Raw genomic sequence first — 134,766 nt, 5'->3', positions numbered from 1 at the left:
AAGCTTGCTTAAACATATAGATAATATTGTGAATGGAATCTATTGATTTCCACGTGTTTTTTACAGTCGTAATATATTATCATGTCCTCAAAAGAAAAAAAAAATTGATATTGCTAACTGCCATGAGGAAATCACTAGGTACCCAACTTAAAATGCAATCAAGCCTAGATCAACGTAGAAAATATAGGTGCACGAATTTAAGATTAGCATCTTTTACCTACATTTATGAATAATACACATACTATAATTCTGTAAAATTAGCAGAGCTATAATTAATATATATATATATATATATCAAAGAACACCTTTTAGTTGTACTCTTTATTTCCCCTTAATGTGAATTTTCCTCACTTCTTGATTACAGTTTTGTTAAACTTATTTAAAATTTAATTTAATTAGATGTTTCAAGTTCAAATCTTAAGATGAAACAGATGAAATTTAGGAGATGGTAACCCCAGACTGAATGTGTTTTTATATGTGCCAAAGACTCTATGGCAATGCGGCAATGGTTAAGTTTGACGCTTGTGTTAAAAGCTTCATACGCCTATGTTGTTTGCTGTTGCTGGGTAGTTTCAAGCTTCATACGCCTATGTTGTTTGCTGTTGCTGGGTAGTTTCAAGCTTCATACGCCTATGTTGTTTGCTGTTGCTGGGTAGTTTCAAGCTTCATACGCCTGTTCTTATAGAGTCAGTATCGTTGCTAGTTTGTTTCTGGTTGCAGACTTTGGGCTGTTTCTGATATTTGTGTTTAAGCTTGGGATTCATCTTTTGTTGCTGCAGTTAAGGTGGCTTTGGGATTTTATCTATCTTTCGAGACGTTGGTACTTGTTTATTTCTATTAATAAATCCCTCTATGCTTCTCAATATATATGCCAAAGAAAAATATAATTTGAGTCAAAATTTTGAACGATGTCTTTGTTAATTATTATATGTCAAGCTATAATATTCTGATTTCATTAGAAAAATTATACGTTTTTGTATCTGTCATATCGATTCAGGAGAACCAAAATCAAGGCAAGTTGGACTTTGATGAACCCTCTTAGGATTAAATTTTCTCACTTTATTTAATTTGTACATGGCTTGGGTTCTATTCCTCCTTACCCTGAAACAAACTGGGGAGAGGGCCGGTTTTGAAAATTGTTGCCTCCATCTGCTACTCAAGGGTTGATCATATCATACAAAATTTTCCAGGTAGATGAGCTGCATGTGGCAATGAAGGTTGAGAGTGTGTAGACCTGTTGCTTCCACGAGTGGGCAACAACCCTACATGAGAATGGCTCATGTGCGAGGGAGTGGGACCCTACCCCGCCAACTAAGAAGAACGTATGGAGACTATAGCCCTGCTATGTCACTCTCCTTCCTGCTTTACTTCTTAGTGCCAGACCCAGTGGTACTACTTTTACCGGTTATAAATAGGAGAGTGCGTGGTGTGGTCTCATTTCACTCAAATACAAAACTCTCTTTGCCCAAGTTAGAAGCAGTTTCCTTCTGCTTCATTACTACACAACTCAATGGTGCTTGTCAGCGGCAAGAAGCCTGCAGGTGTTTCTAAGATGCTCATCAACAATGATCACCATGATGCGACTTGTCTATTTACATATAAGGAAAATGATGGGGACGATGACGATGACGACGATGATGGAGTTGACGTAGCACCTGCGGCGTAGCTAGCTAATGACACGAGGGATTAGAGGAGATCATCTCAGAATAGCTGGAGAGCTGGAGAAATCAACCAATACATATGTATTTGCAGACTTTAAAAGGCAGTAATCTACTTATAATTATGCGCTTTATGTATAGCTGAAGTTTACTCTTAGTTGTATGACTCACTAGTAAACTTGTCACTACAAAGAGTGGCTTCCATGCTAATACATATATCTACACTGTACTATTATACTACTGCCCTTGCTTTTTCCTTATGTTGCTTATCTCTCTCTCTGTCTCTCTCTCTCTCTCTCTCTCTCTCTCACTCTCTCTAACACATATCATGATGTTTGGCTTATTGACAGGCTTAGGGCTTTGCACTGCCAAGCTGCCAAATGCTCTTTATGGTTTTACAAATTAGGGAAATGTTAACGCGTATCTATAAGCATGTATTTGTTCCAAAATGTCCTCTTGCATTAACAAAGATATCATTCTTACCGAACAAACTGAAGTTAGGAAGACCCTTTTACATATATTATATGCAATCTTATCATCTTCCTGCAATACATGTTCCCATTTTAATTTGTTTAATAACTCTTGCCTTTGTTGACATAATGGCATTGCTTAATTTCACTTGGACACAAATTATTTGACAGTTTCCCTTCTCAAACTGAAAAAACCAACAAATTCAGCTAAGAGGACCAACGATCACTTCAGGCATGTTTTACTGTTAATGCTAGCTAATAGTGAAACTGATAGCTGATTCATTTGTTACATATATTAGATGAAGAAGCAGTGTAGAAGATTAATTTTAGCAGATTAGCTTCTTGCCAATGATGTTTTCCAAGTTGTAAAAGCAGGAAATAAAATTTTTACACTAGTTTCTTTTAAAGTCTTTCTTCAAATGATTATTACATTAGGTAGCTTAATGTTTTTTCGTCTATATATATATGTCCTATTTGTCTAATCAATATTCTCATTTCTATCTCTCATAATAAGTCAACAATTCAGGCTCCATGTTGTGGTAGATTGATAATTAGAGCAAGATGTTTTCCACCGCAAAAGCATGGACTTGACTCGAATTAGCACTGGACAATCTACTATTTGGGAGAGGAAAGCAAGTTGGCAGGCACACAAGACTTTTGTTTCTTGGTAAATCATCATCACTTGATCATTTCATCTTCTTTCTTCCCTTTCTTTTTTACTTACTTTCCTTTTCCAAAGTATTATATGTGTATAATATAAAATCATATTTAGGTTTTAGGGTTATATATGCTTTCTGGGTATAAGGATTCAAGAGAACAAATTAAATTAAGCTACTGAAGTGATGGCCAACGTGGTGAATGGGGATAACATATCTCCACTAAACATAAAGGAAGACGAATTTGATAAAGCAATATATTGAAATGGTACATATATACAACAACTAAAAAGCAGATTAATTGGCCATCAGGGGAGGGATGGATATATGCTTCTGGAATAGCTGTTCAATTGCCATTTATTGCATTATTTGACTTCTTATCTTTGTATATGAGATTATATTGGACACTTATCTACTTATTAAAATATGCATTAACAGTGAAATTTCTTAACTTCACAAGTGGATTTATAGGATGGTTACAAATCTTCTTAATAATTAATTCATTCATTTTTTTTTTTAAAAAATGTCTAAATATTGACATTTGTGAACCCTTAAAATCCTCTTGTGAAGTTAAATTAAAATTTTCAACATTTATATATAGGATAATAATTCATTTTTTATACTACTTTTTAATTCATGGAATGGTTGTATTTGGTTATATATATTATGTATTGCTGTATTTGGGTCTTTGTATGTAACAGACTGTTGAATGTGGCTTTCATTATTTGGACCAGCTGATTTGTAATGCTTTCCCTTGCTGCTGCGGATAACTGTCAGTGAACAAAAGGGACTTTGATGAAGAGTAGAAATTAAGGACAATTTAATTTGTTAGAGCACGCGTGCACACACATATATACACACACACATATATATTTATATTATCAAAGAAAAAATCTCTGTCCTTCTCTCAACTTCATGTCAAATTGGAGCTTAATTTTATGTTCTAAGACGTGTGACTCTTTTTAATTCATCTTATAGTTTCAACGTTCAAAGTCTCTCTTTCTAAACTACTTCTTATAGTGTATTTTCGTTTTTGGTAATTAAAAATAATAAATTTTGAATGCATATCACTTGAGAAAGACAAAAAAAAAAAAAAAAACCATTCGTAGCATGAGCAAGAAAACCGAGTTTATTATACTACTCAACATAAAACCAAATGTTAAATACATTATATATGATAAGTTATTAATTAGATCATTTTCACTATTAACATCATCAACAACAACAACAACAAAATCTACATGTCTAATAATGTAATTATAAAAATTTTAAATCATAAACTTGTTAACTATTCGAGAATCAAACTATTTAATTACTCAAAAAATAAATAAATACTTATAAGATTATTATATATTGCTTTCATGTCAATTATAAATAATCAGATAATTAAAATTTTGTTTTTAAAAAATAGCATTATTATTCTTATGAATTTTATGATATATATTCACACAAGTTGTACGTTTTAGAAGAAGCTAGCGTGTACGGTTTAGAAAGAGAGACTTTAAATATTAAAAAGAATATCTTTCATTGTTATATATGACCTTAAGTAAGCCATACATTCATTAGACAAGAATTATGCTTTAAAAAAGGTGAACAAAGTGAGTGTTGTATCAAACCTTATTTCAAAAAGAGGAAAGGAGTCACATGTAAATTACCCTTTTGGGGAGGTCCTTTTAATTTCATATCGAAAAGTAGCTGCTTAAAAATTATTCTTCACATGGGCAATATCTCATTTAAATAGTTGGATAGTATTAAGTTTTTGTTATTATATTTATGAGGAGTCAATGACCCACAACGGTCCAACCCATCCACTGAGCATTAGATGGTCACTAAGGGCCATGCCTTGCACGTGTCTTGTAAATGGGAAAAAGGCAATAGCCCTTTCTTTTGCAAGATAAAAAAATAATAATAAATATGGAAACAGTCTTGGTGTCGTGGGCATGTCCTTCGTTGAAGAATAAAAAGCAAGATTTTGAACATTATTATAATATTATACTCAATACACAATTTTTGGAGGGTGTGACATGTCCCAAAAATATGTAGAATAGTATAATATTAGTTTGCCAAGGACACATGGCGAGATGGTCTTAACGAGGAGAAGAAGTTTCATTTGTGGGAGATTGGTAAAAAAATAAAAAAAATAAAAAAAATAAAAAGATCTCAAAGGCGCCGCTTGATATTTTTTTTTAATAGCAGAAAGAATTTATTAAGATCTAGACACATGGCATCGAACAATTCAAAACAAAAAACACTAGTGCAAGGAGAGTCAAGGCAACAGAGTCAGGCGCAAAACAAAAATAAACAAAGACAGTAGCCAAAGCAAAACGAACCAGAGAAAGAAAAAACCAGGAACAAAGGAAGTAGCAGTTGAAACAAGAAGCAAAGAAGCAAGCGAACCATCGCGAAAATTAGAAAACCTGAATGAAATCAAAAGGTCTATCCACACCAGCTTTAGCCCTCTCATTCCCTACGGAGCAGTCTCTGAATTATCACACCATTTAATCGCATTCATGGAGTTGGATTCAATAATCAAAGAATGGGAAGAAGCTCAAGAAAAGGCAGCAAAAAGAACAAAAAACTTCCTTTATCGTCATGATTTCAAAAAAATTAAAGTCACCAATACTTTGGGATTTGGAAAACGAAAATTTAACATTACCACTATAGTCTCTTAGAACGTCCACATACCAGCAGGATTTGGGTATGTTGAGACAAAACTAGCTTAAGTATTGTTTCTTGTTTTAACTAAATATTAGATATGTGTCTATTTTGCTTCGTTGTACTGGTTTAGTAAGCCAAAGCCTATGTTGCTGCTAAATGTCTATAAACGTGTAAGCCTTGCATGTTAATTTTAATCTTATGTTAAACACTTGGTGGTTTTGTACAAGTGTTATTCATGCATTTTAGTATAAATGCTTGTATCTCTCTTCAGTTAATATGATAATCGATATTAACAAAGTTATTTTCTTAACTTGGTTCTTGTTCTATGCCTTACAGTCATATATTCTTCTTAATGTTTCTTGAACATTTGTTCTGTGACATCAACCATATCATGGTATCTGTAGACACTAAAAAAATTTATAATAAAATTTTATAAACGAAAATAAACAACAAATAAAAAAAGTAAAAATTAAAAAAATGAAATTAAAAAAATAGAAGAGAGAGAGGGGTACGACTGGCAGGGTGCGCACCACCTTCTCTCTACCAGACGCGAAAAACTCGCGTTTGGCAAAGTAGTGGGAAGACAACCCTATAGGAGCCAAAAATCGAGTATAAAGTGGGGAGCAGACAATCGAAAAAACCATAGAAAACCCCAACAACCAAAAATAAAAAAAAAACCTAACAGCAAAAAATCCCTAGCAACCAAGAAACCACAATCGGTAGACAAAAAATCCTAAGCTTCCTAGCAGCCACAACAATCCACAAAAAATAAAAAAATATACCAAAAAATAGGGAAATAAGCACGGTGAGAGGGGGAGAATGGTTTTATTTGGGGAGTGAATTTTTGGTCCATTTTAAAGGAGATCTTGGATTTTTAGGGAGTGATTTTGGATTTGGGGTGGCCGACGAAAAAGAAAGAGAGGGATAGAGAGAGAAAGAACCGGTCTGCAACTTTGAAGGGGAGAGACCCGATCGGCAGCCTTGAGGGAGAAGGCCCGGTCGACGTCGCTGAAAAGCAGGGAAAGAGCAGATCTAGGCGACCGACGGTAGGGAGGTCCGGTTTGGGCAACTTCGGTAGGAAGAGAAGGGGATCTGTTTTGGGAGCCGACACCGGTGAAGAGACAAAGCTCGATCGACGTCGGTTAGAGGAAAATGAAAAAGGGTGAAGAAAAAGCCATTTTATACTTAGGGTAGGACATCAAAACGGAGTAGTTTTGTACTTGGAGGTTAGTGGGCAGGAGACTGGACAGTGGGGCTTGGAGCGGATCACGGGTCAGGTCGATTATTTGGGCCAGTTTAGCCCAATCAGGTAAAAATTTTAACCTTTTTATGGAAATGTTTGTGTTTTAGGCAGGCCCATTTTATATGTTTTTAGGAATATTAGGCAGAATTAATTAATTATTATAGTGTAATGTTCTAAAGTTTTAGATGATATTTTAGACTAGGAAATTTATACATATATGAGAATATGGAAATAATAAAGCGTAAAAAAAATAAAAAAATAAATAAGAAAAGAATAAAAAATAATATATATATATATATATATAAATATTTTAGAAAATGTTTAGTTTTACAAAGAACTTATGTTTAGGAAAATATTTCTTACAAATGTATAATAAAAATATAAAAAATAATGATAAAAAAAGGAAAAAATGATAATAATATTCCATGACATTAACTATAAGTACTATGAACCGATGATGGGATGATCGGTCAGGATGAGAGAAGTCGCAATCCCGAACCCATATTCCCTAGGTTCAAAATCCGAATCAAGGCTCCACCAGTACGATGGGAGGGCCTCGATTTCAAGATCCCGAAATTTTTAATAAATAAAGAATTTGACTATACAAAAAAAAAATTACTCAATAAAAATAATAAATAAATAATAATAGATAAAAAAATAATAATTCAAATATATAGTAAATAATTAATTTGTGAAAATGCAATATACATGACATTAAATAAATAGAAAAATAAATAAATAAATAAATAATAATAAAAAATCTAAAACAACAACTAATTTAAAATTAAGCATTAAATATCAAGTGGCACAAACTATGAATTAATAAATATTATAAAAAAAAATGTGAAGACAGAAGATAAGAAAGGAAAAAAAGGAATTAAAATATAGATATATTAGACATTAGGTTCGAATAAAAGATTGCTTACGAAAAATATAATAATAATAAAAAATATAAAATATAAAAAATGATAAAAAAAATAAAATTTTTGTTCACTAAAATAACATAGAATCCTAAACAACTTATCTAATTATAAAAGGAAAATATAAGAGAAACTTAGAATAAAAAATGTAAAGTATGAAAAAATAATAATTAGAAATAAAATAGAAAATATGATAATAAAAAAATAAATAAAATAAAATGAAAATAATAATTAAATAATGATAAATAAAAAATAGATGATTACATTAACACAACATATATATATATATATATATATATATATATATATATATATATATATATATTGCATCATGCATATCATTGCATATAAATATTTCTGTTTTCGAGTTTAAGCCCTGATTATGGGATCCTCCGAGTATCTTGCGAAGGCAGGTATTCGTCGAGAAGTTCCCTAGGTAAAAAAGTGTTCCCGGGTCCCACCAGTATGATGGGAGGGCTCGAGAAGCATTTTTAATAAAAGACTTTTGCTCGTATTAGGTTCATATTCACGAAAACATTATTTTTAAAGAAAACGTACGATAACTCCGATGATAGAAATTATTCGTTGAATTTGCGAAGGCGAGTTTCTCGGATAAATCCTTAGGTGAGAGAACACCCCGGATCCCACCAATATGATGGGCGGATTCGAGAGAACATCCTCGATAAAAGATTATTCGTCCGACATATTTTTACCCCACGCCATGCATTTCATCTTGTCTCACACTTGCATTTCATTTTAGAATCAAATAAAATAATTTAATAAAATTAGAGATAAAATAAGTAAATAATAGCTAAGGAAATAAAATGAACTAAAAAAAATAAAGCCTAATAGGATAATCTAAAAATGGTACCGTTTATGGAACGGGCATTCCGGGGGTGCTAATCTTTCTCCGGGCGTAACCATACTCCCGAACCTAAATCTCGAAAAATGTAGACCAGTTTAAGATTCTTTCAGCAGGCTTAAATCTAATTAAGACTCTGTCGATTAGAATTGAGTCAATAGGTGGCCAATCACACATAGTAAAAAAGATTGGTGGCGACTCCTAGTTTTAGAGTTTTCACTCGAGTCTAGAGGGTTGGGTTCCCGGACCCGCAAGTTACGACAGTATCAAAGAATTAACCGATCCTTGAGCCACCTAAAACACTAAAACACAATCCTAAAATCTCACCTTTCACCTACCAAAAGCTTACTCTTTTTCAAACAATGTCAACTTCAACTTCAACTGTTACACAGCAATCACCACCTACATTTGATGGTTCGAACTACCCTGTTTAGACTGTCAAAATGAAAGAGAATGCTGCACAAGCACAAGTGAAGCAGTATAAAGAGGACATTGCAAAGAGATATAGAGCTTTGTTATTCATACACTTAGTAGTATCTGAGTCAGTTTTCAGTAGAATTATGGGGTGTGAGACTACAAAACAAGCTTAGAGTAAGCTTAAACAGGAGTTTTTAGGGTCTGCAAGAAGCAAACAGATGCATTTGCAAAATCTCAAAAGAAAATATGAACTTCTGAGCATGAAGGAAAGTCAAACAGTGGGTGAATTTGTTAAAGATGTGATGAATTTGGTGAATCAAATTCGACTTATGAGTGAAACTCTTACAAATGTAAAAGTGGTGGAAAAGGTTATGATGAGCTTACCAGAAAGGTTTAATGCCACATTACTTCTTTGGAGCAAGTAAAGGACATCTCAGAACTCACAATCTCAGAATTAGTGAGTGCTTTGGAAACTGATGAGCAAAGAAAAGCAGCAATGAGAGATGAAAAAGTTTATCATGCTTTATCTGCTCATGCGAAAGGCAAACCTCATGTAGATTCTTCATTTAGAAAGAATCGAAATGATCCCAAAGAAAAGGATAAAGTTGGTACTCATAGTGGAAAATTTCAGAACGAAAAAGGAAACTTTCCAATTTGTACTCACTGCAGGAAGAGAAGCCATGTTGAATCTTTCTGTTGATTTAGACCTGGGGTCAAATGCAACGCATGCAAACAACTGGGACATATAGAAAGAGTTTGCAAGAATAAAGCTGATATAGCAGACAAGAAACCAAAGACTACAAAACAAGTGGAGAAGGTTGAAGTTGCAAAAGAAGTCTTATTTATGGCTATCACAGAGTAATAGATGAAAATCAGTGGGTTCTCAATAATGCATGTTCAAACCACATGACTTCAAAGGTTGAATTATTTTCTGAAATTGACATTAATCATTGTTCTTCAGTAAAAATAAGAAATGGTTATATATTGCAAGCTACACGGAAAGGCACAATTATAATTCAAACTACGTTAGACACCAAGTATGTCTTTAATGTGCTTTTAGTTGTTGAAATAACTCAAAATCCCTTGAGTGTGGGTCAACTAGTTAATGAGCATTATGTGTTGCTATTTAAAAATCATGCATGCACAATTTATGAGCCTTCAAGTAACTATTCGATTTCAATCTCTATGGTTAAAAAATGTTTTCCTATAAAATGGAGTAACGTTTGCTTATCTGCAATTAAGTCATCAATTAAACAATCAATTTTTTGGCACAAAAGGCTTGGTCATTGCAATTATAAGTCATTATTGCAAACCAATGCCTTTGGTTTGTTGATGAACCTTTCAAAATGCATGAACATGGTCATGTATGCAGTTCATGTCAACTTGGAAAACTGACCAAAAAGCCTTTTCCCAAATTGAGCCTAAATAGCATAGTTAATAGACCAGATTTAGTTCACTTTGATGTTGTTGGACCTATGAGTGAACCTTCTCTAAATGGAAGAAGATATTTTGTTATTTTTATTGATGACATGTCTAGAATGACTTGGATCTATTTCATGGAGCACAAGTCAGAAGTATTTTCAGTGTTTCAGAAATTTAAAGCTAGAGTTGAAAATGAATCTAGTTGCAAGATCAAGACTTTAAGGAAAGATAATAGAGGAGGACATATTTCTTCAGAGTTCACAAGTTATTTGGAAAATGAAGGTATTCTTCATCAATTAACTGCTCCATACTATATGAGTGAGAAAAAGAACAGAATTGTTGTTGATATGTCCAAGTGCCTTCTATTTCAAAAAATGCTTCTAAAAAGCTTCTGTGCTGAAGCAGCTAGCACTGCAGTATATTTGCAGAACATCTTGATAACTTAAGTTGTCAACAACAAAACTCTTTATGAGGTCTTGCATAATATCAAGCCCTCTATTGATCATTTAAAGATTTTTAGGTCTATTTGCTATCAACATGTGCTTGAAGAATTCAGAGATAAGCTACAGCCCAAGGCACAGATGGAATTTTCATTAGTTATAATCAACAGTCCAAGGCTTATAGAATTTATCAAATTGATTCAGGCAAAATTTCTTTTAGTAGACATGTATCATTTGATGAAAGAGCCTATTGGAACTAGGAACTCAACCAAGTGCAGTATATTAGGATTCCAAATGGAGATGTTGATTTTCATCTTATCAAATAGTGAAGAGGTGATTGATAATGAATAATTGATAGAAGAGCCTCTTGTGAGAGGCACTCGATTATTGAAAAATATTTATGAAAGCTGTAATATGGCTTTGTATGAACCTGCAACACTAGAAAAGGCATTCAAATCTTCTGAATAGATTGAAACCATGAAAAAAGAGCTTAATGTAATAAATTTTAACAAGACATGGAGCTTAGTTGATAGGCCTAAACATCATCATGTTCTTAGAGTGAAATGGGTATTCAGGAAGAAGTTCAATTTTAATGGTTCATTGAACAAGCATAAAGCTAGACTTGTAGTCAATGGCTTTGCTCAGTTGCCAAATGTGGACTGCCATGAGACATTTATGTTAGTTGCTAGAATGGATACCATTCGATTACTAATAGCATTGTTAATTACATTTAAATGGCAAATATTTCATTTAGACATTAAATCTGCTTTCTTGAATGATGACTTGCAAGAGGAAATTTTTGTTGAGCAGCCTTATGGTTTTGAAAATGACTCTAACAGAGACAAGGTGTATAGGCTTCACAAAGCTCTTTATGATTTGAAGCAAGCCCCACATGCTTGGTATTACAAGATTGATGAATACTTTATAAGTCAAGGATTTCAGAAAAGCTACAATGAAGAAACACTGTATGTACAGAAAACAGGTGACCAAAATCCATTAAGCATCTCATTATATATAGATGATATATTAGCTACATGAGGAAATGTAGAAAGACTTACAAAGTTCAAGTCAGAATTGCAAACAGATTCAGAATAACTGATCTTGGACATATGAGCTATTTTTTGGGATTACATATTCTTTAAGATAATACTGGGATCCATGTAATTCAATCAAACTACATTATTGAAGGTCTAAACAAGTTCAATATCAGTGATTGCAAAACTATAGGAACTCTTTTTGTTACTCATGAGAAGTTGTCAATTGATAAAGGAACTAAACTTGAAAATCCTTTATCATTTAGAAGCTTGATAGGATCATTGCTTTATATATGTGCTTCAAGGCCTGATTTGATGTTTGCTGTGAACTATTTATCGAGATTTATGCAGGTTTTAACCATTGAACATTTCACAGCATCTAAAAAAGTTCTTAGATATTTAAGAGGGACATTTAATCTAAGCCTTCACTTTACTTATTTTGATACAAAATCAGTTGATTTAGTTGGCTTTTTTGGCAATGACTGGATAGGATGTATTGATGATTGCAATAGCACTTCAAGTTATGTGTTTTCTTTCAAAAATGGTTCTTTCTAGTAGAACTCAAAGAACCAAGAGACAACTACTCAATCCTCTAGAGAAGCAGAGTATATTGCAGCAACTACAGATGCAAATCAAGCCATTTGGGTGAAAAGTCTTAATTGATCTTGGTTTTCTTCATGTGCCTCTAACTCAATTGTATGTAGATAATAAGTCTACTATTGCTATGGTGAAGAATCTTGTTTTTCACAACAAGACAAAACATATCAAGGTTAAATATCATGCCTTGAGAGAAGCTGAAAAAAATCAAGATATATCCATTCAAAATTGCAGTTCCAGTGATCAAGTTACTGACATTTTGACCAAACCACTGCCTTTGCCCAAGTTTAAAGAATTAAGAAACAAACTAAATATTCCTGAAGCTAGTATTTAGGAGCAATGTTGAGATAAAACTAGCTTGAGTCTTGTTTTATGTTTTAACTAAGTATTGGACATATGTCCATTTTGCTTCGTTGTACTAGTTTAGTAAGCCAGAACCTATGTTGCTGTTACATGTCTATAAACGTGTAAGCCTTGCATGTTAACTTTAATCTTATGTTAAACACTTGTTGGTTTTGTACAAGTGTTATTCATGCATTTTGTGTATGAATGCTTGTTCTCTCTTCAGTTAACATGATGATCTATATTAACAAAGTTATTTTCTTCTTAACTTTGTTCTTGTTCTATGCCTTACAGTCATATATTCTTCTTAATGTTTCTTGAACATCTGCTTTGTCACATCAACCATATCAGGGTAACCACTAGTGGTGCCATCGATATTAAATTTTAAGAAACCCACAGAAAACCTAACCTAGGTACAAGAAGATTTGGCACTCAGTTTTCCTTTAGTAACAATTACATAGATAAGATCAACAATTAAAGAACACATAACAGGTCACTTAACATTGGCTCATTGAGAAACTCTTAGCTTAGCCAACTCAAACACTCGACAAAGATCCCAAACCTTTCTTTGAAAGCCATGGTACCACTTGATATTATCTTTTGATTCAACGTAAAGTGAGAGATAATTCTTTGTTAAAAGAGGTTAGATCGAGGTTCCTCAATGAAGTCAATATGGTGAGTTGACTGAGTAGCTAGATGTGAGTACTAGTGGTGTTGTGTGAATTAGGTTGAGTCAAGACTTATTCAATTATGTGTAGACAAGTTTTTTTTTTTTTTGAAGTTAATGTTTTTGTGGAATTTGAGTTAATTAGGTGGAGATTGTTAGATATTTAGTTCAAATTCTAATTGAGAATCAATCAATGAAATTTTATTGATTGTGAATTACTTGGTGATAAATATATTTATTCGGTGAAAGTGCTTAATAAGTAGAAATTTTTATGATCAAGTAATAAGCTTTATAAATATGAGGTGAGTCTTATCCATTTGAATTATGAGAGATGGATTTTTTTCTAGGAGGGTTTCATAGAATTGTAAAGATGTGAAGAAAAGTAACGGAAAACATAGGGTTGGATTGCATAATAAAAGATATTTTATGGGTTTAAACTTAAAAAAGTATTGAAATTATGTTTTTTTCAAAGCTCTACTTTGTATTTTTTTTTATGTTTTATAGGTTTTGTTATTCTACATTTAAGTGGGTTTTTACTGTTTCATTTGTGGATGTATGCAATGAAAGTCAAATCATGTTAAATATTATTTTTTGTGTATAATTTGATTTTGCTGTTGAATACGCTTCTTGAAAATCTCTACATTTATCTTATGTTCCTAATAATATTGTAATTATTTAAAAATCATATATAGTAAACTTGATTTTATGATGATATTATATTAATTTAATTACCCCACTCATATAGTTCTTAAGTATAAAATTGACTCGTTGAACTATTTATTTTCATAATTTCTAAGTCTTATTTAATTTTTTTAAACCGTTTTTAATAAAGAATTTGATAAAAAGAACTTATCAAGCTTTATTTTAAATTTATGATGATATGAAAAAAGACTTGGTTTTAAAAGAGCAGGGAAAGCTCATACGTGTTTCATGTATTTTTCCCCTTACAAATTGCGGAGGGAGGCAACTAATGGCCATACGAGCTGCATGTATCTTCCCCCCCTTACTAAAAACGGTTCATCCGACGTGTCCACTCTGATGACCAAAAACTCCTTCATGGTTCTCTCTTTCTCTACCCACCATATTTCTTCTCCACTTTTGTCTTTCCATGGACATCAATTTTTCAGAGGAAAAAACACACTAAAATAAATAAAATCTTATTCCGTGTTTAATTCCAAGGAATAATCAATGGCCATGAGTGTTAGCAGTGCATGTTTCTCAGTTTTCAGTTACAAGAAAGTTAACAGAAGAACAAGGGCTGTTGCTTCTGAGGATTTCGCTGTTACTCTCAAAACAGAAGACAAGGTGAAGTTAGGAGGGTCAGAGCTCAAAGTGACAAAGCTTGGAATTGGAGCTTGGTCATGGGGTGACACCACTTACTGGAACAACTTTGAATGGGATGGTAAATTTTTCACATTTCATCTCATAATTTGATTCCCTTTTGGGAAAGGGTGTTCCTTTTTTTTTTTTTTTTGTTGATTTGTTACTCTGTTTCTACTAGTTTTGATGGTCTTTTTCATAACTCTTGAATTTATTCTCATAAAAATTTAGAATGGGATGAATTCTTGCTTGTATACGGTTCAAGTGTAAAAGGTTGCTTTTTCGTTGAACTTTTAAAATTATTTTAATCTCCAGTGCTGTCTTCAAAGCCTATTTTTATTGAAAGAAGGTTCCTTTCAATCTCTTATCTTACTTTTTCTGTAGCAAAGCTGAGGGATAACTTGTTTAGTCAATGAAGCTCTGTATCTAATGGCAAATGCACCACAAAGAAAGTAAAAGAAAAAAATTAAAAAGAAGAATATAGGAAACTGGACCAAAGGGAAAAAAGGCCTTGTTTTGTTTCATCACCTTTTCCCCCTTGTAGTTATCTCAGTGTTACCTTACTTTTAAAATTACTACATGAGACTGCCATTTGAAGTTGTAATAAGCTACTTCACAATTTAAGGAAGCTTAACTCTAATCATCTGCCCTCCTCCCTCCCCCAAAACTTTTCTCTACTGAAATGTTACATGTTAAGTTATCTTGTTGCATTTTTTATTTTTTTTTTCTAGTTAAGTTCATATATTTGTGCTCCCTTCCAGATAAGCACTTCCTATGTGTTAAGAGTTCTTTAGAAATTTCATGGATTAGAATTATTGTATTCTTCCCAATTACAAGGGTTGATGTTAGATTCCATTTGTGCAACTGCCATAGTGCACAATGCTGTGTGGAGAACTTTCTGTGTCAAACTTAAGTTTCTCTGCATTACTGAAATTTCTGATTCAACCTGACTGTATTATTCTTTTATTGTTCTTTTTTCACATCTAAATGATTTGTACTTTGCTGTGGAGTCAGATAGGAAGATGAAGGCTGCTAAGGCCGCTTTTGATGCCAGTGTTGATTGTGGTATAACCTTTTTCGATACAGCTGAAGTTTATGGCTCTACGGTAAAAGACAAGATCATCTCTCTATTGGCTTATTTATTTTATTTTCTCTTTTTTTAAGAATGTCATCAATGATTCCATTCTTTCAGCTGTCCTTGGGTGCCATAAATTCTGAAACTCTGCTGGGAAGGTATGTTTCTAGAATTTAACAGAGGCCAACATTTGAACTTTAAACTCTCACCGAAGGCAAAATCGTCTTGTGCTATTCTTTTATTTGCCTGGTTATTCTTCTAACAAACTTTGTTGTTTGTAAAAGATTTATAAAGGAAAGGAAAGAAAAGTATCCAGATACGGAAGTTGCTGTTGCAACAAAGTTTGCAGCTTTGCCTTGGAGGTTTGGTCGTCAGAGTGTCCTCAATGCACTGAAGGATTCCATTTGTCGGCTTGGGGTTTCATCAATAGAACTTTATCAACTCCATTGGTCTGTGCTCACATTTCTTTATAGGATTTATCAATAGTATTTCTGAAAAAGTAATTCATCACAATTTTTCCTATTGATTTTCAGGCCTGGAGTATGGGGAAATGAAGGTTGTTTGCAACGCCACCATTTTGTTGAAAGAATTGACTTTATGTAGCTAGTACATTTGAATGTTTATGCTGCCCAATTATGTTGAATAGTGGCTGAGTTCACTGAAAAACCATTTTTCAGGGTATATTGATGGTCTTGGTGATGCTGTTGAGCAGGGCCTTGTGAAGGCTGTTGGGGTCTCAAATTACAATGGTAATTTTTCTGCTGTCGATGACTGATTGGTGCAATAGTTTGACTTTGAACCATGCAAAATTCTCTACAAATAGTTCATCTTCTTTAACCACTTACTGCTTTTTATTAAAATCTTCACTCTGATCATTGTGGCTTGGTTCTTATTCCTCCCTATATATTTGTAATTATCGTAATGTAAGATATTCCCTACTTCAGAGAGACGACTTCGTGATGCTTATGAAAGGCTTAAGAAGAGAGGAATTCCTCTAGCTTCAAACCAAGTGAATTACAGTCTCATATACAGGGCACCAGAGCAGAATGGAGTGAAGGCTGCATGTGATGAACTTGGGATCACTTTGATTGCATATTCTCCTATTGCGCAGGGTAATATCCATATTCCTTTGTTTAATTGCTTCTTATAGTTATTGATGTGTGAGCTTTTGTTGTATGTCAGGAGATTGATTCTAGAGCTACAGAAAAAAGCATGTTAGGAGAAGTAATTTCTTTTGGTCATATCATATTTAAGACCTTGACTCTTGAATGCAATTATTGGAAAAACTTGAGTAATTTGACCCGCAATTAGAAACTGAGTTCATATTTCATCTGAATAACACAGGCATACCCTGTCTTGTGGACTCTCACTGAAAATTTTCAAGAATTTAAAATTTGATCTTATCTTTTTTCTCTTTTATTTTTTTGTTTGCTTTCAGCAAATGGTTTCTTATTGTTTTTCAAACTACAGTGCAGTAGCAAGAATCAGGTTCACAGATTGAACCCTAACTTATCACTTAGTTGCAAACATGTGACGATGTTCATTTTTCAAACAAAGGCAGTACCCTATATTTGTATGTGTGTGTGTGTGTGTGCGTGTGTGTATGTGTGTGTATGTGTGCACATGTTTGCATGCAAGCACACACACACACACACAACACACGGGCCTGTTTATGTCTCTGTCTGTATTCTACATATTGATCAGTACTGTAGTGCTTGTGCATGTACAAGTTAAATTATCCACCAAAAAGGGATGGAGTAATAAACAAAGTTAAAACACTAGAGTTTGGAACAAGAAATAATGTCAAATTTATGGACAATGTGGTGCATAAACTGAGTGTGGTGTATATTCTTTTTAACAGAAGGAGAGTACCATATCATGTTCATTCTTTGCAGGTGCCCTTACAGGAAAGTATACACCTGAAAATCTACCAACAGGGCCTCGATCCAGGATTTACACTCCGGAGTTTTTAACTAAGGTAAGTCTCTAGAGTGTTTCTTATCCCAATATTACTTTCAAACTTATTGCTAAGGTCTTTTTAAATGCACAGCTCCAACCTCTCGTGAACAGAATTAAGGAAATAGGAGAGAACTATGGCAAAACTCCAACGCAGGTTTGTTCTTGTTGTTTGGTAGTATATCTGCTTACAGCTGTCAATAGGTCTGCTTCAAGCATATTGGCATATTAACAGTTTTTAGAAAAAGTTCTCCTGCATTATCAACTCAATATTGATGTGCTAGCCATGTGAATTTTTAGGCATTAGGCTTTGGTGGAAATTTTCTTTTTCTTTTCTTTTTTTTTCTTTTCAGTGCATAAGCTGTGAGCTGGGCTCAATTACACCCATAGACACTCTACAGTCTACCATAACTTCATCACCTAGAAGGTAATGACCTACACCAGCTGGAGGGTTCTAAAAACAGTTAATCCAGTGGAAGTTTTCTCCTTATATGGTCAAGAAATTGGAACTAAAGTTGTCCTCTCTAAAAGTATGTTTGACTTCCATGATCCATTCCTCCATCAAAAGGCATATACAGTAATGCACTAAGATCACATGTGTGGATGACTTGAATCCCCTCCCTCTCAAACTGCGTTTACAGCCATCTTAGAATTCAAGGACAAGAAAAACCACAAACCTTCACAAGCCTCGAGACCTCTTTAATGGGGTTTTCCTAATTTGATATTGATTTGAGGTTTTGTAGACTCCTCAGTAGACAAGTGTGACACCATGTTACTTTCATTTATACACATGTCTTGAAGTTGTTATAAATGAGGTAGCAACAGACTGTTCTTTTATCATACTCTTTAATCATGAGTCGTGACTACTGGATATGGCATTTTAAAACATGCAGAGATCTTATAAGAAATGAGGTTGTTTTTCTATAGGTTGTGCTCAACTGGTTAATAGCCCAGGAGAGTGTTGTGCCAATCCCAGGAGCCAAAAATGCAGAACAAGCTGAGGAATTCACAGGTGCACTTGGGTGGAGACTAAGCAATGAACAAGTTGATGAGCTACGGTCACTGGCTTCTGAGATAAGTCCTGCTATTGGTTTCCCTCTTGAGAACCTGTGAATTTTCCGCTTCATTGAAGAGCGAGTTCAGTCCTGATTGTCAACCAATAGTATCAATAACATATGTCCTATTATTGGTTCCCCTGTCTCTTTGTCTGTGCAGACGTGGGCATTCCATGCCTACCACATATATATTTGTTTGTTTAGGTGCATTGCCTTGCAGCCTTCCACTCCATTCTTGTCGGAACAAACTTCAGAAAAACGTAGTCAAACATACTCGAGTAAGAACAAACATCTTTTTATGTTGCTTGAATTTGGGTTAGGTTAGGTTAGGTCCATTAAATGGGGAAAACGAGAAGTAGTTTGTGTCCACAGCCAATCTCTCTCTCCCTATCTATCTATCTACAATTATGAACATTTCTGAATAAGGTTTGAACTTGTTTTCTTATAAATTTGTTCTTGTAAACCAAACAGGATAAGCGAGGAAAACGGAACTTGTTTTAAGAAAGAAGAAGAGGTTGATGGTAAAATTAAAATAGTGGAAGCTGATGGCAATCCACAACCGAACATGTCAAATTAAGACTTGAGGATTGGTAAGAAATGTGCATGCCTGCAAGTTGTCCATGTCTATGCTGAAAGTAGATAGAACTAGGCCTAGATTCTATGCCATTATATAAAGCAGTGAGAACACACCAACACCACACCAAGATACTCTTTATTCTAACATGTTTGGTTGGGGGAAATAGTTAAGTCATTCTCCCTCTGTTTCAAGGAATATTTGTTCCTTTATTTGCTTGTCAAATAGTCCAAAAGAATAGTCATTTCCCTGCAATCTCTATCCCCCCAAAATCACTCAAAATCAAAGACTAATTAATCCCAACCTCCTCTCCATGGTATTTACTATTTCATGGTGAGGGAATAGCTTCTGAAATTATATATTATCTAAAATTAATATTTAAAAAATAAAATAAAATAAAATAAAAATAGATAACGATACATTATGATAAAAAGTTTTAAGTTTTTGATTATATATATTTTTGAAAAAAATTTATCTCCATTGCTGCCCCATTAACAATTAACCCCAATCAATCATACATGCTACACAAATTTGATGATGCACTCTTAAGAGTCTAGTTTGTTTTGATTCTGCTAAGATTCTGGTTTATCACTGCAAACAACTGCGGATATACAATTGCAAAAAACAAAAATGAACCTGCCACGCAGCTGTACATATCCTAACGGACATATGCTTTGCTATCCCAAAGTGCAGTCAACAATTTGGTCCTTCCAGCTTGAAGATGAACATCGCTCAGACAAGTCCTCTCCTTTCTACCAGTTTCTATGAATTGATAGCAATCCTTGTACTTCCTGCCACTCCCGATGTGAATCCCGTTGCGGATCCAATCCTCTCCATGTATCCTACCATCCCGACCAAAATCCAGAACACCAAGGATAGCTTCGCCCTTCCAAGACACAAAAAGTTGGATAATTATAATGAAAAAAAGTCTCAGTTTTTTAAAATATATTATAAAAAATTCATATTTTATATTTAAAAATTAATTCAATTATTAATATTTCACTTATAATAATATTTAAATTATAAATAAAATATCAATGTTGAATTTAAATAAATTATAAATTATTAATATTTAAAAATAAAATAAAATAAAAATGAATAATCATATATTATAATAAAAATTTTAAGTTTTCTATTATATATTATAAAAAATTAATATTTTAAATTTAAAAATTAACCAAAATTATTAATATTTTAATCATAATACTATTGAAATTACAAATTATTAATATTTTAAATAAATTATAAATTAGTAATGCTTAAAAATAAAAATAAAAATAGTTAATCATATCTTATAATAAAAGATATATTTATCTTTTTATCATCTATTCATTTATTATTTTCAAATTATTTTTACCAATCAAATATTTCATTATATCAATCAATCAAATTATAGAACAACATTTTCATTTTATTCCTATCCTATTTTATTCTCACAAAATACTTATACTATTCATTCTATTCTATCCCACCAACACGAAATGTACTCTAAAAGAAGAACCTAGTGAACAACGAAGCTTGATTGTACTCTACTTAATCTTCCTCTTAAAATATTTTCTTTTTCTTTTTCTTTTGGGTTTTTTTTTAAGGTTTTTGTTGATATTGACAAGCTCTACCCAATTTAAATCAAAAGAATTGATAGACTAGTAGCAGTGTATTGACAGTCACGTTATATATTACTATTGAGTTTGGAAAGTAAAAATAAAATGATAAGGAAAAAATAAAATACTTAGATAGTGCTTGTTATTAGAGATTTGTATCCACATTTTCTATAATGTGTTTAAATAAATTAAATTGTGGCGTTTATTTTGAAACAAGTCAATGTAATGTTAGATTGCAATAAAAGATTTTTTCCTGTGCTCATAATTTTCTAAAATTATAAAAAATATTTCTTTTCTATAATTTTTAATAAACTTTTAAAAATAATATATATTTTTTTTGTTTTTTGTTTTTTTTTTTTTCAAAAAATCTCTTGTGGTGTTTTATGATGGCCGAGTTCTGCACTTGGGATTCCTAATTGTCCAACAGATTGCTTGGCCATTTGATGTACTTTATTTACATTTCAATTGATAGCTGAAATTCAACCAACATCAATGTATTATAGAATAATTTATTCTTATGAAGTTTGATAGTCAAATTTTTATAATTTCTTTTTGTTTTGTCATATATAAATTAAATTTTTTATCATAATAAATAAAAATAAAAATATATGAGATTATAAATTTATTTAAGAGATGATATCATATAAAAATTTACAATAAAAAAAACATAGAAGCATATTAAACTTATATTTTGATACATAAGAATAATTCTGAACATTAACATTACATTTCCAATAAAATACTTGTAAACTAAATATTACAATGTTATTTTTTTGACATTTTAATTAATACTTTCGTAATATATTAAATGCTACAACGTTGTTTTTTCAGCAATTACATTTTTTATAATCACATTTCTTATTATATGAATACATTATAAGACATCAAACGAGACCTTAACTTGAGGAGGAGATAATGGCATTGGAGAGAGAGGTAATACCTCGGAGTAGAACTAATATTGGGAAAGAAAGCGGAAGAGATAACACTTATATTAGACATGCAATTGATGAGAGCAATAGATGGTAATTTTATAAGCAATTAGACAATCAAACTGTGGAACATTTTAATATTTTTTATTTTATAATAAAAAGAAGTGATTATATTAAGTGTAATTGACGTGGCTAATAAGGACTGATGACAAGGCCATCCTATAGTAAATTGGTAATTCAATACTGGCAAAGGGAGTCGAGGCACCAAGGTGTTCAAACATTGGAAGGAAAGTTAAATTAAACAGACTAGTCAACCCCATACGAAGGCAAAATTCTTTACGACAGATGTTGATTTCATATAGCCCCACAGTTCTGTCGGCTGGTATCGTACCTTTTTGTAACAAACAGCAAGACATTAAGAAATGAAAGTTTATATAATTATCTTAATAAATATAAAAAATCAATTTTAATTACTTTCAAACTCAATTCATTTATTTATTAAATTTTATAAATTAATCTAAACGGACTTTTAATCGAATTTTTTTACACTGTGTGAACGGCTTTATATAAAATTTTGAGTGTCTTGTGAAATTAATTTAAATAAATTATATATATATATATATATATCTAGTTTTTGCATATTCATATTAGATATTGGTTTTTATTATGTGATTGGAAGGAATCATTATAAATTTTTTTAGGATTCCAACAATGATCACACACCTTTATTCTGCATCCAACTTTATTCAATTTTAAGAAATGAAAGTTTTGGATGAACAATAAATCAATTGTCATGCAAAGAGGAATGAAAAGGAAAAGATATATATATATATAAAAAAAAAAAAAGAGAGTAAAATCGAAAGTCCACGTGATGAAATGGACAACACATGAGGAATGGCCCATATCCATCTCATCTATCCACTTATCACTTCGGCCTCATCTCCAATTAATTTCCATCGATTCTTGTTCGGAAATTGGAGCTTATTTGTTGTATACAGAGGATTAAATATGAAAACTATCCAGTAATTAAAGAGATTTAGATGGATCATAATTGAATTGAGGAATGGGGTGAATTTAATCCAAAATAACTTATCCCATGCAATTCAAGATATAAAAATTATATCAAATTCCATACATGGTGAGATTTCTAGGTAAAAATTAAAGATTTCAAAGAGATTTTTTTCTTTATCATTAAGATAAATAAACATTAACATATTGAAATGGTAACTATTGACATTTTTAATAGAATATTAATAAAAACAAAACTTTTGTTGTCTTTATTGAATTGGATTACAAATATGTTATTGCCTGCTAAATTAATTAAACATTAGCCTAAAACTAGAATTGTTAAAATGTTCTTTGAGTTCCATTGGAACTTAGTTCAAGTAGTAATGATGATGTGGAATTCGGATAGAATGTTAGATCGCATCACGTGTTGCTGAAAAAGAAAAGTAGAAAAATAGTTCCTCGATTAGTTATATTCCATGCATCTCTTTTACATGCGCATTTCAATATATATATATATATATATATATATATATATATATATATATATATATATATATATATATATATATATATATATATATATATATATATATATATATATATTTTATGTCCGACTTTTATTCTTTGGTGTTATTTATATTTACTTTTTAAAATGTTATTTACTCTTTTTTATATTAAAAATTACTTATCAAACGTTAGCTATATAAAAGTTAACATTTTAAGTCAAGTATAAATATTCAATTTAAATAAAATTAAAACAAAATACATTATGTAATTTGTTCGTTTTCCACCTAGGGTTTTGTTCTTCCTTTTCTTCCTTTGTTCTTGCTTTGGCCGGCCATAAGAATGAGAAATAGGCTGGTTTTGTGCTAATTTATGAGGAAAATAATAAAGAAATAAAAACTTGACACTTGTCACCTTACCATTGGGCCATTTTTAAATTCTTAACTATTAAGCTTTCTTTCTCCACCACATGAAATCCTTCAATTATCCATAATAATATTGGATAAAATTCATGTGCTGGACAAGTGTTGGGTGGTGTAAAATTACAATTTTACCCCTGGGTGGTAAAATGACTATTTTGCCCTTATACTCGAAAAAATGCCGAAATTAAAATTTTTTACTTCTCAAACTCAAATTATGTTCTAAATAGTCAATCTTGATCAAAAACTTCTTCCAACATTCCAATTTTAACCTTGGGTGGCAAAATGACCATTTTGCCCTTGGGTCATGAAAATTTCAATTTGACTCCAAATCGGTCTTTGAACTCCGAATCACCATTTTAAATTATTCTAGGGTTTTAAAATTCTCAATTTCATCTTAAAATCTCTATTTGGACTAGTTTGAGACTTAATTCAACTTAATTGTACCATTTGGTACATTACCGTCCTTTAACGATTTTCGAGGTACCCAAGTAAGCAAACATACATTCTTATGTAGGAATGGCATAATAAACATATTGTAGAGTTAGGCTTGACACAATCACTGTCCATATAAGAAGATCCTGAATGAGACAATGATTGTCAGCAAAAAAAAAGCATTTGGTTTTATCTTTAGTAAATTTACTAACTGAAACTAAATTGAATCTGAATGAAGGAACCAGAAAAACACTTTCTGGTGTTAAGTTATGAGAAAGTTTAACTGATCCTAAATGTGTCACAACAGTTTTAGCTTTATTTGGTAGTTCAACAAACATATTATGAACAGGTCTAGAAAAACTGATATGATGTAAAGAACATGCAATGTGATCTGCAGCCCCAGTGTCTAAAATCCAGGTGTTACGATTCAATGCAGGCAATATATGTACAGTAGAATTTACTAAAGGATTAGGTGATGAAATTATACCTGTCAATGTAGAGTTTACAAGAGAAGGCTTATCTGAATGATTTTCCTTAGCACTTACTGTATCATTTTGTTCAGAGATCAATGTCATAAGCTTTTGAATCTGTGCTTTAGTTAAGGACAATTGTGAAATCGAATTGATAGCTATTTCATCATATTCATCTTTCTCAAACCAGTAACAACACTATTAACTGATGGACTTCCCTTCCTTATATTCCCTTTTGACTTTGTGAACTTAAAGTTCTCTGGGAATCTTATAATGCGATAGCATTTTTCTTTTGAATGTCCTTTCTTACCACAATGTGAGCATACCATATTAGTATTTTTCCTTTTTCCCTCCATTACAACAGTTGCCATAGTTGAGTTTTCAACAGGGGATTGTAAAATCAAATATCTATGTTACTCTTCCCTGATCACTAAACTATAAGCTTGGTCAATATTAGGGAATGGTTTAAGCATCAAAATAGGTGATCTTAGACCTGAGAATGAGTCATTTAAACCATTCAAGAAATGAAATACTGCATCTTTATTCTGTTGATCTGCATACTTTTGATAGCAATTATTTTTGCAACCCCCTAAATCACATTGAGGCAAAAGCTTGAAGTTCTTTAACTCTTGCCAAACTGAATTCAGTTCCGTAACATAAGCATTCACTGAGCTTGTTCCTTGCAAGATATTTCTTAATTGAAATTGAAGGTTATAGATTCTGGTCTCGTCTGGCTGAGAAAACCTATTCTTCAATGTCTCCCAAATTTCTTTAATTGAGTCCATGTAAAGGACATTTGATACAATCTCAAGTGTCAATGACTCAAGCAACCAGGTAACTATTAAACTGTTGCACCTGGACCAATCTTCAAACAATGAATCTACCTCACTTTGTTCTTTGATCGTTCCATCAATAAATCCCCTCTTATTACGAATTGAGAGTGCAAGCAAGAAAGCTCGACTCCATGACATGTAATTGGCAACAGTAAGTTTAGGGTTTATTACTACTGATCCATGAAGATCAGAGTGATGGATGTAATATGGTGGGAGCGGATTTTCTACAAATGAAATATGAGATTTTGCAAATGAATCTGTCATTCTAAGGTTTGATTGAAAAAGAAAAAAACTCGTAGATGAATTAAAAATTGTGAGATAAAATGAAAGAAATGAAAGAACAGTAGATGAGCTAATCAAGAAGTTGAAGTATTCGATGATGTGAACCTCGATTCTAGCTCCGATCTGGCTCTGATACCATATTTGTTTTGTACCAATAAGCTAGAAAGGAAGAACTTTATTGAAGAATGAAGAAAATCTCAAAAAAGGAAGCAAAGTGACAACTGAATTCTTATTCTGTTTAAGAAGCAGTTATACGTATTTATATAAGATTTCAGCTAACTGTCAAGAAAGAAAAAAAATTAAAAGAAACCTTATGACAACAGAATAAATGCTTGCCTATTTACAAACTAAACACATGTGGATTGACACACGTGTAACTACCATATTCAACATAATTTAAGTTAATTTTTTTATTAAAAATTTATCAAATTAATTTTAGTTTCGAAATTCATTATCACTAAACTCCATACGTGGCAGTTGGTGTGTTTCTTCCTGAAAACATCGTCCTTCCATCATTAGCCAATCAAAAACATTTCTTCATTTTCCTACGTGGCATTTCATCTGTGCCCTATCGGATCACGCACTCTACGGGCGTCAAGTTATAGATTTTGATTTTCCTACGAACTTTTCCGCACTAATCTGATCTGGCCCCACTGAAAAACCCAACCCCCTTGATCAGAGCCACGTGGATATTAATCCTGCCCTACTGTAACAAAATAATTGCATGGTGTTACAGCAGAATCTTTTCCCCTCTGAACTCTCTGTCCTTTCACTGTCTATTTCTACCCTTTCTCTTTCTATCTGAATTTTCTCGTTCATTTCCCAAACGAACTCAAACAGCCTCTGCTTTTCTCAGGAATCAGCCCTTTTTTTACCTTTGCTTACTGCTTTTGATTTCATCTCATTTCTGGGTTTGTTCTTTCGTTTCTTGAAGTTTCCTACTTTCTTTCCATTGCTGCTCAATTCTTTTTGCTTGTTAGCTTTTGCTCAAACTGCAAAAAAAAAAAAAAAAAAGAGAGAGGAATTATAGTTTTGTTTTTGGCTTCTGAGTTTTCTGCAGTTGTTTTCTTTTTTTGCCTAGTTTTTTAACATGGGTTTCTATATAAAGATATGTTCTTTTCTTTTTATATAATAGTTGAAGCTCTTTTTCCTTCTCTTCTACTATAACTTTAAGTTGCCCCCCTGAGGAAAAGCATTGCCAACTACATTATGAATTAAATAGAATCTTAGTTGTTAGCTTGGTTAGAGTTTCACTAAAGCTTCATTCCTCTGTTTTTACTATTTTAGGACATGGAATAGAATGTTTCCATATAGTATACAAAATAATCAATTCAATATTGTTTTTTCTTTTTAATTTTTTTTCCATAGTCTATTACTACTTTATTTATTAACTAATAATTTATTTGTTGTCAGCTGGGAATTCATCTGCAGTTAAGTAAAATCTGAGCCTTTTTTTTTTTTATGGGCTTGCAGGGTATCTGTCAGCTTAGCCATGAACCACTGTATTCCTGATTGGAATTTTGAGTATGATCTCCCTATCCCCAATCACAAAAAACTCTTGGGGTCTGCATGAACACTTACTCTTAGTTTTTATTGAATATTTTGGGGTCTGTTGAAATTGTCTAATTTTTTTTATGCTTGGCCACATTTTGCAGCCAAGACAATGAGCTAGTAGAGCTATTATGGCAAAATGGACAGGTAGTTTTGCACAGCCAAACTCAAAGAAAACATGTGCAAGGACAAAAAAGAGAACAACCAACATTAAGAGGGGGTGCTACTTGCTTAACATATGGAAATTCAAGTCATCTAATTAATGATGATGAAACAACCTCATGGATCCAATACCCTCTTGAAGATTCCTTTGAAAAAGAGTTCTGTTCCAACTTTTTCTCTGAACTTCCATCATCTGATCCATTGGAAACTGATGATAGTAAGCCTAACAGACAGTTGGACCAGCATCAACCACAGTTTGTCAAGTCTAGTTCTGCCTCCCCTGCTCTCCATAATATGACTGTAAATTCCCAGCAACTTAATGTCAGTTCTGCAGTGCCTGAATTTCGTGGAAACCCGATGCCTCCTCCGAAATTTCAGTTTGATTCAGCCCAACTGAATAAAAGTTCAGAAGGTTTAAGCAAGGTTTGTAATTTTTCGCCCGGAGCAGAACATACAGGGGTGAATAGTAGTGGTGGCAATTTGATACAAAGAGAAGTTAAAGAGTGTTCGGGAATGACAGTTGGATCAAGCTACTGTGGCAGCAATCAAGTTAGAAACGATATTGACTTTAGCCGAGGATCAAGCAATGGTTTTGGAACTACAACTACTGGTTTATCTGCAGGGACTTCGAAAGATGATGCTCCAAAAGCAATTGTTCAAAATGAAACGGGAAAAACTGAGACTATTGAACCCACTGTTACTTCTTCTTCAGGTGGATCTGGAAGTAGTCTTGATAGAACATGCAAGCAATCAACTGGAGTCATCAGTAGCCATAAAAGGAAGCGCAGAGATGGGGAGGACTATGAGTGCCAAAGTGAGGTGAAACTTGCTTTCGCCATCTTCTACTTTTTTTTTTTATTATTTTCCTTTTACTTTGAGATATTATTTAAGGTATATGAGCATGAATTGTCTATCTTGATCAGACTGCTGAACTTCAATCAGCTGCTGGAAATAAGCCAACGCAACGATCTGGGTCTTCTCGCCGGAGTCGAGCTGCTGAAGTGCATAATCTATCGGAGAGGGTGGGAATGGCATATACTCTAATAATTTTGAACTCTTTTACGTTTTGTGTTTACTTGCTCGTATCTGTTTGCTCATAAAATTGCTTGTAATATTTATGCAGAGACGGAGGGATAGGATCAATGAGAAGATGCGGGCGTTGCAAGAGCTCATACCTCACTGCAACAAGGTCATATACTGCGTCTAGGATATAGTTCTGTAAACTGTTTTTATTTTTTATCTTTTAAATATTAGTTTATTTATTGAGCTTTTTTTCTTCCCTCTACCTGAATTTTCATTGTTCCTGGAAGAGATACACATAATTTCATGCATTTAAACATAAAAAAGAACTAAAATGAGGATGCAATGAACTGATCAGAGTGAAGCAATGGTATATAACAGACAAGCTAATTGAATTAGTTTTAATGCTGCAGACCGATAAAGCATCTATGCTAGATGAGGCAATTGAATATATGAAGTCGCTTCAGTTACAGCTTCAGGTATGGATACTGTAGGATTATCACTTGAGTTGATCTTTCCATTTACTATCACCCGTGCCACTGACAATCTTATCTAGGTGTTTCAGGTAATGTGGATGGGAAGTGGGATGGCGCCAATGATGTTTCCAGGAATCCAACATTACATGTCCCGCATGGGAATAGGAATGGGTCCACCTCCATTGCCTTCCATTCACAATCCTTTGCATCTGTCTAGGGTGCCTGTAGTTGATCAGTCCATGTCTATGGCTCCTTCACAAAGCCAAGCTGCAACCTGCCAAACCCAACAGTTGAATCAAGTTAATTACCAACATCCTATGCAAAATCCCACCTTTTCAGAGCAATATGCACGGTTTTTGGGCTTTCATCATATGCAAACTGCCTCTCAGGTATGCGCTGCATTGTTTTACATTCCCAACAGGAAAGTTTCTTTTCATGAATCTCATTTCATTGAAAAAAATCACCTTAAAAGCATCCTGTTTTTCTCATGCAGCCAATGAATATGTTTGGATATGGTCCACAAACTACAGGGCAAAGTCCAGTGGTATCAGCCCCTAGCGGTAGTGGACCTTTCACCGGAGGAGCAGCTACAACCAATAACACTTCTCCTAGTGGCAAGATGGGTAAGTGTCTCAATTAGCCCTCCTTTAACATTTAGTAAATATGGATCGGATAGCTACCTGGGTTAGAGAAAAATCCTGAGGAATGAATTTTAAGAGAAATGTGGGAATAATTGTTCATGTTTGATGGTATCGTACGTCTTCCCATGTGGCATTTATGTCCTTGAGCTAACGTCAACTTCATCTGCTGCCATATCTAAGTCCCCAAATATTGAATGGTCGATTAAGAACCTTGTCTCGGGCCCAAAATATTGGGGCTTGGCCACACCGTTCTCTTTTATGTCTTTGTGCATGCACCACTTGGAAACATGTTTAAGTAAACACCCAATAAGAGAAAGACTTGTTTTTTTTTTTTTCGAAGATTCAATAAGAGAAAGACTTGGAATGGTTCTTTTCCTGTCATCCACTAATTTCTTTTTCAAAACAATTAATCCCCCCACCAATAGATATATATATATATATATATATAGCATTATTTTAATTTTCTCTCATTTGATGTTGATAGGTTAATTCATGAAGAGAAGGCAAGGGGGTCCATAACAACTTGATAGAAGCTGATACTGCTTACTATGCACAGCCCTTTCTTTCACAAACGGTTTCTATGCTTAAGGGTCCAGCGTCCATCATCAATACTAGAGGATATTCAGAGTCACATCTCCTATGCATATATCAGTTATAATCACTCGACCAGGCTTTGAATTAATTTGTTGTATGACCATTTCATTGAATGGTCATGAGACTTGATTTCGAGATGGAAAACAAACGCCAGTTGTGCTGCTACTTGCTGGGATTCTGGCAAATAAGACAGCTACCGCCGTTTCCTGATGTATTTATAGATAAATCCATATTCTTATTTGCTCGCTGTTTAGATGACGATGATGTAGCAAATCTTATATAAATTAACATGTTTCTGTGTTTTAAATTATAGCTGTTTGATTGTACGAAGGAATAAGCTCGATCTTGTAATGTTAATGTCTTTTTCGAAGAACTTTCGATCATACTTAAATAATCTTCTCTGTGTATACGAAACAAACCAAATAAATAATTACGAAATCAACAAAAACTAAAATTAAACTCAAACAAAAAGAGATTCGAAGCTCCACTTTCAAGTTTACATAAAATAAAAGTAAACGCACGCATAACGTATAAATAAAATATTTTTTAGATAAGGTCTCAACGGTAATGTTAACCCTTTTTTATTTTTATAGAAATATTAAAACATAGGTATCAAGTCATAAAAAAAAATAACATATAAATATTAATCCCATGATAAATATATGTATTCCCTGTTTAAAGACTTCAATTCCAATTCCCTTTTTTTAATTATTTTTTTTTTAAAAAAAAAAAGGCATAAAAATTTAATGGCATCAAAATTGACATAACGAATAACTTGCATAATATTGTCCACTGGCTATGTATCTTGGGGTCGGCTGATGCATCTTTTCTCTCCTTTCGTCTTCCTTCCACCTCTTCTTGTGAAACTCAACATCATCTGGTTATGTACTTTGACATCCAAATGGGGCGGATCGAAAGTGCTCATCTCTTACAATTAATTTTATTTAAAAAATAATTAATTTTTACCCTGAATCGACTCATTAATTCGATTTATAACTTTATATGATTACCCTTTCATCAATTTTCATGCAAAATCTTAAATCGGTCATTGCTTTTTCTATTCGCTCTCAATTTACTTATTGTTTAATTTTTAAAAAATTTTGAAACTCATTCTGATAATTAAAAAAGTTTCAAGCTCTTGCGGTTTATTCCATATACAAGAGAAAGTAAATGTGTTATCTTTGGTCCTTATCCATTACCTCCCCATTGTTAGGTTGACATGCTAGTTTTCTAGATTTCAATAGATATATATATGCCAATTCCATTTGCTTGTCTAAGTTTCTGACAACGTAGGGATTTCTGTGTTGCTTTATCTTTTTCTTTGGTCAATGCTGCAATAAGTTGAATGGTAAAGGTATCAACATCCCCATTATAACCTATACCCCAAAAAGAACAAAAAATAATAATAACAATAATAATAATTCCCCATTAAATCTACCCAACTGCTCAGGGATGCACCAAACTTACATATGGAGATGGCAAAACCCCAGCTGCTCCCATTCTACACCGATCCGCCCCCAACCCGGGGGAGTTGCGTTTTATGGTTGCCCCATCTCGCTTATGCTACTATTTATTTTTTTATACTTATATATATATATAGAGAGAGAGAAGTTTTTAACTAATTAAATTTTAAATATTTATATTGAACTTGAAAAATTGAAACTTATAATTATGATTAGGATTACTGTTTTATTTTATAAATCTTTTCAAAATTATATTAAGTTTGGTGTATCAAAATTTGTGTTAGATACTTTTATTCCATTTAAGATTAATGATAGTTATATTATATTATATAAATTAATATGAAGGATTTGCAAAAAAAAATTATTAGTATTAATAATTAATAACATGAAAGCATATTAATTACATGATTTCTTTTGTTAACAATTTAATTGAAATGATTTTTATGAAAAAAAAAAAGAATAATATTGACTATGCAAGTGAGGCTGATATGGATGTTAGAAATCTCGCTTATCCATGCTAAGGGTAACTCGAAGGCCCTCATTTATAAACCAACACTTTTGTTACATGGCAACTTGATTCAAGTTTATCTCAATTTAGTATCAGTCATGAAGATTTGAAATTAATGAAGATTTGAGTCTATTTTGATATTACAAAAATTTAGATCTGATCTAATGCCACTTATCACAAATTCATATTTCTAATATAAAAAATATGATTGATAAGTGGAAGAAGGTTGTTATTTATAAATTCAAGACATACTCTTTCTCTTATTGATATGAGATTCATAATGGACACGAGATCCTAATTATCTAAATAAAGTGAGGGCAAATGAGGCAATGCTCGCCCCATTATCATTCCTATTTATACATGCAATCCGTAAAATCAATGCTTTTTATATTAGGTGAGAAATTGTTGAGCTAGGAAGAATAACATTTTGCTTAAATTTTGTTGACCAGTGCCTTTAAGATGCTTTTGAATATTATTATAATATGTAATAATTTTTTTAATTCATTGAAATTCAAAATATTAACGGTCAACCATTGCATTTATTGAAAATATATAATAAATAATATTTTAATTAACTTTTACGAGGGACGATTCCTTGATCACCCTAACTATTCTGCTAAGCAAGAGAGGAGAGATGGAAATATATTAGTGGAAATTAATTTTTTTTTTTAGTTGGAATAAAATAACTTATTACATCATTCTAGATCAAGTAATGAAAATTAATTTGAAAGTATTGGATTGAATAATTGTAATTTTGTAATTAAAGAGATATCGTTTTCTCTCAAAAGAAACGGCTAATCTAAGGATAAAATATCTTAACCTCCTAAGTTTTAATTCAAATCACACGAAAGTTTATTAGTTTTCGAAATAGAAATCAATCTCAAGACTATAAACACCGTTAATAGAAATAATAAAAAGAAAAAATATTTTTTTTATTTTTTATTAATTTAAAATTTTATTATTATATTTTTAAAAAAATAAAAAAATAAAGAGCACATATCAACTCTCCAAGAAAAAAGAGCATCAGCTGGTGCTCCCAAGGGAAGGGAGCACCAGATCGATGCTCTCCTTGGGGAACCCGATGCTCCCTTAGGGAGGCCTGATCGAGCTCCCTAAGTGGAGCTTTTTTTTTAATTAATAAAAAATAATAAAATTATATAATTATAATTATAAAAATTATTTTTTTACTCTTGTTACGTCAATAAATAGATAAAAGTACTAATAATTGATGAACGGCTGGATCTACTTATCCAACAAAAAAATATTTTTTTGAAATAAAATATTTATTTTAAAAATTAATAAATTTACGTATAATTTTGATCAAAATATAAAAAAATTAGAATATTTTATCCTTAATCTAATTATTGTTAAAATTCTTTAGATAAAATTTAAAATTCAAATTCCCCATGAGCTGGGCTTTAGATAAAATGTTTTAAGTTTGTGATATTATTATATTGATAAAGAATTAATTTTATGTAATTTTAATTATAAAAAACATTTAAAAATGATTAAAGTATAAATATAAAAATATTTTTTAATACATGTTAAGGTAAGTCGACGTTGAAGTTGAGCACTTAAAAGTGATGGCGATGTTTTTTGGAGTACAGCTGGCGTATGCTGTTCTGAGAGGACAAAGGGGGAAGGCGATTCTTTGCTATCAAGTTGGAAAGTGATGAAAGTAGACTACACCTTCCTTTCCTCGTTTTAAATGAGATCCCATCCCTTACAGGTCGGCAAACTAAACTTGTTTCTTACTTACTATTTATAAATATATATATATATATATATACACACGAATATATTATTAAAATATTTAATTTATTAATTAATATATAATTTTTATATTTAAATAGTGAAATTCAAAATAAAAGAGATTTAAATCAAATTAATTTACCATTTTATTATAAGTTAGGTTCAAGTTTTATCATTATACTTTATTAATAGAATTTTGTCATTACATTTTTAATTTTCAATAATTTTTAATGTAAAATAACGAAATAATACATTATTTTGTAAACTATGTCTATGGACTTGACAATAAAAAAAAACATAATCCTACTTTAATTGGCATAGAGTCTATTAGGCAGGGGTGCATGCATGGGGTTCCAACTAGGGGTGCATCATGCATACGAAAGGAGCATATTCCAAAGTTTGACAACATTAATTCATTATGACCAGCAAATATAAGGAGCAATCCAACAAGAATACAACCTATAAGCTGCAGTACAGACAAGGTAGGTGCATGATTCAACAAAAATATAATGTATTTTATAATCATTCTTTTTTCAAGTTGCCTTGATATATATATTATAGACTGTCATGTTTCCAACTAGCCAGGAATAAACTAAACACCACGTAATCAACTAGTTCTCATCTCTGTGATCTCACTAGATTTTATTCCCCCTATACTCCATCTACATGGACTGCAAAATGGTGTCACACCCTTATCTTCGTCACCATCAAAAACCACCAATCTCCTTGCTATTGCATTCTTCCTTAGCATCATCATCTCTTTCTTTTTCTTTTTTTACTTTTTTTTTTTGTGTGTACCTTTTTTAAATTTAGAAAAGAGAAGAATTAAATCTGATTCTTTTAAGTAAAGAAGACAAATGTCATTACAAAGATATAAAATTTCGAGTCATATACAGTACTTTTTTTTAATAAAAAAAAAAAGACATTCGTTAGATATATATCATTGAATTAAATATTCAAATAATATTTTTATTTTTAATTTTAATATTGGTCCGTATTGCTATGTAATGACTCAAACATGTTCAAGTCTCAAAAAGACTTTTATCCATGCTAGGTGGTATGGAAAGAGAGAGGAGTACTAAAGGTGGGGCATTGTGCATAAAGATCATCTAGGCATGTAAAGAGATAATTCATACAAAATAATTGTAGCCACCCAAAGATGGTGCATGGGGACGGCTTTCAATCGTCTCTGGTGTTGGGAGGTTAGGGAAAAGATTGATGCTAACGTGTCGGTCTCCAATTGCAAAGAAATTTCCTCTAATAATATCCACTGGCCAGGCATTTCTTGTGTCCACAAGTTGGCTACCCTTTATACCCCATTTGGAGTTACCCAAAAATATTACTTCGAGTTTGGTTATGAAACAAGGCTTTTTCTTCAATCATTGGCCTTGTTTCTTTCCCTAATCACGTGCATTGATTGATCGATCAGGCTGATATGATTCTCTATGTACTAAGTTTGATAGATAATATTTAATTATATTCACAGAGTTTCACTCCTTGTTTGTCTCTTCCATGTCCCAAAATCACACGATAAACTATAAGTAAATTACATAGTTGATCACTGATCGAATATATGTGATATAAACAATTTTCTTTCATTTACATGGAAGTCGACCTGGCTAAAAACAAAATAAACTTATAGATCAAGCCCAATGGGCCATAATATGCAAAACAAATAAAAAAAAAGGCTAAATCTATTTTTAGGGTGAGGGGGTTGGGGCCAGAGAGAAGGGGGCTCAAGTCTGTTTTGCAAATGATTATGGGCTTCCAGGTAAGGGAGAACACCCTCCTTGACCTGACTATCTGGAATTCAACAATAGTATTAGTAGATATTTCAGTACCAGCATCTGGTCGAAAGTCACCTCCACAACCAGACCAACTAGGATTACCAAAGGAAGCTCTATCAGTATTCAGTTTCACTCATGGTGTGTGAAGCAGCGGCTGCCATTTTAATAGCACAAGATGCAAGGAGATGGGAATATTTTTTTTCTTGAAGATTTCATTGGAACCTAAGGACATGGCAACAGCTTGAACATAAATGGGATTTGTATTAGCAGTTTTAGACTGAAACAATACTTGATTTCTACTCTTTCGTTGGGCTTGAAAAGAGTTGGTTTCCAGTTGTTAAGGAAAAGGGCAAGTTATCAAGTCAAGGGATTCCAACCAATATAAAGATTAAAAGGGCAAGTTATGAGTTTGAAAATAAACCGAGGGTAGGTAGGTTTAACAGAGACATCTCTACTGTTACTAGGCCCCCAATCCCAAACATCTTTATCTATCACTGGTTAACTGAAGAGGAGCTGTCCTGATTTGGTCACACGTACAATCTGGAAATAAATAACTGGCGGGGGCAAGGTCCCATTTCATCAATTGGGGATCAATATGAATATAAGATCCTTTTTAACTGTCGAATGTAACAGATGATGAGGAATATAGTCAGTATAAGCAGTAATAATTACTTCTAGGATATAAGATTCAAGCCACACCTTGTAACAGAATGAAGGTCCATGATGTATTTGAACCCCATAGACGGATGAGGTTCTTCAAGAATATGCAAACAGAGTTTCGAAAGCAAAGAATGATTAAAACAATGAAAGATCTTTTATCCCCTAACACACCAGCAAATTTTGGAATGATTCCAAAGGAAATCAGCCAGCCATTTCTTAACATTATCAACTGGCATTTTAAAAGTGAACATGTAATAAACTAGTATTATTGATTGCCAAACTGAATAGATGAGAGTGACTTTGGCTGCGTAAATGAAAAGGGTGATCATGCCAATAATCTACTATCAATGACATCAAAAAAGATCTGTTTAGGGATTCTACCTAAAAGCTAAATATTTATCTTTAGCCCTACATGTGAACACTCATATGGCAAAGAGTCAATAAAAGCACGCTTCCTTTGTACGGGAGTAGTAGGAGAAAAAATAATAGAATAAAGGACCAATTCAAGTTAATCATCTCCCCTGATGCATGGTACGTGGTGATTAACTTTGAGAAATATAAAACTATCATCTGCAAAACGTAAGCAAGGAACAGATAGACCAGATTTAGAATCCCCAAAAGGTCAGAGTGAGCCACAAGCTATCCGAAAAGGTAAAGAGCTTCAGAGCATAATATGAATAGGAATAGGGATAAAGGATCTCTCTGCCCAAATTCCTCTTAAGGCCATAAGAAAATATTAAAACCATTGTGTAGTCTCAATTACATCTATATTGTTAAGATAATAATACAAATCAGTTAGTTAAAATTACTATACAATACTATTTTCTAGATAAATTATAATATTTAAATAAAAGAGATGACTTCTAGTTTTGATTAGTGTGTGCTCAAAGGAGACCAAAATCCAAAAGTGTAATGAAGCGAGGTAAGTTAAATTCAAGAGATATGATGTCCACTTTTACTGATCCAGTATCCAAGGTAGAGGTGATTGTTAGAGACATAAAGATATATTCAAAGAAGTCGATGTCAACATGAAAGAGTTGGAGTTCCTAGACGATGAGCTTCGTGAGGAGTTGCAGTCAACTCTCAATGAGATAGTGAATATGCTAAATCAACAAGATGGGACACTAGAAAAACTGATCAAGGTACCTTAGCAAGAGGTAATGAGACTCAGGGACGAACTCGTCGCACTGAAAACAATCATGGAGCAATCTATCAACTACTCAAATTCTAATTAAATAATAATATTATATAATAATTCTAATTCAATAATTTGTATAATTATCTTTAACAAATGCCATGAGTCCATCTTAAACTCATGTAACATTCAACATTTTGATGTTATTTTTACCTGCAATAGCTTTAACTTTGTCATAAAAAACAAACACATTGACATCACCCATTTTGAAAGCATTCAAAGTTCAGTCACGTGTCGTTGCATTCTTTAAACATGTCATTTGCACATATGCTTTCACTTTCGCACGTACAAGTAAAATCAGTATGAATTATGGATCGGAATCGAATGGCCTACATCACGCAGTCGGTGACAGCTCACAAAAGGAAACCCTTTGGCTAAGGGACTGGTAAACTTTTTTTTACCAAAAAGATTTAAAAAAAAAAAAAAACATGTTGTCGTGGCATTTTTTTCATTATGGGCAAAATGGTAACTTTAGTTAAATCTATATATGCACACGTGGTAACTGACTTATTGACTTCCATAATGAAGGACGGTGATTGGATACATACAAATTAAAATTGCTTAGTTATAAAATGTCGCAATCAATTTCTCTTTTTTATCTCTTATATGTCCATGCGCTTTATTCCAATTTCAGTCCCGTTTACCCAACACACTAAACATATCATACATGTGCAGGTTTAGTTTAATTTTTTTTGTTTAGTTGGTCTCAACCAAACTTGATAATTTTGTATACAACATGTTAATATGATATGGATTTAAGTAGATTTAGATTTTATATTAATTGTATTTCATGTATATTAATTATGTCAACACAATTGATATACAAATAAAGTATGCCTTAATCGTGTCAAATTCGCTTAAACTGGTTAGACTCCATTTAAGATACAAATTAGTTAATCGTGTCATCATATACCCACATAACTCCTGACTTGTTTATTTCTCATTTATTTAGTTGTGTTTTCGTGTTGTGTGGACAGGTTTAGTCCACTATTAAAACTTATTTATTTATTTATAGAAATATTAATATTTTTATGATAATTAAGATTTATAGATATTGAATTTTATTATATTTTATAAATAGTATAATACTTATAATTTTTAGTCATAAATTTAAAGATAGAATTATATTTTAATTATACATATTTTAGTTTAATTGTTTTAATCATATTAATCGTATCAATCATATTAATCGTGTAAATAAGTTATAAATCGTAAAAATTTGAATCACGTTAATCATGTAATATAAAATTTAACCTAACACATGTAATAAACGTGTTAGTTATGTAGTATTATATTACACGTTTATTAAATGTATTCATGGACAAATTTAAGATTCTGACACAATTAATTAATCGTGTCATGTTCGTATTTATCCATATAATTGTTAATATTTTATATTTACATGACACGATTAAAATACGAAAACACGAATTACCAATCTAATCTCAATGAATATACTATGTAATATATATTGAAAGATTGTAACTTTTACTTATAAAAGTAAGACATAATATCTAAAAAAAACTCTTAAATTATTCAAAAACTTCAAATAAGCCCTTATACATTTATTACGTTCAATTAAGTATTTATATTTTTATTTTGAGCTAAATAAATCTTTATAATTTTGTTTTAAGTCAAATAAGTATTTATGACTAATGATTGATTTAGTCAAAATATCATTTGTTATTTTATGTCACGTGTTATTAATGTGGTATGTTAATATATAATAACTGATAATAATGTGACATGTTTTTTTTTTTATATTTGAGAGATTGGGGATTCGAACCCTACTCTTTAGGCAGGGAGATTATGCACTAACTAATTAGACAAATGCTCGAGTGTAATGATATGACATGTTGATATGTTATAATTGATAATAACGTAACACGCTAATTTGGTATAATAACATAATCATACGGTATTTTTCAACCTTTACATCAACGTCATATACATATATGACAAGTGGTATTTTGAATAATGACAATTAGTCAATTATTAATTATAAGAACTTATTTGACTTTAAATAAAAATATAAAAACTTAATTAAACATAATAAAATAATAAAAATTTATTTAAATTTTTTAAATAATTTAAAGATTTATTTGAATATTTTTCTTAAAACTGACATCAAACAAATTCCATAAAAATTGATTAGTAGTGCAACTATAATTTTACACGTATAGAGAAAATTACTGACTCTTAACTGTGGCACCATTTAGACCACTTTTTTAAAGTGAAAATGCCACACCTTAAAGTAAATTAACTTTTATGTAATACAAAAATGCCAAATCTTATAGGGTCTCATAAAATACTATATATTATTACTATAAGATTAAATTAAGGTCTTGTTTGAAATATTTTGGGGTTTTTTAATTAAAAAGTAAAACGATAAGTAATTGAAAGCTACTAGCACCACTATGAAAAGATAAAATGAAATTTTTACACATGAAAATTGAAGTCAGTTGGCCCATTTATTGATGATAAATAGGTAGAAGCACCGTGCGCATGTTATAAATTGATGGCTTGTCCACTTTTGGAGGTTGATGAGCTATTTTCTCCCTTAGTTTTTAATGCCTCAAATTTTAATGGGAAAGTTTGGTGCATGACCACTCAACTGATAATTTATGTTGCACCAAACTTGCAAAGGCTTTAAGTGATATGGGCTCTTTGCTTTTTCCTTTTAATTTGTGATTTAGGCAAGACCCAAGTCATTGTTATATAGCCTTTGAGCACATATTTTGCCTTAAAGCCACAAAAAATACGGCTTTATTATCCTTCTAGAAGTCGAACCAAAGGTTCATTCGGTGGGTTTGTAGTGTATCTCCTAATGAACGAGTAAGAAAAAGGGTACAGGAAATAAAGAAACCAAATGTTAGGTTTCGTTTATCGATAGTTATGGGTATACGAACACAGAATCACCTGAATTTGATCTCTCTCCACGCACCTTGTACAAACAGCTTGAAGGCCAAATCTTGTGTACACACCATAAATTAGTCAGCAGGAACAACAAAACCACATGTTCCACTGCCATGTACAGTTCATAACTCTTTGCCCATGGCAGCTCACAGGACCTGGATGGGCTCCTGCCGATAACAGCTACACTTCATTATCTCCAGTGAAAACCAGAAACATTTCCAGGGGAGGAACATAACGGTTCATGACCACCAGAACATCTGAGTGAATCACTTCTAATCACAAGAGAATGAGTATGGCAAAGAGTTATTTCAAGAACGGTTCATAACTGTTCCACTCGAAATAATCTCCCCCTGCGGAGAAATGAAAACAAAACCAAACCCAACCCCATTGAATTGATTCATCGCTGAACAAAAGAAATAGATCATCCTTGAAGAAACATGCTAAAAAAAATGGCTTCTTGTAATTCTGAGACTGGAAGGTTTCTTCTCTGCTGCTTTCAGATCATCAAATGCCCCACCCATCCCTTCTCCTTTTTCTTCTTCTTCTCATCTCTATACCCATCGCCTCCGTCTCAAAAAGAATTCTCTTTCTGTATCACACTCGCCTCGTTTCTCCATCAAAGCTCATTCTTCTTCTTCCTCCACCACCATTCCTGAGCCTGGAGACATCAAGGTTGCATTTTTGTTGTCTTTTTCTTTTGTACTTTCTAATTTTTTTTTGTTAAACAACTCAAATAGTCTTGTAATAATGCATTTTCGTCAATTTAACCTCTATATTTAAAATCTAATAATTTAATCCTCAATTTTGAGAATTAAAACAATATAATCTCATTCCTAATGCCGTCTAATTTTTTCGTTAAACGTGATGATGTCAATGTTGACCACGTCAACAAATTTATCATGTCTAAGTTGACAAAATTAGATGATATTAAAAGAGGAATTAAATTATTATAATTTTAAAATTAAGAGATTAAATTGACTAAATTTTGAATATAGAGACTAAATTAACGAAAATGCATGTGTATAAAGACTATTTAAGTACTTTTGATCATTTTTTTGGTAGTTTAAATAAAGTTTTTTGGGTTTTTTTTCAAGTGCAACTAAATAGGATGAGATCTTATCAAAATTGTTGAGCATTTTAGATTTTTACAAAAGATATTGTTTCTAAATAATAATTAATTTTTTTAAAAAAATGGTAGAAATATTTTTTAAAAAATAATTATTTTCTTTTTATATTATAATGTAATTTTCTTATATGTTCATTTAAATCGATTACATATTTTTTAAAAATTATTTTTATAATTATAAAAAATAAATAAAAGTGAAAAATGTGTAGCATAAAAATAATATACTTGATTAAATAATACATTAAAAATATTTACATTTAATACATGATGTACTTTAGATACGACACATGAAAATCATATTCATATTTAATTTAATTTTTATTTATAATTTTAAAGGATGATTTCCAAAAAAAAAATTTAAAGGATGGGGATTTGAAACCATTCATGATAAGGAAGTATTTAAAAGCTAATTTCATCTTTTGCTCTACATTTCATTCTATTAACCTTATATAAAAGTAAACTCTTGAAAGACTAAATTTGTTATATCAACAACAATATAAAAAACTTTATAATTTATTAACATTAATTACTAATTAATATATGAATGTTGTAAATGATTTTTATGGTATATTCATATATTAATGTAAAAATCAAAAGACAGAAAATAATGATAATAAGGTTTTGTAAGTAAATAATACAAACTTAGAGGGTCAAGGTTTAATGCCTCTTAGTTAGTACTTCCCTAATTGTAATCAACAAGATATGGAATCAACATCCTAAGTTTGTGGTGATTAAAAACTAAACGCACACATGAGACTTGCACACAGCTACTTTGTTATTGGAAATGGTTGCAAAGCATTGTTAATGGAGGATTATGATGAGATCAACATAATGGGAATGGAAGTCTTATGTGGACTCACTATATCGAATTATATTTTATTAAATAAATTGATTATCAAAGCTGATACAGATAAAAGGCATGGTTTTTTATGGAACGGAAGTTCTCATCACACCACCCTTTTGACTAAAAAATTAACATAAAGTTTATTTACTATTCCGCATAAACTCAACGTTATTCAAACATTACTCAACATGACTAAATGCATCTGTCACTTTTGTTGTGATAAATATTGTAAAAAGCTTTCAATGGCGTGTCATTTTCAAATTGTATAACGCTTTAAAAAAAAATTACTTAATATGGCTAAATGCGTCTGTCACTTTGGCTTTTATAAACACCGTAAAAAGTTTCAATGGTGTGTCATTTTAAAATGGTATAATATTTTAAAAATAAATTTTGAACTTTTTAGGAAAATTTAAATAAATTTTTATTTTTTTATTATGTTTTATCAAGTCTTTGCATTTTTTATTTTAAATCAAATAAGTTTTTATTAACTAAGGTTAACTAATTATCATTAATCAAAAGTTAGTTGTCTTTTTATGTTTATGTGACGTTGACATGGTATTGACGTGAAAGATAAAAAAATATCATGTGATCATGTCACATCATCATCCAATATAACATGTTAGCATATCGCGTCAATGTTACGTGATATAAAATGACAAATGACATGTTGATTAATAACAGTTAGTTAACTATTAATTACAAATGTTTATTTGACTAAAAATAAAAATGTAAAATGTTTGGTTGACTGCAACACAAAAATAAAAATTTATTTAAATTTTTCTAGATAGTTCAAGTTTAGGAGTATTATAACTTTTTTTTATTATTAGGATGGTGCCCGTAGCTACACTGCAAAAAAGCTTATGGGAAATATAGATTATATTAGAATAACTTCAATTTAGTATCTTCAAAAGAGTTTGTAGAGAAAGCTATATTATATTAGTTAACTACATAAATGTATGGTTTTTGCTGGTAGAAGAAAAGATAAACTGATATTAATTAAAGATAATTATTTACTTTAGTTTCAATCACTAAAAGTTGCTCCTAAATATATGGTTTTGAAACAATACTTAACCAACAAAAGATAATAATTCTATCAAACATCTAATATTTTTTTCCATTAAAAATATATTGTTTAAACAAAATGAATAACATTTGTGATTTGAAGGTTTTCATTTTTGTTAGATGATATATATCAACTTTCTAGATATAGGACTTGCACTTTGTTACATGTTAAGGGAATATAAACTATTACACAATTATCAGATATGTCTAACTATAGTGACAATTTGCTCTTCCTTTTACCATATACATTTGTTTCCATTTCTTTGGTTTCTGTTGTTTTACTATATTGTATTACTGAATTGCATGGTAGAGAAAAATATAAATTAGTATTAATTGAAGATAGTTATTTGCTCTGGTTTCAATTACCGGAAACTTGCACTCACATATATAGTTATAAAATAGTACTTATCTAAAGAAGACAATAATCCTATCAAAGATTATTAAATGTATAATTAAATATTAAGAAATGAGAGAATACATAACCTGTACTATTAGCAGATTAAGATAAATAGTTGTAGAATATATGACAACACTATAATATAAAAATCTTATCAATATAAAATAGTTACTAATTTTTAGTAGTATCTGTTCTAAGCATTAAAAGTTAAAAATTATTGTTTTCAATTATTTTTTACTGAAATAAATAAAAGTAAAAAAAACCTTTTAAATGTAAAAAACAATGCAGTTTTGACATAAAGTGTATAAAAAAATTAATTCAATTGAGAATAACAGGTGTCAACCAATTGACCCAATCAGTTATCATACTTAAAACAGGACTATTTAAAGAAGATAATAATCCTATCAAAGATTGTTAGATGTATAATAAAATATTAAAAAATGAAAGAGTATATAATATATATTATTAGTAGATTAAGATAAACCATTGTAGAATATAGAACAACAATATAATGTAAAAATCCTATCAATATAAAATAGTTACTAATTTCTAGTAGTATCTATCGTTTATATATAAAATCAATGGCTAAAGGTTATTAGATTCAATTGATTTGTTTATTAAATGATGACTATGTGCTATGTATATTTAGAAAATGAGTAGACCTTGACTTTTTTATTTTGTTCGATGGATTGAATGGATATTTAGTGGAATTTAAACATTCATGTATAAAAGAGATATGTAAATACTATGGGTTCGGGCTCATGCATAATAAGATAATATAGATAAAAAATAACATTAAATTGTAATTGATAAATAATAAATGAATCTATCTACTAAACATTAGAAGTTAAAAATTATTATTTTCTAGTATTTTTTTCTGAATTAAATAAAAAAAAACTCTTCAGATGTCAAACACAGAGTAGTTTTGACATAAGATATACAAAAAAAAAATTAATTCAACTAAAAATGATAGATGTCAACTAATTGATCCAATCAGTTATCTTATTTTTATATATACTAGGATCATGCCCTTAGCTATACTACGAAAAAGATCACAGGAAACATTGATTATGTTAGAGTTTATTTCAATTTGGTACCTTTAAAAGAGTTTGTAGAAAAAGCAAAATTGTATTTGTCAACTGCATGAATGTCCGATTTTTACTGATAGAGAAAAAAATAAACTGATATTAATTGAAAATAATTATTTGCTCTAGTTTCAATTACCGGAAACTTGCACCTACATATATGATTATAAAACAGTAGAATATTAAGAAATGAGAGAGTATATAACATGTACTATTGACAGATTAAAATAAACAGTTGTACGATATAAGGCAATCGTATAATATAAAGATCCTATCAATATAAAATAGTTACTAATTTATAATAATATATATTTTATATATAAAATGAATGGGTAAAGATTGTCAAATTTAGTTGATTTATTTGTTCAATGATGACTATGTGCTATGTATATTAAGAAATGAATAAACCTTCTTGACTTTTTTATTTTGTTCAATGAATTGGATGAATATTTATTGAAATTTAAACATTCATGTATAAAAGAGATGTTTAAATACTATGGATTCAGGTTCATGTAGAATAATAGGATATAAACAAAAAATAATATTAAATTACAATTGATAAATATTAAATGAATCTATATTCTAAATATTAAAAATTAAAAATCATTGTTTTCAAGTTTTTTTTTTTACTGAAATAAATAAAAATAAAAAACCTTTCAAATGTAAAAAAACAACGCAACTTTGACATAAGGTGTAAAAAAAAATTAATTCAATTGAGAATGACAACAAATTGACCCAATTAGTTATTCTATTTAAAATATAATTTATCCAAAAAAGACGATAATCCTATCAAAGATTATTAGATGTATAATAAACTATTAAGAAATGAGAAAGTATGTAACTTATACTATTAACAGATTAAAATAAACAGTTATAGAATATAAGGTAATAGTATAATGTAAGGATCATATCAATATAAAATAGTTAATAATTTCTAATATTAAATGAATGGCTAAAAGTTATCAAATTCAATTGATTTATTTATTCAATGATAACTGTGTGCCATGTATATTGAGAAATGAGTAGACCTTTTTGACTTTTTTATTTTGTTTAATGAATTGGATGGATGTTTATTAGAATTTAAACATTCATGTACAAAAAAAATGTTTATATACTATAGATTCAGGTTGATGCAGAATAAGAAAATATAGACAAAAAATAATATTAAATGAATCTATCTTATAAGCATTAAAAGTTAGAAATTATTATTTTTAAATATTTTTTACTAAAATAAATAAAAGTAAAAAACAATAAAAAAAACCCTTCAAATGTCAAAAGCAATGTAGTTTTGACATAAGGTGTAAAAAAAATTAATTTAATTAAAAATGACAAATGTCAATTAATTGACCCAATCAATTATCCTACTTTTATATAATGAATTGGATGGATATTTATTGAAATTTAAACATTTAAGTATAAATAGATATCTATATACTATAGATTTAAGTTCATGTAGAATAAGAGAATATAGATAAAAAATAATATTAAATTATAATTGATAAATATTAAATGAATCTATCTTCTAAGTATTAAAAGTTAGAAATGATTAGGTTTGATAATTAAAAGAAGAAAAAAAGAATGAACTCTCTGGTGGCGGAGGACTCTTTGACGAAAAATGCAACGCCGTCCATACTGGATGACAGATCTCGAAAAAAGGTGCATTTGAGGGAGGAGGCTGTGGCGGATCTGGGGACAATGCCAAGAGTGGTTATGCACAATAACCCATCCTTCATGGATGTTTTGTTGAAATCGACGAAAGATACTCTGTTATTAGAGGGTGATCTGTTTTCTGATGAGGATATGGCGTTTGAACATGCCGATACTACCGGTGGTGAGGTCGAAAATGAGGATCAATCAGAGGATGACGAAGAGGATTTCTAGGAAGAAACCGTTGATGGATTCCCTGCGCTAGAGATCTCAGATAAAAAATATGAGAAGCTTATTAAACGCTAGAACAAATTTGTCATTAGACTTGACAATTTTGAACACGACATATTAACAAGACACGAAAAGACACGGGTTAAACAGGTTTTGGGTTTAGTGTTAACATGTTTCGTGTCTGACACGACAAACACGTTTAAAACACATTTAAACACGTTTACTTAATCGTGTTATCGTGTTTAAACGTGTATACGTGACACATTTATTAACCTATTAAAAATTAATAATTAAAAACTATTTTAATCTTATATAAATAATTTTAAATAATTATTTTAATAAGTTTTTTTTAATTTTATAAAGGGTATAATGTAATTATACATGTTCAATTCTAATTTTTAACTTTTAGTGATTATTTGATGTTATTATTATTTTTGTTTTATTATAATTATTTTTATAATTATAGATTTTAAATTTAAATAATAAAATTATATTTAATTGTAAATATTTTTATTTAATCGTGTTAAACGTGTTAATCATGTAAAACGTGTTATTAATTGTGTCGTGTCGTATATTAACACGTTTAATAAACGTGTTAATCGTGTCATGTCGTGTTACACGTGTATTAAACGTGTACGTATACGTATACATGTTTCAAATTTAAGACACAAATGTTAAACGTGTCGTGTTCGTATTTAGTCTTAACGTGTTTCATGTCTAATCATGTCTAATCGTGTCTGACACGTTTACGACACGTTAACATGAATTGCCAAGTCTATCTGTCATTGTTAGAATGCTGGGGAGACCAATCTCTTATAGGCTGTTGTGTGACAGGATTGCCTATATGTGGAACCCTAAAGGCAAATACTCGATTGTTGATTTGGATGATGACTATTTCCTGGTTAAATTTGCAAAGGAAGGGGACTGCCTTAGGGCTCTCTTAGATGGTCCTTAAGTGATATAAGGAAGCTATTTGTTAATGCAACCATGGACACTGAACTATGTAAGAGGCGTATATGATTTCACTGCTGTAGCGGCTTGGGTTAGATTCCCAAGGATGCTGCTTCATTTATACCATAAATCAGTGCTAAGAAGATTGATAGCTCTCTTAGGTCGTCTGTTGAAAATTGACTATAACACATGCTCGAAAAAGAGGGGAAATTTTGCAAGGATTGTAGTGGAGTTGGATCTAACTAAACCATTGGTCCCATTTGTATACGTGAAAGGAAAAAGGCAGAAGGTGAAGTATGAAGGCCTGCCAAGGATTTGTTATGTTTGTGGACTATATGGGCATGTCTAAGAAGAATGCTTGAACAAAGAAAACTCTCGATTGGATAGTACGAATGAAAAGGAGAAAGGGGATGAACAGCACTAGGAGGATTCACCATATGGCCCTTGGAAGATAGTTAGCAAGAAAAAAATGAGAGGATATGAGGGGAGAAGCAGAAAGCAAACAGTTACAGAAGCGAATAGTCAAGCTGGGGACGAGTCCAGGTTTACAATACTGAACCATGCGCCTAACGACGGGTGTTCAATGCAAGTGAATACCAAGGAGACTATGGTGGCTTCAATGCAGGTGAATACCAAGGAGATTGAAGTAATGATTGAAAATGGGAGGAAAATGCAGAATACTGTGAGGGGGGCCGATGCCAATGGAAAAATGGACAAGAGTTTTAGTAAAATTGCACCGATAGGTACTAGGGTGGAACAGCCAAAAAAAGCAACACTAGAGACAGAGGGCAATCAAAAAAGTGCAGTCGAGGCTGATAAATCTTTAATATGCTCTAAGGATACTGAGGGAGAAATATAAACAAACTGACCGAGAGGTTCAAGAGGGGATACTTGACCCACTGAAACACTCAGTAGTCTCACTAGGTGAAAAAACTGCTTTAAGAAATACTACTATAAGACTATCACCAGTAAAAGGAGATGGATTGGGTGAAAGAGTCAAAGGAGTGCGGATAGCAAAGAAGGTGGGGAAGCCACCTGACAGGACGGGTAGTGTTCAGCCACAAATTGTCTCGCTCAAAAAAAAGCCAAGAGCGAAAGGAGTGACAATCTCAACTCCCACAACTATGCTAAGTAAATTGGTGACAAAAGAAACTCTTGGGTCAACGCTGGGTGACATGACTGGTCAAAAAGAGAATAATAAAAAGATGTGTGGGGGTAACAATGAGAGTTCTTCGAACTCTTGATTCATCTTTTATATTTATTATATAATGGTTATGGGTCTAAAAGTCTTTATGTGGAATTGTCAAGGTGTAGGTAATAATGACTTTATGGCAGTAATGAAAGAATTGATGGTGCAATATAAGTTTTCAATCCTAGTGTTAGTGGAACCTCGTGTAAGTGGAGGTGTGGCAGACAGAATAATCAAGGGTTTAAGATTTGCTAGATCTCACAAGGTGGAAGCACTTAGTTTTGCTGGAGGGATTTAGGTTCTTTGGCAGGAAGACATCCGAGTCTCAATGATTCGCAGCCATTTTCAATGTATCCATATGTCGATTGAGTACCTGGTTGGATCTATTTGGTTTCTGTCAACAGTGTATAGAAGTCCTAACAGAACAACTAGACGAGATCTATGGGAGGAACTATCTACTTTTGCTAGTGGAGTTCAAAGACCGTGGATGATAATAGGTGATTTCAACACTTTTCTTTTTAGACATGAGAAAGCAGGAGGACCTCAGACAGGGAGTCACCCGTGTACCCAATTTTAACGTTTCATCGATAACTTTGAGTTGTTGGATCTGGGTTATAAGGGACCAAAATTTACTTGGCAACGAGGATTGGTTGCAGAACGGATTGATAGGGCTGTTTGTAATGTCAGATGGAGGCTACTGTTTTAGGAGGCAGTAGTGCATCATTTGCTTAGGGTGCAGTCTGACCATACACCACTACTTGTAGTTTAGATGACCACCAAAATGGCCAATCACCATCTGTTTGCCACTTTTAATCAGCATGGTTAACTCATGAGGACTTTGGTAACTTTGTTCAGCAGGCATGGAATAATTCAAATAATTTAGCTGCAGATATCGTGAACTTTACTACAAAGGCTTGTTAGTGGAATAGGAAAGTGTTTAAGAATATTTTTCATAAAAAGAGAAGGTTATTGGCACGACTGGGAGGAGTTGAAAAAGCTTTGGAACATCGGCAATCTTCATATCTTAGAAATCTGGAAAATAGTTTGTGAACAGAATACGTGAAGATTCTTAAACAGGATAAGGCATTTTGGATGCAGAAAGCAAAAACTGATTGGATTAAATTTGGGGATGCAAATACCAAGTATTTTCATGTTAGGGTAGCTCGTTGAAAAAATAAGCTTAAGATTGTAAGGTTGAAAGATGAACAAGGGAATTGGTGCGATGATCAATCAACACTTAAACTACAAGCGGTTGCATTTTTCCAAAACTTATATTCAAAAGATAATGGGACATTGCCATCCTACTCCATCAGAGGTACCTTTCCTACAATTAGTGATGAGGATAAATTAAGACTAACGCAACCAGTAAAAAGTAAAGAGGTTTATGATGCACTATTTGAAATGACACCATTGAAAGCCCCCGGGTTAGATGGACTACCTGCTTTATTTTTTCAGTCTCAGTGGGAAACAGTTGGTCAGAGCTTAGTCAAATATGTGTCAAATGTTATGGAGGGTGGGGATTTTGGTGACAACATGTTAGTTCACTTATTGTGTTAATTCCTAAAGTGTATACTCCGGAGACTATTTCTCAGTTTAGTCCTATTAGTCTATTTTCGGTTGCTCTTAAAGTATTAATGAAAGTTATTGCTAACAGGCTCAAACCTATGATGAATTATTTAGTGGCAGAACCACAGGCAAGTTTTATACCTGGGCGACAAATTACAGATAATATAATTGTAGCGCAAGAGGCTATGCATTCTTTTGAGAAAAAATAAGGACGTACTGGATGGATAATGGTGAAAATAGATTTGGAGAAAGCATATGATAGGCTTGACTGGGCTTTCATTCACGACACACTAATGGAGGCTAGAATTTCGGATAAAATTGTGAATCTTTTGACTCGAAATTGGCACTGTAGCAACACAAGGATTTTATGGACTGGGTCTTACTCTACAGCATTTCACCAATCGAGAGGGGTTAAACAGGGTGACCTGTTATCCCCTTACTTGTTTGTACTATGCATTGAAAGGCTGGCTTATGGGATCAATGCAACTATTGAAAATGGTTCATGAAAACTAGTGAAATTAAGTCCTAGGTGCCCACCACTTACTCATTTATTTTTTGCTGATGATCTAGTACTTTTTGCAGAGGCTTCGATTGAATAAATATAAGTGATAATTGAAGTTCTTAAGGAGTTTTGTGCATGCTCAAGACAAAAGGTGAATGTGGATAAGTTTTTATTTTATTGCTTAAAGAATGTGAGTCGATACACTATCAACAATTTAATAAGTTGTTCTGCATTCCACTATTCCGATGACCTTGGCAAATATCTTGGAGTCCCACTATCGCCAGCTCGCAGAAGGACAAGCTTGTACAATTATTTGGTGGATAAAGTGCGTATGCGACTTAGTTCCTAGAAAGCATCAACACTCTCACTTACAGGACGTCTCACACTCGTAAAGTCCGTATTTATGACTATTCCGAATTATATAATGCAAACAACGCCGTTACCTTTTAGCATTTGCCAGACAATTGAGCACTTGTGTAAAAACTTCTTATGGGGAAGTGATGAACACAGTCGAAAGGTGCATCTTATTAAGTGGGAAAAATTGTGTCGACCCAAAGATGAAGGTGGCATGGGAATAAGAAGACTTAAACTTATGAATGAAGCTTTCCTCATGAAATTATTATGGCAACTTAGAAACAAACAAGAGGCACTTTGAGTTAGAATATTGACTGGTAAGTATGATATTCATATTGATCGAAGGCCAGAAAGTATTCAAAAAAGTGGAGCTTCTGGTCTATGGACTGCATTAAGTCGATTGTGGTTAGTATTTATGTCTGCTACTAGATGGGTAATTGGAGATGGTATGTCTGTAAATTTTTGGAAAGATAAATAGCTTAGTGATAAGACATTAGCTGATATAACTTGTAGAGTGGCAAATCCGACATTAGACATGGTGGTGGTGAGGGATTTCTTGAATCCAAATGGCCACTAGGATTATGATAAACTGTCTTATTGCCTTCCAAATGAAGTGGTGCTTCAGGTGGTACAAACAATGCCTCCCACTATCACTATTGCTCAGGATATACCTTATTGGGGAGAGTCTGCATCGAGTCAATTTATGGTAGCTTCAGCATATGATTACTTAAGGAAATTATCATCACCGGCAAAAGCCAGGCCAAGTGGAATATGGCAAGGAGCTTGGAAATGGCAAGGGTCACAAAGGGTTAGAACATTCCTTTTCCAATGTCTACGTGGGAGACTCTTGACTAACAGAGAAAAACTGTGTCGACAGTTCACCACAGATTCGTTATGCCCACAGTGCAGGATGGAAGATGAAACTGTGACACATGTACTGCGAGACTGCACGGTGGTGATGTCTTTATGGATAAGGATAATCCCACAACACGAGCAGAATGATTTTTTCACATTCCCACTACAAGAATGACTGGTAAGCAATTTACAGAAACAGCAGCTGATACTAGGTAACCCATGGTCCGTTGTATTCGGGTTGGCTTGTTGGTATCTGTGGAAATGGCGTAACAGTGTGGTTTTTGATGCTGCCTCTAATCCAACTAGAAAATGGATAAGTATGATCAAGAGTATGGCAACTACTACAATAGTAACAATAGCAGACTTTGATGGCATTCAGGTCGAGAGAAGAAAGAAGGAAGAAGTTCTAATTGGATGGAGAGCTCCACAAGTTGGTTGGGTGTGTTTAAATACTGATGGAGCATACAAGAGGTCAATAGAGGAAGCCTTTGCAGGGGGAGTTATACGTAATGCAGAAGGGGATTGGCAAGCCAGACTCATGGCAAAGCTAGGTAAATGTTCTGCTTATAGAGCTAAATTATAGGGAGTACTTCATGGTCTCTGACTAGCGTGGGATTCTGGGTTCAAAAAAGTGCAAGTACAAGTTGACAACAGGATGGTTGTTCAGGCGGTATCAACTGATAAACTGCTACCTTGCGCGAATATTGATTTAATACGTGCAATCAAAGATGTTTTGTAAAAAGAGTGGGAGGTCAGTTTTATGCATACCTACCGTGAAGGGAATATGGTAACAGATTACTTGGCTGGTTATGCTTTTGTTTTAGAAGAATCTTATGTTGTACTTGAACAAGCTCCCACTGGGGCAAGAAAACTCCTAATGTATGATATGTTTGGGGTTTGTCTTCCACGAATGATCCCAGTTCAATAAAAGAAAATAATTTTTTTCCTTAAAAAAAAGTTAAAAATTATTGTTTTTAAGTATTTTTATTAAAATAAATAAAATAAATAAAAGTAAAAAAAAATCCTTCAAATGTAAAAAACAACTTATTTTTGACATAAGGTGTAAAAAAAATAATTCAATAGAAAACGAAAAGTCAAAAAATAAAAAAGAGTTCTAATTGAATGACACTTGTTATTCAATTGAAGACTCAATTGAAAAAAAATTGAAAGAAATTAAAATATCTTATTTTTATATATATTATAAATTATAGATATGGCTAATGAAGAGACTTCTACATCTGGGTTTAACCTTATTCGATATTGTTTTTCCATTTTAAACTTAATTGATAAAATAATGTCTAATTGTCAGTATTAAGTCAAGCAAGTTGATGAACTAAGTTTTTGGTTAACATTATAGTTTTTATTCACTAATCAAATATTTCAATTTAAGTTTTTAATCAAATTCAATATTTACAATTGATTAATGATATTGAAAATATCCTTAATTCCAATTTGAATAACCATATCTTTTCAAATTTCAATTTTTTTTTGAAAATAATATCTTCTTTTCAGATGTTCCAATATTATATCATCTTTCTTTTTTTATTCAACATCTACAACGCTTAATTTTTCATAATACATATTAATTAGTTTATCTTGAAACAAAAAATTAATATTCCTTGCTTAAATTAGCTTACCTTGAAAATCCAAATAACCAAAAACGCCGGAGGATATTATAGAACTATCTCAAGTTAAAATCTCACCGTGTCTGGGTAAAGGCCAACTTTACGCTAATTTTATTTGGTTTGTTTGTTTTTATTATTTTCTTACGTTAAAATATCACCCAAAGTTAAGTTGATTCTATCACCTTAGGTAAAAGTAATAAATTGGATTTTATCAAAAAAAGAAGAAGGAAAATCAAAGAAAACAACCCAAAGTTTTTATGTCTTGAAATTTAATCACACCTAAAGCAATTTTAACTCAAAAGAACTCAACTTGAAAATCTTATAAAAAAAATTACTGAATAAATAAGTCAAATAAGAAATTAGTATATAATTAAACAAATTAAATATCAAATTGAACCAAACTCACATATAATAAAATTTAAATCTACAATTTGAAGATTTGGAGATTTTCTCTTTGCCATTAAGACAAAAGACTTATCAACTTGACAAGTGCTTCTTAATCAAACACACTTTTATCACAAGTAACGTGATGTAAGTGATGACTTTATCATTAACATATATTTTAATGACCTTTTGTTCAACACATGATACTTATGGTGGCATAACAAAGAATAAGTTGCTATATTATTGAACATATCGAGTTGAAGGTAATGATGAATTCAGAATTTTATATGACGGATAGTTAAAAAATAATTATTATTATATAAATATATAATAATAATAAAATAACTAAAATTTAATGAGTGACGGTCATTATCGTGCCTTATTGGGCTCTGCCGTGATTGAAGGTATTGATTTTTGTAACATTTCTCATTTCCATTAATTTACATAGCTTTTACGCTCACCAATCTAATAGTTTTTATTGAAACAAAAAAGGTTTTTGCTAATGAATATTTTAATTTTCTGTTTAAGGTGAATATTAGGTAATATCTTCTCTCACTATATAAAACTTATCACATTAGTCTAAATATTATTTTAACGGTATAATATCTAAATTTTTTTTTGAATTATTCAAGAAAATTTAAATAAGTAGTTATTCTTTTATTATATTCAATTAAACCCTTATACTTTTATTTAAGTCAAATAAACCCCCATAAGTGATAAGACCATGTCTAATGATTGATTATACGTTATTAGTCAAAATGTCATGTGATGATAATATGATATATTGATATAATCTAATGATATGATTATATGGTATTTTTCACCTTCTATGTCAATGTTATGTGGATATAAAATAACAAATGATATTTTGACTAATGTTAATTAGTCAATTATTAGGCATAAGGGGCTTATTTGACTTAAAAGTACAAAGACTTAATTGAATACAATAAAAAATTATTTAAATTTTTTTGATAATTTAAAAGTTTTTTCAATTAATTTTAAAAAGTATTTTTAAGGCATTGTGTCCTAATTTATGTTGCACCTAATATCACAAAAATTTATTGGATAAATTTAAGGATAAATGGGTGGCCTATTAATGTTTCTTATTATTTTCGAATTCATTTTTAAAAAATAGTATAATACTTTAAAAAGTTCTTAAATTATTTAAGAAAATTAAATAATTTTTTATTTTTTATTATATTAAATCAAACTCTTTTATTTTTATTTTTAGTTAAATAAACTTTTATGATCAATAGTTAACTAAAAGTCATTAATCAAAATACCATTTATAATTTTTTTATATTATATAATATTAACATATCACATCATTATCATATAAAATAAAATAATAAATGATATTTTAATCGATAATAATTAGTCAATAATTTTGTCCTTAAAAAAATAATTAATCAATAAAAACTCATTTGATTTAAAATAAAAATATAAAAATATATCTAAATGTAATAAAAAAATAAAATTTTATTTTAAATTTTTTAATATTATATTTTAAATAATTAATAATTGCTCTGCAAAATACTTTTACGTCTCCATCTTGATGCAATGGTAACGTGGCTGAATGGGATTGCATGTAAGAAAATTTTGGGGAGAAATAGTGAGACCTAAACATAAGCCATCCAAAATTGAAAACGTAAACAACATGGGATGAGGCGATTCAATTTTTAAAAATTTTGGGCCATTCCGTCATGTCGTCCTCAAGTCAAGATTTGATTCCCTTGATAAGCTATCCGTCATCCATCGTCATAATTAAAAATCAAAACGGTTAGGCGTTACCTGTCCTTTTTAATCGTACACGCCAGAGACAATATAGGTAAGTTTTTTAAGTTAAATTTTGTGAATTTTATTTTTATTAAAAATAATTAAATAGAAATCATAAAATATGATAAATTAATAACAATTTTTATTATATTTTAAATAAAATATCAAAATATATTTTTTATTAATTTTAAATATATTATATAATCTTTCCATTGATTAAATTTTTATTTGCTCGACTTTAATAAGAAAAATCTCGTGACTGAGTATGATGTAGTGAACTGTCCTTAAGTCTTAGCTCACACGTATAAATTCAGTTTCCTTTGTTCTTTTGTTCTCCTCCTTTTACCTTTGCCAGCAATAATATATCAGCATATGCTTATCCAATGCCAAAAACGCTCGTATCCCTCACCGCGGTTTAACCAACCCTCGCCTATTGGGTTCAACTAATTCCAACTTGGTAAAAAATATCCCCACGTGGCATCAAGATTGAGCGAGTACATTTCTATCTTTACCTTCAAGGGTGGAAACACATAAACCTCTCGACCTCCTTGGCTGGCACGAGCAGCTCTATAAAGGTAGCCAACCCAGAAAGCCAGGACTCCGCAAAAGCCCAAAAAGCCCCTTCTCTCTCTAGAATTTTCTCTCACTTTCACCTCCAACAGAAAATCCTCAGATATTTTTTCTGATTTCCAATCGTACCCCACCTCAAAATCTCAATACTCCGGCGATTAAAGCCTTGGATCGATATCTCGATCTCGATCTCTTCAGTTCCGGTTCCTGGCCATTCGAGGATTAATAGAAAAAAAAAACACGAAGAAGAAGAGGGATAGAATCGGAAAAAGAAAGGAATTCGCATGAGCTGGTTGGGAAACCTGGGTTTTTCTTCTTTGTGTTCTCTGAATTCTTCCAACCATTTCATAACGTGCCTTTTAATTTTTATTCTTCATTACTCTCCTCAATTACCTCCTTCACTGTTTAAATTCGAGAAAAAACCCACTGAACCTTTATTATTGTTTAATAGTAATTCTAATCATAATCCTCTCTTCAATCTTAATCCCAATTCCAATCCTGATCTTAGTTCCGAATTATCGTTAACCCATGGAGCCTACAGACAAGAGTAGTCGCCAATTGCGCAGAGGTTGGTTTATTCTTCTTTCTCGTCGTTTCTATTGTCGGTTATTTTTTTTTTAATTTTTAATTCTTTTTTTTTGTTTAATTTTACTAAGATGCAGCGTATCTGACACCGCGACTCAGTGTGACAACATGCAATTATTTTAATATATATAAAATGACTGATTGTTTAAATTTATATGAAATTATTTAGTTTGGTGTCATAAGCGGGTGCTCTAAAATATTAACACACGAAAGGATGATCCAAATTAGTGAGAAAAGTTCATGCATCGTTTGTTTTTTAATAAATATTTTTACTATTTGGAGTGTTTGACCACTGTGTTTGTGGTATAAACTGTTGTAAAGTGGAAATGAATAAGAATGACTTGGGAGAATTAAAAGGTGGCGTTAGTGAGCCACGTAAGCAAGGCGTGGAACAGAAAAGAACAAAAGGATGATGTGTTGTGGGTATGCGCTCACGCTGATGAAATAAAGGATTTCATTGTTTTATTTGTTTTTTATTTTGTGTACTTAATTTTCATGATATTGGCAGTTTCAATTGAGTTAGCAAGTTAAAAAGCTGTAGACTGACATTCCTCTTAATTCTTATTATAATATAATAGTAGTAATGTTTTAGTATTTCTTTTTGTTTTTTGCTTAAATTTTTTGGTTACTGTTTTCCAAGGTCTTTGCTACTCAAATGGGGCGAGGAGGCAAGCAAGGTCACCATCTGTGATCGTGATTGGTGCTGGAATGGCGGGAATTGCGGCTGCACATGCTCTCCGTGAGGCCTCAATTCAGGTAACAAAAACCTTTAACCTAGTTAACTTTCTTTCGTCCAATAAATCATGTTGGTCCCCTCGTCAAGATTCAAACCCGATACCTCTGACTTGACAAAATATCATGTTCTAAGCATTAGCTGTCCCTTTGGAGATGGAAGCTTTTGTCTTTTAACATTTTTTCTTAAAATTTAATAGAGTTTGTTTGTTTGTGTTTTTAGGTTATGGTGTTAGAATCCCGGGATAGAATTGGTGGTCGAGTTCACACCGATTACTCCTTTGGTTTTCCAGTTGACCTTGGTGCATCATGGTACAGTTTCTGCCTTTTTCATTCTTTTTATATATATTTAAGTCCTGTTCAGTTGTGTAAGTTAATTTTGCCTCTAACACTTTCCCAAAAATATATGCTTCAGGTTGCATGGAGTTTCCAAAGAAAATCCTTTGGCACCATTGATCAGTAGGCTTGGACTCCCCCTTTACCGGACTAGTGGTGATAACTCTGTGTTGTATGACCATGACTTGGAGAGGTGAGCAGCAGTTATTCAAACACCTAGACTTTGATTTTATATGTTTGTCAGAGCATGTTGAATGCTGCTTTTTCCCTTTTTTGTTCTATATGTTGGAACTTTTCATCTGTGATATAGGAAAAAGTGGTTTCGCCTTATATGGCACAAAAAAATTTATTTCCTAAAAGGATGGTCTTGTTTCCTTTATGATATTGTATATTTCCTCACACTGTAAATGTTAGTTTTGGTGATAATGTGTTTTATTTTCTTTGCAGCTATGCACTCTTTGATATGGATGGACGTCAAGTTCCACAGGAGTTGGTCACCAAGGTTGGAGAAGCATTTGAGTGCATTTTGAAAGAGGCAAGTGTTGTCTATTTATTGGTTAATGTCTCTCTGGTGCTAACATTATTGTGCATTAGACCTCAGAACTAGAATGCTTTTTTTCTTTGAACTGTTTTCTGTCCCAATCTGATTTGCTGTGTCTTTTTCTGTTGCGTGATTTGCAGACAGATAAAGTGAGACTAGAGCACAGTGACGACATGTCTATAAGTCGTGCTTTCTCAATTGTTTTTGAAAGAAGACCAGAATTAAGGTCTAGTCAAATGTGACTCTGTTATTCCATGCATCTTTTTCTTCATCTCCCATTTTATGACTTTGAAAATGTGACTTTTCAAAATTTGCTTTGTTAATCTACAGGTTGGATGGGATTGCACATAAGGTACTCCAGTGGTACTTATGCCGAATGGAAGGTTGGTTTGCTGCAGATGCTGATACTATCTCACTTAAAAGCTGGGATCAGGCAGGTTTTCATATATAGAAATTTGAGGTTTTATTTGAATTGTTTGAGTTTTGTGGTTCATTAACTTAGTCTTCTTAATAAATTCATTCAATATAAGCACCAAAAATTATATATATTGGGGATGTGTTTTCTTGGGCAGACAATAGAAACTGAAATGTGGAATGGAGGTCTAGAATGTTATTGGACTGTTGAACATTTTAAGGGTTTGATATCTTCGTACTCTATGAATAAAAATCTTTCAATTAAAATTAGAGCTTGGTCCTAGTTCCTAAGCTGCTGGTTCGACCAACACGAAATTTTCTCAGACTCTCTTTCAAATGAGTTGGACTTTTATCCAACACAGTAACATACCTTCTTCACTCTTTAAAAATTTGTGTAAAATCCATTTTTCTCTCTTCTCCTAAATCTTTTGCATTTAATATAAAAATAAAGAAATAAACTACCAAACAAATATTTGTATATCCTGTCTATACAAATTGTCCCATTTGGGCTACTGAAAGTCCAATGTGACTGTCCCTGCTATATGATGTTGGGAAGGCATATAGGAATATAGGATCTTTTGGTTTTGTTTCCTTTCAGGCATCATTTGTAAAATTATGTAGCAAATGGTCTTCAAAAATTCAGGTCCTAGTAGGATACAAAAAAAAAAATAGTACAAATTAATTTAAGAATGGCTATTTGAGGCATTCAACTTATGATTTCATTTTGCCAAATTATCATATCATGTTCTAACCTTTGCTTAGAATCTCCTTTAAAGTTGCTTGATTGTGATGCTTCTCAGCTACTTTCTTTGGCTTCTTTTTTTTGTTTCGCTTCACTTAACGTATGCACTCACACTTTTCTTCTTCTTGTCTTACAATTTTCTGTTTCTATTGTCTTCTATACACAGGAAGAGCTGTTACCTGGCGGTCACGGGCTAATGGTCAGGGGCTATCTTCCTGTCATTAACACTCTTGCCAAAGGTCTTGACATCCGTTTGAGTCACAGGTAATTTCATTTGAAAATTAGTTCACCAATTTGTATGTCCTGTAGCATGGATTTGACTTTATCAGCTAATGTCTATTGTTGTAATATTTTTGTCCTTAGGGTTACAAAAATAGTGAGGCGTTACAACGGAGTGAAGGTTACTGTGGAAGATGGAACTACATTTGCAGCTGATGCTGTAATTGTTGCTGTTCCTCTAGGGGTACTAAAATCCAAGATAATCAATTTTGAACCAAAGCTTCCAGAGTGGAAGGAAGCAGCTATTGATGACCTCGGAGTGGGGATTGAGAACAAAATAATATTGCACTTTGACAAGGTCTTTTGGCCAAATGTGGAGTTTTTGGGAGTTGTTGCTGAGACAACTTATGATTGCAGCTACTTTCTAAACCTTCACAAGGCCACAGGTCATTCTGTCCTCGTGTATATGCCTGCTGGGCAGCTGGCCAGAGACATTGAGAAAATGTCTGATGAAGCTGCTGCAAATTTTGCATTTATGCAACTGAGGAAGATCCTTCCAGAGGCTTCTGCCCCGGTAAGCCAAAATTTTCAAGATATGTTTTGTTCTATATTTTGGAGGATGCTCCTGCCTAAAAACTGACATATGGGACTCTTGAGCATTTATAAACCGTGTTTGTCTGTGTCAGTTCCCTGCACCAACAGTTATAGATGTTTTATTAAGTTGAAGAACTTTTACATCATGATAAGACTAAGTTTTGTTATAAACTTTCACAAATAGTCTGTTGGTTTTTTCTCTTAAGCATATATTCATGTGGAATTATAATCAAATATCTAATAAATTCAAGTATGATATAGTCAAATTTCAATTTTGTGTTTAACGCTAATGTCTGTATCTAAAGTTACAGATCATGTTATTCAGATTCTGCACTTCACCCAGTCCTACTAAGTAAATTTGCTTGTTTCTTGAACCCACAGATTCAGTATCTTGTTTCTCGATGGGGCACAGACATTGATACACTTGGCTCCTATAGCTATGATGCAGTAGGCAAGGCCCATGATCTGTATGAGAGGTTAAGGATTCCAGTGGATAACCTATTCTTTGCAGGGGAGGCAACAAGTATGAGCTACCCAGGGTCTATTCACGGTGCATTTTCAACCGGATTGAAGGCTGCTGAGGACTGTAGGATGCGTGTACTGGAGCGATATGGAGAGTTGGACTTGTTCCAGCCAGTCATGGGCGAGGAAGCATCATTGTCTGTCCCGCTTTTAATCTCCCGTATGTAACTTTCTTGCTCCCCGTGCCTTGGTGTATTCCCAAAGTATGTATTTGTAGATATGCTGACATGGGATTTGACTAGCGCATTATTCCCAATTTCATTGACGTAGCTGGGGAACTTGTGGAAACACCACTTTTTCTCTTGTGAATATCAAGAGCATTGGTTGATGTGTATAGTCAGACACCGTGTGGCATAGCTAGACGTATTTGTATCCAGACAAGGAATAGTATGGTAATGTAGTCAGTCTAGTGTTGAATGAAGAATGTGTAGTAGAGGCGCACGGGGGTGCCTTTTGTGAGAGTGAAGTATGTGTTCAGAATGCATGTTATTAGTTGAGGTGCATCCACTACATCAGACAAACTGGTGACATAATAAGTCTGGTAAATAAAGAAACAATTTCTACCTATGCTTCTTTCTGTGTGCGTCTCTTATGGGTGTGTATGACACCTCGGCTGTGAAGTTGGGTAATTAGGAGAAGGTGAGAAATCCTAACTGAAGCATTCATTGTCCATTTTATCACGTGTAGCAATAGTTCAAAACAAACAGCAGATAAGATTGGATGATATTCATCTAGTCTTGTATAAAATCTTTATCTTTTGGATAAGTACCTTGTTTTGTATTTGAAGCAAAACAAGATTTGGAGCAAGTGCCGTGCAACAAGACAAAAGGTGCCCATAAAGACGGACACTTCTTTTCTTATTTTCCTCAAAGAATGTTTTATTTCCTTTCTTTTGGGCTTTCACTTATATTGTGTCACTAATGTTTAGTATTCATGTCTTTTATATATATATATATATATATATATACACATGCCTTTCATTCTTTTGATTAGTTTAGATTTTAGAGTGACAAAAAATAGTATGTGTCGTCTTGAGTTGTATAAATTTAGGGTATTAATAATTATACGGATAAACATAATAAGAATAAAAATGAACGCAATATGATTAGTTGAATACGTTCACTAATCTCATAATAGGACACAACATGGTTAAAACTTATACTACATATGTTGAGATAAATTTTATATGATACGGTGTGATTAACACAATTCAATTTAATACACGATTAAATTAAAATATTTATAATTAGAATATAATTTTATTAATTCCAAATTAAAATAAATAAATATAAACAAATATAACAAATAAAAATATCACCTAATATAATAGAGTTCAATATAAATAACATCTATAAAATCTATTATTATAATGATAAAATAGTTAAACTTAAACAACAAATTAATAAACATATGGATTTACAAGATTAATTAAATTATTTTAAATGTATTAATCATATTCGACACGGTTAAGATATTGATATGAATTTGATTGTGTTTTAATTTTGTAATAAAAAAAGAGATTCATTCATTCGGCTCTATTCATGTGATTTAACAATTAAAAAAAAGATGATGATAAGTCAATCTCAATACAACGACAAGTTAAAGATTAGATAATTCAAACAAAAGGATTGGATCGAGTGCAAGCAAAGAAAAAGCGGGCTTATCATGAAAGGATGGCTTTTTAAAGAGTCATGTGTTATAATTATAAATAGAGTGAATAGGTATGTCTAACGGGTAATTTAATTATTATAGGTGTAAGCATAATTTTGTAGTTTAATTATGTTAAAATTTTTTACCTTAATTATTCTTAACACGTCAGAAAATATATACGAAAAATAATTCATTAAAAAAATTTGAAGTAAAAGATTTTTATTTTGGGTCCTTGAAAGCTGGGACCCGTTTAGGATCCGACCTACGAGGAGTAGAGATAAATATATACAGTACACTCGATCAGGTTTGATGGAACCGTCCTAGTCCTACCCTCGGTCCTGCCCAGTCCACCAAAGCAAAGCAGGCGGGCAGGCGATCCAAGGCCAAGCCTCCATTTTTGTTGGTCAACCAGTCCCGGAGTTTGAAAAATGACAGATGGAGGCACGGAGCCGAAGTTTAGGAATCCAATGATCGAATCATCGAACTACTAGCGTTTGGCATATTAGCCGTCCGAATCAAGTCGGACATTATTCTTCTCTCACTTCTATTTATTTTTATTTTTATTTCCCTATTTTTCAAATCTTGGCCAAACCCAACCCCCGTTTATTAGTTTGATCAAATAAATCGTCACTCTTCGCTCTCCATTTGGCTCTTCCACTAGTGTCTAAACCCCTTTCTTTCTCCTCCTTCCGTCTTCTCGCTTGTTTGAAAATCCCACCAATTTTTTTTTTGACTATTACCGATAAGAATCGTCAAAAGTTTTTCTGCAATGAAGAGATATAGGAACGGGGAAATCTGGGACTTCGAGCACGAGGTGGCGGTGGCGAGTAACAGGCAGGTGATTTTGGGATTGGACGGCGGAACCACTTCCACTGTCTGCATTTGTATGCCAATTATGCCTTTCTCCGACACCCTTCCCGACCCTCTTCCCGTTCTCGCACGTGCCGTCGCCGGCTGCTCCAATCATAACAGTGTCGGCGGTAATTTCTCTCACTCGCATTTTTCTTTTACCGTGGGGCCCCGTTCTTTCATTTGTTATTGCAAATTAGCATTTGGGAGGGTTTAATTCAGTAGTTTTAGGAGGCACTAGAGTGATCAGAAGGGAGTGTGGACAGCCGAAGTAATGTGGAAGACAGGCTTGATTTTGGTTGTTGCTTTCGCTACTTGCATTTTGACTTTTGGAAAGCAAAAGGCAAAACATGTTAATGGATATTAAAGTTTTGTGAGAAAAGAAATGCATGGTTTTGCTTTTATACGAAATACTTGTGTGTGAATATGTGTAACATTCCAGCTATCTATTCATTCTCAATCATATGTGATTTTGCGTTTTACTATTAGCTTTTGCTCTCTTTTAGCAATTTGGCAAAAGCAACAATTTGACACAATTAGAAGAGCCTGAATTGGCAAGCCTATTTTTTTGTAATATTTTATTGCAATTACACATTTTGTACATGATATACTGGATAAGATACAAACAGCTCAAACTGCCTTGTTTTTGTTATTTGTTTGTTCTTTCCTTCTAATTTTTTGGCCAGAAAATATCACATACTGTTAGTTTTTTCCAATGTTGTGGTTATCAATTTTCTGTATTTTGCAGAAACTGCTGCCAGAGAAACATTGGAGCAAGTTATGGCAGATGCTCTTTCAAAGTCTGGTTCAAATCGATCTGCAGTTCGAGCTGTTTGTTTAGCTGTATCTGGTGTTAACCATCCGACAGACGAGCAAAGAATATTAACCTGGCTTAGGTTTGCTCTACATCTTGCAGTTTGATTATATCAGTTGATTTAAGACTGCCATCGTGTTTGAAGCTGCTAGAATTAATGTGAAACCTGTTATCGCTAACTTGGAATATATAAACTAAAATTGTCTTTATATTCTGGGAGAATCAGAGTGCATTTTGAATGAAATGGAAATTCTGATGTTTTATAAGAATCAACAGATGTTTAGGAAAATCCATGTAATTCACCTTGCATGTGCAATATGTGACATTTTTTGTTAATAAAGAAAAAATTTCTTGCATGAGTGTTTGACAAATGCATTGTGTGTATCAATGTTCTCCTGAAATAGTCAAATTTTGTTATGATAATTCATATAACCCTTTGCTTCTCTTTTTACCTGAAGTTAGTTCATTATACAAATATGTAATTAATAGTCATCTATGAATCTGCCTATGAATTGTATAGAGACATATTTCCCAGCCATGTAAAGCTATATGTACGAAATGATGCTGTGGCAGCTTTGGCTAGTGGGACAATGGGTAAGCTCCATGGTTGTGTACTAATTGCTGGTACAGGAACCATTGCATATGGATTCACAGAAGATGGCAGAGAAGCTCGAGCAGCTGGCGCAGGACCTGTCCTAGGTGATTGGGGAAGGTGCATGATTGTGACTTTGTTTTTATTTTTAGCTTCCTTTTTTTGTTGTTTAATTTTGCTCTAATATTCAATTTCAGACATAAGAGTTTCTACACTGTTGGACTTATTAATTCTAATGATGTTTAGTGGACACAAAGCTTAAGGGTTAAGGAATTTCTGGGAACTTAAATTTGGAGCTCAAAATTTTGAGTCTAAACTTCTTTTCTAGGATATCTCTAGGATTTGAATACAAAATTCTAAATGGGTTCAAGTTCATTATTTTGATGCCTTACAATTTGTATTTAAATTGAGATCGGCACTTTAACTTTATTGAAATCAACATAATTATTTTAGACTTTTGATCAAAAGAAAATTCTGTTCTTTCAAAACAATTCTGCACTATCATTTCCTACAAAAATTTGAAAAGCATTTATCCTAAGTGAATCAATTTTACTAAAAGAACCAAATGATACTAACCCAAAAACAAACTTGGCTTATCAGACACCACACTTCATCAAACACCACAAAAAATTCTGATGCAATACGTACTTGACTTTTATATACCAATTTTCAAAGTGAATTTTGCTTGGGGTTTTGACAACCAACTTGGCCCATATTCACGGTTAAACATCACATATACAAGACCTGACAATTGCGTTCAATCTTTTTGAGTTTTCATAAAGATTCTGTGGTTCTGCTCTTCTGAAATCCTACAGACAGCTGCTACAAATACAGTTTTCGTGACACTAGTAATTACACAGTCATGGCAGCAATTATGACATTATACTAGCTATGCTTCAATTGGATTGTTGAATTTGTTTACAACAACAAATTGAATTGTTTGGATAATTTGGGAAGGCAACAAAACTTTTCTGGAAATTTATCTTGAACTATAGACTGGATAGAACCCCTTTATGGTTTGTAACTTTCTTTTCTCTTTGCTGCAAGCTTGCATTCTTTTATTCAGTTTTGGTGGCATCTACTTTTACAGGAGAGCAGTTGTACCTTACAAGGATTAGATTAGCATTATCTTTTTTTGCTTAAATTGGCTATTATTTTTAGAGCTGTCTAGGTCTGGTGCAACCTTTTTTTTACTCATTTACAGCAGACTTCAAGGATTCTATAGGGATATTAGTATCTCCTTTATTGTCTGCCATAGCTGTATGAAGCTATCAGTTCTTTGAGATGTTAATAAAGTTAGAAATAAGTGTAGAAATTGAAAACTTACGGGTGTAGAATGGTGAAGATAAGTGTATAAAGACATAAAGAAGCAAAAGTGCTAGCTAATACAAGTTATCTCTAGAAAGTTTGTTTTGACACTTAATTAGTAAAGCCTCTTTTAGTCTTTTTTTCTTTTTATTAACTTCTATAATTCTAATAGCTTGAAGGGATGATGAGCTGCATCGTTAATTACATGAACTTTTACTGGTCCTATTTATTATCAATTGATGGATACTTTTGCTATTTGCTTTTTCTGTTTGCCTCTGCGATGACCTGTTATAAGTGTAGTTTTCTTGATGTTCTGATTTATTTATATGCAGTGGATATGGAATAGCCGCACTGGCACTAACTGCTGTAATTAGGGCTCATGATGGTCGAGGTCCACATACCATGCTTGAATCTACCATTTTGCAGACACTTGGTCTTTCTTCTGCAGATGAACTAATTGGGTATTTATCTAATTTTGGTCTTGATATCTCTTTATTGCAACTATTTTTAAAAAGATAAATCAAATTGTTGATCAATCAAATATGGCGGAAAAATGTGAATGAATGTGCAATTAAGAAAGTTTTCATATTTGTGGTCCTTTGTCATCTATGGATTGATGCTTTAATTTATGGCTTATAATTGCCTCCTAGAATTCTTTGCAGTTTGTGTTGTCAATTAAAGGATATGAATAAATCACAAAATTAGTCCACTGAGAACTCATATTCATTTGCACAAATTGCACTAGTCATTTTGTGCCCTTTTAGGGTAGGTTGAATTTTCATCCATAACCTTTTAACTTTTACATTATACTTCATGACCTTTCATAAGTGTGTCACTATAATCCATTCATTAGTCAAGCAATAAGAAGTCAACAAATCATGTAAGCAAAATGAGGCATGCCATATACCAAATGTGGGGCTGGAAAAAACAAGGTAAATTGCACTTATCATCTGTAACCTTTCTATAGAATTTCACTTTCATCTAAAACAATTTAATTAAGCCTGACCTTTTAAAATGGTTCAATGTGATTAATCTTTTGTATTGCCATAAAAAAATGGACAGAACCTCTCATGCAAATGTATAAATAAGTATTAATGAAGCAACCACATTATAACTCTTTTTGTTTTTCCTTTTCTTTTCTTTTTTTCCCTTTTTCTTATTGCCCCTTATTCTCTTTTCTTGCTCCTTTCTCACATGTCTCGTATATTCCTTTCCAGTATCAGAAACCTGAACTGCAAACCCCTCTCTACTTTTCCTTATATTCACACCAGTTACCATGTTGCCCAACTAGGCTTTCTGCTGGCACCAGCACAATTCTTGATTTTCCTTTGTATATCCTCTTTTCCTCTTTTCTATTTCCACCAAATTTATTTTCTTGCTTTATCTCTCTAAGCTCAAATAGCTTTTAACATAAATCTCAAAATTTTTTTCCAGAATTTATCAATTCATTTGTCTTATAAACTCATATTTTTTTTCATGATAGACTAGTTATAGACTTTATTGGGCACATGAGTTAAATTCTGGATTTACTATTTTTTTGAACCTTTGTTTTCTAGATTACCTGCCACAGGTGTAATCTTAGCTGTTGCTTCCATAGCCACTTCCATACAATTTCTAATGGCAGTCAGTCAGATGGATGATACTGAACCACGCACAAGTGGTTACAGTGTTATGTTGCAATTGAAAAACTGATGGATGATTATGAAACTGCAAGAAAAGTCATGGATGACGAGTGGTATTTACCTTATATGTCTATCCTCTCTTGCTGCATGGCATGCCACTTGTTGCTTATAGGGTCATTTTCGTCAACTTTTTAGTTGCTAATAATAGAAGGATGATATGAACAAGATTATAAAAGGTCATGAGATACTACATTTCAATTAAATGGTCATGGATGAAATGAAACTAAATTTAAAAGGTCTCAGATGATGGATGCAATATGTCCTATTAATTTTTGTACACAGGTGTTTGTTTTAATTTTTTTTTTTAACTAAATTATCATGTAGGAAGTTTATTTTCTCTTCTCTCACTGTTTCTGAAACTTCTCAGAAGTGGTTTGGTAGTGTCACTAAGTTGGTAACATCAACTAAAGTATGTGGGATAGATTGATATAATCATAGTTTCATGGTTTAGTTATAATAAAATGTTGAATTCCATTTGTTTTTCTCTTATTGATTTAGGTGGACCTATGCAGATCCATCATGGGCTCGCATTGCAGCACTGGTTCCGGTTGTTGTCTCTTGTGCAGAGGCTGGTGATGAAGTTGCGAATAAGATCTTGAAAGAGGCAGTTCAAGAGTTGGCTTTGAGTGTAAAAGCTGTTGTTCAGAGACTTGGCTTGTGTGGTGAAGGTAGGGCGTATCAAGCCAAATCTGAAATAAAAGGAGAATTCTTTTGTTTGGTTGAATTATTCCTATATACAAAAGCAAAACATTCTTTGTAGTGTCAGATAGTGCAGTATTGACTAAATTTAACACAAAGATATTTGATTCTTGTAGAAATTCTGAATATATGGAGAACATAGGTTTTATTTGTTATATCTTTCAGACATAATAAGATTAGAATTGACTTTGTAGGCCTAGATGGATATCATGCTGGTGATTTTGAACATAATCGAGGGTCTATTTACCCCCCCCCCCCCCCCAGCGCATGGGTCTTTAAATATATTATTGTTTAGGTTGTAAGGGCAATTCTCCTGTGCACATCTTGTGTTTACAAGTGCTGCATTTGGTTAGTATTTGCTTTATTTGGATTATAAGCTTGTAATGACCATTTCCCTTATTGTTAGGTCCTAATCTTTTGCATGCTCATTTTAACACTGCTAAGCATTTTCTTATTACCATGGGTCATTCATGTAGCTGTTGAATCTTAATGTTTTTTGCTAAACTCATGTGATCCCAAGTCATAACAAGTAATTTTCTATAGTATTATTTTCTCCCTTCATTTCTCTGCCATAAATTATTTGATTATTTGAAAGCTTTATACAACTGTGCAGTCTTCTTATTGTTACTAGTATTGTGATCATCAGTTCGGTAACGACTATGTGTTCTTTCAAAATAGCATATTATGTACTTTTGAAGTAATAATGTATAACTTGGAAATCTGTCCCTTGATAGCTCTGCCATAGGTTGATTAGAATATGCCAGCTAAGTTTCCATTTTTATGCATCAATCCTTGCAGATGAAAAAAATTCATTTCCTCTTGTTATGGTTGGCGGTGTTCTTGAAGCGAACCAGAGGTGGGACATAGGAAGAGAAGTTATGGACTTTATCTCCAAGGACTACCCTGGGGCCCTTCCAATTAGGCCAAAGGTAATAATAGTTAAGTCTAGTCCAAGTGGCCGGTACAAGTATTATCCACATTATTGTGTTTGATGTGCAGTCATCATTTTTTTGGCTGCTCTACTGACAAAAGTTGTCACATGTTCTTGCTATGAACATTAGCAGAGTGGAAATTAAATGGAGATGCAAAATGCCAAAACTGCTGTTTAGGAATAAATAACAGAGTTAATATCAGACCTGCAAAACATACAAGAAGATGAGATAAATGAATGGCAATATGTTCCTGCTCAAGTGGGTCTGTTGGCTGGCCTGCACCATCAGACTAGTACTTTTGTCTGATAATTAATTGTCATGGCAAGTACAGAATCATTTGTTATGCCTTGACATGGTTTTGGGATGGGGCAGGTTTAAGCTGAGCCTGCCTGCATGTAGCTTTTCATCCTGCAGATATGGATTATACACTATTACTCTGCCAATTAAATATCTCACAAGACAGTTAAATTCTTTCTTCGAGTCATTGCTCTATCCAAATTAAATGTCTTAGAAGAATGACTGTGAAACTTGTAGGTGACAGACTGGCAGATGGTAGTTCTTTAGTGCAAGGGATGGGTAGGATGGAGGTCCTCCTGGCCTAACACTGTCCAGTTGCCATCACTAGCATGCTTTATGCAAATGCTAAATGTGTTGTTTTACGTATATCACTACTTTTGGCTGTTTTCTTGCATGAATTTCAGGTGGAGCCTGCGGTTGGAGCAGCATTGCTAGCTTGGAACGATCTCATGAAAGAATGTCTTCAGGAAGCGTATCGAAGCTGATCATTCATAAATCATGATTCAGAATTCAATTGTACAGCAGAAGGATAAACTAAAAGGGAAAGAAGCAGCTTGAAATGAAAACTATAAGGCGGTATAGTATTAGGCATTGTACGATTCCAGTATCTGTGAGCCTATGTCTTACAGTAGATTTCGTTGTTGAATTCAGAATTCTGATAGCTACCTGTGGAACAGCTGTTGCATGTCAAGGTGTAAACAATTTAAATAGAAAATTATGAAGGAGCAGTGGCATTCCTGTACTGCAATGGCTAATATACAGCCAATAATTTATCTTCTTAGGTATTTCTTTTAGGGGGTGATGCTTTTAGAGGTGGTCTTTTGAATAGCAAAACAAGAGCAATAACTAAAAATGGGAATCTCAATTGGATGCAATGCAACTGCTATTTGTCAGTCTCATCTCTAACCTCATTTAAAATATGTGATTTGCAGCTGCAAAGTACTCAGTACCTGAATGAGCTGCAGCAGGAACAGATTAATCATGCATTTCCCTCAGCAAGGATATCAATGTGCCTTTACCAACTATGTTCTGCTTTTCATTAACTGCTTTGCTGTGTACTACAATCCTCATTGAGTTTCTATACTAGCCCACCGTCACTTCACTTCTGAAGCTGCTAGGTTAACTTAGATATCCTACTGTTTCTTAGTTAATGCATGTTCCTTTTGAAAAAGAAAAATGCTTCACCATAGTATCTAACTCTATATGTTTTAACCACCGGCAGTTGAACCGGTAAAGGGACAGTATTGGTCTTTTCGGATTTACTTGGTTGATCCAACCTGTAAAAAACGGTGCGACAATTTTTTTTTCCCCCCTGTTTGACCTTACTTTTCAGGACACCCGGTTCAGAACATACTTCGAATCTGATTGGTGAAATGACCGGTTCACAGACAGAGTCAAACCAATCGGTTTAGTAGGATTGCGAAGCTTTAATCAAAGCTAGCGTGGATGCATCCTGCATGACTTTTGAACTAAAGGACCGTGGACCATGGACCATGCCATTTGGTCTGAAAAAGTGTGGACAGATACAAATGCATAATAGGTAATTTTGATCAACTTCAAGGGCTAAATTTTTTTGTACCTATTGGAACTCCATTTGGCCTCCGTCTCATCTGACCATTTTAGCATTTCCAATTCCATTGAAGATAAAGTAGGAACGAAAGGGTCAAGCCAATGGGTAACAATGCTGCCTAAAGAAAAAGGAAAAAAAAAAGGGAAAACATATAAAATCCCCTAAGATTAAATTAAAAAGTATACTCTTCCCGTTGCATTTCAACTCTTTTTATTAGGTTATATTTAATTAAATATTTTATATTTATATTTTTAATTTAATAAATTTTTATAATTAATTATCATTACTTATATATTTTTTTCAAATGTAATTTTTATTGAATAAGCAAGGAATTGGAAGTTCCCTAAAGAGCTATACAAAACAAGGGCCTAACTTTTGGGGTGCCAGGACAAGAACCAACCATCATAATATATCAAAACCAGAACAACCTCCGCACACATAAAAAGCAAAGGCCAAATCATAAACCTTAAAATAAATTATTACTCATCATTTTGTGTCCCGTCATGATCATGTGGTATGTTAATTTGTCATGATAAGTAATGACATAACATGTTTTAGATGATATGATAACATGATTATGTGATATTTTTATTTTTTACATTAAAATCACGTTAACGTTACGTAAATTAAATTAAATTAAATTAAAGATAAATTTGATTAAAAATGTAATAAAAAATAAAATAAATATTACAATTAAAATAAAAATAATAATGATAAATTTGTTTCTTCAACCACTAAATCTCGTACGGACATCTGATTGTGATTACAAAACACGATGAGATGTAATTTAGAATTTGCCCTAATTAAATTGGGTTAGAAGTAAAAATAAAAGAGGAGAGTAGTGTAAAGTGGTTGGGTCGGGTCGGACTCATGTTTTGTTTTTCGGTCAGAAGAGAAGGGGCCCCATTTAGCGTTGGGCTGGTGTCCCAAACGGGCGCCCAACAACCAGAGAGAGTGCTTGAAGATACGAAAATGGAGATTTATTTTTCTTTTTCTTTTTTTTTTTAAGGGGGGAGGGGGGGTTGCGTGGGACTGTAGGGCCCACGTTGATTGATGAGGTCAAGATAAACATCAAAGGGCCAAGGGTAATAGTGAGGTAAGAGTTTAAAAACGTCAAAGTCCTTCGTTCGCATCCCCAAATTTCTCTTCTTTTATTTTTTCATTCTTACAGTAGTAATAATAATGATGAGTAAGAATAAGACTGACTTTCACCCTGGATAACAAAATAAAAAATAAAAAATAAAAAAAATAAATGACAATTGTATTAATTGATTGCGGATTTCATTGCTCTCTCTCTCTCTCTCTTTCCAGCTGCTCTCAAGTCCTTGATTTCTCTCTCTCTCTCTCTCAAAAAAAAAAAAAGAAAAAAGAAAACTCCTAAAACCAATAAAAAGTGTCATTTTCTAGCTTTCTAACTCAACTGAGCAGCTCCAGTAATCAGACGAAAGGGACACTTGCGGGGGCTGAGTTAGAGTTGGGGAAAGCTTTGAAATTTGGAGATCTGGTGAAGAAGATATCTAGGGTTTAGCTTGGGGGAGTTTGGATTTTTTTTAAATGTGAACAGAAGCTAGGAGCAAGAAGCATGATCTGAGCTTCATGAGGCCCTGCTGAGTAAGGGTAGTTAGCTTTTTTGGATGTTGATTTTAACTTAAGTTGAGAAGCTTCTGGTGGAGAAAGGGGGGGTGGGGGGTGGGTTTTTCTCTTCTTTTTCTTTTAGCTATGGCTTTTGTAGGAAACCTGAATGTGCTTCTATAAGAGGGGTACTTGTAATTGCTATTTCAACCACTACTTCTTTTTTTTGTTTGGTTTTCTATTGAGAAAAAATACCCTCTTTTTTTTTTTTGAGATTTGAAGAATGAGACTCTCTTCATCAGGGTTTAATCAGCAAACTCAGGAAGGTAAGTATTTTTGGCTTTCTTTTTATTTTTTTTAAGTATTTCCTTTAAGTATACAATTGCATAATCTTGTAAATTTGTGAAATTATGAAGTTGTGAAAGATTTTTGTACAGGGGAGAAGAAATGTTTGAATTCTGAACTTTGGCATGCATGTGCGGGTCCTCTGGTGTCCCTGCCGCCTGTTGGAAGCCGGGTTGTTTACTTTCCCCAAGGTCACAGTGAACAGGTAAGTATGCCTGCATCGTTTCTCATGCTTTCTTTCGAATTTGATTCTATTTTTTAATTTGTGCTCACGAAAATAGTTCACCAGCAGAAGTTTCAAGGATGATATAGTATTTTAAGATGCTATGTAAGGATGTACATTAGTTGTTCATTGATATGTAAGAATGGAACCTAAACCAGCCATTTCGGTTTTGCTGAATTTCATTCTTCAAGTCTAGTTGTTAACGCAGGATTTGCTGATTGCTCATCTGAACTAACAAACAAGAGCACTCTATAAGGGACTGTGTATTTTGTTTCTAATGTTTCAGCATGCTGTCCGTGGTTTATGATTCAATTTGCAGGTTGCTGCTTCGACCAACAAGGAAGTAGATGCTCACATACCAAACTATCCGAGCTTACCCCCACAGCTTCTCTGTCAGCTTCACAATGTTACTATGCATGTAAGTTGAATGCTGCATACGTTACTTTCTGCTTATGGAACTTTAGTTGGTTGCTTATCAAGGTGTTTGTTCTTTCACGTACAGGCAGATGTAGAAACAGATGAAGTGTATGCTCAAATGACCTTGCAGCCACTGAGTCCGGTATGGGAACTTGCCCTTGTATGAAGATTAGTGCTTGCTAGACATGTCATTTTTACTTCTTGACTTGAAAGCATTCTTGTAGCAAGAGCAAAAGGACGTGTACCTACTGCCTGCAGAACTGGGTAATCCCAGCAAACAGCCAACCAACTATTTTTGTAAAACACTGACAGCAAGTGACACAAGCACTCATGGAGGATTTTCTGTTCCTCGCCGCGCCGCTGAAAAAGTCTTTCCTCCTCTTGTATGTTTTTAGTCAATTACAAGCAATTCAATTTACTAGCTTCTGGTTTTAATTGAATTAGTCTCACTCATTATCTCTTTTATTAATTCTTTTAAGATTTTTATTGTATCTTCAGGATTTCTCCCAGCAGCCTCCAGCTCAAGAGTTGATTGCGAGGGATCTTCATGACAATGAGTGGAAATTTAGACATATCTTTCGAGGTGAGTGATTAAACTAACTTTGTCCAAAATTGTTTTCCAGCTTAATCTTTTAAAGAATTTTCAAATTATCATGATTTCATTGTTTTATTTGTCATCACACTTTATTTATTTTTGTACTCAGTTTATATCCAGTTTATTAACTTTTTGAAGAAATTGTTGGTTTAGTTTTAACGGTACTGTAATGTTTCTTAAACCCTTGGGTGTTTCGTATGGTTATTTCTAAAAGTTTGTAAATCCAATTTACAAAGCATAATTGAGATGATGACCCAGGAAATATCTTTGTTATATTGTTTTTCTGCATCAGTTATTACTCTAGTTAAATTGTGGCTGAGGATCTCTGGGACTGAGATCTAAATTCATTTTTTTAGATTGATTAATATGCGAATCTTTCAAAGTGAAGTTAGTTATTTGTGATAATTAGAAAAAGTACCGGAACAGGAAATGTCTAATAAGATATTAAGATTAATGTGTTCTTGTTGTTTACTCCCTGTGTTGGATGTATGCTATTTTTTGAATTTTGCCTCAACAGCATATCCATTTGATTAGTAAGTGTTTGTTGTTTCTCACCTTGGAATGTTCAGAGTTTCTAGGTTATCTCGTGCAGTACTGAACTTTTGGTTGATGTTGGTGTTATTTCATTGTGAAATGTGATGACCTTCTCAAGAGCTTTTGTCATTTTGTGAAATATATGCTTCAGATTGTAGACGTGTTATGTCTGATAAACTTGAAAATAACAAATGTTTCTGGCAATTTGCAAAAGTTGATTTGGCTTTAAGCCCTTCATGTTGTGGCTTTTGAGTGCTTAAGTCCTTTTCCTTTCTCAAGAAATGTAAGGGCATTGTGAAGATTAATCAGCTGTCTATGATTGTTGAAAACAGTTAATGAAATGGTTAAGTCTTGGCTAATGATGGTCATCTAGTAGTAATTCTGTAAGATTAAGGTTTGAAGACTTCCTGGGAATATTTTCGGTATGCATGATTTATTTGAGGGGATCAAATGTTGTATGGAACAAGAATGATGCATTAATGGAGTAATTTGTCCCCTTCACCTCTTAATTTTGGACAAATCATTTTCAGATGGATATTACTGTCATTCTGCTATTTCATTAGGCTATTTGGGTGTTGGATTCAACTGAAGCTTTACCTCATTTTTTATCATGCATTGCCAGTTAAAGAATCAGCACATTTTTTAGTAGTTCCTGTAGGAATATGTTCAGATTTACTCTTGTGCGTGAAGGGTAGCATTTACTGTGGGACATTGGGAGCTGTTTTTGGTGAATCAATTTACATTTTGAGGGAGATATATGCTTTTTTATTCGATGAAAAGGCTTTGAATTACAATGGGTGAAATTCCAACTTCCACTCAATTTGTCTCTGTTCTCATATGCAGGCCAGCCAAAGAGGCATCTTCTTACAACTGGATGGAGTGTTTTTGTTAGCGCAAAGAGACTTGTTGCTGGTGATTCAGTCCTTTTTATTTGGTAAATAACTTTTCCTGTCATCCAAATATATAATTTATAAATATTTCATTTTACAAGTACCTTTGCTGAGTGATTGGCAGGAGAAGTAGTAATAGCTGACATATCCCTGACAGGACTTGAAACAATCTAGTGCAATAATTCTGCTAAGATAGTTTGGCAGCAAAAAATTTTCTGAATGCATCTTCTATAATAAAGTATTCTTTTCTATTTCTCATCTCTAAAGTGACATGCCTAGTGGTATGTATCCTCTTTTGTGCACCATTTACACGGTGCACGGTTATTAGTGCAGCTTACTGCTTTTTCTCTCCATACTACTAATCAATAAGCTTGCTTTCAGCTATAATCTTTCTGGGTTTTTTTTTTTTTTAAATTTAAATTTTTATTTTCTTATCTGCTATCTTCTACCAGGAATGAAAAGAATCAATTGTTGTTGGGTATCCGGAGAGCAAGTCGCCCTCAGACTGTTATGCCATCTTCTGTTTTATCAAGTGATAGCATGCACATTGGTCTTCTTGCTGCAGCAGCTCATGCGGCTGCAACAAATAGCCGTTTTACTATATTTTATAACCCAAGGTTAACTACCTAATCTAATAGTGGAAAAGACTGATGCTGTTACAACATAAGATCTTGTTCATTTAAAGTAGCTTGATTGCAGGGCTAGTCCTTCAGAGTTTGTCATTCCTCTTGCCAAATATGTTAAAGCTGTCTACCACACTCGGGTTTCTGTTGGCATGCGGTTTCGAATGCTGTTTGAGACAGAAGAGTCAAGTGTCCGCCGGTGGGTCTTCATACTCTTAAATATTTTGCAATTCTGTGGTGTTTTCTTGCACAACAATTATTTGTTATTTTCCTCAAGTTAATTCTTCTATCTTTATCAGTCAATGTGACTGTAGTATCATTGGCAAATGTAAGTGGCTGATTAGTAACTTGAGTGTCTTTGTATCAGATATATGGGTACAATAACTGGCATTAGTGACTTAGATCCTGTTCGCTGGCCAAATTCACATTGGCGCTCTGTTAAGGTTTGTTTGAAGTTTCCATGTATGAGTGTGAATTGAGTTGCCAAAGCTATATTCTTTTTTATTTGTGTTTTTGGCTTAAATATACAATGTGTTCGTTATTATCTGACATAAATCTTACCTTATTAATCTCAGGTTGGCTGGGATGAATCCACTGCAGGGGAGAGGCAGCCAAGAGTGTCCTTGTGGGAAATTGAACCATTAACAACCTTCCCTATGTATCCATCAGCCTTCCCCTTGCGACTGAAGCGACCATGGCCATCTGCACTACCCTCCTTCCATGGTATGCTAGAATCTTCGCTAAGAATGGTTGAAATTACGCATATATCTTCTCGACTACACCTAAAGTTAGGGGTTTTCCTTATCTATACTGAATCAATTTATTTTGCATTACCAGCTTTCAAAGATGGTGATATGAGCATCAATTCCCAATTGATGTGGCTCCAAGGTGGGGTTGGAGATCAAGGAATTCAGTCTTTAAACTTCCAAGGATTTGGAGTTGCACCCTGGATACAGCCAAGGCATGATACTTCTTCACTACCGGGTGTACAACCTTATCTTTACCAAGCAATGGGAGCTGCAGCATTTCAGGACATGAGGACAGTTGATTCATCCAAAATAGGTTCTCAGTCTCTCTTGCAATTCCAGCAACCCCAGAACACATCCAATGGGACTCCTGCTCTTATTCAGAGGCAGATGTTACAGCAGTCACAAACACAAAATGCCTTCCTTCAGAGTTTCCAGGAGAATCAGACCGCTGCACAAGTTCAGCTTCTGCAGCAGCTGCAGCGTCCCCATTTGTACAATGATCAGCGACAACAGCAACAGCAGCAGCATCAGCATCAGCCGCAACATCACCAACAGCAACAGTCTCAACAAACACAGCAACTGCCGCAGTTGTCTGTTCCACAGCAGATTTCTAATGTGGTATCTGCTTTTCCTTCTACATCAGCCAGCCAGGCCCAGTCCTCATCTTTGCCAGTTGTTGCTTCACAATGCCAGCAGCAGACGTTTCCGGACTCCATTGGCAATTCTATAGCCACATCTGATGTTTCTTCTATGCAAAGCATCTTAGGTTCATTATCCCAGAATGGAGCTTCCCATTTACTCAATTTGAATGGTTCAAACCCTGTTATCTCTTCTTCTACTTTGTTGTCCAAGCCAGTAGCTGTTGAACCGCAGCTTTCATCTGGAGCAGCTAACTGTGTACTGCCCCAGGTTGAACAGTTGGGAACTGCACGGTCAAATGTATCTGAACTTTCTAACTTATTACCTCCGTTTCCTGGAAGGGAGTATTCTGCTTACCATGGTTCAACTGATCCACAAAACAATCTTCTGTTTGGGGTTAGCATTGATTCCTCATCTCTTATGCTGCAGCATGGGATGACAAACCTGAAAAATATTGGGAATGAAAATGATTCATTGTCTCTGCCATATGCTGCTTCAAATTTCACTAGTGCTTCGGGCACAGATTTTCCACTTAATTCAGACATGACTACCTCAAGTTGTGTGGATGAATCAGGTTACTTGCAGTCTTCTGAAAATGTGGACCAAGTAAACCCTACAACCGGAACCTTTGTGAAGGTAATCTTTGCAAATGTATCTTTGCTTTTCTTTAAATGGGTGAATATATGGGATTTGTCTTGTTGCGAGCAAAGCTTGATCATGTGGATCACTGCTAATGGATCTCTGATATAATGCCCAACAGACAACAGTGGGTATGAGTTTTTCAATTGTAGCTCTTTCTTCAGTGATACAAGCTTCTTGGAGAATGCCATTGCTAATCAAGAAACAACCAGTCCTTTTTTGTATTTTGGCTGACAAAGTCAATTCGTTAATTTTTAGTCTCTTAAACTCTCATACTGTTGTGTTTAGATGTGGTACCTTTGTATTTATTTCAAAAACTAATTACAGGATTATGCCTAGTTTCTCATGTGGCTTGCAATTGACATGGTTTTTGACCTTCTGCTTGTTGACAGGTTCACAAGTCGGGGTCTTTTGGGCGCTCATTGGATATTTCCAAGTTCAGCAGCTATGATGAGCTGCGCTGTGAGCTCGCTCGAATGTTTGGCCTTGAAGGCCAATTAGAGGACCCTCAGAGATCAGGCTGGCAGCTTGTATTTGTTGACAGGGAGAATGATATTCTTCTCCTTGGTGATGACCCTTGGCAGTAAGTTCCAAACCGTGCTTTATTTATTTTATAAATGATCTATGACTGTCTAAATGGTATTTACTTTCAAATCTTTCGGTTGTTACACAATTTTATAAGTTTTGCACCAAATTTACTTATCCATCCACTGATTCATAAATTTTGTTATTAGTCATCCTGGAATCTTTTGAATCTATCCTTCAAGATGGTATTCCAAGCTTTAGAACCTTTCATGCATTTAAATTTTAAAGTATGTTTCCTCAAACATTCTTTTCCTTGATGTTAGCTCTCATTTATTTGCTTATTGTCTTTTAATTTCATTTTTTTAGTGCTGATTCTCCCTACATACTTGTGTTGAAAATTTGCGCATATCAAGCTACTGTAATACTGATTAGGTTTCCTGCGCTGTAGGATCTTTAAAATTATCCAAATCTCAGATAGTTGGAGATTTAGTGTTCTGAGATTGAACTAAGGAATAGGATTCTAGCAAATGATTGAATTTTGGGGCTTTGAAGTTTCTGTTACTAAAGGTGCAGTCATAAGTGTCAGAATTGATACATACCAAAAATAGTGAGAAAAAAATCATTAAAGAAATAAAATGAAAAAAAAAAAAAAACCCTAAGCAGTCATGAGGTAAGCAACCAGTTGTGCAAGCTTAAAACTGCTGTGAAAGGCTGTAACAGTATTTATTTTATTGACAGAGATGATGAGGATGTATAGATTTTCATTACTATCAGCTGCTTAAGTTAGGTTTTTGATACCAAGCCAAACTTTTTAACTTGGGCTATTGAAACCAATATTTAAGCCCTTGCAAATCACATCCTACTGAAAATAAAATTTGCTATTTCCTTAAATATACAGAAAATCAAAACTTGATTCTACCCTCTTTATAAGCTCCAATCAGTAAATTTAATGAAGATCATAATATTCACATATTTTGGTATTTAATCTTCTCTTGACATATGCTTGCTGTCTGCATCATGAGACTATGCTGAGAATTAAGGAGTTGGTTTGGATCGAATTCTTGTTGTGGTTTGGGAGTATCTAGGTGATGTAGCAATGGTTGCTAGACTAATTTGTCTCAAAAGATTTAAAGATCCAATACTTGGTGAAAGTCTTCTAGATTTCATTTCTAAGAATGGAAAACATTTAAATTGCATTTTTACCATGGTATTAATCTACAAGTGACTGACATTTTAGAAGAGAGGGACTTAGCTTACCACGAGAAGGGTTGGGACCATAATTCTAAAACAATGCAGTTTTATGTCCAGAAAGTTGAGTATTTACAAGAAGAGTAGAAGTATTGGAAGTGATACTGGAATGTGGTTTTTACTATGGTTTAGAAGTAATTGTGTGGAGGCATCAATCAAAGGTAAATTAAAAAAGGATTTTGATTCTTTGGTTGTGTGATTCACGGTTAAGGATGCTCCAATGCAAAAAAGTGATATAAATTGAGGATCAAACAGTCCGTCAGGGAAAAAAATGATCAAAAAGGGTAGAGGACCATAGAGTGCTGTAGGAATATTACATATCATATTGGCTTAAGTGGAATTGAATAGAAAGAGATTTGTTGGTAATGTGCGGTTTAGAATTGAAGTATTTGTTGATGCAAAACAGTATCAAACATTTGCAAGGATTAAAGAGGGGTAAAGGTTGATTTAACGGCATGTTTGGTTTGTGGAATGGAATAGAGGGAGAATGGATAACCATTTTTTGGGAATAGAATAAGGTAAGAAAAGACTAGAATGGTTATTATGTAGTTTGGTTTATGGTATGGAATTGTCATTCTGATATTATCCCAATATTTGGTTGGCAAGAATGGCTTTGAAATAGCATAGGAATAAGTGATAAGAGGACAAAAACACCTTTTATTATAATTTAATAGTATTTTGCCAAAATACAAAAAAGGAATGGAAAAGAAAAGGTTTTAGAAAAAATAAATCGATCAAGTGAGAATGGGTGACAGGAAGAGAGAAAGGGGGTTTCGACGGTGTCAGTCGGTGTAGGACAACAGTATTGGTAGCTAGGGTTTGCTTAGAGAGGAGTGAGGCAGGTGAGAGAGAGAGAGAGAGGAGGAGGAGGAAAAATAAGGGGTTTTAAGGTTAGGGTTAGAGTTTAGTATTGATATGCTAGAAATTTTGCAAATTGGTCAAGGTTATTTTTGTCCAAAAAGATTTATTGAGCTATTCATTAATGCATTAAATAGCTTATACCAAGGGGGTCGGGAATGATGATTCATGGACTTTAACAGATAGTGGGTCTCATGGAATGGCCATTCTTTAGTGCAAAAATGAACCAAACATTGGAATGACCATCTCATCAAAAATAGCACTGGAATGGAATTGGCCATTCCAGTGAACTAAACATGACGTAAGAGGTTAAAGTTATGATTGAATTCATACAATTTTATAGTCTTGATTGAAATAAAGAAATGAGGTATATAACCAAGCTAAAATGCTTTGGATTTATGATTTAGTTGATTGTGGGTTCCATCACTAGAATAGTGTGACATTATAGTTTAATTTATGTTTCAGGCATTATTAGCATTGAGGAACCTGGATTTTCAGTTTCTTTATGATGCTGACCACATCTATAGATCTTCTAAATTTTTTCTTTTCCCATTTAATTATTTCCCTGGTAGCACATGGTATGTTAATCCGTCCAACTTCGCATAGCTTAGCTCTTGAGTTAAAGTAGAAAGATAAGTTCAGCGATGATTGTAATAGATGTCTCTTTATGCAAATTTATGTTTATGTAGTTTACTCCTGCCGTGATGTTTGCCAAAGCATCAGAAGAAAAATTAAAATCTTCAACACTCTCTCATCAGAGTTGTGCAATGGCAGTGAACTGATGGACTGCTCAAGAGTTGGTTTTAGTGGATTAATTTTTTTTTCTTTGTTGTTGCATGTTTTTTGATTATCAGGGAATTTGTGAACAATGTATGGTATATCAAGATACTATCTCCACATGAAGTGCAACAAATGGGGAAAGAAGGCCTGACTCCTGCCACTTCTGTCCCAAGCCAAAGGCTTACCCATAGCAGCAACCACTGTGATGACTACATGAGCAGACAGGACTTGAGGAGTTCTGGTAATGGACTTGCCTCTATGGGGTCTCTTGAATACTAAAGGAAAATGCTCCTGAAGTTGGGGAATTGAAATGGAAGTTGCACTGATGAATGTTGTAGCTGTTTTATGGCACTGTTTATGTACGCATGGATTGTTAGAATTCTTTGGAACTTTTACCTTTTTTTTTTTTGTTGTTGTGGTAATTGAAATGTATCGCCTGGTTAAGTTGATATTAAAGCTTGTGTGTCGGAATACTGCTGTAAATTATAATAGGAAATATTTCTAACTCTTACGTTATAGTCCTTTAGAGCACAAGGATCTATTAGGATAATCCCATTACGTTATCAGCAATTTGTTGGCTGCCCTGTAATTTATATCATCTACTGTTTTAAAAACGTTAGTTCATAAATGAACAACATATCTGAACGTAGACTTATCTATATTCTACACGTCTTAACTATATTTTTGGATAGATAATAATCTGACTCTCCAATTATTCACAGGAAATAAAGCTCAGTGAACTTGCTTTGTACTAATTTCTTATCATGTGTGTGCAGTCATTCTGTCCTAATGCTTTTGAACAAAATAGCATGTTACCATTTTGGGAATTTTGAGCATAACTCTTTCTAGACTCCCCAAACCTCCATTTTTATAGACTCAAGCCATGATGTATTCACATTTTTATGAACAATGAAATGATCTCTAACATGAATTTCGATCAACATAAGAATGAAGTGCCTTCACTCACACCTAATGGATCCCTAAATTCAAGTGAAGTTTGGAGTAGACAGATGAAATTACAAGGACCAAAAATGGACACCAATAGAAGTAATGGCCGGCTCAACACGAACTTCACTTTTGATTTCTGACAACCTTTTCTCCAATTTTTCCTTATTGGGTGTTTAATTAAAGAAAGAAAGCTAATTTAGATCACTTTACACTGTCACGTGGCAAACATCTTTGCAAAATGAATTAGAAGAGTAGGTCAATAGCTCATTAGCTAAGGTTGAAGTGTAATTTACGCTATGATTCAATTCCAAATTTTCTTCCAAGGTTTATTTTAGTACAATATTACTTGACGATATATTATTTAGCATTTTGTTGGAGAAATGACATGATAGTGGGTTATTGGGTCAACCATCACAGACTTTTCTTGCCGAGAAAAACATGACATACGGCTCATCAGCAATATTTCCCGAAAATGAAAGCAAAGGCTCAGACTAGGGTTGTCAAATGTACAGAACGATCCCAATGTTAGGCAAATGCATTCATCCTATAAATATAGTTACAGACCAAAAACAGCTTAACCCTTTTCCTTTTTGTCTTTTTCTCTGCTACCCATTCAACGGTATTGAAATTTGGTGGGCATACATCACCTAACTAGGCATTTAATGTAGCAACAGTCAACTTGGATAATCTCCAAAACCCACAACAAAGAATTGAAAACTGTATTGAAAGTTTTATACTTTAAATGTTTAATTTACTAGTTCATACTTGACAGTTTTAGTTTATAACTAAAGAGTCTTTGACCATACCTGCCCTTCCACCGCAACTAAATTAGGTGACACTTTTGTTAGTTTCATCTGCTATTCTCTTCAAACGATCCAAAAGAATAGTAGTTAACTACTTCCATTTCAATGCCATGATTCTCATCTTCTTCTCCCACACCATACAACTAGTTAAATATGTTGGCTTTTACTGGCATGATTTCATAGTGTCAAACCTAAAATACCATCTCTTACTAGATTCTTCACTTAATTGCTGTGGCCTGACAATGGGTTCCGCTGCTCCTGAGTATCAGCCATTGCTACTGGGTCTCGACTCCCATGCTCGGATACCCGATTTGTCATCCGTTGCAATCGAAGAGTTTTTGCAACACAGGCCGGTAGCTCTGCGATGGTGGCCAAGGCTTGTGGCATGGGAGTCCAGGCTTCTTTGGCTTCTATCTGGGGCTTCTATAGTTGTTTCCATATTCAATTACATGCTCAGCTTTGTTACCTTGATGTTCACTGGACATCTGGGTGCTTTAGAGCTTGCTGGTGCTTCTATTGCTAGTGTTGGTATCCAAGGTCTTGCCTATGGGATCATGGTATTCTCTTCTTAACCCTGTTTTTTTCTTTGTTCTGTTCAGTTAGTTGCATGAGTACCTGGTTAATGTTTTTTTCCTTTTCCTTTTGGGTCCCCCAAAATACAGTTGGGTATGGCCAGTGCAGTGCAAACTGTATGTGGACAGGCCTATGGGGCTAAGCAATACTCAGCAATGGGAATCATTTGCCAAAGAGCAATAATCTTGCACTTGGGAGCGGCGGTCCTTCTAACATTTCTGTATTGGTTCTCTGGTGATGTACTCCAGGCAATAGGCCAAACTGAAAGCATAGCTCAGCAAGGCCAAGTGTTTGCTCGAGGTTTGATCCCTCAAATTTATGCATTTGCCATTAGTTGCCCAATGCAGAGGTACTTGCAAGCACAGAATATTGTGAACCCCTTGGCATATATGTCCGTTGGGGTATTCCTGGTCCACATTCTTCTGACGTGGGTTGTTGTCTATGTCTTGGGGTATGGCCTATTGGGAGCCGCTCTGACTCTCAGCCTCTCTTGGTGGTTTCTTGTTATTGTAAATGGGCTTTACATTGTTCTGAGCCCGTCTTGCAAGGAAACTTGGACTGGCTTATCCTTGAGAGCCTTCACAGGAATTTGGCCTTATTTCAAGCTCACTGTTGCTTCTGCTGTTATGCTCTGGTATGCGTCTGATTATTGTAGCTTACAACTACAATACACATTGTACTTTTTCTTTTGTCACTGCTCACTAGTTTGGGAGTTTCCTACATTTTTCTTTGTCTGATGTTGGCTTATAATAATGTAGTTTGGAGATATGGTACAACCAAGGGTTGGTGCTTATATCGGGGCTCCTTACTAATCCAACAATCTCACTTGACTCCATTTCAATTTGGTAAGTGAATGCCCCTCTTCTCTCACTTGCAATTTTGCTTCCTTTATGTGAGCAAATCCTAATTTGGTTCAATCTTCAGCATGAATTACTTGAACTGGGACATGCAATTTATGCTCGGCCTCAGCGCAGCTGCCAGGTTAGCAAACCAATCGAAGCTCTGAATTAGATAATTCAATACTTTGTTTTTTTTTCTGTCACTGAATATCGTTGTAAATTGGCCTTTGGCAGTGTTCGAGTCAGCAATGAGCTAGGGGCAGGTCATCCAAGGGTAGCAAAATTTTCAGTTTTTGTGGTGAATGGCACAAGCATCCTTATCAGCATAGTTTTCAGTGCAATTGTTTTGATATTCCGGGTTGGATTGAGCAAAGCATTTACAAGTGACTCTGAGGTTATAGAGGCAGTTTCAGACTTGACTCCACTGCTTGCCATCTCTGTTTTCCTAAATGGCATTCAGCCAATCCTCTCAGGTAATCATTCCAGAACGAAACCAAAAAATTATGTATGACCCAAAGTTTTGGTCATCTTCTTGTTTATAATGTTCTACTCTGTTTTGGAATTTCAGGGGTGGCAATAGGGAGTGGATGGCAAGCAATTGTGGCTTATGTAAACCTGGCCACTTACTACATAATTGGTCTCCCCATCGGATGTGTCCTCGGCTTCAAAACAAGTTTAGGAGTAGCAGTAAGTTTATTCACTGCCCATTTCTCCCCAAGTCTCTTTATCAATTTTCCCTGCTAATGGTATATTGAATGTGCACTTTGACACTGTTCAGGGAATCTGGTGGGGGATGATTATTGGAGTTCTTTTACAAACAGCAACTCTCATTATTCTCACTGCCAGAACCAATTGGAGCCAGGAGGTAATAATCTAATCTATGATGTATTTCATTTTTAAGTGCCCAAATAATAACTTTAATGGTTTTGCAGGTTGAAAAGGCTGCTGACCGCTTGAAGACTTCTGCTAGGGAGGATACGGAAGACTCGGTGACAGGGGTACCAGGAGTATGAGCCCACATTAATATATTTCTCTGTTTTCCAAACACCCTCTTCTTACAATTTTGAATATGTATTCTTGTAATTTTGGGTTAAGTCAATACCTTGAGCAGGTTCTCTTTCTCTTTTTCTTTCTATTTTCCCCTTTGATTTACCTAAGATCACCTCATCTGAATCAAATGTTATATCAATCATAATATCCCAATAAATTGAAAAACCAAGGCAGGCTTTCTTAGGTTGTCGCCAATTTGATGGTAATTCTTTTCGTTGGATGATTCATTAAAAGTGCAAAATGAGCAACAATTTGCCCTCTCTAACACTGGCTTTTGTTTAAAGCTTATGTCCATATTATACCCACTAAATTTGTTTCTGCCCCAATATGTTAATATGACAATAGGATATTTGTGAAACTAAAATATCCTTCTTGGGCTTCGAAAGCCAGAGGCTTGCTATCATTGGGTAGATATGTCAAAATGGGCCTGGCTTATTGGCCTGGCTCATTTGTTATTAAAAGTGGGGTAGATTGGGTTTAAAAATTTAGGTCATATTAGAATCGGACATAAATAGGTCAGCCTATTTGATTAGTGGGCTGTCCCAAGTTGAGGCGGGTCAACCTTGTGGAACAAAAAAAATAATTTTAGTTAATTTAATAATTGTATATATTTAGCTATATAAAATTAATAATTTAGTTATCAATGGTATTGTTGATTTTATATATTTCAATATCTTTAATATTTACTTATCAAATTAATAATTTTAGTTAAGATTGAAACTCACTATCTCTTTTTCTTTTATGGCAATGAAGATTAGATGATAAATTAATAATGATTCAGATATTGAGACATCATTGTTGTCCAAATAAGATTCAAATGTTTTGTTTGAGGATGAAGATTGAGAAGGACATAAATGGTTCTTGAAGTTTCTATTTATTTGATTATATATTTATGTTTATGAGATAGTAGTTTGAGTTAAAGATTGAAACTTCGTTTATGTTTGAGGTAATTTATTTGCTTATTTATATTTGGTGTAATTTATTTGTTTGTAACATGTTTTTATTATTCAATTTATGGATTAAATTATGGAACAATTTTATTGAAATGAAGCTTGTTAGGTAGAATAGTAAAAATGAAATTTTTTTTTTTTGTAAAAAAAGAAGTGGGTTGGCCCAACCTGACCCATGGGTTGGCAAGAGATGGGCCAGGTTGGAGTTTTTATAGCCTATGTAAAAAATGAGTTGGCCCGACCCAACTCATATTTTTCAAGGCAAAAAGACCTATCCAATCCCTGTATTCTTCAATTTTATTCAATTTAATATCTATACTCAAAATTGAAGCAATTTAGTCCCTTGATTTTAGAAATTTCGTCAATTTAGTCCCTTCTTCTAACGACATTCAATTTTTCCGTTAAAAGACGGCGTCAGTTATGATGTCAGAGCTGACGTATCACATTTTAATGATGTGGCGCTTACATGTTGATGTGTCAGTGATGACATGGCACAGACATGCTGACGTGTTAGTACCACGTGGCAGATAAAAAAATTCCAAAAAAAAATTATGTCATGTCATAGGGACTAAATTGAACAAAAATATATAGTACATAGACTAAATTGAACAAAATTGAGATGTTGAGAGACTAAATTGAAAAAAATATTTGAAAAATGATATATAGATTTAGCAAATATTAGTACAAATATTTACAGTTATATCTAACTTCATCAACTATAACTTGTATCATCGTTAACTCTATATATCAGTTCTTCATTTTTTTAAAAGGAAAAACTAAATCAACACATTTTGCTAATTTGACTCTAACTCAAGTTAAAAACCAAGTTAAATAAATTTCAAATTTTTATACTATTATAATAGAAGAAAAAAGAATTTATTTAGTCATTTTGTATTATTTTATTTTAACATAATACAAGTTATTCATTTAAATTTGACTTCAGGTATGAAATTTTTTCAAAATTTTTTTTATAAAAAGAGAATTCACACTTAATTTTTGTAAAAAAGATAAATTAATTTATATGTTCTAAAATCAAATAATCAAGTAAGAAAATATTTATTTATATTTTTTAACACCATAAATCTTTTACACTTAAATATTTAGCTTATTAATAAGCATATAAATAATCTACTTAAAGATTTGTATTTTTCAAATATGTTTTTCAATTTAGTCTCTCAACATCTTAATTTTGTTCAATTTAGTCCCTATTCTATATATTTTTGTTCAATTTAGTTCCTATGACGTGGTAAATTTTTTTTTGATTTACCACGTGGCACTGACAAGTCAACGTGTCACTGCCACATCATCACTGACACGTCAGCATGTAAGTGTCACGTGGCATTACCACGTCATCACCCAATGCCACGTGGCATTGCCACATCATCATTCGATGCCACGTGGCATTGCCACATCATCAAAATGTAATATGTCAACGCTGACATCATCCTTTAACGGAAAAATTAGATGCCGTTAGGGAGATGGACTAAATTGATAAAATTTTCAAAATCAATGGACTAAATTGTTTCGATTTTGAGTATAGGGACTAAATTGAACAAAATTAAAGAGTACAAGGACTAGATAGGTCTTTTTAAAATTTTATTTTATTAATAAAATTTTTGTAGATCCAAACTAATAATTTAAATTTAAATTTATATTAAAATTATTATGGTATTTGAATTTAAATAAAATTGTTTTATAAGAAATTTTAAGTAAATTTAAATGAATGATAAGTTTGGGTTAGAGTTGAATAATTTCAGAAGAAAGTGTATTTGTAAATTGTGAAAGTTGTAACTAAATCAGTATATTTTGCTAATTTGAGTAAATTTAAATAAAAAGTAAATTGGGTAAGAGTTGAATAACTTCAAAATAATGTGTATTTGTAAATTGTGAAACTTGTAACTAAATCAACATATTTAGTCATTTTATATTATTCGATTTTAACGTAATGTAAGTTATTCATCTAAATTTGACTTTAGGTATGAAATTTTTTCAAATTTTGTTTTATAGAAGGAGAATTTAAACTTAATTTTTGTAAAAAAGATAAATTAATTTGCATATTTTAGAATCAAATAATCAAGTAAGAAAATATTTTTATATATTTTTTAACACTTAAATATTTAGCTTATTAATAAGCATATCAATAATCTACTTAAAGAGTTTGTACTTTTTAAATATTTTTCTCAATTTAGTCCCTCAGCATCTCAATTTTGTTTAATTTAATCCTTACGACGTGACAGAATTTTTTTAATTTGTCATGTAGCATTGACATGTCAGCATGTCAGTGCCATGTTAGCATAGGAATGCCACGTCAACACTGACATGTCAGCATGTAAGTGCCACATTAGCATTGAAACGTCATCGTTTAGTGCCACGTGACATTATCACGTCATCACCCAATGCCACGTGACATTGCTATGTCATCAAAATGTGACACGTCATCGCTGACGTCATCCTTTAACGAAAAAATTGGATGTTGTTAAGGAAAGGGACTAAATTGTTGAAATTCTCAAAATGAAAGGACAAAATTACTTCGATTTTGAGTACAGAGACTAAATTGAACAAAATTGAAGAGTATAAGGATTGGACAAGTCTTTTTACCATTTTTGCAACCCACGAGGGTTTGGGCCAAGCTAGGCAAAGTCAACCCATATTGACACCTCTATCAATGGGTAAAAAGTTTATTGGGTTTTAAAGTTTTGTTTCAGAAAGAAATACTAACTTAAATGAAATCTAGATATTCTTCCGACCAATGAAGATGTTCAAAATTAAAATGATCAAAATATCTAATAAGTCTTTGTATTCATGCATTTTATTCAATTTAGTTTTTATAATCAAAATCGAAGTAATTTAGCCTTTTAATTTTAGAAATTGCTTCAATTTAGTCATTTTCCCTAATAACATCCTATTTTGCTGTTAAAGGAGATGACATCAACGTTGACATAACATTAATATGATGACATGTCAATGCCATTTGACATCGACATGATGACATGATGACATGATAATGCTACGTGGTACTAGTATGATTTCATGACAATGTTGATGTGGAACTGACATGTGGACAATGTTGACATGTCAGTGCCACGTGACAATGCTAACGAGATAGATCAAGAAAAAAGATTTTTCAAAAAAAAAATATGTGTCATATTATAGGGACTAAATTGAATAAAATTAAGGTGCTAAGGGATTAAATTAAAAAAATATTTTAAAAATATAAATATTTAAGTAGATGATATATAAACTTATTAATAAGCCAAATGTTTAAGTGTAAACGATTTATGGTGTTAAAAAATATATATAAATATTCTTTTACTTCATTATTTGATTCTAGAATATGTACATTAATTTATCTTTTTTGTAAAAATTAAGTTTGAATTCATCTTCTACAAAGAAAAATTCGAAAAAAAATTTCATATCTAAAGCCAGATTTTGATGAATAACTTACATTATGTTAGAATAAAATAATATAAAAAGGTTAAATAAATTATTTTTTTCTTCTATGAATAATAGTATAAAAATGTGAAATTTATATTCTAAATTTGACTTCGTTTTTAATTTGAGTTGAACGCAAATTAAAAAAAATGTTGATTTAGTTACAATTTTTACAATTTACAAATACCCATTCTTTTAGAATTATTCAACCCTTACCCAATTTACCTTTTATTTAAATTTATTTAAAATTTCTTATGAAATGATTTTATTTAAATTCAAAAATCACATTTAAATTATGCTAAATTTAAATGTAAATTATTAATTTGAATCTACAAATAAATTGTAAATACAAAATGAAATGGTACAAATATTTACAATTATATTTAACTTGATCAGCCATCTTTAATCCAGAACATTCCAGCCTAAAAAATATGACCTGAAATATTAAACAAAATAAAAACATAAAAAACAAACAAAAATTGAAGGGGTGGAGTAGTTCAGATTTGATGGGTGTAATAAAAGGTTTGTTATACCCAAATTAAGAAAGTCAGAATAAGAAATTATTTTTATAATCATTGTTAACTCCATATCTCCCTTTTTCATTTTAAAAAAAAACCAAAAACAATGAGACTCAAATACTCACAAACGTTCTCATCAAAGAGCTGTTTAGCCCTTAAATTAAAGAATTTAAGAAAAAAAATCCAAATCAAAATCCAAAAACGTAAATCTGTTGTTATTACCCGAATTTCGTAACAAGTAATTGATGAATTAAATTTTTAACGAGAAAAACAAAGAACGAAGAAGAAAACTGAGAAATGGTCAAGGAGAAGAGTAGCTATTACTATTTATAATTGTGAAAACAAAACCTTAATTCTAAACATTTTTAGGATTTGTGTAAATTCCGATACTGTCACTAAGTATATATCCAAGAGGATCAAGATAAAATATTGGAATTTTTTTTATAAAAAGGGAATTCAATATTAATTTTTGAAAAATAGATAAATTAATGTACTTATTATAGAATAAAATGATCGAGCCAAAAAAAAAATATATTTCTTAACACCATAAATCTTTTACATTTAAACATTTGACTTATTAATAAATATATGTATCATCTACTTAAATATTTATATTTTTATTTCTTTTATTTATTTCCTCAACACTTTAATTTTGTTCAATTTAATCTTTATGACTTGACAAAGATTTTTTTTGAAAAGTTTTTTTCTTGATCTACCACGTCAGCATTGTCATGTCATCATATTAGTGTCACGTGATACTACCATGTCAAATGTCATTAAAAAAATGATTAAATTGAAAAAATTTTTAAAATTAAGAGATTAAATTATTTTGATTTTGAATATAGGGATTAATTTGAACAAAATGCATGAATATAGAGATTTGATGAATATTTTGACCGTATTAAAATAAGCCATCGATAATATCAGCAACTTGTTCACGTTATCTCCTAAGGCATCTTGATCTCCCGTGAAGCATCTCCTTCAGTTCGATTAAATATTGTGGGAGTAAAATCTATATCGGTACATACAATTCTAGCTAAACTTTGAAGCCTTGTTGGCTGCAGCAACTTTTCTCCTAGAACAAATTGTAAAAACCAGAGGAGAAAGGAAGGGAGAGGGAGATGTCCCTGTTCACTTTCCAGGTAGGCTCAAAAAATTTAATGTAATCCTTCACGCCAACAATATTAATGGACTATGTGGCCAAACCAATGAAGAACACCCTTGTGAAAAAGAAGTGCATATGTTATATATATATATATATTACAGGTTAGATGACGCTATGCGGCTATGCTGGTGTATTGTTTGGTGTTGGGGGACAATGTTTTCAAGTCAAGTACGTATAATAATCTTTTTCTGCCCTTCGTTGTTTGCCCCAGTTGTTTGGTTTGCTTTTCTGGTTCTGTTTCACCTCTTTTTCTGTCCTTTTGCTTCTGTTGTTGTGTCGCATTGTTCTTTGATGGAACCCTCCACTTTTTTTATCTCAATAAAGCTGCTATCAAAAACAAATGGCTGGGCAGCTAAGATTGTAGATTTCATTTTGTAAGATTATGGACCAAAACATAACTTTTAGAACATGGGCGACTAAAAATCAAAATAAAAAAAATTTTGATGACCCATTTTGGCAATTTACCTATATATGGGACACACTTCTCCTCCTACACACTATTGGAACAGAAAGCTGGCGGCCATGGGTAGTCTTCAGGCTCTAAACTAGCCCTTGAAAACTCCAAAGTCAGTAAGTCACTCTACCATAAGCAATTGGCATTACGTAAAAGCCTAATTACATGCAATAATAGTTTTCTTTTGTTGACAAGATAATAAATGGAAGGTCAATAAATTTCAACATTATTTTTCCGGGTACGTTTCGTAATATCTACCCTTCTTAAAAATCAACGGGTAGTTGAACACAGGGACCAATTTCATGGTTGCACCCAATTATTTTTTCCGGATTATTAACACCGCAAATATAAGTTAAGAAATGTTCCTCAAGGAAACCATAAGTACTGGATACGATAACATTCTAGATATCAGCTTCTACCATCGGAAAAAGTAAATTAATCGTACCAGACAGACTGACTGTACATATCATAAGCGGAAAACATGAGCACAGGGGAGCAGCAACCCCTGCTAGTATGGAGGAATAATGTTTATGATTTGCCTTCGGATGCAATCGAAGAGGTTTTGGAGAAAAGAGAAGCAGTGGGAGTGGGAGTGGGATGGTGGGCGAGGCTGGTTGCATGGGAGTCAAGGCTCCTTTGGGTGCTGTCTGGCGCATCCATAATTGTCTCAGTATTCAATTACTTGTTGAGCTTCGTCACCTTGATGTTCACCGGTCATCTTGGCGCATTGGAGCTGGCGGGAGCCTCCATAGCCAGCGTGGGAATTCAGGGTCTTGCTTATGGGATTATGGTATGTTTTTTTTTTTTTTTACTTTATTTAGGGATAATATAGTATAAACTTTTCAAGCACTAGGGATAATATACATAATTTAGGTCAAATTCTTTTGTCTCACCTGATTTCACATCAATTGGTTTATGTAGTGATGAATATTAAATTTTATCTTTGGATTTGTTCAATAAATTTGTCACTATGGTAGGATAAATAATTTATGGTAAAATGCCTTGACTCTATTTAAATTTTAATAATAATTTTAGGCGAGTCTATTAGTATCAATACATGACGTTAACGAGCAAACCTGAAATGTTTTAAATACCTTTCTTCTTTCTCTACTCTTTTCTTTTCTTTTAGTTCAGTCGACAACGTTCCCTTACGTCGGCTAGCCACTCCGCGATCTAGCATTCTTGTGACGTCGACAAGTGCCAGTTTGGGTTGGAAGGGCGTGATCTGGCATTCCCATGACTAGATCTGGCTAGTTAGCACCAGCTAGATCTAATGTTCCTGCGATCGGATTTAGCCAGAGAACATTCGTTCAATGCTTGCCGTGTTATCCTCTGTCGTCGCTACTGGATTTAGCTAGGGAAAGCCAAATTCGACATTCTTGCGATCGGATTTAGCCTAGGAACGTCTGATCGACGCTTGCCATGTCATCCTTCGTTGTTGCTATGTGGAAAAATTTAGTGAGAGAAGAGAGAGAATGCTTGGTTAGAGAGAAAAAAAAATTGTAAAAATAAAAAAATTATATTTTATATATTAATAATTTTTAAAATTAATAAAAAATAAAATTAATTTAAAAATATTATCACGTCATTAATGAAAATATTAACAGTTGATTAATGATACAATTTATGTGTTTAATAAAAGATATTTTTTTAAAATAAATTATCGAAATTTATGTAAAATTACGATCAAAACTAAAAAAAGTGAAGATATTTTACCCAATAATTTAAGATAAAAGTGAAAAGACGTTGGGAAAGTTTGAAATACTTTTGCTCCCTCTGGTCCTACCGTAACTAACCTAACCTCTCAAAGGGGAAAGTGATCATTGCAACCAAAAGCCAACATACTTGAAATAAGAATTTAGAATCCTCATCTCGTTTCAAATGAACGGAATTTCGTCCTATTAGTTTTTTAAAGATTTCTTTAAAATAATAAATATTACTTTAATATTACATTTATTGAAATCTTAAATGTATATATATATGTTATTTTAATTTTTACAACTTTTAGTTTTAAGGATGCAATAATTGCAAAATAGAAAACAAAAGATATGCTTGTGTGCACTATGTTACGAGGTTAATTATATATCAATTATAAATGTTTTCTTATATTATGAATTATAACGATGAATTAAAGAATTTAGTTAGAGTGGCTGATAATTAAATGGTGTGAACCCAAAACTCTGATTGTTTATGTGAATATAGATACTAAAATATAGTTTATAAAATTATGATTAGTAAATTATTTGAGTGATCAAATTAAATTTATATTTTTTTAATTTCATTAATGTAAAATATTGTATTAAAAAACCTTTTTTTTAGTGACTTAATTAGACATAAAAGTCAACTAAATTTTTCTTGTTTGCATTTAATTTCATTAATATTTTTAACTTTTTTATATTATCTTAAAAACAGTTGGGCATGGCCAGCGCGGTGCAAACTGTGTGCGGCCAAGCTTACGGGGCTAAGAAATACGCAGCCATGGGCATCATTTGCCAAAGAGCAATCGTTTTGCACATAGGAGCCGCAGTCCTCCTCACATTTCTGTACTGGTATTCCGGTGCAGTCCTTAAAGCAATAGGCCAATCTGAAAGCATAGCCGAGCAGGGCCAAGTCTTTGCTCGTGGTTTGATCCCTCAACTTTACGCATTTGCTTTAAGCTGCCCCATGCAGAGGTTCCTGCAAGCTCAGAACATAGTTAATCCCCTTGCATTTATGTCTGTCGGGGTATTGCTCTTGCACATTCTTCTTACATGGCTTGCGATCGATGTATTGGAGTACGGCATTATTGCAGCAGCTCTGACTCTCAGTCTCTCCTGGTGGTTTCTTGTCATTGCCACCGGGCTCTATATTGTTCTAAGTCCTTCTTGCAAAGAGACTTGGACCGGTTTATCCATGAAGGCTTTTAAAGGAGTTTGGCCTTATTGCAAGCTCACCGCTGCTTCTGCTGTTATGCTTTGGTATGTCTTTAGAACCCGAATGGTCATAATCTAGCTTCATTTATCAATCATTAGTGCCAACCTTGTAGCAATTGGCAATGCAGTTTGGAGATATGGTACAACCAAGGACTGGTGCTCATATCTGGTCTTCTCCCTAACCCTACAATCTCACTAGACGCCATTTCCATTTGGTATGTTAACGCCTGCTGCCTCTTCCCATAAATACCTGGTCGACTTTCATGTACAAGTCCTAATAGTTAAAGCCATGCGTTTTTCAGCATGAATTACTGGAACTGCGACATCAACTTCGTCTTAGGCCTTAGTGCAGCAGCCAGGTTAGTTAAGCAAGTTGTGGATAAAATGTTCATTTTGGCATTGCAGATATAGCTGCATATTTGATCTGCCATTTGTGATTAATTAATGGTTATTGGGCAATACTGGACTTGACAGCGTTCGTGTGAGCAATGAGCTAGGAGCAGGTCATCCAAGGCTCACCAAATTTTCAGTTATAGTGGTGAATGCAACCAGCATTTCCATCAGTGTGGTTTTCACTGCAATTATTTTGATATTTCGAGTTGGTTTAAGTCGAGCTTTCACAAGCGATGCTGAGGTCATAAAAGCAGTGTCCAATTTGACTCCACTGCTTGCCATCTCCGTTTTCTTGAATGGCGTTCAGCCTATACTCTCAGGTATGTTTCTCCGAGAAAACTAGCAAGAGACCAACCACAACCAGCCACCAGGCTGAACCCCTCCTTTGTCTTGGGAATTTCAGGAGTGGCCATTGGGAGTGGATGGCAACATATTGTGGCTTATGTCAACCTGACCACATACTACATTATTGGTCTTCCAATTGGATGCATTCTTGGCTTCAAAACTAGTTTAGGAGTGGCAGTAAGTGGTTCTTCAATCTCTGTTCTCAGATTATTACTTGATTTTTTTTAACAAAAAAAATTGAAATAAATATTTGAGTTGTCTTTTAACACTGTTGTTTAGGGTATATGGTGGGGGATGATTATTGGGGTTCTTCTACAAACATCAACTCTAATCATTCTCACAGCCAGAACAAACTGGAACACAGAGGTAATTAATTTCATTTTTAATCAATAGTGGATTTAGGGATCTTATGAGTTAGTTAGGTGTTTCTATACCTAATTATTTTGTAGGTTGAAAAAGCTGCCGACCGCTTGGAGAAATCTGCCAATGAGGAGACATTACAATTGGTAACAGCTGTATAAGAACATGAACAACCCTTGAAGCATCTTATCGAGATAGGCTTGTAAGGGCAGGAGTGAAGCGTCTTCAGAATTTGGTGGCTTGGGTTTGAGTCTAAATCGGTTTTGGATTTAACAATCCTTCGATCAAGTTGCCAACTTAGGAGTTCTTAGGTTTATGTTGGGCTATCATTTTGTTGAAGTTCGTACTTAAACTTTTCATTAATAAAGCATCTTTTCCCTAAACTCTGGCCCTCTTTCCCTTTCAACTTTTGCATTTATTTAGAGAAAGCTCGTTTACTAGGGAATGTAAAAGTTGGTGGATTGGCTCCAGTTTGAAGACTCAAAAGCTCGTAACATTTATAAAAAATAAGCACAAAACCATCAATTTACTATCTTCTATATCAAGTAGAGATCAAGAAGTACCGGTGTAAGTTCACCGCGGTCGATCACAAGATGATCCAGCCTTTTTTCTACAAAGACCTGGTCTTACATATAACAAGAAAAGAGTTAGCTTGAAAGCCATTAATACTAGAGATGCAATCAAATAATTATAACACGGCAAGTAACTATGTGTAACAGCTCTAGTGTCCAGCGAAACTCTACCTAATTTAACTCAGTGATATATTTTCATGGCTGAGGAAAACCCAGCCAGTAGACAAAATTCCAGGCTTTACAAATCAACTGAGTATGCAAGTATGTACAAATTGCTTTTCTCGTGATAACTATAGCTGACCCAGTTTTTCACAAGATTTGGCCTCTTCTATATCACCGTAATCTTCTTCATTGAGAAACCTAGAAAATCCATTAACCTTTGCCTCCATACACCCTACAAGTTGGTTGGCCTCTTTCTGTTCATCTGCAGTTTTGGCTAAAGATAAAAGAATGTTTTTTGCTTTCCTGTCAGGTGGAACACCAGAAGATTCCATTTCTTTATACCAAATAACAGCACTACCAAAATCCCTGTTCTTCCCATACGCATCCATGAGAGTCGTGAAGATGGTTTGATTTGCTTTGATACCATTTAACTGCATTTCTTCGTACATCTCCATCATCTTTTCAAGATTATTTACCTTGGCATATCCTTTCATCAACGTCCCATATGTGACAACATTTGGTTGAAGCCCATCTTGTTTCAGTCTTTTGAAGAAATTTTCAGCACCCTCCAAATTGGAAGCATTGACATAAGCCAATAGCATAGTTGTATAAGAGCAGATATCAGGGGTGTATCTGCATAGAAGTACAAAGTAAAAGTTAATGTAGCTGTTTGGATGTTGCATCAATTGTACATGTTAGTGCTTGATAAGGATAAAAGGCTAACCACCTTAAAACTCAGTGGTCCTAATAGACAATCAGGAGGAGTAAAATTACATCCATTAAAAGTTTTATTGGATATTATTCTACTTTTGTAGAAAATAAAAGTTTCAAATGTGATGGGTATTGCTTTGCTAAAAATTGGGTGAGAAAAATACAGTGAACATCAATAGCAAGACAAACTAAAAGCAAAGAAAATTAGAAAAGGATAGCAGATATGGTGGCTTCCGTGGACAGCAGAAATCAAAGAAATATGGCTTAATCTGATTGAAGGTGAATACAAGCCAAATCTTTTTCCACTCAATTTTAAAGAAAAATAATATTTACAAAAACCATGGATTTTGAGGAGCAACATTTAAGGCAGAATCACATAAGAAAAACATATGAATAACCAGATACCAATTATAATCTTTCTTTACAACATATTAGGGCTTAGATAGACTTCGAAGACTTGGATGGCAGAGGTGATTTGCACTTAGAAGAATAATAATGTAATTGAAATCAAATTGAGTTGTAGCAACTCTTTCATACATACAATAGAGAACAATAGAAATTATGTGGGCCCGGTTCCAACCATTACTTTTTAGTGTATTACTTTCCAATACGCCTTCAAGAACTACATAATCAGAAGAAAGTTACAAATACCCCCATCCCCACGCCCTGTGACCCAAAAAAAAAAAAAAACAATGGGTTGAGTATGTGGCTGCCAATTATGTCAATTTTGAAATATAATCAAATTTCATTCCTAAAGATAGGTGCACAGCTAAAACTAACTTTTTTAAGTACAAGATAGAGCTTCAATGGAATGAACTAAAATAAGAACACCAAACATAGGAAACAGAAACCATGCATTTGGAAATGTCCTTATAGCAGCTTGACTTTCAGATTAGAATACTTTACCCGTCTCTTCTCATGCTTTTGAACACAGTCCGAGCTTGCTCCACCATTCCCGAAATTGCAAATGCATCAAGCAAAATATTATAAGATTTATGGGTAGGCCTGGAAAAGAGACAGAATGGGATAGCACTGAGACCTCCAAAAAAATGGTTGGGTATCAACTTTGACAGAAAGAATATATAGCTGTTAAATGGCTAGCTACAAACTTGAAAGTCAATTAGTAAATGAAAATGCAACTCTAAATTAAACCCCAAAAATGAAGTTGATGGTTAGAAAGAATATATAGCTGTTAAATGGCTAGCCACAAACTTAACAGTCAATTAGTGAATGAAAACCAGAAAACTGAAATCCCTAAATTAAACCAGGAAAAGAAGTTAATGGTTAGTCACATGCTAATCGCATGATGAAGTTGGCATTATTCACCGCTACATCAACTATATCTTGTCCACTCTCCTCGTATTGGTATTGCATCTATATTCATGACGATGCACAGGAAATACATTGGATATGAATCGGTATTATTCTTCATGCATACAAAGAATGATCACACATTCTTCTATTCTGGCTAAAGCTGGTATAAGAAAGAATACAAGATCACCTGGGCACACTGGTAAGACATTGCCCTAGATTTAAGTCACTAAATAAGACATGTTCGTTTGCCTCACTTCTAATTATGACTTCAATCATCAAAGTCAATTTAACCAGTCCTATGAACTATTCCTAACGCCAAAAACCATTATTACTTGAATAAATCTAAGATACAAACCACTACTTTGCATCAACCTTTTAGGGTATCAAAATGTTTTTTTGTGCAAATTGACATGGCCAGGTGTAAGGGGGAGTTGCACCATAGACCTTTAACCTTCTAATGGAGTGTTAACAACCAAATTAATGAAGGTCATCTATTAAGAGGCCAAACTGTTCTGACTGGACTTATAATTTTAAATATAGAAATACGAGGTGCCAAATATGAAAATTAGTGGATGTCTTTGCTGAATTCAGCTCCTGTTCTATTTTTCAAGTGAGCATGGCTGTTGAGAACCATCAACTCTACATTAGAAGCAAGCAAAAAACTCAACCTACTGACTACATCAGTTTAATATCAAAGCACAGTGGGATCTAACTTGGTTATACAAGTTGAACTTGCACACCTGATTCCAGCATCCAGCATCTCCTCGAAAACAGCCAAAGCTTCCTCTTCCCTCCTAGCTTTTCCATAAGCATTAATGAGCAAGGCATAACTCACGACATCAGGCCGAAGACCAGCTCTTTGCATCTAAAATACCATTTTTATTTTGCAGTGTTACAAATTTATCATCAACGAGAAAGAACAAAAAACTCAAAAGATCAGACACTGGTTTAAGGACATGAAGCACTTTGTGTCTATTTTCTTGCAGCAAAATTATGGTATCCACCATTTCAAACTTTTGTTGGATTTTGGTATTACCTAAGTACAATAAACCAAACGATACAGGATAACTGAGGTGTTTTCAAATTAAGATGCATGGGACTATTTCAGCACACATACATAACAGATATGCCCATACTTACATATAGTAAAAAAAATGTGATTACCTACACGGGCATTTTGCAAGTGCTACACATTTTTGAAAGGTCAACATGAATATCCATGGATGTCAAAACCAACAAATCGATAAAGCTATCAGAAATATGGATATATACAATAGATGTATAAATGAAGGAAAAAGAACATTAATATCACTCTGAAAATCAAACGGTTTATGCTGCATCTTCTAGTACTAAAACATAACATAAAATTATAAGTTTAGCTGTTGACAACATTTTTGCAGCGGATATTGCAACAACTCCAAAAAGTTTAAAAAAGACTAACGCAAAATTTACCCACTTCACCGGTTAAGTCCATTTTTGAAGCAGACATTTCAAGATCATAACATGCTGATTAAGAACTTTACCAACTAGACCTTTATAATCTAAAAGAAAATTGCAGTTACAACCTCAGAATTTGGAAATCCAGCGAAGACCCACAAGATCACATATGTGTCAGATTTTCCTTCCCTCAAATAAATAGAACCACCAGAACACCAATTTCCAACAATCTTTTCAACAGAAACATACCCAGAAGGAGGTCTTGATTAAGGATTTCACACTCAATATAGAGAGCTAAGGATGACTCCAACACATATTTTGCTTTAAATAATTTTTTATTGCAAAATTTGCTTAATTTGTGTGATGGCTTTCATTTGTTTATGTGCAATTCAGTCTTTAGTTTCTTAAGCTACAAATTTTAACTAAAGTACAAGGAAGTATTACCATAGGACCACTGATTAAACATAATTTATCAACCAAGATGATCAAAATAAGATCGATATGCTATCCTCAATTGAGACCACTACTAAATACATCATCCTCATGCTGTTATAAATGGAATATCAAGGATATGGTGCCCAAAGCAGGATGATATTAAAATTTGAGAATATACAGGATCATATAGTAAAATGAATGGAACTTTATGATATTAGCATCAGCTAAATGATAGAAAACAACATTATCTCTCGGTATGTTAAAAAAATTTACATGAGCAGAATAACGTATCAAAACGAAATACTGGACATCATATAACCTTAGACAATTCAACAATCATTCCAAAGTTCCTCTTTGAATGGTGGGCTGAAGAAAAATTGGTGCAACTCATGATTTCCATAAAATATTCTTGAAAAAAGAAAAGTATAACCACATCCACATGCTATAATACATAGAGACATAAAATGTAGTCAGATAAGGCACAAAAATTCTACCTGATCATATATCTTTGAAACTTCCTTGTAATTAGTTTCAAATGTCATAAGACTATTGTAAGTGACTGTGGATTGCTTAACTCCTCGTTCAGCCATCAGGGCAAATAGTTTACGCGCCTTCTCGTAACTCCCAGCCTTCTTATACATATAAATCATCATGTGGAACATTTTTTGGTCCGGCTTCAAAGGTGATTTTTCCTTATCCAAAACTGTCTCAAAAACTTCTTCGGCTTCCTTAAATTTCTTTCCCTAACAAGATATTGAAAGATGGGTGCTCAGATAAAAGCAGGAAAGACAAAAAAAATAATGAAAACAAGAAGGCCAACAGCAACCAAACAATTTGAAATATGCCTTAGTTAACATAGTCTACTTTTCTGGAAACCAAAAAAGGATGCTCTGCCTATAGCATATTGTGGATAATTATTTAATAGATCTATATAAATTAATTTCGTAAAGCAAGAAAAAGTTTTAAAGAAGATAGGAAAGGGTTTTTGAGGAAACTACCTCAACTAGTATTTTAAGTATTATTTGATATGTCAGAGCAGAAGGTTCAGGGCCTGAAGACTGCATCCTTCTAAAGATAGCTTCAGCATTATTGTATCGACCTCCTCTTCCATATGCTTCCATAAGAGCAGTATGTGAGACAACACTTGGTGCATAACCCTTTTTATTCATAAAACTCATAATTCTCTCAGCCTTGTTGAAGTCCCCTTGCTTTCCATATGCTGTTATAAGCATTATGAAATCCATTTCACTGAAGTCCCACCAGCTCTGTGCTCGAAGCCACTCAAGAATCTATAGGATAAAAAAGATTAGCATATAATGAGCAATTAGAACATAAAAATCACACAGTTTCACATTTACGTAATTTATAATTCAAAAGATCTGGTCTACTTCAAAATAAAATGAACAAAAAAAAAGTCCTTTTTTTTTTACAAACTAGGAACATATAATTGCCCGCAAGAAACTCAAAGCTCAAGTCATTTTCCAAAGTAGGTGGTTGCATTTCCGTCTGATAGTAAGTCTATCTGTATTTTATCCCTGCTCTTTTCCCCCTTCACTCTGTGTGTGTTTGTTTCTAAATTGATCAAAAGAACGGCAAGAACAAAGTAACTGGTACCAAGGGCAAAGCCCTGAAGTTTTGCCAAAAATAAACTGAGACACTGTTGCACCAACTTCATTCCTGGATGCATTTAATTATGCCTTCTATTTTGGCTATATTACTTTTTACCTTTTCACGAAATAAAATAGTTTGCTTTTGCACTATAATGACAACACCATCATACTGGCGCCTAGTTAGATTTCTTAGATTTAGGGGGAGTTATGCGTTGAAATTTTATCAGCAATCAACAAAAAACCCAATTAAGTCTCCTGAAATTCAAAAGTTCTTCTTTTATGTTGTATTTGATCAATATCAGTCAGAAGCATATGTTGGGCAGATTGTTAAAACTCACTCAAGACCTAGAGCATATTTATTGGCAAAGGAAACATTGTAAATAGGTAAAGTTAAAAAAGTTAAATCATATAAGGCTCATAACATACACATATTTAATGAAAGATACCTCACTAACATATTGCCATTTTTTCATCTGCTTAAATCTAACCAAGGTGCCTAAAACCAAGTCTCTAGGAAGAGATTGTTCATTAGTCCGTTGGCGTCTAAGTACTGTAGAAGCAGAACCTGTGTCCTCGATATCCTTCATCAGTCTCCTCCAGCTCTTCTGATTAGCTTCATCAGCTGCATCTTTGAAATGCTCCACTTTCTTCCTCTTCCTCAAAAATTTTCTTGGAGCCAACATTCCCATTGAGATTACCCCAACTAAAGGATTATTACCGTCTGCTTTCAGTAACCTGAAAAAAAACATATACAAACCACCAAAATTCAACCCAATGAAAAAAGGCATTCAAAATATAGAATCTTTAGTAAAAGAAAAGAAATGGGTAGTGATAAAAAGGAGAGAAAAGGACCTTGGGGATTGTCCAACTTTGAGAATTGCATGTTTAGTTGAGAAGTAAAGCTTTGGGGGAAGTGGGTTTCCCACAAGAGTTGTAGAAAAGGTAAGGCGAGAATTGTTGGCCTTCACAGAGGGCAGTGGCGACCGTCTGGATATGTTTTGGTGAAGCCCGTAGCCAATCGAAGCAGAAGGAGATGTCTCCATTTCTCCTTCTCAGTTCTAAGTTCTAAACGAGGATAGAAATAGATACGTTCTTAGCACAGTAAACGAATATAAACATGGTTAGATATTTTATGTAAGGAAACATGAAAAATATCCACGCCCCTTTTTAAAAAAAAAATTTAATTACTATTAATTTATTTCTTTTAGTACTTAAAATGGGGAAAATCCAAATTAAGAAATCCAAGTGCAGGATTATTACTATAAAAAATTCATTTTTTAGTATTCACAAAATAAAATAATTTTTTTAATGCATAGAGAGATTGAAGACCTTAATTTAATATAAAATTAAAATTTGATTGATTAAGTATGATAATGTTACCGTTTTTAATGTATTCATATGAACTATATAAAAAACTCAACAATTTATATATCCAAACATTTGATTTAATTAACTTTTAATTTAAATTTTTTATCTTAAAAAAATAAAACAATTTATCACTCAATCATTTAACTCAATAAAAATATATATTTATCTTATTCAAAAAAATTAAGTTTAAATTCCCTTTTTTCTGAAAACATGAAAACTAAAATTACTATTTTGCCATCATAGAGAGCTTGCCGCTTTGGTAACCATTGTATCTTATATGTAATGATTAGTTTTACAATGAACAAAAAAAAAAGGATAGACAAATGAAACAATCAGTTTTTTTTCTCCTCTTTATCTTTAATTACAGCAAATCTGTAAAATAAAGATCAAAGCAATATGCAGTTGATACAGAAGCAAGATTAAGCAAAAGAATAAAATTTACTTGTAAAACAGCAAGAGGCAGGCTAAGCAAGAAACACATAAGAGACCTTAGGAGAGCCCCTTTACTACTTTTCCTACAAATGAACCAAATTATCAGGAGTTTGCTCTCTTTTTTGATCTTATTTTCGTTCCCAATATTCCAGTCCCATTTCACTTGATCCTTTCTTTATGGTAGCAAGGAAGCAACAGAATGCAAAAGTGCCAAAGGCACAAATTCCCAGAGCCATCCCTGTACTCAGGGTAAGGTGATGATTAAAGTTACATTTACAGATTTGGCTGCAAAAAAGTTTGAGAAATGAACACCAAAATAAATAAGAAACGATGAATATTATGAAATAGAGAATTTTATAACCTAATACCTGAAATACTTGGGTGCCTGTTAAAGGAGAGATCTAAAGCTTTCAACAGGATCCGACTCTTCAAGTATATAGGCGGCCTGGAGGGATTCTATGGCTTCAGTAAGGCGCCCATCATCCTTCTGTATCATACCTAAGTAATACCAAGCCTTATGGTTGGTAGGTTCAATCCTCAATGCATCTGAGAGTAAGGTTCTTGCCACAGGCACTGAGTTCGAGCCCATCTTGGACAACATTGCACTAATCAGTACTTTGCAAGGTGCATAAGATGGTTCTAGCAAAATAGCATTAATATAAGCAGACATTGCTTCTTGGATTTCTCCACGTTCTTGACACATAACGCCTGGCATATTCATTAAAGAAACAATTATTACCAAGATAATTATCTGGAATGAACCCCATTTTGCTCTCCATAACTATCACCACAAAAACATTAATGCTCCTTTTTTTTAGAAGAAACCAATTCATAAACTACATATGCACCAATTCTGTTCTGAAAGACACTGGCATTGCGTCTAGCCTGGGTAAGCCACTCAAAATTGTAATTCTTCATAATAATTCAAGAAATTTGCAACCAAGTAGACAATTTCAATCAATGCTATTCCAATAATGAATCTCTGAAATGTTTTCTAAATGGACTTTCACCATTCAATGTTATGTGCTTAATCAGATCTCTGCAAAAACCTTTAAGAACTATCTGAGTGACAATACTATGTAGCCCCAGGAAAAAATCTTATTTACAAGAGTTGATAGATTGAAAGAATGATCAGATCAGAGTAAAACTAAGTTTCAAATATGATTTCTGCAATTTTTGACAAGATGGCTTGAGAGTTAAACTACCATAACAAAGAAAGAAACAATGAGAAAAAAAAAAAAGAAATAAAGATATCTAAGATTTTATTTTGTAAAAAAAATAAATAAATAATCCCTTCTACTTTGATCACAGCACAAATGTTAAGGCTCTATTACACTCGGTCTCTAAGCAACTAAATTGATTGACTTCTAACAAACCACAAACTATGACACTTAACCTGATCCAGCTATATACCAAATAAATTCTAAAACATTATAAAATGTTATTATAGAAAATCAAATCAAGGGCCATAAAACAAATAATTACCCAAACATAATGCAAAAGCAAACTAAAACAGTCCTAATCTCTTTCTTAAATTCTTTAGTTAGTCAACAAAGTTTTGTCAATCCCAAAGATAATTAGACTGAAACTAAGTAGGAGAAGAATACATTCCATTGATGGGATAATCATGATAATGTGAATATTTTGAGACTCAAAGTTAGAAAACCCATTATATTGTTTTGCAAAACAACAAAATAGAACAAGTTGCTGGAATGTTAGCCTAACTCCTTGCTTAAAATCAAAAAATCTTCAAAATGGAAACATAATCTCCTCCTCCAATGCAGCAAAAGAAGAAAAGGGAGGAAAACAAAAGAATACCATATCAGTGACAACTATATGAGATGGTTCTTGAGAAGGTGAAAGTCCAGAGTTTGCAAGAGCATAAAACTGGTTGATCCAAGAATTACAGTTTTTAGTCAAAAACCATTCAAGATCCAGTTCAGTTCATCAGATACCATAGTTTGCAAGAATATAAAACTGGTTGATCCAAGAATTACAGTTTTTAGTCAAAAACCATTCAAGATGCAGTTCAGTTCATCAGATATAAAAAGCATTTAGTCCATCTAAACATGTGATGTATTTTTTCTTCATCTGAAAGGATTTCTGTGTAAGACAGCTCATTCTATCTTGATATAAAAACCTAATCACATGCCTTTTCAGAACAAATGCCTTAGGAAGGTTGCCTTGCATAAGAGGTGCTAGAACTAGCATGTAGTTTAAGTTTGTTCTCAGGTTTCCTTTAAGCAAGGAGGAGCATCAAAATGGACAGTTTTCAACGGCAATATTTTCTTCTTTAATTTATTGGCAGAGATGAGAATGTTAAATTGGGTATGTAAGCATACAAGGAAGATAGGATCAACAATGAATGCATAAGGAAAAGGTGGAGATCACAAACATTGAGGACAAATCAAAAAGCCTTTGGACATTAAAAAAAAAAAGACCAGCAAATGCCCCCATGAGAAGATGTGATTTAATGAAGGATATTCATGTCAAGAGAAGGAGAGGAGAACCAAAGAGAACATGGATGAAAGCCATAAAACAAGTATCTCATGTTTAATGGGTTTACTGAGGATAACATCTTAGCCTAAGCCCAGCTCATGGACAGGTCTAGTAATGTGACAAGCATAACATAGCCAAACAAGCAGAATAGGTATTGGATTTATTGAAAAGTTCATCTGCATAGACTGGACTTCTAGTACTTGCAATCCAATTAGGACTTACCCAAAGGCTCAGACTCCAAACAAACAACTAAAAGGATTAAATGCTAAACAGTTTTTAGACCTAAAATAAAGGCTCACAACAATAAAAGACTCAAAATAAGGCCAAAGATTATTGTTCCACCATTCTAGAAAAGCTGGAGAGCTACTGAAAGTTCTATTGGGTTGTTACTTTTACTACTTACATTTTGCTTTTATATGCAAAAAGGAAAATATGCTCTTTACAAAAACAAATTCATACTTTTGAAGAATTAAAAATATCGTTTTCATGGATATCAAAACCCATGATTCAAAGAGGAGCAATTATGTTTGAATTTCTTTTGTTTTTAGTCATTTGCTCATTTTAAATCATAAATGTAGTTTTCCTTTTCTTATTTGCTCATAGCAACTTCTTAGGAAGCAAAGAGCATATAGAAGAAAACAATCAAATGGAACTTAAAACATAGATCAAATGCTTAGGATTTAATAGGGTTATTTTAGCTGTTCTATGTTCTAAACAAGACCAACATTAGGTAAAGACATCAGTTTCCAATATTCTAGGATCTAAATCTGGATTTTTTTTTTTTTTTTTGTTGACATCTCTGTCATCTTGTCAAGTGAAGTTTTCTCCCTACCAGATCACAAGGCAAATGTTTTAAATGTTTGGTGAACATGTCCAATTAAAGTCTTGAAAGTGGCTGTAGGTTTTATGCTCTTTATATCTTAAGTATTCTGAACCTTTTGGTCTATGCATCAGAGTTGAAGGTGTTATGCAATTTACCTAATCTATTAGTCCTTCAGCTCATAAGCTAGTCCATGAGAACTGCTAATTTGATTCAAATATACAGTTGTTCCCATAAATAGACAACCAACTTCATTAAAAGATTATAAGCTTTTCAAGTAGAAAGTAGAAAGGTAAAAAGTAGGATCGTTCAGTAAATAAGGTTTCAAATCTTGCCTTCTGTCTGCAGTAGTTTGGCGGAATACTGCTTCATCTCTCTGGCTTTTCTCAGACATATTTCTACATCCTTCCAGTGTGAAAGACTAGAGTACAGATTTGCGAGACCATGCCAAACTTCAAATTCATTTACTTTATCATCCCCAACCTATCAGTAAAAACAAAAACCTAAAGATTAATGCAGAAACAATAACAACCAGAACACTGAACACTTACCATACTCAACCCAGCTCAACTAAGCCTTAATCCTGGGCTTGGCCTAACCCAAAATTTCGTTATAAAGGAGGGAAAAGAAAAAGAAAAGACAAGTCAAAGAAACAAATAATAGCAAGACAACACAAACAGTAAAAAGTTAGGAGTACAACAAAGATGGCAAAACAGCAATGTCATCAAAATTCCAATATGAAGCATTTTAAACAACAACAAACTAAGTCTTTTCCCACTACATGGGTTGGCCAGATGGATCCTACTATGCAATTGTCTCTGTTTGGATCCATATCCTTCACAAGATCTGTAAAAGCAAGGGACTTTCTGGTAGTTTCCAGCAATGTCCTCTTTGGTCTTCACTCCCTCTTTTGGCAGGCATCGTTAATTAAGTCAGAACTCACAACTTCTGCACGAGTATTTGTAGGCCTCTGTCTCAAATAGCCAAACCATACTAAATCATCCTCATTTGCAGGCTTGCTATACATACAATGCATTATAATTTTAAAATTTAAGAACCACATCATCATCCCTCATATACCACACATAATTGCCTGATTTATATAAAAGAGGCAATGAAATTATAGCATCTGCTCTAGAAAAAGCCTCTTCAAAGGGCATTTTTCTCATGAGGAAATTATGTAAACTCAATTTCACTATTATTTGAAGAGTGAACTTTACAATGAACAACTTGATACAAACTCCTAATGTTTGAAACTCAAAACCAACTACAGTTTTAATTGGTGACACAATCAAAGTACATTGATGTCAGACCCAGCATATTTTTTATTCAATAAGCATAGTGTTTCACCAGTTTAAGCAACCAAAAGTGATTTACTGAGCTAAATTTCTATGTAAAATAGTGCAATGTAACAACCTATGCCTCTTGTATTCTACTTGTGCTAATTAATTTGGTAAAATATTGCATTAGGGACAATTAAAAGTGGCAAGAAACAACCTTAACAACATTCATGAGAAATATTATTATGAAAAACCTTTTTATTTGTTAAAACAAATAAAGAAGATTCTGAATTGAACCTGAGAATCAATTCTCATAGGACCAAATGATTTTCTTTGGGCCTGAACCAATGCAAGGAGGTAACGATAAGTTTCAATAGCATCCATGGGTCGTGATTGGGAGATCTCCAGTTTTGCTTTCAGCCTGAGCAGTGGTCCTTGCTCCCATTTAGCAGTCTCATCCAAAGCAGCATCAGTGACTATCGCAGCCTCTGAGAATCGATGTTGCGCAGACAAAACTAGAGCAAGCAATCTCCAACCTTTTAATACGGAGCCACCTGTTACATCAATGTACTTCTTTGCATAATGCAAAGCAGCATTCAAATTCCGCTGCTCTGCATGTTGAACTCCCAGCTCAAATATTATATCAGCATTGTCCTGCTCAAAAAAAATTGCTGCATCTAAAAATAGTAGTGCTTCAGACTGAAGATGAGACCTTTCAGTGTCTTTGAAAGCAATTTTAGCTAGCTGTCTCAAACAAAGACCTAACATACGAAAACCAACACCCTTCAGATGTCCATCCACCCCTTGGGCATTATTGATTGCCCTCTGTGCATATCCTACTCCGTCAGCTGCAAGATGGGAATCCTCACTACAGATCTTGGCAGCCAACAACAATGCTGTGAGATCATCAGGTCGTTCATGTTTATGCAGAGACTTTCTTAGTAGATTCAAGGCATACTTATTCTGTCCTGCAGCACTGCAACAAAGAGCTAAGGTATTCCAACGGTCAATACGCTGAACTACTCCAGGCTTTAGCTCTTCTAGCTGCTTAGATAAAACAGGAGTTTGGCTGCATAGAGAGAGTGCATATGCTAAGTGATCCATAACAGATGGATCCCACTGTATTATACCCTGATGAATTTTTTGCACAAGAACCATCAAAAGCAGAATAGCCTCTTCCAAATTATTTTTTGGTACATAAGCACCATCAACTTGAGCACCTAAACTAGGAGGACCAGCCTCCAACCCACTATACAAGAGAAAAACTGCAAATGCTTTCTGAATCCGTGCACAACAATCATTGTCTAAGTTCCATAGATGGAGAAGTCCACGCCTATAGGCAGACATTGCTTCTTGATAATTACCAGCCTGCTTCCAAAGCTCTGGAAGCAGCTCAACGGCTTGACTAACTGTCTCCTGCAATCGATTCTCAACTTGCACACCAGGTATGCCTTGAGGAAATATCCTTCCCACGGCATCAAGCACATTTGTACAATCCTGAGCAGCCTCTACAAAACCAGTAAAAACAACCTTCAACTTTCTTTTTCTGGTATAAAAGGGAAGACAGGTAGCTCTCTTCTCGTCTAAGATTCAAACAGAACTCCAAAATTAAAACTTCAACGCAACAGAATACAAAAAAAAAAAAAAACCCGATAAAAAGAAGGTGAAATGTGAATCTTTCTCAATACCAGTAAATCTTCCAAGCTTTTGAAGGGACTTGGCCTTCAAGTAAACACCTTCAAGAACGAGGCTGGCAGCGTGTTGCGAAACGGCAGTCTGCGAATCACGATTAGCACGGCCTTTTTTATGAGAGGAGATGGAAGAAGAATAAGAAGAAAAAGAAGAGGAATTAGAATTCTCATTAACAGAAGGTTGCAGCCGTTGGATTGCAGCTTGCAGATCAATCCCATCAAAAACCCGAAGTGCCCCTTCTACATTTCCTCTTTGATACTCTAATCTTCCCAAAAGAGCCCTCGCTTCCTTCAAGAAAATCAAATTCTTCCAATTTCAGATCACCGGAAAAAAAAAAGGAGGAAAAAGATATATTGGCAGCTTGGAAAAACACAACAAACCTCAAAGTTAAGGGACAAGCCTTCGCGTAAAGAAGATTCAGCTTCATGGATATTGCCTTCGTCCAGTTTGGCTTCAACGTCTGTTGTTCTCATGCAAACCCCATTGGCACAAAGCTCTCGGACCGTTGCAAGTTCTTGGCTTTGGCTATCGTCCTCAGCCATTGTAAGATTTTAGATTCTGTATATGGATCGGCGGCCTTTTAGCTTAGTTTTTTTTGTTCGTACATTTGTTTAAACAATGCTGTTTAAGGATCTGCAGAAGAAGGAAAGTCAAATGTTTTTGGATTGGAGGGGACGAAGGATTCGGATCCGTTTGCGGTCCAAGGCCAGTCAGTCCCACTGCCTCTGCCTGCCTGCGTGCCCCTTTCTTTTTTAAATCACGCCTGTAAGTCCGCCGAGGAACCAAAAATTATGTCAGAAACTAAGTTAAGTAATGAGATTCTTATTTCAAAAAATAAATATTTTGATTTTACTCTTATTACAAATATATTAGAGATGAATTTTTTTTTTTTTTTCTCTTTGAAAAGATAAATGATATGATTTTAAACTATTTAACGTGTTATTTATTTTCTTTTTAAAGAAACACGCTTAAAATAAATTCAGAATTTTCAAATATTTAATTTAATGATAAATATATATTTTTTATTTAAATCTTATTTAAATTTTGTAAAAACTTTCGGATGAATTTCTTTTCTCTTTTGAACTATTTAAATCGTTATTTATTTATTTTTTTAACAGAAAGACTGTTTAAATTATGTTCAAAATATCTTAAAAAACAAGTGTAAATTACGTTCATAATATCAAATTATTTAATCTAATAATAAATATATGTATTTTTTATTTAAAAAGTGGTTTACGAGAGTGAATTATATCCTTTTTTTTTTTTTTCCATGTGTGAGAAAATAATAAATTTTATGCATAAATATCAGACCATAACACGCAGGGCAAACAACGGCTTTGAAAAACTCTCAGAAGGGAGTGTTTTGGCAGAGACTAAAAAAGAGTTAATCCAACAGAAATAATCAATATTCTGGCTCCCATAACTATCATATTCTATATCTATTCCAAGCCCTAAGTTGCCCAGAGCACCAATAAAACTAGCCTTACAAAAAATGAAACAACTTAGGACATCCGAAAAGACCAAGGAACAACAAAAGATGACTGCATGGAATAATTTTAGGATGCCACAGAATATGGGGTTTGTATTATATATTCTTTTAATCCTCACTTTCTGCATTCTAAGGTCAGGCTATGCTTCTGAAGCCAAGTGATTTTCACAATTTCAGAATCCCATTGAGATGCACGCGTGAGTCGATGCGGTTCTTCTACTTGCACTCCAAAAGCTCTACCGTAATACACCTTTATGGCTTGGTTTAGTCAGCCCTTCAATAAGCCTAAACATCCAACGATCTAGCATTCCTGTTTTAATATGACACAAAAATACCGTTTATTAACCATAATAACATCAAGGAGAAAGCATATGCAAATGGCAAAAATGTTCTAAGTTTTAACCGCTAAAGGTGTCAATTGTTTTCCACATAAAGTTCTAAGCCTTTCAAATAAAGCAACCTAAAAATGTGGCAAAAAAGAGAGGTTTTAACCTGTTGTTAAAGGTACTCAAAGGTCCAAATCACAGCCAAACCCATATTTGAACTTATATAAAGTACTAAATAACAGCCAAACACCACATGATAATCAATTTTGACCACCTAGATTCTGCAATTGTCCTAATTTGCAAACTTTAAATAACTTGGATCATTTACAGAGTGAGTATAGATCACAAACCTGTTAAGGCAAATGTTCCACCCAATACTGCACAAAGTCGAGTGATGAAATGGAGAAAGCTTCGGCGCTCTTCTTTTATTGTCACAGTGATTGGTGACAGATCATACAAAAAGTAAACAGCTGAATGGAGGGGTAAAATATTTAGTAACCACTAACCAAAGAAAAGAGAGATATGTTTACAAAGTCACACTTCCAACCAACCTGGCCATGTCCTATCAAATTCATGCATAGGGGAAAAATATTCTGAGACGGAGAATTGATTTGTTGGCAAAACTTCCTTTGAGATATATCTGTACTCAGTAGGGACAATCTGCAACACAGTAAAAAGAACACTTGGATGAGAGATTTCAAGTTTAAAACAACTATTTTCTCAAGGAATGGAAGAAGAGAAAGATAAAAGGGCAAACTGATGTTCCATCTCTACTATAGAAGTACTATCAGTGAATGTGCTGAAATGCAACATGAAACAGCTTGTTACTATTTTATGGAACTCCATGCAGTTCTAAAACTAACAACATATTTAATAGGGGAGAACAATTGTAAACATATTCTGTGAAACTACACTGTTAAAAGGGTCAAGAGTGGAGCATAGAGGTAGAGAAGCAGAATGTACCTAGAGAGGAGGACCTGGCAATGCTTATAGGATGTTGCAAAAGAATAGAAAGGATAGGTATGAAAAAATGTAGAAGCGTCACCTTTTACGTGAAGGATAAAAACAACCACAACGCAACAAGGTATTCTTAGTGCTCAGGAGAAATATTTTGGACCAATCAAAAAGCTTTATATTGTGTCTCTTCTCAACCAATCATGGAACATTGTCACCCCATAATAGATGATACACAGTTCAGATGATTACGCACAAGATAACCACTACAATTTTGCGCTCAAGCATTAAAAGAGAGAGAGATCACTAAGGGAGGTTTTAACTCTACTTTATAAACCTAGTGAGCAATAGCTACTATGCACAATTTGACCACTTACTAGATCCTGAAGTTCATCAACCAAAAGACAATTACCCGATCAATTAATGCAGAAAACAAGGATCATCAATTTGCACACTATAGTTGTAGAATTGTTGCAAAATGGACAGTTCTATGAGATATTTGCAAAATGTCTGTTCTTTAAAGAGGCTGAGAGATAGTGCCATAAATCTTTGGCCAATCAAGGGTATGATCGAAATTCAAACCTTTATGTAATACTTGAATGTTCCACTTGTGTCATGCAGAATCCGCACTGTACCATCAAGTGGGTTGTGAAGTCCTGGATACTTTGGCCCAAATGATAAATCATGAATCATATGACTTACATTGACATGTGTTGCTCCTCCAAAGATCTGTCAGCAAAGAAAAAAGGACTTCCACTTAATTAGCACATGACAAAGAGAAAGCCCTGTGAAAAAGAAACTAAATATGGCAGTATTCTAGAAATCCTCATCACTCTTAAGTGCCAAGAAACTAATAGAGAAAACTTTGTAGATAAATCTAGCACACTCTTTCAAACTAGATTCAGAAGTTTAAATCCCTCACTCTAATATAATGCTTCAAAACATTCAGTTAAGAGCAAATTGGCAAAAATGACCAGTCATGCACTTCACTAATCAATCAAACCCGAAAAACAAGAACCTTTACAACGAGCTAGCATTACTCACACGAAAACATAAACAAGACAAAGGTGACTACATGCATAATTTAGGATATGACATGAAACTAGATTGCTAAGAGAAAAAGTTACTAACCATTTGAGCAACATAAATGTTTAACCCATGAACTGAAATGTGGAAGTTTCCAGCCACCCTTTGAACATCTAATACCCCATAAACCTGCAGAAAATGTTACATTAATAGATTAATTGTCTTTTATATTCTTTCCATTATAATCCTTTGATGGCCCAAAAAAAAAAACTAATCAATTAGATAAAAAAGGTTTTTAAAGTTAATAATTAAGGAAATCTCTAGAGGACAAATACCCGGCATCCTTCTCCGTTAGCCAATGCTTGCTTCACCTTCTTGATCATATTTTCAGCTTCTTGATCAAAGCCGAGTGCATGAAGCTTTTTATCAGAATCATCATGATGTTCCTTCTCATCATCTGGTCATATTCATTACAAAAAATTAGTTATTTGAATAACTAACTTATGCCTTGGAGAAACATCACATGAACAACATTTCTGTCTTTCTTTTTATATATATAACACATGAACTATCAATGAACTAAACGGAGTTATGACAAATCAATATCCATAAATATACGCTGTAATGTATCCTAACAGAAAACGAGAAAAATCCCTAATATAACTAAATAAAATCTGCTGAGCAATTAGGTCATTTCTACAAAAGGTAATGATAAAAAAATCTAAACCTTGAAAAAGTGGCTTAAGCACAAAGTCACAAATATTGCTTAATAATTCAACAAACATGCTTTTACTTTATTTTCAAAGTGACTTGCATCATTTAGGAGTTCAGCATGGTTCTTTTAGCATTTAATGCCATCTTTACATGGCGGTTTTTAATTTATAGATTCAAATCTTCCATGTTTGACCACAAGGGCTTCTCAATAACAGCAAAAACAAGAGACGAAACAAAGTGACATGTGGGTGAAAATGAGAAGAGTGACAGCTGAAACATTAGATCTTTTGCACCACTCAAATTTTAGCTAATTAATAAGCCTAGGGACCTATACATTGAACCCAACCCAATCACCAGAAGGAAACATCCCCCTTGTCAGCTAAAGAAATTAGACTCTATCAAAAACTAGCCCAACTCCTCTTTCCATCTTAAATTCTCAATGCAGGATACCATGACCTATATGCTTATTACAGATACTTTACTACTTAAGCATGTATCATTACTTCCCCCTTTTTCCATCTTTTACGATTCCCAACTTCTTGGACTTACTCTAAGACGTGTGATATTAGTAGAGGGCAGCACTAGATGGAGACTTGGTAAAGATGGATTTTTTTTTTTAGGAAAAAACTTTTTATATGTATTTAATGAAGAACAATATTCAAGAGAAGGAGAGTTCTTGGTACAACAGTTTGGAGATGAAAGCCCAAGTTCCAAGGTAGCTTTTTTTTGCATGAAACATCTTGAAGATGAGATCTGACCATTTCTAATCTCCAATGAAGAGAAAAATTCATACGAATCTAACCCCTTGGTGCATTTATTGTTTTGTCTCCACTTATCTCCCCCAACCCCCCCAAAAAAGGGAAAAAGGAAAAGCAAAGTATCGACTATCATCAACATGACGCAAATGATGTTGCCTCCTCGATAAATATAACAATGTCCTGATAACTTAACCATATATTGTTAAAATGGATGGAGCTCCCAAAAGGATAAATTAAATTAAAACCATGAGGTATATGTCAAACACCAAAGATAATACCGTGCTTGTGAGCTGCATGCTCCTTTTCCACAAGGTCAGACAAATATTCAGTGCCAACGATTTGACCAAGACTGTTCAGGCGAAGCTGCAAGAAGTCTAACATGGTTAGCCAGATAACAAATAAGAAAATCTAACCATAAATCCCACATTCATCTCTAAAGGAAAGAAGGGGCTTCATAAGAAGAATATTGCATTCATTAGTACACAACGATGATTAAGATAATAAAGGCTTGCTGAGAAGACAAAATTGTCTTACTTTCCATATGTTAGTATCAAGATCCACTTCATGCTTGCCTGACATGTCAATGGCATCTACACTTAAGACTGCAAAAATAATATGATAGATCAACGACCAACAGTTAATATTCCAAAAAAGAGATAAAATCAGAATCTACAAATAAAAAGAATAGTTTCATAAAAAAAGCAGTACCAACCATCACAAGGTAATGAAGGAAATGTCATATTAATGTGAATTGGAAGTGTTTCTCCACGTTTCAAGTCTACAGACATCTGCAAATACCTATCCAGTTAGATCATCTCAACTACGACTTAATCTCAAACTACTAATGACACCACATCACTGGTTACAGAATTCCCTAATAGCATTAATTCAGATAGAAAAGTTGGACTCGAAACCACTTTGTTTTGAGAACATATGTTGCTTGGGTGCTCTTATTAATAGAGAAGAGGTTTTAGAAAGCTGTCTTTGCCCTTGAGGTGAGCTAGGCTTGTGAAAATATGGGATTTTGAAGTTGAAAGTTGCAGAACAGCAGAAGAATTCAAGGTTTATATTTAAAAAAACATCTTTGAATAAATGGTGGTTGAATGACAAGGATTAGCTAAAATATTATTAAATAATATTCGTATGCAAAAGATGTTGGGATGGTTGTAAAGTAACTTTAGTCTGACTAGCATTTGGCAGATCAGTAGTTTAAGTAGTTTAACGGAAGATACAAATGTAATTGCAGAGATATGAGAAGACAGCAGTCAAAGCATTTAGAATATTATTAAATAAAAAAGAAAGCAAAGCATTAAAACATTCATTATCTTGAAGAACACTGGAACTCCTACACAAAAGATTACCCAACAAACTAGCAGATAACTAAGATGCCAATAAGTAGATAAGGAGAAAGCAGGAAGTGCCAAAGAGAGGAGAAACAAAATTCCATCCATATACACAATGCGCACACAACTCATATATTAGAAACCACCAAATCACTAGAGCTAAAATTACACAAGAGCAAGGTGTGTTCTGTGGTTGCATCATTTATGTCCCCCAAAGCTTTGCTTATCATTCTATTTTCCAGCTGGCATATGAGCACATTTAGGCCAGTGGATAAGTTTGTTTAAAACTTGTCTCTTGCACAAGAAGCCTCTATGGAAGCCTCCGGAAAGAAACATAATCTTAGGAGACAAAACCTAAAGATTTTAATTCGAGTTTGTTCTATAAAATGTTAAGAAATTCCATAACAAGAAGCAGCAACACAATGACAATGCCATCAGTCCAACCCAATAATTCAGCCAAAAAAATAGGTAACAGTGATATCAAAAGCTACAAAAAAATGCAAACCTGATGAACAGTATATGTAGTAAGATAATACGTAAGCTCATGAAAGAACAGCGCAGCCATTATCACTAAACCAACGATCGAGACTACAAAACAGAGTTTTGCAAAAAAAAAAAGAGAATCAGTAATGATTAAAATCAACATGTGGCATCATTTATAGTTAAACAGAAATTAAAAATGGCAGTAATTCACCTAATGCCCCTGATTGCGTCTTCTGCAACAAATGTTCCTCCGCACGAGGAAAGGCATCCAGGCTTTTTAATGCTTGCTTCACGCCCATCTTCCTTTCTATCTAACCTCTCTGCCGAAACAAAAAAAAAAGTAAATGAATAATCAGAAACCCTAAATACTAACTTAATTGGTTTTAAATCAATTTTGGCTAATCTAACCTAACAGAGATCAAACCGAAAAATGAAAAATTAGGCTCTGTTAAGACATAAAATCAATTCAGGAACGAGGGAAATTGAATTTGTTGTTAAAGATCAATGAAGTAAGAGTAAGGTCTCGTTCGTAGCAATAAGAATTCAAATAGAAGAAATATAGGAATAGGAAAAGGCATGTACCTGATCAGGAGATTGTGAAGGAGAGGGGTTTTCTGTTCGCCGTTTCTGGTAGCAGCTTTGATATGTTCGATTGGAGATGAGATGGATTTCCGTTTGCAGTCAACACCGACGGCACCAGCCACCTGGCTCTTTTTTCTATTATTCTTCCTTCTACACTCTGGTAATAACCGGTCTCTTTCTCTTGTTTCTTTTCACACGTCAACATTATCAAAACTTGCTGGTGTATCTATTTTATATTATTATTATTATTATTTATATTAGTACACTTGCTTTACATGAGTATTATTTTTTATTTATTTATTTTTAAATATAATTATATATAGATATAAGTATTTTAAATTGTAAAATTTGAAACATAAATAATTTACATTTTATAATAATTACATTATAAGTTATTTAACAATATTAAGATAATTACTTTTTAATAAAAGTCGTTCAATGCAATTAGAATTCTTATTTCTTGGTAAGATAAATTTTATTAATATTTATAATAAAAAATAATTTTAATGAAAGTCATTCAATACAATTAGAGTTTTTATTTACAATTTAATAAAATTTATGATATAAGATATTTACAATGGCAATTAAAAATATTATGATTAAGAATATCTATTTTCATTAATCATAAAATTTTTCAGTGTTCGTAGTTTTGTATATATTTTAGATTATACATAACCTTCATACGTTAAAAATCCTTAAACAACCAAAGAAAATTTAAATATATTAATTATTTTTAATATATTTGATTAAATTTTTATATTTTTATTTTAGAGGTTAATTTATGTAATTGATCCTTATATTTTACAAAAAGTATAGATTTAATCCATATATAATAATTTATATAAATCAAGTCATTATACTTTATCTATTTGATAATTTTAGTATTTAACTTTAATATTGTTAAATTTAACTATTAAATATGCTGGTGTGGTAATTTAACTAAATTAATATGACATTGTCAATTGACGTGAAGTTAATTTTGTGTTGACGTGGATGATTACGCTGATGTGACAAAATGCTTACCTGGCCTATCCTTTTGGCCTTTCCCCTTTCTTTTCAACTTTGCATTTGTGTTCTGGGGCTTCAGGTAATGCAGACGCCATTTTGGCTAAGCTAGAGGACAATTCAAAGGATCCACACTCTCACAAAAACTCCATGTCTCAAAAACTTCTTTCTTAAAAGCACCCAAAAAGCTTCTCTTTTTCTTTTTTTAGGTTTTTTTAAACGAAAGAGATTTTCTCCTTATTTGAGTAAAAATTGTTCTCATTTAATTACTCCTACTCCAAAGGCAGCTATGAAAATCCCTTGTTAATGACACCCATCGAGGGAAAGATGGATCAGCCCCAAAAAACTAGTAATGAGACTGTTAACACTGCTAAGGTTCAGAGTTCAACTTCATCTTTTGAAAGGTGGGCTAGGGAGTATTCATTTATCAAATATGGGCTTCTAATGATTTCATTAACTGTGTTTGGGGCAATCGGTTAGTTTTGGTCCTTGGATTTATATTAATTGCCTAATTGTAAATAGATTTTGGGAACTACTTCAACATATTAAGCTTTTGTTTGATTTGGGAGTTAATATATCAATAATGAAAACAAAAAATGATACTTTTTTGTTGTTGATTAGATCTGAAAGCTTTATTAGTATTTGTTGTATAACAATATTAAACTCTATTATAAGATGATTGATAGGGAAATATGCTTCCTTTTGCACCTTCTGTTTTCGGATCAATTTTGGATGGCTAGGAAGGTTTCCACATTTAAGCAATGGTGTTCGTTCCAAAGGTAGCATTTGTTCTTAACTTGTAAAGTTAGTTAAAAATTTCAGAGTCATCATATGGTTGGAATTATAACATGTTTTATTTTAGGAACGGAGATGGAAACTTTTCAAAAAAACCTTACATTTGCACCTAACTTACGTTTGCACCTAGCATAAGACAAATATTATTCGATTTTACATTCTGTTTAGAATATTGGCTCAATGTAAAAGTAGGAATATCTGTTTTACTTGTACACGTAAAATGGATCTCTTTAAAGTATTTTTCTGAAACTTTCTTATGTTCATGTAACTTGGAGATACGATTTAGGGCTCCCTCATTTGTACTTTACATTTCATAATTAATAAAATTTTAACATAGTAGCTGGCCCTGCGTGATTTTCTAACAAAAAAAAAAAGATACCTATCTTGAAAAGGTTTTAAGGCATTACAAAATTTAAATTTATCACTCTATATAAGATGATGGATAAAATTTACTGCCCATCATAATTTTATTGTTTTATTTTTTAATTTGATTCAACAATGGTCCGGGCATTGTATAGAAACTAGACTCCTAAAATTAAATATTCTGACTTGGAGAACTGTGAATATGACATAACGTAAGTTATGGAGGAAAATGATAAGTGCATAAAGGTTCTAGTTTTGGAGCATGTGGATGGCTTTAATCTGTTTTCAAGGATAGTGTAAAGGGACAATCTAATGTTACAGTGGAAATCCCTCGAGTGAATCAGCTTAACTTCTCACATCAAATTCTTTTTCTCTAGCTAACCGACGAGAAAGATGGTAGCCTGAAAGGCTTTTGGGAACTTGATCATGCAGCATTGCCAGTAAAATTAGTCATTGTATTTTATTGGCATTGACATCAAATTGAGTTTTGCCTTTGCTGGGCATCAAATTGAGTTTTATAACAGTAAATAATAGACAATTAGGATTTCAACCCAAAAACAAGAAGTTGTCAAAAAAAAAAAAAAAAGCCCAAAAGCAAGAGCCAAAGATAGTAAACCTTAAATAAAAATATACCAATGGCAAACAAAATAGATCCCAAAGTGGTCACAAACACCAATTTTTATATTGAATAAGTCAAATTGCACCATATTTCTTGGACTAACCTGTTGAAATTTAATCTGACCCTCTCTTGATTCTTTCCCCTTTATTTCACTCCCTCTCCTTTCAAATATTCAATCTTTTTCCTGCAAAAAGAGAACCTATTAACCTTAAAATGTAATATTTTGCCCAAAGAAACGAATTAAATGAAATTGGAACAAAATATTTTTATTTACCAGACTAATCTTCAATAGAAAAATATTCATTCACAATAAGTTGAATCTTCAAAAATAAAACCCATTAACCCTTAAAACATATTATTTTCCCTATCTTTAATCCTGCATTCAAAACCAAACACTACTATCCCTCTCTTGATTCTCCCTCTTGGATTTTTTTCTTGTTTGTTCGTTCTCAATTTTTTTGTTAATTTCATTCAATTTAAGGTTAAAGTATTTTTATCTCGTCAGCATTTGTCATGTAAGCATTTTTACCACGTCAGTAAGTGCCATGTCAACACAAAGTCAACACTAAGTCTTATGTCAATTTAGTCAAATTGCCACATCAACATACTTAACAGTTAAATTTAACGGTGTTAGAGTCCATGACTGAAATTAACAAATTGACAAAATACAATGACTCGATTTATATAAATTATTATATAGGAACTAAATCTATCATTTTTTTAAAGTATCGGGACCAATTACATAATTTAACCTATTTTAGATAAACTATTTATAATTAATGATTGATTAATTATTATTAATTAATATAAATTTATCATTTTTATGTTCGTGATGTTAACTTATCATAATGAAAAGTGAGACCGTCACATGATTATATAAACATACCGTGTCACTATCTATTATGATAAATTAAATATATATTTTAGTTTTTTTAATATTATAATATTTCTATCTATTTAATTAATTTTTTTAACTCATGACACCAACTTAATTATATCCATCACATATTTAATTAGTGATAAGTTCACCATATGTGGGTGAAAACTAAATAATTGTTAAGAAAATAAAAGATTACATATGTCATTGTTGTGCTTTATTATTCATGTATGGAAATCGAAGAAGACATAAAAGCGAGAAAAGGTATTTGGAAAAATAATAAAAAGTTGCATTAGAACAAATATAAAAAAAGAAATAAGAGTAATAAAAACAAGTTAGGCCTTGATTGACATAGTGATGAGATTGACTCTAAAATAATAAAACAAAGTGAGAGAAAACTAACCATTAAAGACATTATATTAAACTTGATAAATTATGTAGTTTTAAAAATATATTCAATAATTACAAAACTAATAAAATCAATGAAAATTAATAAAAAACATTGTTGAAAATAAAAAATATATATATCAATAATAATTATGACAATTTAAGACAAAAAATTATCAAAAATATTTCAACAAAGATTAAAGTCCCTCCTTTGCCATAGACATCTTTAAAATGTGAAAAAAAAATGCACAAATAAAGACAAAACATAAAAAGAAGAAGTCCATAAAATTTGAAAATATTGATTAAAATGATGATATTTTATTTATTAAAAAAAAGAGGGCATGTTAGCATATTAATGATAGTTTTTTTTTTCAAAATTGACTTAATTAAACAAATAAATTATAATATGGAAATTTTGAGTATCCAAAGTCCAAACCCAAGAAGAAGGACTGAAGTGAACATTTCATTAAAGCAGGGGACCGAATTTGAAATTTGACTAACTTGAAGTAAAAGGACTCAAGTGAACATAAACGATTGTAAACGACAATCGTTTTCTGCCGTTTACTTCCGCCCGCGTACCGAAACCGAGTCAGTGATGTTGAAAAAATTCGAAGCTCAGCCCTGAAAGCAATGCCGGCAAAGAAACTTATAACCTCCTCTTGCTTTGGAATCGCAGTTCTGGTGGCCCTCATCGCCTTTCTCCTCAAATTTAACACTCGACAGGTCTCCCCTTACCTCCTTTTTTTCTCCTTTTGGGCTGCCCTTTCTTTTTTTTTTTCCTTTCTGTGCGTGAAAACTGGAAATGTTTTCTTCTTGTAATTCTTGTTTTGATCTGCTGCTTTTGCAGAAATTATTCACTGCTGAAGAACTGGCATTTTACAATGGAACCGATGAATCATTACCCATACTCTTAGGAATTTTGGGGTACTCCCTTTGCCTCGTTCTTCATGCTTAGATAGTATTGATAATAATTATTATTGCATATTGTTTATAAATGCTAATCCAGATAAAATACTTTGTGACAGTTCTGTGTTTGATGTAACAAAAGGAAAATCTCACTACGGTGCTGGAGGAGGTTACAATCACTTTGCTGGAAGGTTTTCTTTTTCTTTTTCTTTTTTAACTTGGATGTTTCTGTATTGTTCTTTAAATGAAGTTACATTTATTCACATGCTTGGTGCTTTTGTTAAAATTTTAGCTTGCTTTGCTAGTTCTCAGAAAGATTTATGTCCTTTAATCACTAATAGTACATTTCTCGTATTTATATTGGATTTTAATGGCATTGATGTAGCATGGGAGCTTTCTTGTTACATGCAATTGGTTAGCTTTATCAAAGCCTTATTTAACCAGTTCTTATGTGGAGAGTTTATTAAAGCTTTTTTGAATGTGTGATCAATTGTTTTTGGTACGAGTGGTTCCATATAAGCCTTTGAGTATTAAGATTTAGTTTATCGAAGAAGAAAAAAGCACTGTTTCCTGTCCTGACTACTGCTTCCTTTAATTTCGTTTCACGATGGAATCTTATGTACATTACACGTTCTAGAAAGTAAGTTCTTTGTTTCTCTTTTTCCTTCTCCTCATTCTTCCCCTTCTAGTTCTGATGCCAATTTGTGTTAAAGTAGGAACATAAGCTTGACATATTTTGCATTGATGGCAAATTACACCTTTTATTCTGACTTATTTAATTAATTGGTTTAAACTGTGTGATCCTTTCGGGATACAGGTCTGCACATATTATTTGCTGATTGTATTTATACATTAGTTGCTATCACTTGTTATAATTTGTGATGTTGTGGTTGCAAACTTTCTGATATGTGGTTACCAAATCATTTTCAAGTATTGAGACATATATTCGCAGTGGCTAAAGTTTATTGGGCTATCTTCATAGGCCAATTACATCTTTTTCCATCTGCTTTCACTATATTTCTGGACTTGCAAACTGATAGCTCTTTTGCTGTATTCTTCCTGATGATTCAGAGATGCCTCCCGTGCTTTTGTTTCTGGAAACTTTACAGGTGAATGTTGTGATTTTATTTCTTACTTATCAGGATGATAACTTTGAGAGTTTTATATTTCATAGAAAATGACTTAAAGCTGCTCACTGAATCAAAGGATGGTGCAAAGGAAGACAATTGATCTAGTACACTGAGTTATGAGATATTCTGAACCAATTATGATTTCTCATTGACTGAGTCAAATGACTGCATCATTTATTTTGATTGCTTGCTTCACCATGAAATGCAATGTAAACCCATTTGAGGGGGTTTGTGTTCACATGTTCTTGCTAGGAAGTCATATCAAGCTTGCCCAGTTGGTAAGCTTCACATTCTAACATGACATTGTTCAACTGAGCAGGAGAAATCCTCAATGATGAACTTTATCGCCACCTTCAGAAGATTTTCAAGATAGTGAAGATCGTTTTCATAATGCTTGTACTAATCACCATTTGCACTTAGGATCATGAAAAATTTGGGAGGATTATAGTCCCTTTGAGTCAACAGCCTTGATGCAAACAACAAAGATGTCAAGAAAAGTTAGGACTAAATTCTAAGGAATCCATAATTGGACTGATTCATGACTTTATTAATGCTACAATGGATATGAGCTATTGTGCCCATTTGAGTGCATGCTATAGTTGTATAAACCTTTTATTTTTATTTCTTGTTAAGTATTTTTTGCTGGACAAAAATGTTTCATTTTACCACATAGAAAGAACTTCACTTCTTGGTGTAACCTTAGGTTATTATGTTAAATACAAACACAACAGTGAGCATTTGAAAACTGAAATTTAGATGGCCTTTGATATCTCCTGTCTATCTTAATGAAGGAATGCACATTCATTGTGCCTCCCTTTAGTACCTTAAATTAACAAAACGTCAGCCTCTGTATGTGGAAGTAATATATTTGTAGGAAATATTACATATCCAAGAGCCACTATAGTTCTTTTCCTTTTGTTAGATTTCTTAATATTTTATCTCTTGTTTCTTCGTTTTTCATACAGGAGATGGACTCACAGACTCATTGCGAGGTTTATCCAGCACTGAGGTAATGATGTTATTTGCGCTTCCCTTTCAGGGATATGCTGTTATATATGCGACCTTTCCTTTAGCCTACCTTTGATCTGTTCAAAGAGCAAAGTTGAGCTTAAACTTTAATCAGAAGCAAAAAAGAAAAGTTTACCTCATATTAGCTCAAATTACACTTTAATTGAAAAGAGTGCTTAAATTTTTTTTAGGCATCTTTGTCTGATGTTTAGGGCTTGGTATATCCTATCTCTTTTTCTTAGAAATGCTTTTTTGCTGGCAGTCACACTTTTTATTTATTTATATATTAATGCATGTTTCTTCACTGTTTAGTATGCTAGTTTTTTACTTGTTTTCATATTTATAATAATAATACTAATTACGTATTTACAAAAAAAAATAACTTTGGGTTTTACCCTTTTTTTCTTTTACATATTCCATGTCTAATGCCATATTATTAATATTAAAAGTTCATTTCTCTCACTCAGTTATTCATGTTTGTAGGTCCACAGTGTAGTTGGATGGCGGGACTTCTACTTCAAAAGCTACAAGTGAGTCCTTCTCCCTCACTGTTCAGTAATTCTTTACATGAAGACCTTTTTTGTTTTTTTTGGTTCAGATTTCTTCGTAGACTCTAGAACATTGATAATTTACTTCAAACTTATCAGGAAGAAAACAGGTGTCCCATGGATGTTTGAGTGCCAAAACCACTAAAAGACTGGAGTTCTCTGCTTCATTTTTCAATATCTAATGAAAGGCTTTAGGTTTAACTGAATTTATTTCCTATATGTTTGGCAATACGAGAAGCAATATATAAAACATCTTAGGAACTATGTTATATTAATTTGTTTTGCAATAACATTTTGTGAGTCATTTGCATAAGGTTCGATAATATCATAGATGAACTGCGATGTAGGAGAGGACAGTGACAGTGAGGAGGAGGGGGAAATGCTTGATTAGTACATTTGTTCATGAAATATTTTGTGGTTTTTAGGGTCATAAAGAGCAAGGACCAAGGAGGCATGCTTTAGGGAACAAAGTGTAAATTTAGGAGTGACTCTGGGCAATGTAAACTGTGAATGCTGCCCAAAAAGAGTCAAAGGAGTTGTATTAAGGTTTTTGGGCGCAGTATTTCAATTCAGAGTATTCTAGCAGTAACTGAATCATGTTATTGTTTCCTAGTATGTCTAGTTCTGAAATTCATTTGCTCTATCCTGTATGTCTACCTGTACCTGAACCATGGTATTGTATCTTGATATTTTCAGAAGATACAAGAAATTATTATGTCAATTTGATTTTGCTTGGTGCTGATCTTTCCGCAAATCAGCTTATTATGTCCATTTTGACAAAAGTCTAGTTGGTTCGACAACTTCAGTGTAGACTCATTTTCTTTTTTTTCTTTTTCCCTCCATATACGATTGTACCATGTTAGTGATTTTGGTCTAATGGTTGCCTTTTGTTTTCTAAAATATTAAAAATGAAGAATATACTGACAATCAACATCAGCATAACAAAATGCCTTGGAATGTGCTTAATTCTTGATTTTTATTGCAGATTTGTTGGAAGGCTTGTAGGTCGCTACTATGATAGCCAAGGAAATCCCACAAAATATCTGAAGGGAGTAGAAGCAAAGGCTGCTAGAGGAGCACAACTTATGGAGAAACAAAAAAATATGGAAGCTAAACAACCCAGTTGCAATTCAAGATGGAGTCAAGATGATGGTGGAGAGGTATACGCTTTCACGCTTTGAAAATATGCTGTGAAATATTCTAATATAACTTTAGCAAAGTAACACTGCTGAAATTTGCACCCTGCTCTTACCTGCCAACAAAAAAAAAAAAAAGATTATCTCCAGAAAAGCCATTTTTGTGCTGAATTTCATCTGTAAAGTGCAAAGCTTAGCTAAAAGAACCTCCTAACTTCTGTCAAGCTAATATCCCCTAAAGCTCCAGTGGCTTCCATGTCCTTGCAAACACGTAATGATTTCCTGGGTTTCGTAAATATAGTAAATGAGCTAAAACTACGATGAGATATAGGACAGATGTAAGCAGATGATGGAGCCTACTAACAAATGTCTAAATCACCCTTGATGCTTATCACTTTTGGTACGAGGATAGGCCAGTGGCATTAGTACCATTATTATAAGCTATTGTTGCGCAGCCAGAAATGGAATGAGAAAAGTTTAGAGCATACTTATGTGCACATTTGCTCATGCTCCTACACACACACAAGGGAGAAAGCTTTGACCTAGTTTTTAAATTTCAGCATAAAGACTGGTAAGGGGCCTCATTTCACAACTCTAGATGATCTATTCACATACCTTGATGTGTATGATAGACTTTTATATGTCTTCATATTCTCTTTTGTTTTTTAATATATATGGGGGAAGGGGGATTTCGAATGACCTTTTTGAGCAAGGAATACATACACCAATAATTGAACCAAATACTTGAGGTGTTATATGTCCTCATATTCAGATTTTTTTTTTTTTGATGCAATTATTATTGCCCTCCTTATTCCGTCCCCTAATGAGTAACTGTAAATTTGTTTAATTTCTTTTTCTTTTCTTTCAAACAAAAGTTTTGATAGTGGCATTTGCTAATAAGGAGTGGGTCTTTGAGATGTTACATAAATGATTAAACATGAGAGATGACTACACCTCACTGTGATTTCACAGGCATCACTAATTGTCACCCTGCTCTATCTCTGCTTATTATCTTGTTCAGGTTTGGTGCGATGATGGCTTCCCAAGGTTGGTCCAGAGACCTTTAGAAATTGCTCTGACGGGAAAGATGAGCAAGAGATGTGCCTGCTTTAACGAAAGTCAACTTGGGCAGCCAGGGCTGGAGGTGTATAACGGATGTGATTATCTTGCCAAGAGATGCCGAGTATAAACAATAATAGAATTCACTTGTATATTTAAGTTTTGGAAGATCTGATGAACAGTTCCAAGATAGATTGCAGAACAGGGAAGTATACCCATGTTTACTGCTTGCTCCATTTCACCAATCCATAGTGGATACAGTTTGGTAAGTTAGGCTAAAATCAGAGATAGTGATAACATAGATGTCTCGTACCCAAGTGCAGTTGTGAAATTTATTCTTGGTTGATATTGTGATTATTTGTTTATGTTTTGTGAAAAATAAATCAAAAGTAAAATGTAAACAATTAAAAATAAATAAAAAAACAAATAGTAAAAACATCAACTAAATGTACATATTAACTGATCTTTAGAAAATTCTTAAAAAATGAAGAAAAAATGGCTTATCTTGATTAATTGAAGATTTCATCATATCAATCTCAATCAAATAAGAAAAATTGATAACTAAATACCAATAATAACTATTTTTTTAATCTATGTATTAATTGAACAAAACATTAAAATTTCGCCAACAATTGGAAGCAGAACAAAGAAAAATAATGGGTAGGCCAGGGAAATTATGACAAATAAGTTTAATGGGTACCTTTTTAGGGTGTAAAAAATAAATCAAATTAGCGAGAAAACCCTTCAAGAAAAATAAGTACAAGTCTTTATAATGTATTGTACACATTGATATAATTAAATGATTATTGTAGAACATACATGTTATATAATTGTTATGTACAATTTTGTATATATATATATAAATTACTATAAACTTATGTACATGTTATTATGATAAGATGTATATAATATCATAATAAAATGTACATATCATTTAATTACAGGGTAAAATATCATATATTTTTAAATTTTAATAAAAATTATACGAAAATCTATTAATTATCAAAATATACACTTCGTCTTCAACGTTAATGTTAAATATGAATTTTTTTTTTCATTGTTTTCTTTCTCTCAGGCTGACAGACGATGTCCCTTTGCACTGATCGATCACGCATCTCCACTCTACGCTCCTCTGGAGGGCACTAAATCAGTGCTCCCTTATAAGCCTTGATCGGGCTCTCCAAGGAAGCCTTAAATCAGGCTCCCCAAAAGAGCACTGGAGCTCTCAAGGGAGCACCGGATCTAGTGCTCCCTTAGGGAGGCCCGATTGATTGTGCTCCCCTGAGGAGCTCGATCTCTGACCGCAGGTGGCTGAATTTTTTTAAAATAAAAATTATAATTTATTTAATGATATTTTTTAAAATTAATAAATAATTTTAAAAATATTATCATATCATCAAATTAATAAAAATATTAACAATTAAGTAACAATAGACTTATGTGTCTAGCGAAAATATTTTTAAAAATAAAGTGTCTATTTTAAAAATTAATAGATTTTTATATAGTTTTGATCAAAATTTAAAAATATTTAAATATTTTATCCTTATTTATGATATACAAGATAATTTCATAGATATTTTAACATTTATTGTCTGTATATTATTATAAAAAGATATACATATTATTATAATAAAATATGCTTGTCATTAGCAATGATGTAAAAAATGTGTGAAATTCTTTTGGATGTTTTAATCTTGATAAGATGCATATTCCTATAATATGATGTATATAGTATTTTAATTAAATATATGTTTAATTTAGCTATTATGTACAAGATGCGTGAAACAATTACGTGATTTAAATATTAAAAGTTCAGAATGATTATTAAAATTTTATGTATATTTTTTTATTTTTTATTATAAAATGACGTACATGTTTAATCTCAATGTAATTTTGATTTCTTTAGTGTGTTAAAATCAATAGCAAAAAGGGTATTTTCGTCTTCACAATAAATATTTCATTACACGTACCTTGCATTGCACCAAACGGTACTTGTGAAGTTCGGTCAAACATCCGGCGGTTAATTTTCTTGCATTCCACTACACTCGAGAGTAATTTGTCGCAAAAGAATCCAATTGGCTTCACGTGATGACGTCACGGTCTGTTATCCTCAGAAGTACAGCCGCGCTTTCGGGGGGGAAAAAAAAAAACGAAGTACAGTAGCGTGGAAAAGGACTGACCGAGTTGGACTTGGAGTGGCAGCAACTTGCGACTGGAAAAAGGGGGAGGAAACAAATTTAAAATTATAAAATAAAAAAAAATTATCTGAGGGGCCCCCAAACAGTGCACTCGTTCTTGTTCGCATAATTGCTGTTTCTTTTTTGTATTTCCAAAATTGAATTCAAACTAAATTTTTTTGCTTATTAGTTTTTATTTTATTTCGTTTCGTTGGAGGAGGTGATGGAGAATTCAGTTGCTGAACATCAACGCAGTGAAGCATCTTCTTCGGATCCTCCGAATCATGCTCAGGTGATTTTACTAGAATTTCACAAATCCATTATCCAGCCAATTTTTATTAGTACTAAATCGAAGTAAAGCTTTGTTTGATCTGGTCTCAGTGAAATTCTGCTGGGTTTTGCTCTCACTTGCTTTGCTTCCTTGTTCTGTTAGTCGGTTGATGTTGATTAAATTTGTCATGGCCTCTAATGGGCTAAACAATTTCATATCTTAGTTCATCTGTGACATTCTTAGATTAGGCATGATCCCAAGGAGCTTTTTAATTTGAAGAGTTATGTTATTTTGTCCCACGGTCGGCATCTCCAACCATTCACAAATGGCATGGATAATAAGTAACAAATTTATGGGTTATCTTTTTCAAATTAAATTGACTTGTTGCCTGCTCGGAATTTCCTAAATCCTAACGTTTACATCAAGAAAAAAAATATATGAATACAAGTTTACTTGGAAAGCTTGCCATTTATCCCAGCACCCAACTTGTTCGTAGTTATCTGTATGAACTTAATCTTAAGTCTCTATGTGCCTTTAGAAGCGACGGTTATCAGTGTTGTGTCCTCGAGAGTAGATGTTTGAAAGAATAAATCTAAAGAATAACTCACATACCAACCGCAAAACTTGTAGTCTGGTGTATGACATCCAAGCGCAACGTTCTGATCAAGGTTTATTTGTATTCTGCTTTTATGACTGATAGCTGAATATCAATTATCCTGTCATTATCATAGCTATTTGTTAAGCTTCTTGGATGTGTTTTACAAGCAGTTTAAAAGTGTTGGGACAATCCTAAGCTTCAAGTGTGGTTAGTGTGGCTCCATATAACATATGCACTTTTGTTGAAGTGGTGTTTGTAGCTTTTGCTTTCTCTTATTTTCTTTCCAACTCATTGTTGCTTTCTACATTTTGATGTTAATGAAAGGGTGGTGATGGTTTTGAGGTATGCATTGAAATGGAGAAAAGCATAGAAGCCTCTCATCAGACTAAACGGCCGAATCTCTCCTCTTTGCAAATACCTTTAAGGTCTTTGGAAAGTTCTTTCTATGATTTTACGAGTGTAGATATTCCTTCTGACCCAAGTCCTAGTTCTACTAAAGTAGGGCTGCCTCCTAGACCACATTCGGCTAAAATCAGATCCTCTGTTAGAAGTATCCTTCCCCAGAGGAGCTTTAGGGCAAACAATTTGTGCCAAAAAGGTGAGAAGATGGTTCTAATTGTTCCAGACACACCTCCATCTGATGGTTCTTTGGAGAAGCCTTCTACGTCAAGGTCATTTTCTCTCAACAAAGTTTTGTTCCCTTCAACAAAGGCAGCACATTCTTTACCAGTTACACCAATTGCGTATTCAGGTCCAAAGTCTATACCAGAAAGACATATAGATGCTCAATCTCATGTTTCTGTAAGTTTCTTTTGTCCCATCCTTAACTTAGTTCCAGTATCTGTTGATACTTTATGTTCATTTTAAGGTGCAACTAGGAGTTCGTGCATTAAACATTTACAACTTTAAATAATTTTCTTTATACTATTTAAAAAGGATGCTTTTTGCCTACAGAAGTCAGTAGCTCAACAGCATATGACACGCTCATTATCTGTACCAGTTCATGCTAAACCTAGAAGTTTAAGGCGAGCAGACTCTGGGCGAGGTCTGGTCCGCGTAATTTCAGCAACATTTCATCCTGTGCAAGTTGAGGGTGCCTTGCCAAATGATGTTCCTTCAACAGAAATCAGTAGGTGCTAATTTTCTTATCTTGGAATTTCAAGTCAGTAGCCTCAATTTGTATATTAAATGCTACTTATGTTTTTCTTTCTTTCTCTTTGTTTCCCCTTGTATGCAAGCTATTTTAATTACAATTGGCTTTATTCTTCCTTTATGTCAAATTTAATGTTTTGGCATGGACTTCAATTGATTGTATTCCAACAATGGGAGCTGTGCCATGTTTTCTCTTAGAATTCCTGATAATTTTTTTTTACCTTCTTTGTGCCTTCATTGTCCTAGGTCTTGTTAGTTGGCCATCTGGTTGGATTGACACAAGGATGTTGTATAAATTTGTTGGTGCTTATGACATGATTAAAAGTAACTCCATTGACATATGATAAAATGTTTAAGGATTTGATATGAACTATTTCTTCAGAGCTTTATTCAAGCTTAATATGATCTTGTGGTGATCACATTTGAGGTGCTTTGTTCTATGACTTGCGTCGTTAGTCATTAAATTTTAATGTTTTTGCAGCCTAATAAGTCAAGGTGACGTATGGCCATACGAGGCTCTGGCCATCTTGTCTACAATGTTTTATTCTTTCTGATTACCACTTTTGTCATAGGACTGTCCCCATAGATATAGATATAACTTACAATCTTGTGACATTATCTCAGCTAGTGAAGATGTAGGTGAAGACATTCCTGAAGAAGAAGCAGTATGCAGGATTTGCTTGGTTGAGCTTTGCGAAGGAGGTGAGACTCTGAAGATGGAGTGTAGCTGTAAAGGAGAGCTTGCACTTGCTCACAAAGAGTGTGCAGTGAAGTGGTTTAGCATCAAAGGAAACAAGACATGTGATGTCTGCAAGCAAGATGTTCAGAATCTGCCAGTAACATTGTTAAAAATGAATGATCCACGGATTGTTACCAGACGACCTCCTACTGTGCCACAACAGGCTCAGGTTGCTCGTTACAGGCAAGTTCTCCTTTTCAACATTTTAGCTAACATTGTTTCATAATTACTTATTCCATTGGTGTGAAGTATAAGTTATTTGACTCTTTTTTCATTGTAAACCTTGATAATTTCCTTCTTCCAGATTTATCTTTTGTTTAGACAGCAAGGATATTGTGGTGATTTTATGTTTCATTTAGTCGGGGCTTTTACCTCTTAACTTAGTATGTATTTTCTGGATAGGCTTGTTTTCTTTTCTTGAATTTGTGACATCCACTACATGAGTGAAAGAGGGAGGAAGTGGAAGGTAGTATTTTTCTCTAAGTAAAACGGGAATTTTTTTCCTTTTAAGTGCACTTGAAAAAAAAAATTGAGAAAATCAAGTCAGAAATGGATGCCATTTCTGATATTTAGAAAATCGAATAACTTATATATAACCATATTTCTATATGTTTTTTTATTATTTTGTTAGATTGTTTTGTAATATTTACAACTGAGTTGGTGTCACTTAATTCATGACACCACACTCAGCCACTCACTTTATATAATAGTATAGATAGTATAGATTTTGGAGGAGTTTTTTTTCGGTTTAATGACACACTAGAGTTTAGGGTAGTTGGACATTTATGTTTATGAC

General features: G+C 33.2%; 12 protein-coding genes across 29 annotated transcripts in view; 9 read left to right on the top strand and 3 right to left on the bottom strand.

Annotated features, from left to right (window-relative positions):
- The first annotated feature begins 14,388 nt into the window (after positions 1 to 14,388).
- LOC18612196 (NAD(P)-linked oxidoreductase superfamily protein) lies at positions 14,389 to 19,578 on the top strand. Of its 5 annotated transcripts, XM_007048855.3 has the most exons (11): positions 14,389 to 14,788; positions 15,721 to 15,812; positions 15,899 to 15,939; positions 16,066 to 16,230; positions 16,315 to 16,337; positions 16,459 to 16,530; positions 16,726 to 16,893; positions 17,677 to 17,759; positions 17,832 to 17,894; positions 18,091 to 18,164; positions 18,665 to 18,937. In XM_007048855.3, exons 1-11 carry the CDS (start codon positions 14,575 to 14,577, stop codon positions 18,681 to 18,683), a joined length of 1,014 nt encoding a protein of 337 aa, XP_007048917.2. In that variant the 5' UTR covers positions 14,389 to 14,574; the 3' UTR covers positions 18,684 to 18,937. The 5 variants fall into 5 exon arrangements, with proteins under 5 accessions (XP_007048917.2, XP_088665564.1, XP_088665560.1 ...); XM_018114069.2 differs by lacking the exons at positions 18,091 to 18,164; positions 18,665 to 18,937 and adding an exon at positions 19,264 to 19,578 and having other exon boundaries at positions 14,391 to 14,788; XM_018114068.2 differs by lacking the exon at positions 18,091 to 18,164 and having other exon boundaries at positions 14,394 to 14,788; positions 18,665 to 19,161.
- A 7,031-nt stretch (positions 19,579 to 26,609) lies between these two features.
- On the top strand, positions 26,610 to 30,664 carry LOC18612195 (transcription factor PIF4). Of its 3 annotated transcripts, none has more exons than XM_007048847.3 (9): positions 26,610 to 26,758; positions 27,321 to 27,371; positions 27,503 to 28,379; positions 28,484 to 28,582; positions 28,684 to 28,749; positions 28,994 to 29,059; positions 29,137 to 29,445; positions 29,550 to 29,679; positions 30,182 to 30,664. In XM_007048847.3, the coding sequence occupies exons 2-9, from the start codon at positions 27,340 to 27,342 to the stop codon at positions 30,184 to 30,186; spliced, it is 1,584 nt and encodes a 527-aa protein (XP_007048909.2). In that variant the 5' UTR covers positions 26,610 to 26,758; positions 27,321 to 27,339; the 3' UTR covers positions 30,187 to 30,664. The 3 variants fall into 3 exon arrangements, with proteins under 3 accessions (XP_007048909.2, XP_017971849.2, XP_017971808.2); XM_018116360.2 differs by having other exon boundaries at positions 27,321 to 27,410; positions 29,146 to 29,445; XM_018116319.2 differs by having other exon boundaries at positions 27,321 to 27,410.
- Positions 30,665 to 56,766: 26,102 nt separating this feature from the next.
- Positions 56,767 to 61,988, top strand: LOC18612191 (polyamine oxidase 2). Of its 2 annotated transcripts, none has more exons than XM_088807102.1 (10): positions 56,767 to 57,304; positions 57,962 to 58,077; positions 58,277 to 58,365; positions 58,469 to 58,582; positions 58,837 to 58,924; positions 59,071 to 59,156; positions 59,261 to 59,367; positions 60,257 to 60,350; positions 60,450 to 60,879; positions 61,281 to 61,988. In XM_088807102.1, exons 1-10 carry the CDS (start codon positions 57,265 to 57,267, stop codon positions 61,587 to 61,589), a joined length of 1,473 nt encoding a protein of 490 aa, XP_088663228.1. In that variant the 5' UTR covers positions 56,767 to 57,264; the 3' UTR covers positions 61,590 to 61,988. The 2 variants fall into 2 exon arrangements, with proteins under 2 accessions (XP_088663228.1, XP_088663231.1); XM_088807105.1 differs by having other exon boundaries at positions 58,837 to 58,928; positions 59,075 to 59,156.
- Positions 61,989 to 63,375: 1,387 nt separating this feature from the next.
- On the top strand, positions 63,376 to 71,137 carry LOC18612190 (Actin-like ATPase superfamily protein). Its single transcript, XM_018114029.2, has 7 exons — positions 63,376 to 64,051; positions 64,669 to 64,816; positions 65,255 to 65,446; positions 66,967 to 67,095; positions 68,815 to 68,984; positions 69,814 to 69,944; positions 70,649 to 71,137. The coding sequence occupies exons 1-7, from the start codon at positions 63,841 to 63,843 to the stop codon at positions 70,727 to 70,729; spliced, it is 1,062 nt and encodes a 353-aa protein (XP_017969518.1). The 5' UTR covers positions 63,376 to 63,840; the 3' UTR covers positions 70,730 to 71,137.
- A 1,941-nt stretch (positions 71,138 to 73,078) lies between these two features.
- On the top strand, positions 73,079 to 83,112 carry LOC18612189 (auxin response factor 6-like). Of its 2 annotated transcripts, none has more exons than XM_007048836.3 (14): positions 73,079 to 73,712; positions 73,824 to 73,936; positions 74,274 to 74,372; positions 74,457 to 74,513; positions 74,596 to 74,754; positions 74,870 to 74,954; positions 76,344 to 76,434; positions 76,843 to 77,007; positions 77,090 to 77,212; positions 77,381 to 77,456; positions 77,589 to 77,736; positions 77,851 to 79,037; positions 79,433 to 79,623; positions 82,526 to 83,112. In XM_007048836.3, the coding sequence occupies exons 1-14, from the start codon at positions 73,670 to 73,672 to the stop codon at positions 82,728 to 82,730; spliced, it is 2,742 nt and encodes a 913-aa protein (XP_007048898.2). In that variant the 5' UTR covers positions 73,079 to 73,669; the 3' UTR covers positions 82,731 to 83,112. The 2 variants fall into 2 exon arrangements, with proteins under 2 accessions (XP_007048898.2, XP_017982694.1); XM_018127205.2 differs by having other exon boundaries at positions 73,812 to 73,936.
- Positions 83,113 to 84,278: 1,166 nt separating this feature from the next.
- Positions 84,279 to 86,870, top strand: LOC18612188 (protein DETOXIFICATION 41-like). The gene is made up of 8 exons (XM_007048834.3): positions 84,279 to 84,759; positions 84,865 to 85,409; positions 85,534 to 85,620; positions 85,700 to 85,756; positions 85,849 to 86,087; positions 86,183 to 86,301; positions 86,393 to 86,479; positions 86,547 to 86,870. The coding sequence occupies exons 1-8, from the start codon at positions 84,313 to 84,315 to the stop codon at positions 86,625 to 86,627; spliced, it is 1,662 nt and encodes a 553-aa protein (XP_007048896.3). The 5' UTR covers positions 84,279 to 84,312; the 3' UTR covers positions 86,628 to 86,870.
- Positions 86,871 to 93,597: 6,727 nt separating this feature from the next.
- On the top strand, positions 93,598 to 97,683 carry LOC18612186 (protein DETOXIFICATION 41-like). Its single transcript, XM_007048832.3, has 8 exons — positions 93,598 to 93,973; positions 95,596 to 96,140; positions 96,224 to 96,310; positions 96,398 to 96,454; positions 96,570 to 96,808; positions 96,892 to 97,010; positions 97,113 to 97,199; positions 97,283 to 97,683. The coding sequence occupies exons 1-8, from the start codon at positions 93,665 to 93,667 to the stop codon at positions 97,352 to 97,354; spliced, it is 1,515 nt and encodes a 504-aa protein (XP_007048894.3). The 5' UTR covers positions 93,598 to 93,664; the 3' UTR covers positions 97,355 to 97,683.
- Positions 97,684 to 97,700: 17 nt separating this feature from the next.
- On the bottom strand, positions 97,701 to 104,542 carry LOC18612185 (Tetratricopeptide repeat (TPR)-like superfamily protein). 3 transcript variants are annotated; one of them, XR_016027581.1, is made up of 8 exons: positions 104,287 to 104,541; positions 103,881 to 104,169; positions 102,823 to 103,113; positions 102,319 to 102,567; positions 100,693 to 100,817; positions 99,545 to 99,643; positions 97,937 to 98,560; positions 97,701 to 97,813 (listed from the first exon to the last, which is right to left on the bottom strand). XR_016027581.1 is itself a non-coding variant. In XM_088808508.1 (7 exons), exons 1-7 carry the CDS (start codon positions 104,475 to 104,477, stop codon positions 98,056 to 98,058), a joined length of 1,740 nt encoding a protein of 579 aa, XP_088664634.1. In that variant the 5' UTR covers positions 104,478 to 104,542; the 3' UTR covers positions 97,841 to 98,055. The 3 variants fall into 3 exon arrangements, 2 of the variants coding, with proteins under 2 accessions (XP_088664634.1, XP_007048893.3); XM_088808508.1 differs by lacking the exon at positions 97,701 to 97,813 and having other exon boundaries at positions 97,841 to 98,560; positions 103,890 to 104,169; positions 104,287 to 104,542; XM_007048831.3 differs by lacking the exon at positions 97,701 to 97,813 and having other exon boundaries at positions 97,841 to 98,560.
- Positions 104,543 to 105,118: 576 nt separating this feature from the next.
- Positions 105,119 to 112,304, bottom strand: NPG1 (tetratricopeptide repeat (TPR)-containing protein). Of its 3 annotated transcripts, XM_018114229.2 has the most exons (7): positions 111,906 to 112,304; positions 111,700 to 111,813; positions 111,522 to 111,609; positions 110,131 to 111,341; positions 108,889 to 109,036; positions 105,603 to 105,942; positions 105,119 to 105,519 (listed from the first exon to the last, which is right to left on the bottom strand). In XM_018114229.2, exons 1-6 carry the CDS (start codon positions 112,065 to 112,067, stop codon positions 105,623 to 105,625), a joined length of 2,043 nt encoding a protein of 680 aa, XP_017969718.2. In that variant the 5' UTR covers positions 112,068 to 112,304; the 3' UTR covers positions 105,119 to 105,519; positions 105,603 to 105,622. The 3 variants fall into 3 exon arrangements, with proteins under 3 accessions (XP_017969718.2, XP_007048890.3, XP_017969717.2); XM_007048828.3 differs by having other exon boundaries at positions 111,522 to 111,813; XM_018114228.2 differs by having other exon boundaries at positions 105,119 to 105,472; positions 111,522 to 111,813.
- A 557-nt stretch (positions 112,305 to 112,861) lies between these two features.
- On the bottom strand, positions 112,862 to 119,380 carry LOC18612183 (Endoplasmic reticulum vesicle transporter protein). Its single transcript, XM_007048826.3, has 12 exons — positions 119,201 to 119,380; positions 118,830 to 118,938; positions 118,641 to 118,723; positions 117,505 to 117,580; positions 117,327 to 117,394; positions 117,071 to 117,155; positions 115,656 to 115,777; positions 115,426 to 115,509; positions 114,877 to 115,023; positions 113,892 to 114,000; positions 113,691 to 113,810; positions 112,862 to 113,324 (listed from the first exon to the last, which is right to left on the bottom strand). Exons 2-12 carry the CDS (start codon positions 118,915 to 118,917, stop codon positions 113,251 to 113,253), a joined length of 1,056 nt encoding a protein of 351 aa, XP_007048888.1. The 5' UTR covers positions 118,918 to 118,938; positions 119,201 to 119,380; the 3' UTR covers positions 112,862 to 113,250.
- Positions 119,381 to 123,788: 4,408 nt separating this feature from the next.
- MAPR4 (membrane-associated progesterone binding protein 4) lies at positions 123,789 to 129,390 on the top strand. Its single transcript, XM_018115545.2, has 8 exons — positions 123,789 to 123,969; positions 124,094 to 124,170; positions 124,272 to 124,343; positions 125,224 to 125,261; positions 126,248 to 126,291; positions 126,774 to 126,820; positions 127,824 to 127,998; positions 128,996 to 129,390. The coding sequence occupies exons 1-8, from the start codon at positions 123,877 to 123,879 to the stop codon at positions 129,161 to 129,163; spliced, it is 714 nt and encodes a 237-aa protein (XP_017971034.2). The 5' UTR covers positions 123,789 to 123,876; the 3' UTR covers positions 129,164 to 129,390.
- Positions 129,391 to 131,174: 1,784 nt separating this feature from the next.
- The window catches only part of LOC18612181 (uncharacterized), an 11,269-nt gene continuing 7,677 nt past the window's right edge, over positions 131,175 to 134,766 (top strand). For 2 of the 6 annotated variants that reach the window (XR_001929081.2, XM_007048823.3), the window contains exons 1-4: positions 131,182 to 131,502; positions 132,404 to 132,880; positions 133,034 to 133,208; positions 133,856 to 134,153. Coding sequence is in view for 4 of the 6 variants with exons in the window: in XM_007048823.3 (XP_007048885.1) it covers positions 131,434 to 131,502; positions 132,404 to 132,880; positions 133,034 to 133,208; positions 133,856 to 134,153 (1,019 nt within the window). In the remaining 2 variants the exon portion in view is untranslated. Of the gene's footprint in view, positions 131,503 to 132,403; positions 132,881 to 133,033; positions 133,209 to 133,855; positions 134,154 to 134,766 lie in introns of those variants that run through there. The other 4 variants (XR_016025274.1, XM_007048824.3, XM_018125942.2 and 1 more) reach the window with 4 other exon arrangements.

Source organism: Theobroma cacao, chromosome 1 (genome assembly GCF_053813885.1).
Source record: "Theobroma cacao isolate CCN51 chromosome 1, ASM5381388v1, whole genome shotgun sequence".
Classification (NCBI taxonomy): Eukaryota; Viridiplantae; Streptophyta; class Magnoliopsida; order Malvales; family Malvaceae; genus Theobroma; species Theobroma cacao.
This window is presented reverse-complemented; position numbering and strand designations above follow the sequence as displayed.

Bases quoted from the DNA above. Each gene is read 5' to 3' on its own strand.
- LOC18612195 (XM_018116319.2), top strand. From the start codon at position 27,340: ATGAACCACTGTATTCCTGATTGGAATTTTGAGTATGATCTCCCTATC. The intron at 27,411-27,502 runs GTCTGCATGAAC...CACATTTTGCAG, and splicing joins AATCACAAAAAACTCTTGGG to CCAAGACAATGAGCTAGTAG. The intron at 29,060-29,136 runs GTATGGATACTG...AATCTTATCTAG, and splicing joins CGCTTCAGTTACAGCTTCAG to GTGTTTCAGGTAATGTGGAT.
- NPG1 (XM_007048828.3), bottom strand. From the start codon at position 112,067: ATGGCTGAGGACGATAGCCAAAGCCAAGAACTTGCAACGGTCCGAGAG. The intron at 111,342-111,521 runs GTATTGAGAAAG...CTGGTTTTGTAG, and splicing joins AAAGCTTGGAAGATTTACTG to AGGCTGCTCAGGATTGTACA. The intron at 105,943-108,888 runs GCAAGATTTGAA...TGAATATGCCAG, and splicing joins CAAACTACTGCAGACAGAAG to GCGTTATGTGTCAAGAACGT.
- LOC18612183 (XM_007048826.3), bottom strand. From the start codon at position 118,917: ATGGGCGTGAAGCAAGCATTAAAAAGCCTGGATGCCTTTCCTCGTGCG. The intron at 115,510-115,655 runs GTATTTGTCCTC...CATTTTCTGCAG, and splicing joins CTAACGGAGAAGGATGCCGG to GTTTATGGGGTATTAGATGT. The intron at 113,325-113,690 runs GTTTGTGATCTA...ATATTAAAACAG, and splicing joins TGGAACATTTGCCTTAACAG to GAATGCTAGATCGTTGGATG.
- LOC18612186 (XM_007048832.3), top strand. From the start codon at position 93,665: ATGAGCACAGGGGAGCAGCAACCCCTGCTAGTATGGAGGAATAATGTT. The intron at 97,011-97,112 runs GTAAGTGGTTCT...ACTGTTGTTTAG, and splicing joins AAACTAGTTTAGGAGTGGCA to GGTATATGGTGGGGGATGAT. The intron at 97,200-97,282 runs GTAATTAATTTC...ATTATTTTGTAG, and splicing joins GAACAAACTGGAACACAGAG to GTTGAAAAAGCTGCCGACCG.
- LOC18612196 (XM_018114068.2), top strand. From the start codon at position 14,575: ATGGCCATGAGTGTTAGCAGTGCATGTTTCTCAGTTTTCAGTTACAAG. The intron at 14,789-15,720 runs GTAAATTTTTCA...CTGTGGAGTCAG, and splicing joins GAACAACTTTGAATGGGATG to ATAGGAAGATGAAGGCTGCT. The intron at 15,813-15,898 runs GTAAAAGACAAG...CCATTCTTTCAG, and splicing joins CTGAAGTTTATGGCTCTACG to CTGTCCTTGGGTGCCATAAA.
- LOC18612191 (XM_088807102.1), top strand. From the start codon at position 57,265: ATGGAGCCTACAGACAAGAGTAGTCGCCAATTGCGCAGAG. The intron at 58,366-58,468 runs GTACAGTTTCTG...TATATGCTTCAG, and splicing joins GTTGACCTTGGTGCATCATG to GTTGCATGGAGTTTCCAAAG. The intron at 58,925-59,070 runs GCAAGTGTTGTC...CGTGATTTGCAG, and splicing joins TTGAGTGCATTTTGAAAGAG to ACAGATAAAGTGAGACTAGA.
- MAPR4 (XM_018115545.2), top strand. From the start codon at position 123,877: ATGCCGGCAAAGAAACTTATAACCTCCTCTTGCTTTGGAATCGCAGTT. The intron at 123,970-124,093 runs GTCTCCCCTTAC...CTGCTTTTGCAG, and splicing joins TCAAATTTAACACTCGACAG to AAATTATTCACTGCTGAAGA. The intron at 124,171-124,271 runs GTACTCCCTTTG...ACTTTGTGACAG, and splicing joins ATACTCTTAGGAATTTTGGG to TTCTGTGTTTGATGTAACAA.
- LOC18612188 (XM_007048834.3), top strand. From the start codon at position 84,313: ATGATTCTCATCTTCTTCTCCCACACCATACAACTAGTTAAATATGTT. The intron at 84,760-84,864 runs GTATTCTCTTCT...CCCAAAATACAG, and splicing joins GTCTTGCCTATGGGATCATG to TTGGGTATGGCCAGTGCAGT. The intron at 85,410-85,533 runs GTATGCGTCTGA...ATAATAATGTAG, and splicing joins GCTTCTGCTGTTATGCTCTG to TTTGGAGATATGGTACAACC.
- LOC18612190 (XM_018114029.2), top strand. From the start codon at position 63,841: ATGAAGAGATATAGGAACGGGGAAATCTGGGACTTCGAGCACGAGGTG. The intron at 64,817-65,254 runs GTTTGCTCTACA...TGAATTGTATAG, and splicing joins AGAATATTAACCTGGCTTAG to AGACATATTTCCCAGCCATG. The intron at 65,447-66,966 runs GTGCATGATTGT...ATTTATATGCAG, and splicing joins GTCCTAGGTGATTGGGGAAG to TGGATATGGAATAGCCGCAC.
- LOC18612185 (XM_007048831.3), bottom strand. From the start codon at position 104,477: ATGGAGACATCTCCTTCTGCTTCGATTGGCTACGGGCTTCACCAAAAC. The intron at 102,568-102,822 runs GTAGTTTCCTCA...ATATCTTGTTAG, and splicing joins TACTTAAAATACTAGTTGAG to GGAAAGAAATTTAAGGAAGC. The intron at 100,818-102,318 runs GTAGAATTTTTG...ATGGTATTTTAG, and splicing joins TTTCAAAGATATATGATCAG to ATGCAAAGAGCTGGTCTTCG.
- LOC18612189 (XM_018127205.2), top strand. From the start codon at position 73,670: ATGAGACTCTCTTCATCAGGGTTTAATCAGCAAACTCAGGAAG. The intron at 74,373-74,456 runs GTAAGTTGAATG...TTTCACGTACAG, and splicing joins TTCACAATGTTACTATGCAT to GCAGATGTAGAAACAGATGA. The intron at 77,457-77,588 runs GTTTGTTTGAAG...TATTAATCTCAG, and splicing joins CACATTGGCGCTCTGTTAAG to GTTGGCTGGGATGAATCCAC.